Source organism: Apodemus sylvaticus, chromosome 20 (assembly GCF_947179515.1).
Source record: "Apodemus sylvaticus chromosome 20, mApoSyl1.1, whole genome shotgun sequence".
Lineage (NCBI taxonomy): Eukaryota > Metazoa > Chordata > Mammalia > Rodentia > Muridae > Apodemus > Apodemus sylvaticus.
The window spans coordinates 903272-1042542 of NC_067491.1; the positions used below are offsets into that span (position 1 = coordinate 903272).

Below are 139271 nucleotides of genomic sequence, written 5' to 3' on the forward strand. Positions count from 1 at the left end.
GGGGTATGTGTGTGAGACCCTGTCTCAAAAAACCAATAGCTTGTGTTAGTTTAAGACAGTACCACTCTGGGGCTGGAGAGATGGCTCAGCGGTTAAGAGCACTGTCTGTTCTTCCAGAGGTCCTGAGTTCAATTCCCAGCAACCACATGGTGGCTCACAACCATCCGTAATGAGATCCGATGCCCTCTTCTGGTGTCTGTGTTCTCCCTGCTGTCGTGTGGGTCTGGGGCTCAGACTCAAGCTCTCAAGCTTAAGTCACAGCACCTCTGGATATCGAGCTGTGGTGCTGACCCAGCTCCATCTGTTTGTTTGCTTGTTTGTTTGCTTTTTAAAGGTGCATAATGGCTTTTAAGACAACAAGAGTCATAGGAACAGGCTGGTTTGGTGGCAGCCACACTTTTAATCCCAGTACTTGGAGGTGAATAGATGTGTGCATCTCTGTGAGTTGGTGATCAGCCTTGTCTACACAGTGAGTCTCTGTTTCAAACAAAAAAACGGGGCTGGAGAGACGACACAGCAGTAGAGAGCACTGGCTGCTCTTCCAGAAAACTGGGGTTTCATTCCTAGCACCCAGTCCCAAAGGATCCGATGCCCTGTTCTGGTCTCCGCAGACCACACACACACACACACACACAACCACATGCACGCACGCACAACATCCATACACATAAAATAAATAAGAATAGTTTTGGAAAAATAAAGCAAAATAATGTAAATAAGGAAATGGAATAGTCTAGGGCAGCATGGCAAGTTGACAAGTTCGAGACCAAGGGGAAGGGGGTGTGTCCATGGCGGGCAGCTCCAGCGCTCCCCCTGGTGGCCGCTGGGCGCAGTGCGGCCTTCTGAATCTACTTAGACTCATTCGCATTCGTAATTTTTGTGGATCTTGTATTGAATTACTTTTGGGAAATGTGTGTGTGTGTCTGTGTGAGCGTGTGTGTGTCTGTGTGAGCGTGTGTGTGACAGACAGGCTCCTTCAGGAATGACACGAGCCCAGGGAGCCACGCCAGCAAACTGCCCCTCACAGAATGTCGGTCCACACCAGAATCCTTAGTCACCCACCAAAGGGCCGCGCTGGTTTTTCCCTGGGACGATGGCCACCTGCAGGGAAGCTCCACATGTCTCTGAGGTCACCAAGAGAACCTGTGTGGAATGCAGACCCATGGACCTCCCACCACGACTCCCTGGTGCCACTGCACCCATTGGAGGTTCGAAGTTATCTTCTACTTACACAGTGAGTTCAAGGCCAGCCTGGGCAGTTTACCGTGACCCCGTCTGAAAATAAAAAACAAAAATAGATGGCTGAAGGTATTGCACAAGCCCAGTACTGCAAAAGCCAAAACACCCAAGTAACAGAGAATAGAAAAAAACTGGAGATCAGAATACAGAAATGATAAAAAACAAGCAAGTAAGAAATTAATAGTTCCTCTCTATTCTGGGTCCCTGCTCTGGATTCAAACTCATTCCTTGAAAATCACAAGGGAGCTTCCTGTCCCTGGCTCCCATGGGGTTTCCTGACTGGCCCCTGCTGTTTTGTTAGATCTGGGCTGAGATGGTGAGTTTGGTCGTGGTTTCTTATTGCTAAGATGATGCACAGCTGAGGATGAGTATTATCACAATATGGGATATAAATGTATGCAAACGTCATAATGAAACCCATTATGCTGTACAATGAATACACATCAAAAACTCAAAATAAACTCAAAACCCAAACAAGACAAGGCCCGACATAATACAGGCCTAACATTAAGCAGCTTCTCCTCAGAGAGGCCCCTTTCTCTGCACCATTGCCAATCTTTAGAAGCATAACCCCGCCCTCCAGCTACTGAATGGCCCGTGGAGGTGCCATTCCTGGGTTTGTCCCGCCCACTCGTGCCCGAACCCCCGCCCTACTCCCTCAAGGCTAAGCCTACCAGACTGTCGGTCCAAGGCTCCTCCTCTGGACCAACCTCCGCCATCCTGGCTTATGATTGGTCCGAATGCTACAGAGGCTCCGCCCCCTCGCAGGAGACCCCGCCCCATGGAAGAGCCCTCTCTAGGCCCCGCGGAACGTTTGGCTGTGCGGCTGCTGAGACACTGGCTGGAGGCAGGTGAGCTCGGCATGCTGAAGAGAGTCGGGGTGCATGGGGAAGAGTGGGCTGCCTGAGAGAGGACAGGGCAGTCCAGAGAAGTGGGGTGCAGTCAGAGAGGGTTGGGGTGCAGTCAGAGAAGAATGCGTTGCAGTCAGTTATGGAGGAATGGGGTGCAGCCAATTAGCGAGGAGTGGGGTACAGTCAGACAAGAGTTAGGTGCAGTCATATAGTTATGGGGTGAGGAGAGGGTAGTGTGGTGCAGTCAGGAGAAGTGTGGTGCAGTCAGGAGAAGTGGGGTACAGTTAGGGAGGAGTTAGGTGAAGTTAGACAACAGTGGGGTGCAGTCCAGATGGAGTGGGGTGCAGTCATGGAGGAGTGGGGCACTACCCATTTGCTGTCTGGTTGCACATGGCACCCACACCTTACAGACAAGGACATGGAGCAATGGAAGGTTCCTGTGTGTCCCTCTCAGGGACTCGGGGTACATAAGGGCTTAGATCTTGGGGTGCACAAGGCTCCAGTGACTGGATGACTGTTTCAGAAACTTCCTGTGGGAGTGTTGGGGGCAATAATGTTAAGGTGTGTGGTGGCTCTCCACTGCAGGGGGGGTGGTGAGGGGGTAGGGGTGAGGTGAGAGAGAGGGTGACCATGGCTGGGGGACCTCCTGTTATAGCACTGTTGCCAGGTGTCAGGGAGTCAGGCACCAAGTTCACTGGTTTGCGGCTGCAGACAGGTCTAGTGCTCTCAGTGGCTCTGGGACTCTGCTTTGGTATGTCACCTGCTGTTCCTCAATACCTGTTCCCCAAGAGGACAGTGGCAGCCAACCCTGGGTAGGCTCCCTGCAGCCTCTGCTGGGGAAGGTACGCGTGAGGCCTGTGCTGGTGCAAGCTGTCATAGAAAGACTACGAGGAATCTCCCTTAACCCCCCCATACCATCTTGGGGTGCAATGGTGGTGACAGGCATGCTCTCCCAGCCCTTAGGAAACTGAGGTAGAAAAATGGAAAGTTTGAGGCTAGCCTAGGCTACATTGTGAGTTCCAGGATAGCCACAACTGCATAGTGAGACTGTCTCAGAATCACCACAGTCAGCTTGCGGTTTAGTGTAAGAGCGTCTCTGAGCTTGGGTGACTCTGCTGTTCATGGAGCACTGGGTGACATCTAGGGACATGTGTAACTGCCTCAAATCAGGGAGGTCCTGGAGGGCAGTGTGTCCCCTAAAACGGCGCAGTGCCTCACGGGGTCCAGAGTGTCCCATGGAGAATGAACAGGTCCAAAGCCCATAGCCCAGAGGTGAGGGAAACGGCCTGTGATCCGTGCAGCCAGGTTGGAAGTATGTGGACTGGGATAGCGCCCAGGGGTGGAGCACCGGCCTAGAATCCCCCATGAGGCACTAGGGCTGGAAGCCGTGTCCATCTTCCTGCCTCAGGCTCTACGGTGCTGGGATTACAGGGCATTAGTTACCTCGTTCTTCCAGGTGGCTTGTTCTGCTTCGTTTTTGAAACACGGTCTCCTGTAGCTCAGGCTACCCCCAACTCTCTCCTGATCCTCCCGTCTCTGTCATGAGTGGCAGGACAGGTATGGGTCACCACACTCGGCTCTGTGTAGGTCACTCACACCCCAATTTCTTTTGCTTTGCTTTCCTTCCTTCCTTCCTTCCTTTCTTCCTTTCCTCGCTCTTACATCCCTTCATTCATTATTCTTCTCTTCCTCCTCCTCGTCCTCCTCCTCCACCTCCAAAGACAGGGTCACACTATGTAGCCCAAGGTGGTCTGGCACTCCTGTGCCTCTGCTTTCTGAGTGTTGAGCTTAATAGAGTGATGGTCACACTCAGTTCTGTGTGACTTTGAAATTGTGAGTGAAATGGGAGTCTGGCCACACCCACCGTTTGTTTCATGAGGGATCTTAGGGCCCCCCAGTGAGTCCACCTCGCCCAGGCGCGGGACACCCAGTGGACAGGCTCATCTTTCTCCACACAGCACAGAGTTGTTTTTTTGCTCTGACACACCAAGTAGTAACGGGAAAGGCACCCCCGCCAAGGCGCCTCTGTCCGGTTGTTGTCGCAGGTTTTTCTTTGTGACTGAAACAATTCTCACTAGGTTGGGGACATGTCCCAGCATGCACCAGGCCCCTGGTCCTGTCCCCAGTACCTCAAGAATATATCATAATCCCAGAAGCAGGTGGATCTCAATGAGTTCGAGGCCAGCTTGGACTACAGAGTGGGTTCCAGGCCAGCCTGGGTGACACAGTGAGACCCTGTCTCTGTGGGGATTGTTGGAGACCTTGGAACTTTCTAGAAAGCATGGCTACCACAGCCACTGTTTGATCCATTGTGGTTGACACAGGCTGGAAGTGCAGACCCTCCGCTTCCTCTCTGGCTGGCGTGACTATGACAGTGGTCCCACGCCTGAGTCCCCTAATGGCTGACCCTGGCAATTCCAGGTTCTTGTGACACCAATGCCAGGATGGAGGACTTGTTTCTGTTGCCTCCTGTCCCATTCCCACACCGGGAGGCAAAAGCCACCGTCTGTGACTGAGTAGGAGACCGCTCAGCCTGCTTCCTCCGGCTCCGCCTCCCTATGCTCCTGGGATACCCTGGAGTTCTGGTCCTGTCATAGTCTCCTCTGGTGGTGGGGGCTGGGGAGCAGGTCTGGGATGGGACATCGGAGAGCCTTCTAAAACGGCTGCCAAATTCTTCCTGAGGACTCAGCAAAGTGGATAATCTGATCACTTTTCTTGTTTTAAATTCGGGTCTGATTTGCATATTTTAAAATTCAAGATTTTTAAGTATAATAATTCAGGGTTTTCCTGAGCTCATCTCCGTGCAGCCATGATCCATCCATGACAGGCTAATGCCACATTCTCACCCCAGGAAGATGTCTCCTCTGCACCACACCACCCCAGCCCAGCACCCACAGATACACTTCCAGGCTCTGGTTTCTCCTGATTTGGACATTTCCATCCTGGAGTCACAGGCTGTGCGATCTTCTGCCCTGGTCTCTCACTGAGCTCCGTGTCCTTGGGTCCCTCAGAGCCTGGCTCTTGTTCACGGCTGTGTGGTATTCCACTGTGTGGACCGGCCATGGCGTATTTCCACCATCCATTTATAGTCACTTGGGCTGCTTCTGACTTTTGTTGTGAATTGTTATGTTGATTGTCCTGGTCATAATGACGTACTATACTGAACTTAGGCTTTTTTCTTTGTTCTTTTTGAGGGTGAAGGTGTGAATTTATCCATTCCCCTGCCGCTCGTCCTTCTCATCCCAAATCTCCTCCCCACCCCCAGCTCAGAGCCGTGTCCTCTTGCTGGGTCTAGCTGGTCAGCAGCTGATACACAGATCACAGATCAGCTTCCTAGCCTCGCTAGAACCTCGGTGGCCCTCGGAGGACCCTGACTAACACCCCACTGCCTCCTCATTCCCCGCCCACTGCCTCCTCATGCCTCGCCCCCAGCCAGGCGGAGCTTCCTGCTCCTGGTGCTCTCTGCTCTGAGAACATTCCTCCCTTCCCAGTCCAACAAAGGCACCTTGTCAGCCTGCTCTCAACCTCAGAACCTGTGCCAAGTCCCAGATCATGTGATCAGACAACTGTGTGCTTCTGTGTGTGTGGGGGTGGTATGTGGTGTGCATGTGTGTGTGGTGTGTGTGTGGTGTATGTGTATGTGGTGTGTGTGGTGTGTGTGGTATGGGGATGGGGGTACATGCATGTGTGTGTGTGGTGTGAGGGTTGGGGTTTATGTGTGGTGTGTGTGTGTGTGTGTGGTGTGGTGTGTGTGGTATTGGGGGGTGGGGGTGTATTGTGTGTGTGGTTTGTGTATGGTATGTGTGTGTTGGTGCATACATGTGTATATGTGGTGTGTGTGTGGTGTGCATGTGTGTGATTGTGTGCATGTGGTGTGTGTGTGCTGGTGCATGCGTGGGGGGGTGGGGGTGGGAGTGGTGTATGTATGTGTGGTGTGTGTTTGATATGTGTGTGCAGGTACATGCATGTGCATGTGCTGTGTGTGTGGTGTGCATATGTGTGGTGTGTGTGTGTGTGCAGTGGGGGTGGTGTGCATATGTGGTGTGTGTGTGTGTGTCCTAAGGGACACACTAAGTATGGCATTGACTTGCCTGCCATCCCAGCACTCGGGTCTCTGAGGCAGGGGGATCATGAGTTCCGTTCCAGATTAAGCTACAATGCTAAGACCCTCAGAACCCAGAGTGGAGGGCGGAGAGAGGCTCTGTGGGTCTTGCGTACTGCACCAGCGTGAACATGCGAGCCCAGATCTCAAGACCCTCACGATAAGCCACACATGGCCACACCGCCACCTGTGACCCCAGCACTGTGGGAGCTTCACTTTGGGTTCAGTGAGAAAGCTTGTCTCAAGGAAATTAGGTAGAGAGCTAGAGGGAGATACCCAGCGTCCTCCTCCGGCTCCATATATGTGCACAGGCACTGTGGACAGACACACATGCAACCCAGTGAAAGAATTGCTTTGGGGCAGAGAGGTGGGTCCGAGGCCCGGGAACGGGACCAAGCAGGAGTTCGAGATGGAGTACTACTTGGGCAGGTAAAAGACATGGCCAGAGCCCCCTGAGTTTCCCAGTCTCCTTCATGTCAATCTGGCACTAGCATCCTGAGTTGGGGTGTTTTGGGGGGCTCTCCTGGGCCTACTTGGTGCTGAGTCCCTGGACTCTGCTCTCATGCCAGCTGGGATAGCCACAGAGAGAATCCATCTTGGGCCGTTGTGTTCCAGCCTAACACTGCTTCGTTGAGTGCAGAACCTGGGTTGTGTGGATTTGCGCATGCATTGGAGCTTGTTTAGGGCTGTTTCTCCCTGCAGGCTGTTTTGCCCTCACCCCACTCTGGGACCATGAATACAGCACTGGTTTTGTTTATTTTTTAAGGGTGAGCGTTTTTATCTCTCTTGGTTTGAGAACAGCAAAGGAAGTGCCCAGCGGGGCCATTAGCCACCATCAAACCCACAGATCGCGTCTTCTCTTCTGTAGCCCCTGGAGTTTTCTTTGTACATCAGTGGGTCTTTTGAGGTGGCTTGGGTTTTGGGGACTCTGTAAAGATGGGAGTGGATGTGCCCAGGCTCTCCACCCAAGTCTCAACCTCAGGCTCAAGTTCCCCTCTGTCCTCTGTGTCTACTCCTGTGGAACCAGCCAGCTCCGGATACCTGTCTCTGCTTACGTTTTTGTCCCCATGGTGGGAGTGGCTGTGTGCCATGTCAGTTTGTCCTGATGGAACAGCCTTTGTGGCTGTGCACGGGACTCCCCTCTCAGTGCCCCTCGAGTTAGATGCTTGTGGGCCTCTGTACCGACCGGCAAAGCAGGTCCTGGGGTCTGGGGAGATGCCCAGTGCAGACGGGCACCTGACTTGCAAGTGTGAAGAGCTAAGTTCAAAGCCCCAGCACCCGTGTAGAGGCTGGGTGTGAGCGCACATGTCTGTGACCCCAGCATTAGAAGGGGAGAGACTGGTTGGAGAGATGGCTCAGTGGTTAAGAGCACTGACTTCTCTTCCAGAGGTCCTGAGTTCAAATCCCACATGGTGGCTCACAACCATCTACAGTGGGATCTGATGCCCTCTTCTGGTGTGTCTGAAGAGAGTGACAGTGTACTCACATACATAAAACAGGTGATCTCTGTGCTCATTGGCTGGCCAGTCTGGTAGAGAGACCCAGGCTATTTGACTATGAGAGGAAATGTCTAAAGAGGAGACTCCAAATAATTTCTGGGTCATTGGAAGAAAGTTGACAGAGAAGTGAAGACGGGGTCTGAAGGGATGGCGAGTGTGGTCTCAGGAAATGGAGCCCACAAGGGCTAGCCTGGGCTTCTCTGACAGACTGAAACTGTGCCCCTGTAATATGTTAATATGACTATTGTATATCTAATATGTTAATATTTTATTAAGCCAGTGACAGGATTAAGGGGCCCACAGGCAGAAAGCTGTAACGACTCAGCTGACTCCTGTAGGAACTGGAGGGGCCGTCAGCGGATGCTGTTGGTTCTGAGGCAGGGAAGGTGGCCTGGTGGAGGCTGAGAGCTATGACAGAAGACCTGGACTCCGCATGCAAACCTCCTAAGGCTGTGGCAAGTTAACGCCTGGTGGGCATCACATGCCCTGCAAGGTACTGAGCACTGTTTCTGCTGGGAGCTCCCCAGAGCAACAACAGGATCCCTGGTCACACATTATAGGAACAGGCTCACCCTTGATCCAGAAGGCAGACCAGGATCCCGGGCAAGGCTGTTAGAGGAGTAATTAAGTGGCCCTGTTTCCTCTGGGGCAGTGACACAGTTCTGTCCCTCCCTTCAGAGCTGACAGTGATTCAAGAGAGAGACTTGGGTGCTTTGGGGACATCAATGTGAGATCTCTATGTCTGAGTGTGTCTCCCTAGTGTCCCTCGTGAAAACCACCCCTCCAGCTGCAGAGCCTGACCTCAGGGCTGCTGGATTGGCACCATCAGCGCACGGCGCCCCACCCCCTGGAGCTGTAGGGGCTGTGGGCATCTTCCCAGGAGGGGCACCAGGAAGGGCTGTGGATGGAGGGGCTGTACAGGATGCGTAGAGTGGATTAGTCACTGCGCCGAGCCTGAGACGGACAGCTAGGAGGTTTCCTCGTGGCTTTAGGACTCTCGGTCCGTTGGCTTCTATTGCTTCTATTGTGTAAGGCAAGGCAGATACCTCCCTCACAGCCCACTCCCTACTCCAGGCTCTGCCTCCTGACAGCCTATCCGGCTATGATTGATCGATGGGTTCACCCATGGACAAAACGTTTGCTGCCTTGACCCTGTTACCTGCCCTCAGCGCCGTCAGTCAAACAAGCCACCCACACATGAGCCTCAGTGGGCGAGGGGAGCTGCATCTCCAAACCATGGCGGGATGTGCCGCATGCAGGAGCACAGCCTGAGGCCTGGTGCTCAAAGCAGCAGAAAGACCAGGGCTGGGAGCTTGGTAAGGGATGGAGCCCCAGCTTAGAATTCCCCCAGGGAGGAGCTGGGGCGTGGTGGGGCGGAGCCCTGGCCCAGCGTGCCTCAGGGTCTTCAGGTTAATGGCTGCTGTACTTTCTATTTGTGGTTTCCGTTCCTACAAGTTAGTCCTATCTATCTTGGTATACAGATTGCTGCCAGTTAGTTTAGGACTCGTTCTAATCTGCCATGAGGTCCTCTTACCTCTTTAGTACGTGAAGACCCTTTTTCCAAACGTGCCAACTCCTGCGGTGTCTCTGAGAACATTCTCAGAATATTTAATAGTTAAATGAAACCGGTTTCTCCGCACTGGGCACTGTGGACCCTACACTGTTCCAAGTGGTTCTTTGTGGCTGAGTTTGGTGGTGCACAGCCATCATGCCAGCACACCGGTCAAGGATGCAGGAGGGCCAGAAGTTTGAGGTCATCCTCAGCTGCATAGCCAGCTTGAGGCCAGCCTGAGCTACTCGAGACCCACTTAGACTTGCTAGTGTTGTCTTCAGCTCGGCGATTGCACACAGCCAGGTTCCCACAGCACAGGCGCTAGCTGCTTGAATGGAGATTGGCGCAGCTAAATTGGGCATGTTGTGTTCCAGAAGGGTATGGCCGTGCTGGTTGTGTCTTGTAGGATGATGTGTTTCCTCTGCGCTTGCGACTGTGTCTGAGAATGGTTCATTGAAGACCGTGTAGAGGGTTTGCAGCTGCCGAAGTCTGATGTAGTCTGTATAGCACTTTCTACGCGTGATAGTGTGACTATCCCCGAGTGTGTAAAACTCCAGATTTTTAAAAAGCCTATTCTCAACCAGACAGGGAGGTGTTGGCATACTTCTGTTTTAAGAGGAGTGTCACAGTATATATAACAGCATGGTGTCGTTTTCTAACCAGCAGAGTTCTCAAAAACACTCCATTTTCAAGCCCGGCTGAGTAGAGAAACTCTCTGAGAAATGGGGATTCTAACTAAGGACATCTGAGCAGCTCTTTGTGTATTCTGGACTGCCTGCCATTAAGGACTGCAGACTCACAGGGTGATCTGTGTCAGGCTGCATCAGTCAGCCAGCGCTGTGTAACAAGCAGCTCCAGCATCCCACATCTAAAACATCTGTTGCTTATCCAGAGAGGACATGCTCTCCTGGGTTAGGACTCCGGGCACAGTTTAGCAGGTCTTCTGTTTGGGCTCTTTGGGGTTTGCTGGATAGGTGCTGGGCTGGGGTGATGTCATGGACATCGACGGGAGATCACTGGAGAGGCTGTGGCCATGTAACCCAGGGGCCGCCGGAAGAGTCCCACCCTGAGGAGCTGTGACGTGACAGACAGCAAGTCCTCTCAATCTACGACGTCATTGTGACAGGGGGTCAGCGACTCACACAAGCCTGGAGCCAAACCTGCCCTTGCAAAGCATGGATCTGAACACTTCTTGAAAGACCTGGATTTAGAGTCGCCGGCAGCTCTTCTTCAGGTGCCCCACTGATGCTGGGTCAGTTTTCCGTGTAGCCGGGCTGCACAATTGGGCTATTGTGTGTGACCAGTGTCCTCTGGTGCTTCCAGAATGTCACACGTGGTGCTTTTCACTTGGAAAGAGTTGCTCAAGATGACCATTTAGAGGGAAGTTCACCTGTTAATTTATTGAACTCTCCTGGCTTGGGGGGGCGGCGTACAGGAAGTCCAGACAGAGTCTCTTGTAGGCCGGCCTTGAACTTCTGATCTGCCGGCTTAAGGCTCTGGAGTGCCGGGTGATGCGTGCGCTCTCAGCGGCTCTCACTGCCACGTGTCTGTGCTCTGGAGCAGGGCGGGGGACGGGGCGGGATGTCCCCAGATGGGACAAGAAAGGACGGCCACCTGGATGGTGCCTTTTGGTGGTGAGTTTCATCGAGATGAGCCCATAGCGTCCCTGAAACTCAAATGTCCCACGAGAAAAAGAAAGAGGTGCTTTAGTCCTCATGTGGGGAATGGAACCCAGATGACACATGTGTTAAGGGAATGTTCTACCCACTGAGTCCTAGCCCCAACCCTTTGAATGTATGTATGTATGTATGTATGTATGTATGTATGCACACACACATATATATGCAAATGTACATATAGATGTAACAGACATTTCTTTTTATTCCCTTGCATGGGTGTTTGCCCGCGTGTCTGTCTTGCTGCGTACAGTACCTGTGGTGGCCAGGAGGCAGTTGTTAGCAAAGCATGGATGCTGAGAGGCAAACTGGACCCTCTTCAGGGTCTGTGCCCTGGACCGCTGACTCTCCAGCTTGGCTTGGGGCTGATCTCAAGTTCCCTGGGGCTGGGCCACTCTGCCCTGCAGGACAGACAGCCCTCTAGCAGCATTTTCTAGACCTCAGAGGAGTGCTGGATGGGGGGCCACAGTCAACTCGCAGGCTGCACCTGCGTACACGCATCCCTGCTGCTCACGGTTAGAGCCCGCAGTCTCCGGGGTGATGGGCTTGACAGCCCTTCTTCTCTCAGAATCAAGGTGGCCGTCAGGATTGCATCATATGCCAAGCCCTGGAAGGCTCGTAACATACTGCGGAGTGTTGAGACCTCAGACACAGACTCGGATTGCCTCAAATGAAGGGTGGGGTGGGTGTCATTGGCCTGGGCTAGGTGGGAGCCAGGAACTGTGCTCAGCACCCTGCAGAGCCCAGGAGGGGGAGGGACCCCCGGGGACAGTGACTCTGCCATGAGAGTGGAAAACTAGCCATGCAGGGGCCAGGGCCGATAGCTCAGCAGGTTCAGTGGGTGACCTTGCAGAGTCAGTCCTGTGGGTTCCCAGTGCAGGCACGGGGCATCAGCCCCCTTGGACTGGCAGAGAGTGTGAGGGAATGACAACTCAGCCCCGTCACCAGGACAGTGGAGGACAGGAGCTTGTGGTGGATCTACTTGTCTGAGACCAAGCAGAGTCCATTTTGGATTTTTGAGACAGGGTGTCATGTAGCCCAGGCTGGCCTCAAACTTACCATATAGCACAAGTTGTCCCCAAATTTCTGCATCCTTCTGAGTGCAGGGGTTACAGGCAGGCCAGCGCCATTGCATCAGGTCTTTGTGCTGCAAACGGATCCTGGCTTTGTGTTTCCTGAGCTGAGCCCTGCGCTCACTGAGTGAGCTCCAGCTTCAGCTCCTTTGATAAGATGTGAGTTTTCCGTCTGTCCGTCCGTCCGGAGCTCTGAACTTCCTAGGAGACCAGGCTGAGTCCTCTGCGATGTCTCACAGGAGAAAGGTCCTGTTTCTCAGCTCTCCTGATGCCATCCACACAGTGGACGATCTGAGACAGCAGGGAAGGACCAAGTGTCACTGTGCCTTGGGGACCGTGACAGGAGCAAAGTGAAGGTCACATGTGACCTGTGGGCTCCGAGTTCTGATCAGATCTGCAGTATTGAATACAGTGGCTACAACGTGTTTCTGTTTGCTTCCAATACTAGGGTTTGAACCCAGGGCCTCATGCATGCCAGGGCCTCATGCATGCCAGTCAAGCAGTCTCCCACCTCAGGAGACAAACACAGAGGCAGGGGGATCTCTGTAATTTGGAGTCCAACCTGGTCTACACAGTGAGTTCCAGGACAGCCAGGGCTACAGAGTGAGACCCTTTCTCAGAGACTGAACTGAACTTTAGTCATCAGACTTGGCAGCAAGCTCCTTTACATACTGAGCCCTCTCACTGGCCCCCTTCTGCCTTTTATTTCTGACACAAAGGCTGGATCTGAACTCGTTCTGTGCTAAGGCTAGCTGTGGACTAGTCACCCTCTTATTTAAGAAGCTTGGGTTTATTGTTACTGGCTTTTTGTTTTGTTTTGTTTTAAACAGAGTCTCGCTATGCTGACCTCATATTCACAGCAATCCTCCTGCCTCAGCCTCCCCACTCCAACGTGCTAAGATGATAGGCTTGCATGGCCACCATTCCAGAAGCTTCTTTCTTTCGATAATTCTGATCGGTTCTGGCTTTCTAGCACTTTCTACCCATAAAGCGTCCATCTTCTTCCAGTCCAGCCCCAGCTGCACCCTCATGTGTGAGGGCACCGTGCTCCCCGATCCACCCTCAGATTCCAGAAGCTTCCTCTAGCACAGCCCCCTTGCATGGGGGACCATCTCCCCTACCTGTCTCCTCCGGGACTCACCCCTCTCTAATTTGCATATTCTGTTTTTAGCATCTTCTCTGATTTTATATAATCGGGTCATTAGGAGGCTGTCATGGGAACCAAAGGCTCCCGTTTCAAAGTCTCCTCTGGAAGTTAATTGTATGTCTTCTCTCTCCATCTCTTTTTAAATGAATTTTACACTTTGGGGTAGGCGAATAAGCTAATTGAGGAGCCCAAGGCAACGGCGTCTCCAGGACTCAGGACTTAGGATGGCCAGTCCCTCTCCTGGACAGTGAAGGGGACTCAGGGTCCGGTGAGTCCCTCTCAGCGCCTCATGGACAGTCTTTGATGTTGCCTGATCCACGGCCTGAGACGTGTGCTAAGGAAGGCCTGAGCAGAGGCTTCAGAAATGTCTGCTCTCTGGGAGCTTCCCAATAGCTTCCGCTCCGAGAGGCCTCCCCCCAGCGAGGGGTGGGGTCCCAGCTCTGCTGAGTTCTGCGGTGCATGGGGTTAGTTCAACCCCAGCATTACAGTGGAACACCAAAGGAAACCGGTATTGATAGGAGCCCACAGCCACAGCCGCCCTGATGATAAGCTGGGGTGTGTGTGTGTGAGATGTGTGTGTGTGTGATATGTGTGCCACATGTGTGGTATGATGTGTGTGTACTATACTATGTGTGTGTGGTGTGTGTGTCATGTTTGTGGTGTGTATGTGTGTATCATATGTGTGTGTCATGTATGTGATGTGTGTATGTGTCATGCATGTGTCATGTGTGTGGTATATATGTTTGTGTGCCATGTGTGTGTCATGTGTGTGTCATGTGTATGTGTGGTGTGTGTGAGATGTGTATATATGATGTGTGTGTGCCACGTGTGTGATGTGATGTGTGTGTGGCGTGCATGTATGTTGTGTGTGTCATGTGTGTGGTGTATGTGTCATGCATGTCATGTGTGTGTGGTGTGTGTATGTCATGTGTATGTCTTGTATGTGTCACGTGTGGTGTGTGTGGTATATGTATGTGTCATTTGTGTGTGGTGTGATGTGTGTGTGATATGTGTGTGTGGTGAAGTGTGTGTGTGTGTGGTGTGTATGTGTGTGTGTATGTGTGTGTGTGTGTGTGTGTGTGTGTGTGTGAGTGTTCACCATCAGGCATCTTTACAAGGTGACTGTGGGTCCTCCACGCACCTCTTGCTTTGGACACAGCCTCTCTTTACATTTAGTCGTTTCCCTCTGTTTCTGCAGTGTGTCTGCTCACGCCTTGGTGAGTGCCTGGGTCAGAGGATGACTCATGGGGGGTCGATTCTCTCTCCACCACGTGGGTGGGTCCCAGAGATTAAACTGGGTTGCCCATCAGGCTTGGTGACCCCAAGCCACTGTGGAGGTGTCTGTCTCCACACAGCAGTCACTGTGGGGTGACTCTTCCCTCTGGATCCTGGGGTCTGTCACACCAGGGGAGCGCCTGGTGTGGAGTTAGTGGAAGCCAGGGACTTGCTGAGTAGTTGCAGGGCCGGAATGCCTGGTACCCCAGGGAGACCCCATCTTGACCGTGTGTTGAACTCCATTGCCTCCCTAAGTGGAGACAGCTGCAAGGGCCCTGCTGGCCACAGGCTGGACGGTGGGGACAGGGATGTTCCAAAACAACGGGAAGCTGGGCACCGTGGACGCGCCATTCCAGCACGCTGGGAGTTGATGGTTGGCATTCAGTCCATATGTTCAACCGTCCTTCTGCCCTGACCACTCAGGGCTGTGACACAGCCGTCTCCGGGCTTCCCCAGACCCGACACCCTGGTCCCTGGTACTTCAATGCTGCCTTGCCTGCACCCCGCACCCCATCCAGAGTGGAACCGTCACCCTCTGCTCTCTGCCTTGGCAATCAGTGTTCCTGGGTGACATATTTAGATGGTTGCTATGGTGACGATGTTGACAGCTTCATGTGGCACAAAAGAAGGGCCCCGCTTTGCTATATCGAGCCTGCGGGAGACCGGTGCCCGAGCCACGTGCCCATGTCAGCGTGGGAAGGGAAGGGGGCTCAGACAGCCCATCCCACCCACTCGCTCCCTGAGGAGGAGCTGCAACCTGCTGGAGAGGTATGCCTGTCACCTTGAGAGATGCTCAGGGAAGAACAGTCTCATCTGAGGGTGACTGTGTCTTCCAGGGGACACTGGGCCCAGCTCAGGAAGCAATTGGGGGCGGGGAAGGCATCTTCAGAGCCCAGAGCACACACTGAAGACGTCCCAGGACCGTGCGCACAGCGCCCTTGGGCTCATCATTTGGAAAACTGAGAGTCCTAGGTTCAGCTCCTGTTGTTGCTATAACACAAGCAACTTAAGGGACAGAGGGGGTTTCCTCTGGCTGCACTTCTGATGTCCAACCTGGCAGGAAGGGCGTGGCAGGGCGAAGTGGGCAGGGTTCGCAAAGCAGAGAGAGGTGAACACTGGGGCTCCTTCCTCCTCAGCCCAGGACCCCAGCCTGTGTGACCACAGTCAGGGTGGATCCCACGTCAGTTAACCAGGTACAGACTTCCTCTCAGATGGGTTTGTCTCCTTGTTGATCCACTGTCACTGACAAGATCACCCTGAGACAGGAAGATAACTGAGTTCCAGACTGGGCTTCAGAGTGGGACGCCAGTTCCAATAAACCAGCAGATGCGTGATCGATGGGCCTTCCTATGAATAAACAGTTGTGTGAGTTTCTCTAAAACAGCCTATTCCCAAGGTACACTGGGCAGGGCGTTTTGTTTGTTTTGAGACAGGGTTTCTCTGTGTAGCCCTGGCTGTCCTGGAACTCACTCTGTAGACCAGGCTGGCCTCTGTAGACCAGATTTCGTTCTGCCTCCTTCGTGCTGGGATTAAAGGCGTGCGTCGCTGCTGCTGCTGCTGCTGCTGCTGCTGCTGCTGCTGCTGCTGCTGCTGCTGCTGCTGCTGCTGCTGCTGCTGCTGCTGCCACGCCACGCCACCACCACCACCACCTGGCTTGCCTTTTCAAGCACCTTGTTTTGAAAAGGTCGGTTGATGGGAAGATGAAATTTGGGGCCATGGCTGTTGGGACTTAAGTCAGCTAAAAATGTACTTAATTTTTTTAATGGGTCTGACTGGGACTCGTGGCAATGCTCAGTGTTTAAAAGCTCATGGTCCTGCTTCTGAACTGGAGTTTGGTGCATGGTCCCCACAAGGATCCCTGACATTATTCCCCGGGGCTCTGATGCCCCCTGCTGGACTTTGAGGGCGCTGCATGCACTTGGCCAATCTCTGCGCGTGGCTGTGCGTGAACACGTGTTTATTTGTTTGTTTGTTTTGGTTTTTTCGAGACAGGGTTTCTCTGTGCAGCCCTGGCAGTCCTAGAACTCACTCTGTAGACCAGGCTGGCCTCGAACTCAGAAATCTGCCTGCCTCTGCCTCCCAAGTGCTGGGATTAAAGGCATACGCCACCACCGCCCGGCTGAACATGTGTTTGTAAGAAGTTTTCTCACGGTCATCTCCTGACTGTGCCCGCTCAGTCTCCACGACGGGACCCTGGGTGATGTCGGGGACACGCGGGCTGTTCTAGGCGTGGAGTGGGTGGAGGTCCCAGATGCTGCGGCCGGGGTCTGGAGGGTGGAGGGCTGAGGGGGGCTTCTCAGTGTCTCTGCGGGGTGTCTTCTCAGGCCCCTCCAGCAGCCCTCGCTCTCAAAGACGATACTCTCCTGCCCACTGCAGACAAGGGTGGGAAGGGGTGGAGTCAGCGCCCAGGGAACAAGGAGGGTTGTCCGTCCGGTGTCATCTGCAGGGAGGCCAAGGGGACCTGGAGTCGTCTGAGATTGATGAGATGGAGCGCGGGCAAGGGAGACACACAGCATGCACCCCAATTTATCCTAGAAGACGCTGACCAGTCTGTGTCTGAGCACGTGTGAAACTGAGTTTCCCGAAGTGTGATGCTGGACCCAGGGCCCCCACCCCCGAGTGTTATTTTATAGACGCCACCATCGAAAGACACTTTATCTCACGGAATCTGGACCTCTAGCCACTCAGGGGCATGTTGTTCCAGATCTGGCTCTTTATCACCCATCCAGTCGCTGCCTGGGCTAACCTCGGAGCCTGCAAGGTTCCGGCTGCTTCCTGCAGCGACGCTGCCACCTGCAGGCAGTGGCCGGGATCACAGCTGCCTGTGACATGCAAAAACTCAAGGAAGGTGGTGTTTGGGTAAAGCACTCTCCCAGAATGCACCAGGCCCAGGGTAGCCCCAGCACCACACAAGCAGCCTAGTAAGGACAAAAAATAAAAAATAAAAAGGGCAGCATGTGATTTCAGCAACGAAGAGGAAGCTGGGGCAGGAGGATTGTTAGTCTGAGGCCAGTCAGAGCTACATAGTGAAATCTCGTTTCAATAAAATAAAAATAAAAATAAGGGCTGGCTAGAGGGCTCAGCAGATGAAAGGGTCTTGCTGTCAAGCCCGAGGTCATGAGTTTGAGTTTCAGAACCACCACCCCTCTCTCGATGGACAGATAGATAGACAGACAGACAGACAGATAAATGTACAGAAAAAATAACACGAAAACAGTCTGGGGGAATACAGGGGTTTGGAGAAATAAACCCAGAAGTCTCTTTCCCTATGAATTATGTTGGGCAAGTTCATCATTTATTGAGCGCCCCCTGTATACAAACTGCTTTGTAGAAATGACCTGGTTTAGTCCTCAAAGAGGCTGTGAGTGCCCAGCGTGCCTGTGGCTGGAGATCTTCACGCGGGCTCCCGCAGCAGCGTAGGAGAGGCACACCGTGAACTTGAGCAACCAGGCAGAGGCCAAGTGCAGCCCCGAGATGGGTAGTCCCCTGCCTCTACCCCCCTGATCCTCTCTCCAGTTCTGCAGACAAATATCTCATACTCACCCACTCCCACCCGCAATTTCCCTTTCAAATGCGCGGGAGATTAATTATGAATTCCGCCTCATCCTTTTGGCAAATTGCTGTTCCCATCAAGCCGCCCACACAGGCACCGAAGCCCACAGTTTGTCGGGGCCTCCGGAGCAGCTGGCTGAGGGTTCTGTCGCTGCCTGGGCCAGGCGTGACCTCCCGTCCACACAAACCCAGACACCAGCCTGGCACTCTGCGGTGCCAAATTAATGGACGGTGTTTCTCTTCTAGGGTGTGAAGCCTTCCTATTGGAACCTCGGTGTTGGGACGGTGGGACTCGGTGCAGGTAGGTGCTGTGCTCGGTGGTTTGCTCGAGGCTTGGGTCGGAGAGGGGCGTCAAGGTGGCTGTGGGGGCGTCGGGCTGTCCAGGATCGTGCAGAAATGAGTCTTGGTGTCTGGCAACAGGGTGTGGGTGTTCTGAGGGAGACCATGGTGCTTTATGAGGTGATCTCGACCCCAGACAGGGTCAGGGTGCAAAGGTCACAGCCATGCAGTCAGCCTCTCCACTGTCTTGGCTCCACCCTAAGATGCTTTAGTCGGGCGTTCCGTTTCCCACAACCTGTTTTGCGCAACAGTTTCCCACATGTCATGTTTCCTGCGCCTCATTTCCTGAACTCATGGATTGAGGATCTGTTCTTAGACCTAAGAGCTGGAGGTGTTTGGTCGTGATGTGAGTTTGAGATTTGACTTTGTTTTCTGTGCCCCTGAGGAAATATCCAAGATTGATGCTTTGTACAGAAAGATTTCTGTTCTAACAGTCCTGTTGAAACTTTCAGGGTTAGTCTGTTTCAGTGCCTGTGTCAAAGCAGCCAAGGCTGCAGCTGCTTCAGAAGGAAAAGGGGTTGTTGAGGCTCGGATCATCTTAATCTGATTCCTGTGACTGTTACAAACTACCTGAGGCTGGAGCCATTATAAAGAAAACATTTGTTCCGAGTTCTAGAGGCATGGATCAGGAGGGAGGGCAATGTGTTGTGTTGGAAAGATCACATGGCAACAGACTGAAACCAGGTCCTTGCTTTTATTGTTTTGTTTTGAGACATTGTCTCATTATGTTGTCCTGGCTGGCCTGAAACTTGCAGGAATCCTCCTGCCTCTGCCTCTTGAATGCTAGGGCTTGTGCCACTACCTGGCACAGCTTTCCTCGATCTGTGGCCACACATTCTCTCTTGGAGACCCTTGAGTGTTGGAATTAAAGAAATACCCACCTCAGGACTGAAGATGGCTCAGTGGTTACATCACCAGGTGCTTGCATCCACCAGGTGGAACCAGAGGGCCCAGGTTCAAGTCCCAGCACCCACATAGGGGCTCCCAAGTGTCTATGACTCCAGTTCTGGAGGAAAACCGATGACTCCCCTTCTGGGTGCTTAGGGTACTGCACACACATGCACAGACACACATCCCACTGAAGATATAATAAATCATAAGTATATTTATGTCCGTATGTCTGTCCCAGTGTTAAGAGTATATTAGAAGTCACCAGAATGTAACCAGACAAAGGCTTGGGACTGGGCACAATCACACGCTCCTGTCTCCCAGCACCTGGAGGTGGGAGCAGGAGGCCAAGGTCATTCGCAGCTACAAAGAATTTGAATTTAAGACCAGCCTGGGTCACCTTTCACTCTGTAGACCAGGCTGGCCCCGAACTCAGAAATCCACCTGCCTCTGCCTCCCAAGTGCTGGGATTAAAGGTGTGCGCCACCACTGCCCGCCATCTTTCTCTCTAAAAGTTAAAGTAAAATTTAAAAGGTCAGTCCAGCTGGGCTGTGGTGACACACACCTTTAATCCCAGCACCCAGGAGGCAGAGGCAGGAGGATCTCTGAGTTTAAGGCTAGCCTGGGCTACACAGTGAGTGCCTTTCTAAACAACAAAACATTAAATTTGGCTTTAATGTTGTCAGGGGACCCTGTGTGACATCAGAGCATACCAGGGCAGGTGTGACTGGGGAACCCCTGATGTGGGGCAGACATGAGGCTGAGGGTGGCACTTAGGAGCATAGTGACACCTCCATTTCTGAGGCCCTGACCTTGGGGACCTATTAAGGGGACCTTGATATGAGAACTTTTCTGTTGCAGAAGAAGCAGTCTTTGTCTCAGGAGCTCCTCACAGAGTGAGCTGCAAGAAAACTCCTAATTTTTTTTTATTCTTTCTTTGTGTCTTTTTGATATTTTAAGACAGAATCTCTATGTAGTCCTGGCTGCCCTGGAACTTGCTCTGTAGACAATGCTGGTCTCTCAGTTCAGAGATCCTCCTGCCTCTGCCTTAATCCCGAGTACTGGGATTAAGGTGTGCACAACTACGTCTTTAAATGTTTTAATTTTAATTTTATGTGCATTGCTGTTTTGCCTACATTTGTGTCTGAGTGAGGGTGTCTTGTCTCCTGGAACTGGATTGATGGGTGTTTGTAAGCTGTCATGTGGGTACTGGGAACTAACCAAGATACACTGTGAGAGCAGCTGGTGTTCTAACCACTACTCAGTTCAGTCCAGTGCAGGCACTTAAAAAAATAACTACATGTACTTATTTGGGCAGTGCGCATGTCCTAGAGCATGTATGGAAATTCGCGGGACAATTTACAGGAGCCGGGCCTCTCCTTTCCCGGCTGGGGAGTCGAACTCAGGTCTTCAGGGCTTGGTGGCTAACGTTTTTTTTTATTGCTGAGCCATTTCCCTCATCATTTTGTGCACGTTTATCGGGGGATAGCAAACAATGTCTGCTGTTACCACGTGTGACCACTAGGGGGCAGAGGAGATCCGTGCGTTTCTGCATGGCAGCCAGCAGGGGAGGCGTCAATGTGTGTGTATCTCAGACAAAGCATGGAGAAGGAAAGGTAGAGGCCCACTCCGCCGCCCACGATCCTGGGGTGACAATCACTACTCCATGTGCCCCCCAACTCCATGAACAAAACGAAGCTGGAGAACATGTGGCGACCCAAAGCAACAGGGGGTGGGTGGGAAGTTCCTGTCACAAAGTCGGAGGACACAGTTAGCTCAGCGCTCCACAGGCCCGGGGATGACAGGGAAAAATGTGTGGCCTGGCTGAAGATCTTCACAGGAACCCTCTCCATTAAACCTTGATACTCAGGGGACCCCCGTGAGCACGGAACCTGGAGCGGCCCCAGCACAAGGTGCTTCTCTTCAAGTTCCCATTTTTCATGCAGTTTGGGGACATGACTGGTGCCTTTTGTCAGGAGTTGCCCTGGTGCAGGTGGCTCAATCTCTGGCTTCCAGCTAGAGTTGGCTTACACACACACATACACACACACCCTTGGTTGGTCACCCTCTGGGTCTGTCCCAGGTGTGTTAAAACTGTGCTGTTGTCACCAGATCTCTGCGGACAGGCTGTCCTGGGAACGCACTACCAAGAGAAAGGTCTTTGGTGCTTGACTCACAAGGTCGCAGCAGCTGCCAGAACACCAAACACGGCCAGTGCTGTGTCACATGTGTGTTCACTTTGGGACTCACCGGGAGTGTCCCCTGATGTGGCCCATGACGCCTAGAACCTTCTCCTTTCGTGGTCTGCAGCTCATAAGTCCACTTGGCCAACAAGATGTGTTAGTGTGATCCTACCCCACGCGTCAGGGGATTCTAGGTGACATCTGGGGACAGGTGATATTGTCACTCTGGGGGTGCTTCTGGCTTGAGGGTGGAGGCTGCGGAAGCTGCTGTGTGTCGTCGGTTGGGTCAGGGATGCCCCGCAGGAAACAGCTCTGAGCAGTGTCCCCCAGCACCCGGGGACACTGATGCTTAAACATCTGCTGGGGTAGAATTCGTCACTTTGTCTCTGGGGCGGGGGGACTGACCCTAGTTTCCCTCATGGCTGAGTGTGTGGGTCTCCTCAGTGGGAGCAGGTGGTTGAGTGGCAGAGTCTCCAGGGTCCCTGAGAACCCCTAAGCATCTGTGCTGAGGACAGGCTGCCCCCCTTGCCCATCAGACACAGAGTGTGGCTCATGAAGACCCTGACCCAGAGTGACCCAGCCCCGGACACCCACAGCGCCCTATTGTATGGAAATCTCACCTGGCCATGGAGGAAGCCTCTCCATTGTTTGAGACTCAGTCTCCCATAGCCTAGCCTAGCTTCAGATACTCTTTATTTAGCTAATACTGATGTCAGGCTCCTGATCCTCCTGTCTGCACCTCCTGAGTGCTCTGTGGCAGGCGTGTGGCACATGCTAGGGACAGAGCCCAGGGCTTCACGAATGCCAGGCGACTGAGCTACAAGGACCCCACCAACCAAGCTACAAGCACCTTACTGAGCTGCACCCCCATCTCAGGATCATTTTTATTTTCTGCAGTGCCCTCTGGTGCCCCTCCAAGCCCCAGCAAGCAGCTTAACTCCTTGAAACCCCATGTACCCAATTTACCATTTGAACATCTAGACCCAGAGAAGCCTGCCCAGAAAGAACTGGAAGTTTCTTCTGCAGCGGATGCTGTTGCTAAGCAACCACCTGAAGCATCAGCTTCTCCACCCCGCCCCCCCAGTGGTGCTGATGCAGGAATAGGTCATTCTTGGATTTGCTGGTCCCCCAGCCTCTGTTGACTCACTGCACATGGGGGTGACAGTCGTGTCTGATGATGTGTCGGGGGCGGTAGGGACACCGCAGAGGCTAGACACAGCTCACCTGCAGTGGGTGGAAGGCATCCCACAGCACCCCAGGTCCACGCCAGTGTCTGCAGAGCTGGCCCCTTGCCTTGACTGAAGGTTGTTCTTATTTGTGTGTGGGAGGGGGCATGCAGCACCGACAGCGGCCAGAAGGGGGCATCGGATCCTCCAGCGCTGGAGTGGCCACGTGGAGCCTCTGCAAGAGCCGGTAGGGCTCTTCCGCTCTCAGCCATCCGAGAATCCCTGCTTGGGCTTCTTACATTACCGCCACTGCTGCGTTCTTGGGTTTAGGTCACAGCGGCTGCTGGGTCCCCCACCTGGGAAACACACCTGGTTGATCCATCCTGCCGTGCCGCCAACCTCTTACCTCCCCTCATTGCTCATGGTTCAGGGACACCCTAAGGTCCAGGCAGCAGAGCACAGACAGCCCAGCCTGCAGCCTGCACAGGTGTCTGCTCCATCCCAGTGTGTGTGTGCATGTATACGTGTGTACATGTGAGTGTCCGTGTGTACATGTGTGTGCGTGTATGTACATGTGTGAATGTGTGTGTGCACGCATGCTTGTGTGTCTTCGTGCTGTTTGTGTGCTGGGCCTCTGTCGCCTGATTTTTATCCCAAGTTATCCATGAGAGAGGAATTCTCCTTACTAGCTTGGAATGGAGAGGTGGCTCAGTGTATGGAGTCTTTGCTGGCTGGGCTAGTATGAAGACATGAGTTCAAATCTCCAGCCTGAATGTAAAAAGCTGACTGCAGCTAGAGCCTGTGGTGGTTCCCAGCCAGTACTGGAGAGGTGGAGGCAGGAGGATGCCTGGGATCCTAGCCAGACAATCCAGCTTAACAGATGAGCCCCAGGTTTGCTGAGACCCCCAAGAAGCAACTTGGGGTTGACAGCTGAGGTGGAGGAGAGAGGCTGAGGAGCCTCCGGTGGCCCTGGGCAGGACCGAGCTTGAGGTGGTAAGGACAGTGAATGGAGCCTCTGTGCCTGTCCTGGCCCAAGGAGGAATAAGGACTCCATGAGGCTTCCCAGGCTGAGTCAGCTGTGAGCCTCCTGCTATGCCACACTGAGCTGCGTCAGAACCGTGCTGGCACACGGCCTCCCATGACTCAGGGAGCCCAGGAGTCCAGCAGCAGCAGAGGGACAGAGAACAGGGCAGGTAGGGGTGGATATGGGCCTTGAAGTCAGAGACTCTGGCTTTCCTCAGAGAAGGTGGAGAGAGACGCAGCTGTGGGGACTCCCGGCACACACACGCCACGCTGGAGACATAGTGACTCCTTGTTGTTACTGCTGCGTGGGACCCGCTTGGTCTCAAGGGTAAGATGTCTTGGACCCTGCAGGGCACTGAGCAGCTCCAGGCTAGGTCCAGCCTGGATAGCATGACAGCCACAGTGTCCCTAGAAGTCCTTCTGGAGTCCCCTGGAAGGAAGAGTCAACCTTGGTCAGACCCCAGAGACCAGAAAGGTGACTTTTCTAGAGGAAGTGACATTAATATTCTGGTCCTGATCATGGCAGTTGGGAGCCATTCTAGTCTTATGACGAGAGAAATCTAACATTCCTGACTGGAAAACCAGAAAGTGGAGGCTCAGAGTGGCTAAAGGGTGACCTTGGCCTAGGTCCACAGACTACTGGGGACAGAACGTGTCCTCCCTTGTTCTGACCTGTGGAGACATCGAGTCATCTTGAACCCACAGGTGTTGGCTGAGCTGGATACCGGGTCAGGTGAGGGATGTGGGGAGTTTAGAAAGCCAATAGGAGCCATGTTTCGCTTTTTATTTTTTATTTATTTTTTATTTAAAGACAAGAGTTTCTTTGTGTAGCCCTGGCTGTCCTGGAACTAGCTCTAGACCAGGCTGGCATTGAACTCACAGAGATCCACCTGCCTCTGCCTCCCAAGTGGTGGGATTAAAGGTGTGTGTCCGCACCACAGGGCTTCATATTTCTTTTTAAATGTTTTTTTTTAGATTGATTAATTGTTGTATACAACGGTCTGCCTGCATATGTCTGTAGGCCAGAAGAGGGCACCAGATCTCGTTATAGGTGGTTGCTGGGAAATTAACTCAGGACCTCTGGAAGAGTAGTGGGTGCTCTGAGCCGTCTCTGAGCCGTCTCGCCAGCCCAGTGTTTCTCTCTTTAAATCCATGGCAACACACTCGAGGCACAAACTGCCTCACATACACCGGGTGTTAGCTCAGGAGCACCGAGCTCATCTGTAAGGAAGCGCCGCCCCCACCATCACCTCTGGAATTTTCCATCCCCCCACCCCCACCCCCAGCACAGAAGCCCTGTCCTCTTGTCAGGTTCCATCCTCTCCTGATCGTGTCCCTGGGTCCGAGGACTCCCGGGACATCCTAGGAAGTGGATCCAGGTGTGTGGCTGTGCGTCCGGCTCTCTGAGCTTCGTGTCCTTGAGGTCCCTCCGAGAACAAATGTTCAGGGCTTTTCTCTCACGACCAGGGAGTCCAGTGGGCGTGGACTGTGTCTGTTGATGGACACTTTGGGTTCTGGTTTCTGGCTTCCAGGAACCACGTTGCTATGGAGACACGACGGGCTGTGCAAGCCCGCGTTCCCAGAGCCCTTGCCAATCACCACTCCTGGCTCATCTCGATACCTGTGTCCCCAGACACTGGACCCTGTGTGTGGGTGGCTGAGCCTGAGAATACATCGGTGGACCAAGCTGTCGCTTGCCACCTCCACCGGCCTTCACAGCTGTGTGAAGAGTCAGCTTCACACTTCAGTAGCTGCACCTGGCGTGTGAAGCCTCGGATGCACGTGTAACCGGGGACCCAGTCACCCTCGCGGCTGCGGGTCCTGCTCTCCGCTCCCCTTCCCAGAATCGACTGGTTCCGCATCCTCAATTTTTACTGTCTGTCTCTGTCTGTCTCTCTCTGTCTCTCTCTTTCCCTCTCTTCTCTCCCCCCCTTCCTCCCCCAACCCCCAGGCACAGATGAGGTTGAACTCTTGGGGAAATGGGTCCAGCTCCACTGAGTTCACATATGATGTGAGGAATTAAAGATCAAAAACAGTAATGCTAAGGAAATGGAGCCCAGTCTCTGGTCCACAGAACCTCACCCCATGCCACCTCTGCTCCCTGTGTACCCCCCACCTCCCCCTCTGTGGGCGCTCTGTGACCGCAGACCTGATTCAGCCTCAGCCCACATCAGGACAGCCTTGGCTGTGGGAACAACTCAAGCCACCAGATAACAGGATGTCAAAAAAAAAAAAAGACAATTGAGAAAATAATGTAAATTAGAGAGCCTCGGGGGCAGGGCCTGAAGACAGAGCACCCCCCAGGCAGGCAGGGGCCTGGCTTAACCCCATCACTGGGGAGGTCAGCTCAGAGTCATCCTCCACTGAATGGGTAGTTCAAATCCAGCCTGGGCCACATGAGACCCTGTCTCAAAAGAAAGTCATATGCACAGAGGTCCCCACAGCAGCTGGACTTTTTAGTCTGTGTGGACAGTTATGTGCGGCCCAGGGCTCCCCTGCTGCTGCAGCAGCTGGCTGTGTGCACAGCAGATTTCCTTGCTGAAACTTGGCAACCTTCCTGGCTGCACCTGTCACTTCAGGTAACTCCAAGCCTGATTCCTGGTTTCTCTCTCCCTCCTCCATCTCAGTGGGTGGAGTGCTCCCCTAGCATGCACAAGGCCCTGGGCTCTGTCCCCAGGTGTGATTGGACACACCTGTTGTCCCTGTACTTGGGAGGTTGGAGGCAGGAGGATTAGCATCAGCTACATGATACCGCATATCAGAAGTGCACAAACAGAATTGGGCAGTAGCGGTACACACCTTTAGTGCCAGCACTTGGGAAGCAGAGGGAGGCAGTTCTCTGAGTTCCAGTCCAGCCTGGTCTACAGATCGATTCCAGGACATCCAGAAACTTACCCACTCAAGAAACCAAAAATGGAGGAGGAGAAGGAGGAGGAGGAGGAGGAGGAGGGGGGAGGAGGAAGAGGAGGAGGAGGAGGAGGAGGAGGAGGGAGGAAGAGGAGGATGTGGAGGACAAGGAGAAGGAGAAGGAGGAGGAGGAGGAGGGCTGGAGAGATGGCTCAGTGGTTAAGAGCACAGACTGCTCTTCGAAAGTCCTGAGTTTGAATCCCAGCAACCACATGGTGGCTCACAACCATCTGTAATGAGATCTGACGCCCTCTTTTGGAGGGTCTGAAGACAGCTACAGTGTACTCACACATAATAAACAAACAAACAAATCATTAAAAAGAAGAGGAGGAGGAGGAGAAGAAACAGACAGGACAGACAGATGAGACTTGGTTTGCAGACATGGGTTCTGAGATCTCAGAGGGGTCAGGTGTGTTCCTGACTAATCCTGCACAGAGAGGCATGGCTTGTTCTTTAGGTGACTGTGGGTCACAGATTCTCTTAGGGTAAAGGGAATCCTCCAGCCACTTCTGGTTTATGTGACACTGGGAGTGGAACCCAAGGCTTCTTGCGCTCTGGACAGGCATGCGCTCCACCCACAGAGCATCAGCCTTAAAATATCGTTCTTCCATTGCATCATTAAATTTTGATTTTTTTCTTTTTTGATACTCTCCGTGGGCTCCACACAGCCTGGGACCCATGATTGTGATCAGTGTTAAATCCAAAGGTGGTGTGTGTGAACGTGGCCACCAGGGGGCAGCACGCCCCACCGCTGGCCTTGCTCTGGCCGGGTCTCTGCAGCCTGAGTCCCACAGTCTAGACGCTGGCTGGGCGGAATTCCTCTCCCCTGAAGTCAGCTCTGTCATCCTCCCCAGTCTTCTGTCTGGCCATGCATGGGCTCAGGAGGGCTGGGGAGCCCTTGGGGAGACTTCAGGACAGGGGTGCCCCGCCTTCTGCAAGTTCCGGTGCGACAGGAGGACCAAGAGGTCCCTGGGACTAGGCCAGGTGGACTCTCAGGCTCCCCCACCGGCCCACGGCTGGGGACAGGCTGAGTTTCTGTCCCGACTTTAGTTTTACTGTTTAGAAGCAGGTGTTTGCAGACGTCCTAGCCAGACAGAAACCAAGCCTGGGAGACAAATCTCACAGCTACCTTGGGGCCTGGGCTATGCAAATAGGAAAAGATTTCATGGGGCTGTAATGTGGATTCATGGTGACTGCTGCCTAGTGCATGAGGCTCTGGGTTCCAACCACAGTGCCTTGAAATCCAAAATGATGAAAGAAAGGGAAAGGGACACATTTCTTACCCGCCCTGGAGATGAGCAGGGACCTTGCATTAGGATAGCACAATACTGCTGACCACGCCCCCAGCCCCTCACGGGGGTGGGGGGTGGGGAGGGAGGGAATAGAGTCTAGGGGGGGGTCTCCACACTGACCACACACCTAGACCTCTTTTTACTTTATATTTTGTTTGTTTGTTTTTTCGAGATAGGGTTTCTCTGTGTAGCTCTGGCTGTCCTGGAACTCACTCAGTAGACCAGGCTGGCCTCGAACTCAGAAATCCGCCTGCCTCTGCCTCCCAAGTGCTGGGATTAAAGGCGTGCACCACCACCGACCAGCTTATATTTTTTTAAAGATTCATTTATTTATGTTATATGAGACACTGCACACGTGCCTTCATGGCACAAGAGGGGGCCAGATTCCCCTTCTAGATGGTTATGAGCCACCATGTGCTTGCAGGGAATTGAACTCGGTTCTTAACCACTGAGCCGGCATCTCTCCAGGCCTCTTTACATCTTGAGACAGTCTTTTATTTTGTTTTATTTTATTTTTGAGACACAGTTTCTCTGTGTAACCCTGACTATCCTGGAACTCTCTTTTATAGATCAGGCTAGCCTCGAACTCACAGAGATCCACCTGCCTCTGCCTCCTGAGTGCTGATCTTAAAGGTGTGCCACAACCACAGGGGACACAAAGTCTCACTTTGTAGTCCTCTGGGAACTTGGATGTTCTGCTTCCTCAGCCTCCAGAGAGCTTGGGTGGTCACACCTCTCTTCCCACTGCACCACATCCTCAGGACCAAGAATCAAAGCATTCATAGGTGAGATGCTTCAGCCTCGAGCCCCTGAGCCTGAGCCCTGTACGCTCCTTCTGTTCTGACCCCTGACAGGGAGGTACAGGGCAGACACAGCCCAGGTCACAGAGGCAGCCGGACTCACAGTGGCCCTTGGCCAGGTGGGACAGATGCTCACTTACGCTGTCTCCAAAGCTGACAGTGTCCTAAGGAGGCCTTGGCAGGCTCCCAGAGCTTCATGGGAACACTGCACACTCAGAAATTCTTCAAGGGATCACCCTACCTTCCTCGTCATGTTCAGGTGCATACGTGTGGTCTTAGCAATGAAAATACACAGGCAGGAGGATCAGGAGCTCAGGGACAGCCTTAGCTCTGTGGGGACTTTTAGGCCAGCCTGGGCTACATGGGTCCATGAAACAACATCAACAACAAAAACGACAACAATAATAAATGTAATAAAATAAAAGCAGACTTCAATAAGATGCATCTCCCTCAGTGGCACAGGGGTCCTCTTGGTCTATCCAGAGACTCTCTGTCTGGCCTTGGGAGGAGGGGTCAGGATCCTGGGAGGTCAGCCTGTGTGGTCACACAGAGATTCACAACGGGCAAAAGTGGAGAAGGCCAGCGCACGGACACAGCAGCAGCATGGACAGCGCGCATAGCACGCACAGCACGCAGTATCACGCAGCCATGAACAGGAGCGATGCTCTGATAACAGGACAATGTGGCGAGACCTTGGGTCACAGTGCTCAAGAGACGAAAACCATACTGTGTGAGGCTTTGTAACAGGAACTATCCAGAGCAGGGGAATTTAGAGACAGAAAGTGGATTGGTGGGTGCTGGGGGCTGGATAGGGGCGGAGTGAATGCCGGGATGAAGGGTTTTTTGGGGGGAGAGGAAATATTCTAGGACTGGAGCTTGCACAAGGTTGGGAATGTACTTAAATACCACTGGCTCATGCACCTGTAAATAGTTCAGTTTGTACTCTGCAAACTTAAACCAAAACCGAAACAAAAAACTCACACAGAAGAAAACCCGATCAGGGTTGGCCGCGAGGTTGGCACCTGAGATTCTGAGCCTGGGCTGAGTCCCTACAGGGACCCCGAGTCTCTGAACCTCCCTGCGGCGGCAGTGTCCAGCCCTGCGGGTGTCCCCTGTCCTGTGAGGACGGACGGCTTTAAAGCTGTCACAGATGCACCTGCTCGGGGTCACGTAAGCCAGCTGCTGCTGGATTAAGCACCTGCGTCACGCAGGGGGAGAGTAGCAGGTCGCTCCGGGGCTGTCCGGGTCCCGGGTGTGTGCGCGAGCACTGGGAAGCCTCGCCGTCGCTCCAGATGCCGGATCCCACGGGGAAGAGCGGAGTGGGGGAAGGGGGGTCACTTGACCCGTCTCGGGTGCGGATCGGAATGTGCTGCTGAGTCACTGGGGACTCCGGGTTTTTCCCGGTTCGGGCTCCACCTTCCGGGCACCCGAGAACCTATTTGCCCTTAACCAGATTTCAAAACCAAAGCCTCCTGCCAGGTGCTTGTCACCGGCGGCAGCGGGAAGGCTGCGCAAGCCTGTTCCGTTCCCCACCGCCCCTATCCCCCAGAGCCTGTACCCACGACCAAATGACAGTAGCCCCCTGCCGCAGCTCCTAGAGCCTGGGGCTGCACCAGGGCGCTTCCTGCTAGCCCGGCGAGGGGTCGACCAGCGCAGCCCAAGCTCTCTGTCACCCCCTGGTAATTCTGTCCCCGCTTCAGCGGTCGCGCGAGCACCAGCCTTGCTTGCAGAGCATCTCAGCTCAGTTCCCGGCACCCAGGTCCGAGGTTGGGGACTGAGAACTGCCTGTGACTCCAGCCCCATGACATCTGACCCCTGTGTGGGCTGGGCTGTCACACTCCTGTGCACAGAAGACACAAACATATATATACAAAAATTAAAAAAAACAACAACCCCTAAACTACACTATGATTTTTTTGTTTTTTGTGTTTTGGATTTGGGTTTTTTTTTTTTTTTTTTTTCCGAGACAGAGTTTCTCAGTGTAGCCCTGGCTGTCCTGGAACTCACTCTGTAAACCAGGCTGGCCTCGAACTCAGAAATCTGCCTGCCTCTGCCTCCCAGAGTGCTGGGATCACAGGCGTGTGCCACCTCCGCCCGGCTACACTATGGTTTTTTAATGTGTTATGGAGGCTGGCAAACAACCTATTGGAGCCCCACCACGTGGGTCCCCATGCCCAGAGCTGTGAGCCTTTTTGCCCTGCAAGCACCCTTACCCTCTGAGCCACCTCAACGACCCCAAACCCAGCTTTTAACATTAAGGTCGGCCGATCTAACAGCCCCTCGTGCTCGCAGCTCAGGGTTTCCATGGAGCCATGGCTCCAGTCCCTAGATGTGTTTCTGGGGCAGGGTCTGCCATGAACCCCAATCCGGCGCGAGCGTGAATCCCGCTGCCTCAGCGTCTAAGCGGTGCGATGACATCCTGCCGGCTTCTAGAACCTTCTCACGCTTTAACGACCCTTTCTCATGATCGTACCTCGACTGCACACCAATGAACGCCGGCTCCCTCCAGCCAGGTCATACCCCATAAGACCCCACAGCCCAGGGCAGGAGGTCCCCTTCCCATGACTCTGCAGCCACACTTGCAGCGCGCGTGTGTGTGTGTGTGTGTGTGTGTGTGTGTGTGTGTGTGTGTGTGTGATGTCTGGATGGAAGGCATTATGGGATAACCTAAGTCTGGGGTAGGTGTGTGGATGAGCTAGCCTAAGCCTTCTGAGAGCAGCCTCCATTTTGCCCTCAGAAACAATCATCACAGAAGCAAGTCACTGGTTTCTTCCTTTAGATTTATCTAAGTGACTTTGTTTTAATTTTGAGGGTTTTTTTGTTTGTTATTGTTGTTGTTTTTGTGAAAGTGACTCATGTAGCCCAGGCTAGCTACCAGGTATCTGATGAATGCATGAACCTGAGTTTATTTATTTATTTATTTATTTATTTAATATATGTGAGTACACTGTTGTTGTCTTCAGACACACCAGAAGAGGGCATCGGATCCCCGTTACAGATGGTTGTGAGCCACCATGTGGTTGCTGGGATTTGAACTCAGGACCCCTGGAAGAGTAGTTAGTGCTCTTAACCGATGAGCCATCTCTCCAGCGAACCTGAGTTTCTAATCCTCCAGCTTCTACCTCCAAAGTGTTGGTGTCTTAGTCAGGATTTCTGTTCCTGCATAAACATCACGACCAAGAAGCGAGTTGGGGAGGAAAGGGTTTATTCAGCTTACACTTCCACATCATCACCAAAGGAAGTCAGGACTGGAACTCAAGCAGGTCAGGAAGCAGGAGCTGATGCAGAGGCCATGGAGGGATGTTTCTTACTGGCTTGCTTCCCCTGGCTTGCTCAGCTTGCTTTCTTATAGAACCCAAGACTACCAGGCCAGGGATGGCACCACCCACAAGGGGCCCTCCCCCCTTGATCACTAAATGAGAAAATGCCCCACAGTTAGATCTCATGCAAACACTTCCCCCAACTGAAGTTCCCTTCTCTGTGATAACACCAGCCTGTGTCAAATTGACACACAAAACCAGCCAGTACAGTGGGATGACAGGTGTGTGTCTACTATACCTGATTGCCTGGTCATATTTCCTAAGAACTTTGGTAAATATATTTCCTTGGGATTTCTGTTATTGTTTTGTTGTGATTTTTACTTATGATAGGCATGTGACACTGTGGTTGATGGTTTTCTTCTAGTTTTTTACTGGTCTTGGTCCTTCTATAACTCACCAGTGCCCCTCCTGTTTGAAGCCTGGGGTTATAAGGCCCCCCTTCATTGCTTCTTTAGGTGAAAATCTTTAGCAAGGAGTTGAGGGAGAGAGACAAACTCAAGGTCATAATTTGGGTTCTGCATAATTTCTCCCTGAGAAAATAATAAGTTTTGTGAGAAGTGGAAACAGGGACAGCTCCCCAAGTTAGGCAGCCTCCCCAAGCCCTGCAGGCCCTTGAGGTCAGGGCCTGGGGGAAGGAAGGGCAGCTGCGGTTCTGTGAGTTCTAACCTCCACATGTGCACACATACACAACCTTACACATATAACACACATGCATACACACACACACAAGCATGCATACACTCTTGAGTGTGCACACACACAGGTATGGACACACACATGCACACATATGCACACATGCATTCACGTGTGCACACAGACACACACATATTTTTGTGATGGCCTCACATATAGTCCTGACTGGCTTATATATGTGGTGATCCTCCTGCTTCTGCTTCCCTGAGTGCTGACCATCACACCTGGCTGATTTAAAAAAGTTCAAAACTTCTCCCCAAACCCTAAAGCAAGGACACAGTAGGAAATCCTCAAAGCAGCTCAGGGTCAGACAGGAGTCATGTCACCACATCCCGACTTTTTTAAGTGACACAGAGTTCAAGTTGGTCCTGACACAGTGCTACCTCAGTGGTCCTCAGATATGCTGAAACCATAGTTTCCTGTTCCCAGGCAGGTCCCCGATCCTGCATCCTGCCTGTAGCCTTCAGGATGAGATGCTGAACCTGCCAGTCACTCTTCAGTCTGCCCTGGCGGCAGCTGGGGAAGATAGGGCGGTGGAGATTCAGTCAGACAGAGGGAAGGTTGGTTTTTATCTTCTCTTTGCCTAGGCATTGATTGCAGGAGTGTGAGTTATACTTTGTTTGAGAAGCTTCCTGTCTGTTCTCAGGACTTGTGCGGTTGCTAGGTGACTGAAGGCATCCGAGTTCTTTGTGATCTCACTCAGCTCAGAAAGAGAAACTAGGGATCAAAGTCCAGAAACAATAAGAATCAGTGTTACACAAATGGGGTGCCTCTGTTAATGTGTGCAAGTGTGAATGGATAGATGGATGAAGGGATGGATGGATGGATGAAGGGATAGATGGGTGAAGGGATGGATGGATGGATGAAGGGATAGATGGATGGATGATGGATGGATGAAGGGATGGATGGATGGGTGGGTGGATGGGTGGGTGGATGGGTGGATGGGTGGATGGATGGGTGGGTGGGTGGATGGGTGGGTGGATGGGTGGGTGGATGGGTGGATGGGTGGATGGATGGGTGGGTGGGTGGATGGGTGGGTGGATGGATGGGTGGGTGGATGGATGGGTGGGTGGATGGATGGGTGGGTGGATGGATGGGTGGATGGATGGGTGGGTGGATGGGTGGGTGGATGGGTGGGTGGGTGGATGGATGGGTGGGTGGGTGGATGGGTGCACTGGTGGATGCACAGACACACGGATAGATGGACAGATGGTGGATGGTTGGATGGCCAGACGGGGAGATGGATGGTTATATACTTGGATTCATGGGTGGATGTCCAGGTCACAGGACGCTTGGCATACGGTTCAGGAATCAAATTAGGTCTTCAGATTCCTTTGTAGCCAAGAGTTCCCAAGGCACAGCCAGGGAACCTGAATCAGCAGTCTCGAAGCTGAGACAAGACAGTCCGAACTCTTGAGGAAGAGTGAGTGGGAAGACTTGGATGGATGTGTCTTTTTTTGTTTGTTTGTTTGTTTTGTTTTGTTTCCGAGACAGGGTTTCTCTGTGTAGCCCTGGCTGTCCTGAAACTCACTCTGTAGACCAGGCTGGCCTCAAACTCAGAAATCCATCTGCCTCTGCCTCCCAGAGTGCTGGGATTACAGGCGTGCACCACCACTGCCCGGCATGTGTCTTGTTTATATAGACAGGTTCTCCTTGTGCTGCTGTAGGCACTGGTGCTCCCTTTGTAGAACTCAGAGACCCTGCCCTGCCTCCATGTGCTGGGGTTGAAGGCTGTGCCACCAAGTCCACTGCTGGCCGCTCTGCTAAGATAAAGACTTTATACATCCTTACATTCATGCAGTCATCCTTGCTGTCTATTTCCAGAATATCAAAGTTCTCGCATTGTCCCCTGGCCACTTCCATTCCTGTCCTGAAGTCCACACGGTATGGTCCTTGTGTTTGGGTGTCACTGATGTCCTTAAGACCCCTCTGCACTGTGGCGGGAACTGGATGACGCCCTGAGTGACTGAGGTAGCTGTGGCGTCGGGGCCTTCCCATCCTTGTCACAGCCCCACATAAAGATGGAGGAGCCAATCCAGACATGAGGCTGGAGGAATCTGAGAAGATGCGGTAATTGGAGATCTTGGGCGTGGCGTCCTCATCACACCTGAACAAACAGACCACTATATCAATCAATCAATCAGTCAATATCAATCAATCAGAAGGTTGGGCTGGGAACCTGGCTTCCCAGGGAAGGTGGCCTGTGCTACAGTGTACAGCACCAACAACCAACCTAGGCTGAACATGGAGAGCCCCAGAGGGGTGTGTCACCTAGGCCACCGTGCTGGCTAGGCACCCGTGAACTCCAGTTCCCACAGAGAGGTCAAGGAGAGCTACATCGTCAGAGGAGCGAAGGTCAGGGGAGGGTGGAGAAGAAATATGGTTTCTGCCGTGAGAAAGTGCCATAGGGCAGCATCTAGCCTCGGCCTCCGTGGGCTCTGGTGCGTTTTCTCAGCACAGGGCCAGGCCCCTGACCGCCCCAGCCTGGCTCCACGCAGGCCTCCAGCTGCCGGGTGTGACGGGAAACAACCCATGGACACCTGCACCCTCTGCAAGCCTGGTTTATTTTGATCTCTGTGACTTTTCTTCTTCCTTTCTTCCTTCCTCCCTTTCTTTAGTTTAGTTTTGGTTTTGCGAGAGAGGGTTTCTCTGTGTAGCTCTAGCTGTCCTGGAACTCCCTCTGTAGACCAGGCTAGCCTTGAGCCAGAGATCCTCCTGCCTCAGGATGTGTGTGACATTCTAATCTGAGGTCCTCTCTTCCTTCTCAAGGGATCCAATTAATATGCAAAATCTGCTGCACCAAGGCCACAGCCTGCCTCCCAGCTGGCCTTCCGCGGCCCTGATGCAGCCCAACTGCTGTGCATGGCAGCCGTAACTCTGCTGTACCACAGACCTTAGCTCCGAGGAGGCCTTTAATAAGCGGCCTTTACCTCTTCTGTCCCCATTTGCCTAGCTTTTATCCCCGTCTTGTCCTGTTACATCAGCTGGCACTTCCAGGTGAGTACCTACTGGAAGTGAAGGAAGAGGTTGGGGTCCTTAGATGAACAGGTTTAGCCACAATCACCTTTACCCAGTGAGCCCTCTCACTGGCCTTTATTGCCTTTTCTTGGTGAGAATCTGTCCCGGCTGCCCTGGGCCAGCGAGTGTGAGGGCTAGGGCTGGTGGTGACACCCACCTCATCTTGCTTGTCCCACCTATTTATTGGAGATGGTGTGAACACCTCCAGGGTCTCACCCAGGCCGGGTCTACACAGTACCAGTTGACATGCCCCTGCACCCACCACAGGGGTGACTGCTTTCTCTTCCTCTTTTAATTTTTTGTTAGGTTTCCTATCACTCTGTACTCCAAGCTGATCTCAAACAAGATTCTCCTGCCTTCGCCTCTGATTGTTCAGAAAACAGGCCCACACCACTCTCTGTGTGTGTGTGTGTGTGTGTGTGTGTGTACAGAGATCAGATGCCAGATGAGGACATCGGTTCCTGTTCCCTGCTCCGTCGCGGTTCATCTTATTCCCATTAGGCAGAGTCTCACTCGTGGAGCTGGGCAGGGTTCAGCAGCCCAGTCATCCCCCTGTCTCCTCCACGCAGTGAGTGGCGTTCAGGCATGCACAGCCTCACGCCTATCGTTCTGTGGGTGCTGGGGATTCGAACTCAGGTCCTCATGTCTGAAAGAGCACTGTCCCACTGAGCAATCACCTTGGCCTCTTGGCCAAGTCTCGCATGGCATTTCTTGATTCCAACCTTCTCTTGGGGACAAACTACTCACTATAGACAAGAACAACCCCCATTCCCAATTAGGAGTTTTCTAATGCCTCCCAGGAAGGTCTGGGGGTTCGGTATTTGGGTGTTGTGCCCCTGCGGCAAGTGCAGCCCGCTGGGCGCATGCGCAGTGTCTGGAGTTCCTGCTGACCCGTGTTCCAGGATACAGAGACACACCTCAGCTTTAATTATTCCTGCATTTCCCTTGTTGTCAATCAGTAACTTGTGTGAAGAGTCTCTGAGTGCATGAGTGTACTCCGGGGATTGACCTTTCTACTGCTACAATCCGTTAGCGATTTCCTAATTTCGACTTCCTTCTAGAAGCTCCCGCTGGCCATCTGCCGCAAGGAAGGCTATGCCCTTTCCTTCCTTCATGCTCAGATGTGTAGATGTTTGCACGACGTTATACTTTGTCTCCAGTGTGTATGGAGTTACCTCCTACCTTGTTTTAGCTAGTATTTTGCAGTGGTGGGATTGGAACCTGTCATCTCTCTCGCTAAAACAGAGTGCAACACCTGACCACGCCCCCAGCCCCCCACTGCAGGATTCTGGGTGGGACTTTTCCTAACCACGCCCCCAGGCCCCTCACTGTGGGGGTTTAGGTCTGGGCTCCACCCTGACCATGCCTTCGCGTCGCCATAATTCTGAGTTCTGCAACTGTCTGGCAACTGTCCCCCTGTCAGCTCTGAAACAGTCCTAGGGAAACTTAGCTACCTCTCGCTTTCCCGGCCATATGCACTGTAAGATGTCTGCGTGGACACTCGCATGCCTGTAACTTTTCACAGGAAAGCCGAATCTTTGGCCATAAAATCTACTTCAGTGTCAGGCGCGTGCTGTGGACAGACGAGGCTGCGGTATAATGTCAGTGGGTGTGCTGTCTTTTCTTTTCGTAGCATAAGTTTTTATTTGATTTCTTTCTTTCTTTCTTTTTTTAAAGATAGGTTTCTCTGTGTAGTCCTGGCTGTTCTGTAACTCCCTCTGTAGACCAGGCTGGCCTCAAACTCAGAGAGATATGCCTGCCTCTGCCTCTGCTGGGATTAAAGGCCTGTTCCACCACCGCCTGCCTGTGCGATTTCCTTTTGATACAGCTTCTCTAAGTAGCCTAGCTGTGCTATCCTCCTGCCTCACCCTCTCAGTGCTGGGACCACAGACTGGGTCCTAAGGGCTGCTTTATGAATGGGCCCGAGGTAGCCAGTGGACACAGGACAGCAGTGGGACTCCTGCCCCTCCTCCCAGACATTCTCGCTGTCTGTCTCAAGTGTGCAGAAAACAGAGTGGCAAGATTTCATTTTATTGTACAAGATGGTTGTGACTAAGAAGTGTGGTATGTTGTGTGGTGTGTGTGTGTGCGCTGTGTGCTGTGTTGTATATGGTATGTGATGTGTGCTGTGTATGTGTTGTGTGTGTGGTGTGTGCTGTGTTGTATATGGTATGTGGTGTGTGCTGTGTATGTGTTGTGTGTGTGCTGTGTGCTGTGTGGTATGTGATGTGTGCTGTGTATGTGTTGTGTGTGCTGTATGCTGTGTTGTGTGTGGTATGTGGTATGTGCTGTGTATGTGTTGTGTGTGTGCTGTGTGCTGTGTTGTATATGGTATGTGGTGTGTGCTGTATTGTGTGTGGTAGGTGGTGTGTGCTGTGTATGTGCTGAGTTGTGTGTGTTGTGTGATGTATGCTGTGTTGTGTGCTGTGTGTGTTGTGTGTTGTGTTGTGTGTATAGGCAGGTGGGTATACATGTGGAGGCAAGAAGACAACTTTTGTGGGAGATGGATGTCTCTTTCTACTATGCGTGTCCAGGGATGAAACTCAGGTAGCCAGGCTTGGCAGCAAGCCCCTTTATCTGCTGAGGCATCTTGGCTGGCAGCCCTAGAAGGTACATAGTTAAGCAGGCCCAGGTGGCACCTTCTTCTGTGTCAGGGTGGTCAGCCATGATTCAGATAGGAGGAGAGGGGCCCTGCAGGGTGACCCCGTGACCCTGCAGAGAACTCCAAGCTGCCAGTTTGGCTTTGAGCTCAAACCTCCTGACTGATTGGCCTCCTGGGGCAGCTGAGTGTCTCCACAGTCCACCTGGCCCACAATCCTGCTGTGTGAGAGAGAACTCTGGTGTCCCCCACCCCAGGAAGCCTCCTCAGTCTTTCACAAGTGAGCTATGGTCACATGGGCCCTGGGAGTCTTTGGTTTAGAAAATACTGTGAAGAGGATGGGCAAGTGGGGGACACCTCAGCCACAAACCTGTGACCCCCCATGAACGGAAGAAGCCTTTGGCTTAGGATAACAGGGCACCTGCAGCCCAGGGACACTTAAGAGGCCTCAGAGGTGGGATGGAGACATGTTCCAAGCAGTGTGTGTGTGTGTGTGTGTGTGTGCAGTGTGCTTGTATGATGTGTGTGTACATGGTGTGTGCATGATTCGTGTGCATGTATGTGTGTCCATGGTGTATGCATGTGTTTATGTGCATGGTTTGTTCATGTGTGTGTAACGCGTTCATGCATGTATGTTGTGGGAGAGCACACATGCTGGACACTTTGTTTCCATGCACGCCCTCCCTCCCTCCTGCCACTGACCTGTCAATGCTGTTGCAGAGTCCAGCCTGAGGGTTGGATGAGGAGGTCACGCCCACCCACGTGCCTCAGCTGAAGCCAGCGGTGCGGCAGCCAGCCTCAGTCATGCCTAAGAATCCCGCGGGTGCCTGGCTGTAGCCGGGAACACAGGGAGCCAGGCGGCAGAGGAGACATTGGCATTCTTGGGATGTTTTCCCTTAATAGTTGCTGCCTTTCCAGTCATTTCCTGACTTCAGGCAGGCTGAGCCACAGCCGGGCCAGGGACTCTGGCTCCGTGCCAGCTGGAGGTTTTCATGCATGGGAGTCTGTCCAAGGTGTGAATCCTCCCTACCACAGCCGGTAAACAAAGGCGGGAGACTTGGGTGGCCCCTCCCTGCTGTGTGACCCAAGGCAGAGTTCCTGGCTTGGGTTTGCAGGGCCCAGGGCATTCCATAGAGAACGGCCCCAACCTATGTCCCCAGGGTGCTAGGCCTGTGTGTGTGTGTGTGTGTGTGTGTGTGTATTTCTGTGGTGGTTTTACAGGCCTGAGTAGGGAACCTGGTATTGGGGGGTGGGGGGGGGTTGCGGGGGAGGGCTGGGGTCTGTGTGTCGGACTGGATCTATTGAACTCAGGCTGCAGCCCAGACAGAAAACTGCCAGTTGCCTCAGACAGCCAAGACAAGGGTGACACACACGTGTGCCACACCAACATTTTGAAGGATGACATAAAAGTATTGTAAGTTTTCGAGGGCTGCCCAGATCCTCAGTGAGTTCCTGTTTCAAAATAAAGATTAAAGAGGCTAGTAGCTGTTTGTAGAGAAGCACTCGGAGGCAAAGGCAGGTGGATCTCTTAGTTTCGAGCCAGCCTGGTTTACACAGCAATTTCTAGGACAGCCTGGTCTACAAAAATGAGACTCTTAAAAAGAGGGGCCAAGCCAGGCAGTGGTGAGTTCGAGTTCGAGGCCAGCCTGGTCTACAGAGTGAGTTCCAGGATAGCCAGGGCTACACAGAGAAACCCTGTCTCAAAAAAACCGAGAGAGAGAGAGAGAGAGAGAGAGAGAGAGAGAGAGAGAGAGAGAGAGAGAGAGAGAGAGAGAGATCCAGCCAGAGGGGGTGTGGCCAGGGGTAGATTTATTAACTGGATGAGACTCTGGCTTTCATCCATGACACTTGAGTAAAAACCACCCTGCTGACTGTCCAGAGGCTTCCCACCTGTGAGGTGACACCCGGGCTTTTGGGGCAATTAGGGCCCTGTGGACTTCGGAATGTGTGAATTTTACCCATGCGGTGCAGTTGCGGTGGAGACAGTGGCGGCCCTGGGGCTTTGCCTAAGGTGTCCCGCCGAGTGCGTCAGGAGGTGACCTGGCTGACTGTGGCCGGCTCGCCCTGCAGCACGTCACTGGGGCCTAGGGCGGCCAGAGCACGTCTGCGTAGCCCAGGGCAGCGTCGAGCGGCTGCGCGTGCACACGTCTCGGGCGGGCTCTGCTTCTCCCCGACAGTCTGTTTCCCAGAAGCCTCCAGATGCATCCCGGAGCGAGGCCAAATAAAAATAAATCAAAGTTACCGCCTGCTTTCCTTTCCCGCCTGAAGGCTCGCGGTGGCTTTGCCCTGCTTCAGCGAGCTCGAGCCGTCTGCACAGAGGCAGCAGGGCTCCCCCACCCCAGCCCACGCCCGGGCTCACGGACCCTGGGCCCCTTTCGCAGAGGAGGGTGCAGGGCTCAGCAGAGCGGAGGGTTTTCTGGGAGTTGGGAAAACAGCCTGGCTTTCCACAGGGAAACTGGCAGTTAAAGTGAGTGAGTGCGGGATGCCTGAAGACGCCACTCCCACGCCACCCTACTGTATCCTCAGAAGAACCGGGAGCCGGGGTGGGAACAGGTGTTTGCGCATGCGTCCTCACAGCTGAAAAGTGGAAAACACCATCCACCCATACGGTGGTATGTCCATACTGTGGAATATTACTCAGACATAAAAAGAGAAGGGAAGCCGGGCGATGGTGGCGCACGCCTGTAATCCCAGCACTTGGGAGGCAGAGGCAGGCGGATTTCTGAGTTCGAGGCCAGCCTGGTCTACAGAGTGAGTTCCAGGACAGCCAGGGCTACACAGAGAAACCCTGTCTCGAAAAAACCAAATCCAAAAAACCAAAACAAAACAAAAAAAGAGAAGGGAATTCCGCTGCTTGCTCCAACATCAATAACCCTTGAGGACACATGCTCTGTGACAGAATTCAGAGGTAGGAGGGTCAGGAGTTCAAGGTCATCCTCAGCTACATAGTGAGTTCTAGACCAGCCTGGGCTACATGAGACCCTGTCTCAAAACACAAAGCTAATTTTTCTAAACTGTGCGTTGCGATTCATAACCGTCATCCCAGTACTCAGGAGGCTGATGCAGGAGGATCGCTATGAGTTTGAGGCGAGCCTGGACAACAGTGAGAGCCCACACTGAACTCCCATCCTCATCACTGGGGAAGAATTAAAAGCTTCCCACCTGTGAGGTAATCGCTCTCCCAACCAATCAGCAACCCCGGCAAAGGGCCGCAGGCATGCGCCCTCGGAGAGCTCAGGACCCTAAGGGAGGTTCAGCTGTCTCCACCCGGCATCTGTGTGTCCTGTGTGCAGCAGGCTCCTGGGAAACAGGCACACACTGGGCCTTGACGCTGTAGGAGCCCAAGCTGTGGTCTGCATCTGCTAGATCTCTGGAACTTCCTAGTCCTCTCCAGACTGTGCCACATTGCAGCCCACCCCTCCGGGCAGAGGTCACGTTCAGACCATTCTCCTCAGGACACAGCTTCTACCCAGAGTGGTAGCCAATCTAGGACCCGGTTGGAGGGTCCCTAACTCCCTATCTCCTAAAAAGGAGCCTTCCCCTCCCCACATGTCACCCCTTCCTTCTGTTCCAGCGTGAACCCTCCCAGAACTTCATCTGACCTTGACCTTTTTCACCGCTGCATAATATTCTGCTAAGCAGCCTAAGCAAGAACTAAAGATTTTGCTTTAAACTTTTCATCTCATTTATCCCTTTTGTGTGTGGGCACAAAGGACAGATGGCAGTTCCCTCTCTTCACCACATAAACCTGGGCATAGGATTTGGGTCATCACATAAGGACAGCTCCAGAAGAAGTAAAACTCGAAGGTTTTTCCCGAGTGCGTTCAGTCATACAGGAACCTAATGGCTTCTGCCAGCCCGGCCCGATGACCCGAGAGTCTAGCCTGTTTGTTTATGTTTATTTCATTATTCGTTTCTGGGTTGAAGCTGCCTGAGCTAGCTTTGAACTTACTCTATAGTCCAAGCTAGTCTCCCACTCACAGTAATCCTCCTGCCTCAGCCTTCTCAGTGCTGGGATGACGGGTATAATGGTATCCCACCTGGCTTAGTTGGAACAGCTTATGGAAATAGGCCCTGTTCTGCGGTGATGGAATGTTCTGGAATCAGTATGGCCACACTCTGTTCAGCTCTGGCAGGATGCTAATGCACTGAGCTGCAGCTGGGAAGGCTGGCAAATTCTGCATAAGTGAGCCTGCCTTCTCTTATGTGAAAATGGTTTCATTTCTGGTGCTCAGAGGGCAGGGCTTTGAACCAGCATGCACGAGATCCCGGGTACCCAGAACAAAGTACCCAGTACCCAGAAACCAAACCTGGGAGTCACACCTACCATCCCAGCATTCCTGAGGTGGCAGCGGCTCCTCAGCTACACCGAGTTCCAGGCCAGCCTGGGCTACATGAGACTCTGTCCACGAAGGGCGGAAGCCCTGCTGCTCTGGGCCCCAGGAGCCTCCGATGCCCAGATCTAAAACCCCTCGGGTTCTCTGGGGTTTCTTTCATGTCTGGCTTCCTCCTGAGAAAACACAGGAGAAGACTTGGGGGTTTCCCGTGCCCTTGCTGAGCTGCCGAGACCCAGGCTGGCTCCTAAGGGGCAGAAAAAAAGAGAAGTGGGAACTCTTTGTTTTCAGATCCTTCCAGGAGGCTGCTGGTGACATTCAAAGTCTGGGCTCTTGGAGACTTTGAGGTGGGGACTGGGAGGGGAGCAGGCATAGGCAACCTGGAAATGTCACCCAGGAAGCCTTCCTGCCAGAGGAGCCTGGGCCTGTGGGTCTCAGCTGAGTCCCTGCTTCCTCCCACTGCAAGCCAGGCTCTCCCCCACCTGCTGTGACGGCCACCAGCCTGCACACACAGTTTACCCAGTCTGCTTAGGGTCAGAGCAGGGAAAGAGTCAGCACTGTCTGCACCTCCGTCCACCCTGCATCCACAGCAGAGTCTTGCTTGTGGAAAGGCTGGAGGAGAATCTCTGAAGACTCTGGATCGCCGCGCCCACTGTCTAAGGTGGAGCGAGAGGACCCTGGAACCACGATGTACATCTGCCATGGTTGCACTCGGGTCATGAGAGGAGAGCCCCACAGCAAGACCATGTCTCAGACCACAGGCAGGCGCGGTGTCCCTGAAGGTGCTGCTGGAAGCTATGACCAACTCACTTCCGGGTCCTGAGGAAGGGTCTTTCTGCTCAGCGTTCTGCTCGCTCGGTATCTGCTTCCCTCACAGCAGGTGGTTCTCCCCTTCTTTCTTGCTTGGGTGCTCTTTTTCAGTAGGAGAGCTTTATTCTGCTGTCCAGGCTGGTTTCAAGCTCATGGCCATCCTCCTGCCTCAGCCTTCCTGAGTGAGGGAATAGTAGGCAGGACCCTGCTGCTGAATGCTAATTGGGAGTGATATAGTAATTTTGTTACAATTGTAGTAAACTTTGTATCTCTTAGTGATGGTTATAATGTCTGGCTCTGTTTTATTTTTCATTATTACTAAGGCTCTTGATGTGTCCTCAGGTAGTGAACAGGCGCTACTGTAACAGGGATCACAACAACATTAGTGTCCTGGTGCATGTTGGGAGAAGTTACTAGCGGCAATGTGTGAGGGCACGTGTGTGAGTTGCTGCACCTGGATCTGGGCTCATTGCCTGTGAGGCTCTCATCCCTACCTCAAACAGCTCTGCTTTTACAGATCCAAACAGCCAGCCCTGGGGACTCAAACTTGGGTCTTCGTTCTTGCAAAGCTCACAATCTTACCCACTGAACCACATCTTACTGAGGGTGAATAGCACACGGGGATGTGTGTGTGTGTGTGTGTGTGTGTGTGTGTGTGCTTTTAAAATGTGCAACATTATCCATCATGTGAATAGCTTCTGTGAATTGCACTTCAAAATAAAAAGTTGTGCGAATGGACAGTGGGGACGTGGGGGCGTACGCCGTTAGTCCCAGCACTCTGGAGGCAGAGGCAGGAAAATCTCCGTGAGTTCAAAGCCAGCCTGGTCTACAGAGTGAGTTCCAGGACAGGTCAGGAATACACAGAGAAACTGTCTCAACAATTAAATGAGAAACCGAGTGTGGTGGCGCAAGACCCTGATGCGCCGGAGGGAGGAGCAGAGACACAGCAGTTCAGGGTCACCATAGGTACTGCGCAGAGCATTTGGGGTGTGGGATGAGAAATCACCTTCAAGTGTCTCGGCATCATGTCTAAGATGAGGTGACTGCTTTAGTTCTGTGTGATGTGCGGTGCCTGGGTGATGTCTGTATGAGCATGCGGTGCGGCGAGGGTGGAGGCCAGGAGGCCCACAGTGAAGGCCCAGGCCTCAGGCTCCTTTCAGCCTCCTTCTCCAACAGAGAAGGCTGGTCTCAGGCTAAGCAGCCACTCATTGAGTGGGTGGAAAAACCCCTGTTGGTTTGTAAGAACATCCACTGTTTGTGAAGAAAGAAGGGCCGAGGTGGGTGACAGGAATCCCAGGGACTGCCCCAGCCAGAGGGCAGCAGCCTCCTGCCTCGTGAGCCACCAGCCCAACCTGGGCAGGAAGTCCAGCCTGGGTTGGCCTCAGCAGGGACAGCCCACTGCGGAAGCAGCCTCAAAGATGGGGATCCCCCAGGAGCGATGGCTGGCTACCAACTGCCTAATCTCACCAGGGACCTCAGCTTGTGTCAGGTCCCAGGAATCTGCCAATTAAGGCCTGAGCTGAGGGACAGGGACCCCTAGTCCCCTAGTCCAGCTCCACCCAGCAGCCTGCAGAGCCCAAGTTCAAGGCCAGCCCGGGGCTGGGGAGACATCTAAGTTGATAAAGTTTTGCTGTGCAGAAATGGGACCCGAGCTCAGATCCCCAACACCTACGTAACCTCAGAGCCTGGGAGACAGGCAAGAGGACTCTAAAGTTTGCTGGCTGCTCAGCCCAGCCCACTGTCTCAATAAACAAGATGGACATATAATTGCCAGATGCTGGAAAGAACCCAGGTATCCCTCAACAGAAGAGTGGATGCAAAAAATGTGGTATATCTACACAATGGAGTACTACTATTTAGCCGTTAGAAACAATGAATTCATGAAATTCTTAGGCAAATGGATGGAGCTAGAGAATACCATACTAAGTGAGGTAACCCAGACTCAAAAGGTGAATCATGGTATGCACTCACTAATAAGTGGTTATTAACCTAGAAAACTGGGATACCCAAAACATAATCCATACATCAAATGAGATACAAGAAGAAAGAAGGAGTGGCCCCTGGTTCTGGAAAGACTCAGTGAAACAGTATTCGGCAAAACCAGAACGGGGAAGTGGGAAGGGGTGGGTGGGAGGACAGGGGGAGAGAAGGGGGCTTACGGGACTTGCGGGGAGTGGGGGGCTAGAAAAGGGGAAATCATTTGAAATGTAAATAAAAAATATATCGAATAAAAAATACAAACAAAACAAAACAAAAAAACCAAAAAAAACCAAGATGGACAGCTGCTGAGGAATGACACCAGGTTTTCATTTGGCCTCCACGCGCATGTGCATACAAAACACAGCAAGCCAGGACAGTAAGACCCTGTGTGTATGTGTGTGTTCATGTGTTTGTGCATATGCGTGCATGTTCGTATGTGTGTTTGTGTGTGTGTGTGTGTGTGGTGTGTACATATACCACGGCTGGCCAGACGAATGGCCCGCTGTCAGCGCCCCCTAAAGGGCCCCACTTCCCTGGTTCCCAACCCAGCCCATTCTGGCCACTGACCCTGGCCCTTTGACCCCAGTCACCTGTCGGCTGTGGGCCTGGGTCACAGGCTTTAGCCTAACTTCTAGTTCCCCACCCTCCTGCACGTGCTCACATCAAAGCAGCCGGCAGCAGCTGGCAACACTCCCAAACGTTCCGCGCAGTAGCGGGCCCTGGAATTTTGTTTTCCTTCAGCGGGGAGCACGTGCTTCAGTGCACTCTGACCCCAGCTGGGGGGACTGATGTGGAATAATACAAACTGGAAGACAAAAGCGAGAATTTAAGTGTGCCCACCTTGCAGAGGAAGGCAGCCTCTCGATCTCTTCATTCATTTATCCCTTTGTTTTGCTTTCTTTGTTTAGGACAGCATTTCACACAGCCTAGGCTGGACTGCACTCATGACTCTCCTGCCTCAGCCCCGAGGCCTGGGTGGCCTTAGAGTGGACCATTAGTCCCAGCTCTCGGGGGGCTGGAGTTCCAGGCCAGCCAAGTCTACACTGATCCCTAAAAACTACACAGACAGGAAAAGAAAAAGAAAAATGGAGGCAGTGAGTTGTTAGTCTGGTTTACTGTACGGGAGGCAGAAGCCTCTCCTTCTGTCATGGCCCACGAGGGGCCTCCTGCCATCTCAGGATAGCTAGGAGTTCAAATCCCTATTCCTGAGGGTCAGCTCTGCCCTGTGCAGGGCCCTATCCTCTCTACTGTGTAAGAACAGGGCCGAAGCAGCAGCAAAGGGTAGAGGGCTGGATCCGCAGTTACAGCCCTGGCTGTTCCTGCAGAGGACCCCGCTCTGGTCTCAGCACCCACACTCCAGTAGCCCACAACAGCCTGTCACTCCCACTCCAGGGTGCATGCAGACATGTAAGAAACACTCAAATACACAAAAAGTAAAACAAATCTCTCTTTTTAAAAAAATTTATCTGAGTCATGGCTGAATCAGTAGTTTGTCTTTTTTTTTTTAATAACTGATATTTTGTCTTTTAGGCCAACTGTCTAACTTACTATATACAGATGTGCCACTTATTTTTTTTCTATAAAATTATTTTATGGGCTGGGCAGTGGTGGCACACACCTTTAATCCCAGCACTTGGGAGGCAGAGGCAGATAGATTTCTTAATTCCAGGCCAGCCTGGTCTACAGAATGAGTTCTAGGACAGTCAGGGCTACCCTGTGTCCAAAAATATTTTTTTTGATTTTTTTTTTTTTTGATTTTTTTTTTTCGAGACAGGGTTTCTCTGTGTAGCCCTGGCTGTCCTGGAACTCATTCTGTAGACCAGTCTGGCCTCGAACTCAGAAATCCACTTGCCTCTGCCTCCCAGAGTGCTGGGATTATAGGTGTGCACCACCACCGCCCAGCCCAAAAAAATTATTTTATGAAGGAGCCCCTTTAGCGAAGTAGGTAGAGTGTCAGTCTACCTAAAATTATCTTATGTGTATTTTGCCTTCATGTTTTTCTGTAAACCTGAGTGCAGTACCTGCAAAGACCAGAAGGGGCATCAGGTTCTCCAGAGCTGGAGTCACAGAAGGCTGTGAACCCCGTGTGGGTGCTGAGCGCAGAACCCAGGTCCTGTGTGGGAGCAGTCGGCAGTCACAGACACGGGGCTGTCCACTCTTAAAATACTTTTGCTATTATGTGTATGTGTGTGCATGGATGGGTGGGCTCTCAAACTGGAGGCCCATGTTTTGAGGTAGGGTAACTCAGGAGATTACTCCAGGCATCCTCCTGTCCCTGTCCCCCCCCCCCAGCACAGATCCCAGGTTTGCACTGCATAACCTGGATGCTTATGTGGTTTTGAACATGTGACTGCCCCCTCACACAATGAGCATTTTACCCCCTAGCATTTCTCCAGTCCTTTACTCCTTTCATATTTATTATTAGAGATTGAATAATGCGCCTCATTGAGCCACACCGCCCAGAGTGTCCGTGAGACTCTTACAGTACCTCCCCTGAGGGAACAGATCCCAGCCCTGGAGGGCAGTGTGAGGACTTCCATGTTCCCACCGAATAGGACCAGCCACCAGAAGCCAGTTGTCTTAGGGTTTCTATTCCTGCACAAACATCATGACCAAGAAACAAGTTGGAGAGGAAAGGGTTTATTGAGCTTACACTTCCACACTGCTGTTCATCACCAAAGGAAGTCAGGACTGGAACTCAAACAGGTCAGGAAGCAGGAGCTGATGCAGAGGCCATGGAGGGATGTTTCTTACTGGCTTGCTTCCCCTGGCTTGCTCAGCCTGCTCTCTTATAGAACCCAAGAGCACCAGCCCAGGGATGGAACCACCCACAAGGGGCCCTCCCCCCTTGATCACTAATTGAGAAAATGCCCCACAGCTGGATCTCATGGAGGCACTTCCCCAACTGAAGCTCCCTTCTCTGTGATAACTCCAGCCTGTGTCAAGTTGACACACAGAACCGGCCACTGCATCGGTACTTTGACAAGCTAGTCCATTCTCTGGCTGGGCTGTCACCTCCCACACAGCCAAATCAAGGTCATGCGTGTGCCTTCAGTGGCACCCACTGAGCTCTGCCCTAGGCACACGGCCGTGGGAGCCCCGCCCTGGGATGGACAATGGATCTGGGGACAGAATCAGCTTCACGAGGCAGGATTGTCAGTAAGTTCCCTGGAGTCAGGAATGTTTGTCCCTGCCACTGTCTGCGGCCAGCTCTGGATACCAGCTTCTAGAATTTGTTGGAAAGGGTAGCTCTGTAAACATCTACATAAGAAATCTGAGGCTGGGGACTGCCAGTCCCTTCCCATAACTGGTGGGTCAGAGGCAGAGAGACCAGAAGGTTCCATGCTGATGCCTCTGCCGAGACAGGAAGGGACCACAGGCGAAGAGACGTGAGGCCTGTAGATAGCGGGATAGGCGGGAGCCCCTGTGGGGTTCCGCCTTTCTTTTCTACCTGGGGCTGGTATCCAGGGAAGCCCTGACACCTAGTACTACAGAGCCAAGTACTTTATGAACATTTCTTGGAAAGATTTCTTGTGACTGTGGAAAAGTAATATCCCAGAGGCTGCAGAGAGACAGAAAGTTTTTAGTGGCACTTATAGGAGTTCATTCCCCACACAGCTCTCTCCTCTCTCTAACCAACCCTTCCTCCCTCCCGCCCAGGAACTACAGGCTCGCTCACGAGACCGAGACCAAGACCCAGACTGCCCTGTGCCCTGGCATGGACCCAGGGTGACAGCATTTCCTCAGGACCGGGAAGCTGAGAGTGGGTGACAGGAGCCACAGGGCCCAGCCCCCATTCCCAAGGTTACAAACTCTCACATGACTGCGGCCATGCTCTACACACACACACACACACACACACACAGAGCAGGAGGGTACCAAAGGCCACCACCCACTGCCCCCACAGTGCCAGATGGGTAAACAGTGGTCCTTTCTCTCCAGTTCCTGTCACTAAGGTGACAACCCCATCACTGTCAGCACAAGTCAGCTCATTTCTGGGCTCTGTGCTGGGAGCAGGCCCTGCCTGGACTCTGTTTTCGCCTCTTGTGGACATTTTCCTCATGGCTACCCTTTGGTCCTCTTCTAAATATAGCCACACAGGGACCCATTTACTCTGTGAACAAAGGGGCCCCGGCTGACAGAGAGTCACAAGATGATGTTTTTCATCTGGGTCACTGGTTTCCCTCGGAAATACGCCCCCCTCCCCCGAGTCCTGTCGTGAGGTCACACACTTTCCTCATGTGGCCAACCCCATGCCATGACCCTGAGAAGCTACCGGTTTGGCCCCTTGGTCCTAGGGAGGGCGAGCCAGGGAATCACAGAATGCATGCATTCCTATCCCTGGACTGAGGTGTCAACCTCTGTCCATGACTCTCAGCCCTCGCTAGTATCCACTGTGACAAGAGAGCTGCTGGGGCTCAGGGGACGCAGTGAGGGTCCCCATCGCAGCTACCAAGGGAAGACAAAGGCGCGGTCCTGCAGGGGCTTGCTCAAGGTCCTAGGGTGCTAGGGACATTGTTCTATAGTATTCTCTACGGGGGGGGGCTGCACCCACTCCATACCAGGGGTTCCCCAAATGTCACAGTCACCCCATCTGAGAGCCTCTAGGCCATGACTCACTGAACGAACACAGGCCAGGAGAAGCCAAAACAGCAGTGCAAACTGTTGCACAACTAAATTGGAAAAATCAACTAGGGCTGCACGGGAGGGGAGAGGACGGCACAGCTGCCATAGAACGCCGTTTGGCAATTTCCGGGGGAGGGGGAGCCAGACCAAGTATAATCAATCACGTGACCCAGCAACTTGAAATTCTCCCTTCCCCCTCCCCAGTCTTCGGCCCCTTCCTGTGTACATGCCCCAGGGACATGCAGTCATCACCGAGGACACTTGTGTATGTAGTGGTGTGAAGTCGTTGCAGAGACCTTGTGTTCAGAATTGGTGTGCAGTCTTCACTGGGACCCCTGTGTATACAGTAGTGTGCAATCATGGCTGAGACTCTTTTGTATGCAGTGGTGAGTGTTAGGCTGCGCAGGTGCAGGGGGCTACAGCCAGGCTCTGCGCAGCCGCAGCAGCGGGTCAGCCTGGTTTGTTTGGCTTCTGAGCTGGGCTCTGTAAACACAGCTTCTTTCTGAACACCGTGTGCTGCGAGCGAGCAGACGTCCTGCGTCTGCCTCCAGCCCATCCGGCCTCGCGGTTTTGTTGCGTTTTATGTTTGTTTTCCACTTATTTCTTAACTTTTTTTTTTTTTTTTTTTTTTTTTTTTTTTTTTTTTTTTTTTGGCAGACAGGACAAGAAACCAGGGAGGGAAAAGAGAGCCAGATTCCTGGATGTTGACAGGAAGACAGGAGTGAGACATGTTGCTCTAGGAGGCTGACAAGAAAAATGGAGTTCAAGGCCAGACTGGGCAGCTTAGGGACGCCCCGTCTCAAAATAAACAGTAAAAGGGGGAGTGGTCAGAGAGGAGTCCTGCCTAAATCCCCAGTGAGGGTCTGGGGGCGTGGTCAGGGAAGAGTCCCGCCTAGAACCCCCCCAGGAAGGGGCTGTGGGGGTGGCCAACGATACGGTCCACTACTTCCACCCTAGATCCAGCCTAGATTCCCCAGGCCCAGCCCCTGACCCCCTAGTCTTATCCAGCCTTCAGCCTTCACCCGTCCCAGTCTGGACGGTAATTTTTCCTCCTGAATTAAACAGAGTTCTTTTCCATTCTAATCTTTAAACACACACACACCACACACACACACACACACACACACGAGAGAGAGAGAGAGAGAGAGAGAGAGAGAGAGAGAGAGAGAGAGAGAGAGAGAGAGAGAGAGAGACGCGTATATGCGCGCAGTCTCGTGTAGCCCAGGCTGCTTCACACTCACTCTGAGTGACCCTCGATTCCATCCTCCTGCCTCTGCCTGCAGAAGCTGGCCACCAAGCTCGGTTTCTGTGGTGCAAAGGATGGAACCCCCACCCCCACCCCACCCCCCGCCACCCTGCCACCGGTCCCAGCCACTTCCTTCTTATGAACATGCGGGGTTCCACCAGGGAGTCCCTGGGACCACATCTGCCCGAGGCTGTGATTCTTAAAGAATCCTTTCGTTTGCGATTTCCGGCTCCTACACTGGAAAGCGCCAGGCAGACAGAACCTAGTTCCCTCCTATTCCCAGATCCAGGCCCTGCGGGGTGGGAGGGCGGGTGTCTTCCCAGCGGAGACCTCTCGAGGCTTGGCTTCCTTCCCCCACCTGGGGACCCTTGTCTCCTCCCTCCCCCCCACCCTTCCCCAGCATTCCCCACATTCCCGTCCCCTGACACAGGATTCCAAGCGGCCCGGGACTTTCTCAGCAGCGGCAGAGAAGACTGCGGGAGGGGCGGGGCGGGGCCGCTGTGCTCTCCCAGCCTGTGGGAGTGGAGAGTCCCGGCTATGAGAGCTATGCCCGGCATCCACAGGTTCCCCAGCATTTTTGGGTCTGAATGTCATTGTTTCCTAACGTGGATGGGGGCGTGCCCTCAGCTCTACTTTAGAATCATTGTAGCCGGGGGAGATAATGGTTACTTCACAGGCTGCTCCCGCAGAGGACTCAGGTTCGGTTCCTAGCACCCACGCGGGGTTCACAACCCTCTGTGATTCCAAGCTCCAGGGACCCGACGCCCCCTTTTGGCCGCTCTTGGGAGTACACAAGGTCTTGGAGACTGAGTCAGTAGGATTGTTTCTTTCTTTCTTTTTTTTTTTTTTTAAGATTTATTTATTTATTATGTCTAAGTACACCGTGGCTGTCTTCAGACACACCAGAAGAGGGTGTCAGATCTCATTACGGATGGTTGTGAGCGACCATGAGGTTGCTGGGATTTGAACTCAGGACCTTCAGAAGAGCAGTCAGTGCTCTTAACCACTGAGCCATCTCACCAGCCCAGTAGGATTGTTTTCAAGTCACCTGTACCGCAGGAACAAAATTTAGCTATGTGTGAACCATGCCTTTAATCTCCTTAGAGGCAAGAGGATCTTTATGAGTTCAAGGCCAGCTTGTAAAACCTTGTCTCAATCAATCATTAATTAGTGCTGTGAAGCACACGGCTTGGAAGACAGCGTGGGTAAAGAAGAGCTGGGTCAACACTCCAGCCCGAGTTCACTCAGCACATTGATTTAATTCCAGTTTTGTATCTCTTCTGATCCTTGGTCTCACTGATGATCCCAGGCTGGCCAAAGTTGTGACAATCCCCCTGCCTCAACCTCCAGATTTGGGTAGACAGGCATTGCGGAGGGTGGATGGAGTTCCTTATGGCTGGTGCTGGGCTCAGAACAGAGCACTTGTTTGGCATGCTGAAGCCCTGGGTCTATCCCAGCAGGTAGGAGTTCAAGGCTATCCTCAGCTACATAGGGAATTTCAAGCCAGCCTGGGCTACATGAGACCCGCCAGGCAAGGAAAGGAAGGTTGGCTGATGAGCTGGCTCAGTGGGGAAGGCGCTGGCTGCCAAGCCTGGTGCCCAGATCCAATCCTCCTCAGGACCTGCTTATCGGACGGACAGGCTCCCTAAATCTGTCCTTCGACTTCCACACGTGTACACACGTAGTGTTCCAGGCCTGCTGGGATCGAGATCGAGGCTGTTCCCACAAACATACACAGATGAGCTGCTGGCAGCGTCACGCAAAGAACTCCAAGCTACGTGGGAGGTTGAGGCAGGAGGATTAACTTCAGTGCAAAAGTTTGAGACCAACCAGGTCACAGAAATTTTCACCACCCTAGACTGTCCCTTCATTACCGTTATTGTTGTTGTTATTGCTTAAGCCAGAGTCTCATGTAGCCGAGGCTGGCCTCAAACTTCCTATGTGGACAAGGATGATCTTGAACTTCTACCTTTGCCTCCCAAGTACTTAGATGACAACTCTGCAACCCATGCCCCTTGCTGGACATGGAACCCAGGGCTTCAGTATGCTGGCCAAGCACCCTGCCCACTGAGCTACAAGCACCCTGCCCACTAAGCTACAAGCACCCTGCCTACTGAGCTACAAGCACTCTGCCAGCTGAGTTGTCCTCCCCATGTCCCCATGGCTGTGAACTTCTCACTATATTGTCCCCCATCAACCCCAGCACATTCCAGAACATGTTTTCATTCTCTGTCCACAAACAGGTGACCTGAGCTCACCATCTGACCAGGTTGTGCAAGGTAATGATCTGCAGGTATTTTCCTCAAAGTCATGGATGTGGGGTTCCTGTCTTGGGTGCAGAAGGACAAGTGTAGACCTGTTGCCCCCACTCAAAGTCACTGTTTTCCAGTTAGAGAAGGCACAATTCGAATCTGGGGCATAAGAAAGAGGGGATTCCAGAGTATTATCCAAACCCGTGTCTGCATGGACCCGTGACAAAGCCAGGTCCCTGGTGGTGACCTCATTGTGCCTAGGGACCTGGTCGTCCTGTGGACTCTGCCACGGAGTTATGCAATGCAGGTTCAGGGGGAGACATTTCTATTGATTTATAAGCAGTCTGCAGTGACTCAATACCACTGGCTCACAGAAAGAACGTGTAGCCCAGGGTGCCCTTGAACGCCTGATCCTCCTGCCTCCACTTCCCCAGTTCTGAGACGGCAGATGTGCTGCCACACGAGGTTTATGCAGTGCTGGGTATGGTGCCTAAGATTTCATTCATCCATGCAAGCTCAGAGCTACAAGCACTATAGCAACCAGGCTTTAAGCACTCATCCAACAGAGCTGCAAGCACCCTGACCACTAGGCTCAGTTTGGGCCCTGACTTTTCCCAAGTCCCCCTGGGCCCAGCCGGGAGGTAGTGACTTCTCCGCATAGCCTCTGGACAGGTCAGAGGAGAGGCCTCACCTGCACATGGTTTTTCAGTAGAAAGCATCAAACTGGCCCGGCCGCATTTGCAGGAAGCACTGGTCATCCAGCCGTCAGCAGCCCCTCTGCTCCAGGCTGTGCTGCATCTGACTCCTCACCTGGCTCTGGGGACAGCGTAGCGTTCTCCGCAGTGGCGGTGGCTGTGGCTGCTCAGGTCCCCTTTCCCCACAAGATGTTCAGAGGTGAGCACTCTTCCCTGCCAGCCTTCTGTCCTCCCTCTTCCTTCCACCGCATCCTCCCTTGTCCCCACACAGGGACTTTGTATATATTTTATTATTTATTTTTGTGATGACTAGATCTCATGTAGCACATGCTAGCCTCAAACTGGCTATGTAGCTGAGGGAGGTCTTGAACTCCCAATCTTCTGCTGGGTATGCTCTACTCTGTTTACGGGATGATCTAATGGAGCCCGGGGCCTCCGGTGTGCTCGACAAGCACTCTACCAACTGAGCTGTAAGCACCTTACTCACTGGGCTACAAGCACCTTGCTGACTAAGCTATAAGCACCTTACCAACTGGACTATGAACAAGCCGTGTCAGTTGAGCTGCAGGCACTGTTAGCAGAGGGCCTTTGGTGATGACAGTGACTTGGTTGGAGGTGGCTCTGTCTGACCCATCAAGCTCTTGGTGCTGTGAAGTCGCCAGAGTTCACCTTGTCTCCTCTTCACCTACAGAGCTGTTGGGGTCACAGGCTTCTCTGATCTGGGAGTCCTCTAACCCCAGTCTTTGCCCCAGGCAACCTTTGTCACCTTTGTCACCACAGTGGGTGGTGCTCGGGAGTCAGGCCGGCATGCTCTGCACCTGAGGGACACTGCACCTCCTTGCCCTCTTGGTCCTGCCCATGAGCCTGTTACCATGGGCACCGGCCCAGGGCGGGGAGAAGGCGAGGGGACAGGGGTCACAGTGCTGTAGGTCACAGTTGGCTGCTGTACGGGGCATGTGCTCCACACGCCCAGGCCTGTGAATTTGTACCAAAGTAAAACCTTTCAACAGCCAACCTGGCACTACATAGCAGAGGCAAGGGGAACTGGTCTTCCTCAGCTATGCGCACACAATGGGGACAGCCCAGGTGACATGAGACTGTCACAAAAAAAAAAAAGCAGGAGTCAAAGAGATGGTGTATGTGTGTATGTATATGTGTGTTTATGTATGTATGTGTGTATGTGTGCATGTATATATGTGTGAATGTGTGTATGTGTGCATGTATATATGTGTGAATATATGTGTGAATGTGTGTGTCTGTATTGTGTGTTTATACATGTGTGTATATATGTGAGTGTGTAGGTGTATATGTGTATATACATATATGTGAATATGTATGTGTGTATACATGTGTGTATATATATGTGTATATATATATAATGTATATATGTATGTGTGTGCGGTATATGTACAGAGCTCAGATAACTTCAGGAAATCCAATCTCACTGTCTACTCTGTGGGTCCCAGGGCTTGAATTTGGGTTCACGGGTTTGGCAGTGGCAACAGTACCTGGCCTGTGCCTTCTGTCTTCAATGGACTGTTACTTACTCATGAGAAAGTCTGTGAGTGTGTGAATCGCAGCAGTGATGTCATGCTGGGAGAACGAGGCCAAGACCTTGGTAGTGTGAGATTCCAGGACTTTCAACCTATAAGGAAATGAAGACTAGATCCAAGGTCACTGAGGTCAGCTGCCGTGACACAGAGCTATGCAGTAGTGGGGGCAACAGAAATGGCCTGTGTCTGTGGCTTGTTACATGGCCACGTGTCCTTCTAAAACTCTGTCCACTGTTGTCTTAGTCAGGGTTTCTATTCCTGCACAAACATCATGACCAAGAAGCAAGTTGGGGAGGAAAGGGTTTATTCAGCTTACACTTCTGCATTGCTGTTCAACACTAAAGGAAGTCAGGACTGGAACTCAAGCAGGTCAGGAAGCAGGAGCTGATGCAGAGGCCATGGAGGGATGTTTCTTACTGGCTTGCTTCCCCTGGCTTGCTCAGCCTGCTCTCTTATAGAACCCAAGACTACCAGCCCAGGGATGGCTCCACCCACAAGGGGCCCTCCCCTCTTGATCCCTAATTGAGAAAATATCCCACAGTTGGATCTCATGGAGGCACTTCCCCAACTGAAGCTCCTTTCTCTGCGATAACTCCAGCCGGTGTCAAGTTGACACACAGAACCTGCCAATACTACTGTGAATCTAGAAGGTTTTCACCATTAATAGAAACCTTGTCATCCAACAGAGTCTAAGAAGGGTAGCACTCACTGGGCCATGGTGGGGGCACACCTTTTACCCCAGCACTCAGGAGGCAGAGGCAGGTGGATCTCTGTGAATCTGAGACCAGTTGGGTCTTTGGGGTGATTTTCAGGACGGCCAGGGCTGCACAGAGAAACCCTGTCTCAAAAACAAAACACATCCAAGGACAAACCAACACACAGGCCGCAGTTGTGTACCTCCCCTCTCTCAGGGGTTTTATTGCCTTTGCTGGTGGTTGTGGTGGTAGCGTCTTGTTTTTTGATGGGGTCTCATGTAGCTAAGGCTGGCCTTGAACTTACAATGCAGTCAAGGCTAAACTTGAACTCCTGATCCTCTACCTTCACCTCCTGAGCACTGGGGTAAAGCTGTGCATCTCCATGTCTGCCTTAAGAGCATCCTGTGTGAGAGGCTCCAGCCAGTCTCTCCTGGCTTCCTTGGTGCAGTCTTCCTGTGGCCAGGGAGCAACTTGTCATTTACTTATTTATAGGGGTTTTGAGACAGGGTCTCATTGTGTAGTCATGGTTATCCCAGAACTTGCCAGGTAGACCAGGCTGGCCTCTGCTTCCCCAGTGTTGTTGGAATAGGTTGTATAAAGCTGTGAACACCGCTCAGCTGCATAGAGGACGGTCCAGAACCATCCACAGAACCTGGGTATGCCTGCCTGCCTGATGTCTCTGCTGCACTAGACCCGCCCCCCACAAAGACATCCGCCCAGGGGACCCCAGTTTCTGGGGCATCTTGTATCCCTCCCCTCTTGGCTTCGGGGTTCCATGGCCTCAGCTGGGCTGATGACCAGGTTGAAGGGTCTCTTGGGATCTGTGGAACCAAAAAGAGAATGCCAGGGCCCCTCAGGCTCCCAGAGTGTGTGGCTGTCACAGGGAGCACCTGGCTAGAGTGGTGAAGTAGGCACCAGGCAGCGCATCCTGGGTAACCAGGTGCATTTCTTCACATTCCCTGCGTTTCTGAGTTCTGTTATTCCTACTCCCCGTCTCCTCCATGTTTGGTCCCAGGGTGGCCATCTTCATTGCCCCCAGTACACAGGAGGTGTAGTTATAGCTCTCCCCACATGGGGGGCTGAGGCCCCGCCCTGGCCCCCAAATCCAGCAGGATGCTCAAGGCCTCTCCCAGAGCAAGGACTGCCCTGAGAGGCCACTTTCCCAAGTCACCATGGGAAGTGCCCCAAACTTGCCTGTGCTGCCTGGAGACTGGGGCGTGGTCACAGTGGACACTGCCAGGAGCTCTGCAGGCCACGCCCCACCCACAAGCCTTTCCCCCAGGGATGCCACGTGCTGAGCCTGTGAGGAATGAGCCTAGTTGACTCACATCTCAAGGTTTTGGCTGCTGTCGACTCCTTTATACCTGTGGGGCGGGGGCTGGGGCGCATGGCTGGGGTGCATGGCTGGGGCGTGAGTCAGGGTCTGGCTGGTGACACAACTCTGCAGAATCACAGCTCAGGGTCAGCAGACACAATGAAAAGTCACAACTGTGCACCAGGAATGTCATGGAAGACAGAAACATGTCCAGACACATATGTGGACAAATGCAGCCATGTCCATATTGGAAGTATGCAGGTGTGTGTGCATGCATGTGTGTGTGTACATGTGTGTGTGTGCATGTGTGCGTGTGTGTGTGTGTGTGCGTGCGCGCGCGTGCGTGTGGGTGTGCATGTGTGCATGTGTGTGCATGCATGTGTGTACATGTGTGTGCATGCATGTGTGCATGTGTGTGTGCATGCATGTGTGTGTACATGTGTGCGTGTGCATGTGTGCAGGTGTGTGTGTGCATGTGTGTGTGTGTGTGTGTGCATGTGTGTGTAGCCCTAGCTTAGCATGCACATAGCCACACACACATGCATACAGAAATGCCCATGCCCTGTGCCTGCAGAGATCCTCATGCACACAGCACACACCTGAAGACAGTCTCTGCCCCACTCCCACTTGTGTCTGTGTATGCTGATCTCTGCACACACGCCAGCAGTTGGATGCATCCTTAGTGAACACACACACACACACACACACACACACGGCCTGATTCTTGTTCTCTCCATCCAACTATATTTAGCTCAAGAGACTCTCGGGCTGGAGTCCATGCGGTTTCCTTGTCCTGTCTGGAAGCCCTGAAGAGCAACTTTGCTGCAGCCCACACCGAGGCTCGTGCGTCTCTGTCCCCAGGAGGGTGCTGGATGTCTGCCCACGCACCAGGGAGCCAGGCAGGCAAAGAAGTTTTTGTTAGGATCATTAATTGAAAACCGATTAGGGGGCAGGGGTGTGTCCACCGCGGCTGGATTTCTGCAGACACCAGGATTTCAAGATGGCATCGCTCTTGCCACTGAAGAGAAGAGGCTCATGGAGGTTAAACTAGGAGAGCTGCTGAGCTGGACATCGATGTGGGATTTCGCCCCAGTGGCAGCGCAGGAGCCGTTTGGAGAGGGCAGCATCTCAGGGATTAGCGTGTGCGTATGCGATTCTCGGCTATGGCATTTCTCACAAGAAACTCAAACGTGAGCAGCAACACAAACATCACTGAAGAGGGGTCACTGTGGAGGGCACTGCGTGGTGGGTGGAACAAACCGCCTGCCCTGCTCCAGTCTAGGAAGAATTCTACTGGCTGAACCTTTATACCCCGATGGAGAACTAGTGTCCAATAAAAGGTGACTGACTGGTTCACATAAAAAGAAAAGAAAGAAAGAAAGAAAGAAAGAAAGAAAGAAAGAAAGAAAGAAAGAAAGAAAGAAAGAAAGAAAGAAAGAAAGAAAGGAAGGAAGCTAGCTTATTAGGAACATTGTTAAACATGTGGTGGCTGACGCCTGTCATCCCAGATCTTAAGAAGCTGAGGCAGGAGAAGAGCCAAGAGTCCCAGGACAGCCTGGGCTACACAGGGAGACTCTGTCTCAAAAACCAAAACAAAATTTGCTGACAGTTCATGGCAAGCTGCGACAAAAAAATATAAGGTGATACCACTGAGCATTACTTAATGTGACATTTGATAAACTATAGACAAGGGCTGGCAAGAGGGCTCCGCTGGAAAAGATGATTGCAGCAAAGACGGATGACCAGTGTGCTGCAAGGACCCACATGGAAGAAGATAGCAGACTCCTACAACTTGTCCCCTGACCGCTGCATGGGTGTTGTAATACATGCAAATGTGTGCTCACACACACACACTCACACACATGCAAACAGGCATGCATGCACAGATATTTTTAAACGATAGATAAAGTGTTAGGACCACTGAGAGGGCTCAGCCTGTGAAACCCGATGACTGCATGCCGTCCTCTGACTTCCACAGGCGCTCCAACACCCCCCCCCAATAAATGAATGAATGAATGAATGAATGAATGTAAAAGAGGAGCTGGGCGTGGCTCCACAGGAGGGAGTCACTTCGGAGCTCCCTCCACTACCTGGACTGTCTGAAGAGTCCCTCCAGTGATGGCTCCCCCAGGGGAGCTCCCCCAGTTCAAATCCCTCTTGCCCAGCCCACGCAGGTGGCCCAGCCCATACCTGGTTCTGCTGCCATCTGCGGACATCTGGGCTACTGCTTGAATCCTGTAGCTCAGAACAGACAATCATTAGTTGAATTATCATCAGCCCTGGGCCTGGGTCTTGGTGGTTACAGTTCTCTGGGCCCGTTTGATGAATGAATGCGTGATTGTATGACTGGCTAAGGGAGGAACCTAGGAAGAAGCTGGGTTGACCAGTGGCTGCTGCCCCTTGCCACCCTACCTGCAGGGATGGAGAGCATCAAGAGCTGGGTTCCCTTACTCTGAGAGACCCGCGGGGTCAGGGGTCTAAGCAGCAGGTTCACGCCATGCCATCTGTGCCCCCAGCTCTCTAGACGCCAGGCCCACGCTCATGGCTGATGATGTCAGGTACTAACAACGTCGCCCAGGCCCGGAAGCTGGTGGAGCAGCTGCGCATCGAAGCTGGGATCGAACGCATCAAGGTGAGCTGCGTCGGGGGTAGAAGAGGGGACCCTGAGTGGGTGTCGGAACTCGGCCATGGGTTCCGGCTGTGTAACCAGGGACGCGCACTCGGCCCCTGAGCGGGAGCCACAGCCGCTTGTGTTCTGTCGGGACAGAGCGTGGGGTGAACGTGGCTTTCCGCATCAGGCCGGTTCCTCGTCTTCCTCTGGTTACCACAGATGCGAGCGGGAGATGCGCACAGAGGGATGGCGCAGATGGGTGTCCAGCTGCTTCCACAGTTTGGCACGGTTTTCGTTTCTTGCAATGACAAAGAAAATGAAACAAAACATTTTCATTTCAAAAAAGATGAAATCAAAAGAAAACTGATCTGTGTAGTAAAGAAAAAGGACTGGGGGCGTGGTCAGGGCGGAGCCACCGTCTAGAATCCTGGGGAGCCCAGAGGATGACAGGAACATGGAAATTCCCCCCCCAGTCCCCTCACTCGGGGATTCCAGGCTGGGCTCCACCCAGAACAAGTGCCCAGCCCCTGTGGGCACAATGCTTGCTAGACATCCTCATGGTCTTTCAGGACCACAAGCCCCCGCAAAGATGGCTCTACAAACCGAGCCATCGCCTCATCCCGTTCCCTAGCAGCTGTTTATCTACCGCCCATCTCTGGATTCGTTCATCCTAGAAATAAATATCTTTTTTTTTCTTTTTTGAGACGGGGTTTCTCTGTGTAGCCCTGGCTGTCCTGGAACTCACTCTGTAGACCAGGCTGGCCTGGAACTCAGAAATCCGCCTGCCTCTGCCTCCCAAATGCTGGGATTAAAGGCGTGTGCCACCATGCCCTGCAGAAATAAATATCTTATCATGGAGTGAGTATATACTATGTGGTTTTATGTGTCTGACTCTCTCACTAAACACAAGTTCCTCAAATTCCCTTTATGTTGTTGTAGCCTGTGTCAGAGCCTCATTCTTTATCACGGCAGCGTAGTATTCCACAGCATGTGTCCCACAGAATGTCTGTGGCCTCTTCTGAGTTCCCCCTGCCTTGTGGCTGTGGCGGATTCTTGTCCCATCTGACCTTTCCTTTCTCTTCCTTGTGCTACACAGGTCTCCAAGGCCTCATCAGAACTGATGAGCTACTGTGAACAGCATGCCCGGAATGATCCCTTGCTGGTTGGCGTGCCAGCCTCCGAGAATCCATTCAAAGACAAAAAGCCTTGCATAATTCTCTAGTTCCCTCTCTCTTTCTCTCTCTGTCCCCACTCCCCTCCCTTTCCCTCTCTCTCTCTTTCTCCCCACTCTGAAGGTATTGTCCAGTTTTTTTCCTATAAGAAAAATATTTGAATGCCTCCTACTTTGAATTCTGAAGGAATAGAAACCATTGTGAGTGCCTGGATCCTCCTGCCCCAGGTGGAGTTTATGACTCCCGGTGGGGCTCTGCCGGCCTGGCCTAACTAAGATGTCAGCCTCGTCGCTCCCACCCCCTCCCATCAAGAATCACTACTGTGGCCGGTTTTTAAAGCCTCCCCTTAGTTGGGCTGGGAAAGGGCTTGGTCGGTGAACAGCATGCCCTGCAAGTGTGAAGCGTGAGGACGCGATTGCTATCCTCCGGTTCCACATACACATGCAGGTGTGGTGTCCCAGGCTCTACTCCAGCACTCGGAGGGCTGCCGCCGAAGGACCCGGGGTGGTGAGGGACTGCCATCCTAGCGGTCAGTAAACACCAGACAGAGGAGGACGCCCAGCCTTGACCCCTGGCTCTACACGCGGCGCACACACAATGCACCCGGTGCTGCCCGGTGTCTTTCCCAAGTGCCCCTATCATGTGCACGGTGACGCCCATTCCCCAGAGACGTGGCCCATCCCAGAATCGGGCATGGGTTCTCCTCCATTCAAAGGAAGCACTTGCTGGTGTGGCCAAGTGTGTGATTTTGTCTCCTCAGCCTGAGACCCACGTGGTCATTGGTGGCTCCCCGTTTTCTCCCAGTTACCCAGGTGGTTGTGAAGGCAGAAATGCAGATTTAATTATCTTGAGGTGACTGAGGGGTGATGAGGCTCTCCATCGCACGTGAGACTGTGGCTCCAGAACCCCCTTCCTCCTTCCTGGATTAAACTATTTTTTAACTAGCTAGAACCCAAACCCTTCAGTGTGGAGACAGTAGCCCTGTTCTGCACTCCCCCACTGGGGGATTCTAGGCGGGGCTTTACCCATGACCGCGCCCCAGTCCATTACTGGGGATTCTAGGCGGGGCTCCATCCTGACCACGCCCCTAGCCCCCTCACTGAGGGATTCTAGGCGGGACTCCACACTGATCACTCTTCCAGCCCTCACTGGGGGATTATACTCAGGGGTTCCACCCTGACCACCACCCCGGACCCTTGCTGGTAGATTTTCAACAGCACTCTACCCCTGAGCCAGGCCTCTTTTTCTATTTTGTGAGCAGAGCTCTCGAGTCCAGGCTGGCCTGGAACTGGAGATCTTCCTGCCTCTGTCTCCAGACACGACGGGCCTCTACTTGCATGCCTGGCATAGGACTGGACTGAAGATAACGTGTCCTCAGTCTACGACAGTGACAGTGGCAGGTATACGCAGGGCAGGGCTTGGGTGTGCCAGTCAGGATGCCATAAACAGAGGCATCCTGAGAGACCCCAGCTGCCTCGTTCTCCTGCCAGATCAGTAATGGGTACGAACAGCAGAAATGAAGCCAGCCCGGTTATTCCCTGTAGTTCTGGCGGAAATCTGCTTCCAAAAGCCTGTGCCAGGCTGATCCCTGGACAGCTGCCCAAGTTGCCATGGGGAAAATGAATGGGGCTGGCACATCCAGCTTATCTTCTAGCCCCGTAGACACAACCTACCGCCTAGGGAAGGCGGCAGGCTCCCCCAAATCCATTTGATGGAAACGGGACAAGAAATCTGGGGTGTGACTAAGAGGAGACATTGCAGGTGCTAAAGAGGGGACCCCCGCCATTTCTCCCTCCATGGGCTGGATCCCAGAGAGCACAGACCAAGGGTCAGGCTCCTCCTGTGCATCTGCTCCCCATTACTGGTCAGAGAGGGCCAGGGACACTGGTGAGCCTGACTCTCAGAAAAGCCAGCTTCTCCCCAAAACTACAGCCACATTGCATTAGGCTAGGATCCAGGTCCCGGGATTCATGTGCCCAGCTTCCCTGGCAGGGAGAGAGAAAGCACATCCGGGCACCAGGCTTCAGAGTGCCCTGCCGGGCTCTGCCCCAGCTCACAGAAACCAGGCATGGGCACTGGGGATGTGGAGGCAGTACAATCAGGACTTTAGGGTCTTCCTCAGCTACAGAATGGGCTCAAGGCTAGCCTGGGCTACATGCGACCATGTCTCAAAGAAAATCCAGTGCGCTCTCGCACATTCCCAACATGCCTGCTTCCCTCTGGGAAGTGGCGGCAGCAGATGCCAGCCTGGCCAGCCTGTGTTGGGTCATAGCTTTTTGTTTTCTCACCTCTGGGACAAAAACTCAAATCTGCATCTCTGCCCACACCTCCAGTACCCTCTCCCCAGGTGACTCATGTCCTAAGGACAAAGTGACCTCTTGTTCCCAGAGAGGGTAGGAAGTGCTTGGCTGGTGTATCCAGGATGGACCTTGGACCCCATGGTCTCTGTGTACACTCCTAACCCCTGGAGCCGCAGCTTAGAGACACCTAGGGAAGCCAGAACACAACAAAGCAATCCGGAGCCAAGATTGGTGGCCCACGCCTTCAGTCCCAACACTTGGGAGACAGAGGCAAGGGAATCTCTGTGAATTCGAGGCCAGCCTCAGCTGCGAGTTCCAGAACAGCCAGGGTTATAGAGACACCTTATAAAAACAAACAGAACAAAAAGAAAACCCAAAACTGTTAGACCTGCTGCTGCTTAGCCACCCAAGAGGGACCCCCAACCTGAGAAGAAGGATGGTGGGCATGGAGCACATGCTACACAGAAGCCATACCCACCAGCGCTTTCCACCTCTGCCCCACTCCAGCGCTGGCTCCTCCCCCCACGCCCAGGGATGGCCCCTCCCCTTCACGCCCAGGGCTGGCTCCTCCCCTTCACACTCCAGGACTGGCTCCTCCCCCCTTGTGCCACGCCCACTCTCCCAGTGTTACTATTGTGTGGAATGAGGTCACAGGAGGGAGAATCCTCCATAATAAAGGCCCGGCTTTTCCTTTTGCCTCGACTCTGAAGTCTTTTTCTCTTCCTGGACCCGATGGCTCAGATACTGTGAGGGACGGTGGCCGACCTTTCACGCCCACCTTCAGGGGCTCCATCGGACACCACGGGTAGACTGTGCATTGAACTGTTTTGTTTTGAGACAAGCATCTCACATAGTCCAGGCTGGCCTCGAACTCAGTGCACAGCGCGGGCTAGCCTGACCTTCCTGCTTCTAACTCCTGAATACTGGATGACAGGTGTGGCCAGCATGGCAGTGTCCCGGAAGTGCTGGGGGTGGGAGCCAGGGCTTTGCTCATACTAGGTGAGTGCTCCACCCTGGCCTTTTGTTTTGAGACCAGCACACTTTATACCCGCCTAGAGTCACCCAGTAAGGGGCTCAGAACATGGCTCGGTGAGAGGAAACACCCATGGCATGTGCAAAGGCCCTGGGTTCAATCACCGTAAAAGATCGAAGACTTTTTATTCCTAAACAATTGTGCAATCAGAGAGAGGTTCAACACAGGCGTCCCTTGGCTGCAGGCCAGGCTTGCAGGAAGCACGGAGGGCGTTCCCTCACAGTAGCCGAGGCCCTGCACTCCTTGGCTTGCAACCCTGTCCTCCTCCTCCTCCTCTGGAGCCAGCAGTGCAGTGTCACCCAGTCTGTCTGCCTTCCACCTCCCTGCGTCCTTCTGAGGACCAGACTGATGACAGCAAGTAGCAAGTCCCTGATTATCTCCAGCTCGGGACCCTCGGCTTGACCCTGTGCAGTTTCTCTGCTCTGGGAGATGATGTCACAGATCTGAGGGCGCGGGTAAGGTGGTCTACGGAGCTGGTAACAGCCGCCCACGCCTGGCCCCGCTGGAGCCTGAGCTTGAGGCCCGAGGTCCTCGGACAGTGAGGAGGGAGGGACAGCCGGCTAGAAAGAATGTGCGGTTGACTCAGCCACGTACTGTGGCCTGTGGTTGCGTCTGAGGGACGATGGCTCTACAAACCCACCTGGGCAGCGATCCGGGATTCCAGGAGGAGGAGGGGAGGAAAGGTCCCCAGGCTGCGCTTTGCACAGAGGTTCCTGTCTTCTCTGCAAGTGGAAGGCTCTCCTGTACAAGAGGTCACACCGTGCGACACCAATGACAACCCCATCCCCAAACAGAGCCAGCCTTCCCAGGACAATGAAGGCCGGGGTGGGGGTGGGGGGAGAACAGGGCAGGGGGACAACTGCAGCTGCATCCCTGAACCGAGCCGATGCTGTGAGTCACGGGCCACACACCCATAGGCACTGTAGTCCCACAATCCAGCTTCGCAGCGGCACTAAAGGTCCTAAAGGGCTCTGTGCAAGCTTTCCCGTGGCAGAGACAGGTCACAGCCACCGGACAGAGACACAGGGCAGCACAAGAGGGGCCGAGGCAGGAGGATCTGGAGGGCAAGGCTAGCCTGAGCCACGGAATGGGACCCTGGTGCTAATGAGGTGGCTCGGCAGTTAAGAGCACTGGCTGCTCTTTTTTTGTTTGTTTGTTTTGTTTTCTCGAGACAGGGTTTCTCTGTGTAGCCCTGGCTGTCCTGGAACTCACGCTGTAGACCAGGCTGGCCTCCAACTCAGAAATCCACCTGCCTCTGCCTCTGCTTCCCAAGTGCTGGGATTAAAGGCCCGCGCCACCACTGCCGGGCCCCACTGCCCGGCCTGGCTGCTCTTGCAGAGGTCCCAGTTTCAATTCCCAGCAACCACATGGCAGCTCACAACCTCCTATGACTTCAGTTCCGGGGGAGATCTGACGCCCCCTCTGGCCTCTGTGGGTACTGCACTCAAATGTAGTACAAATAACTAAAAGCAAGAAGTTTCTCCTAGCAGGGCGGTGGTGGCACATGCCTGTAATCCCAGCACTCTGGGAGGCAGAGGCAGGCGGATTTCTGAGTTCGAGGCCAGCCTGGTCTACAGAGTGAGTTCCAGGACAGCCAAGGCTATAAAGAGAAACCCTGTCTCGAAAAAAACAAATCCAAAAAAAACAAAAAAAACAAAAAAAAAAAAAAAAAAAAAAAAAAAAAGCCAAAAGAAGAAGTTTCTTCTAAAGAAATATTCTGAGTTGCTCTGGTTCTCGAGACAAAAGCTGGAAGCATTTTAGGCATTCCACCACAGGTGAACAGGGAAAGGAAACAACGTGTTCATACCCAAGGACACAACTCAGCCGCGGGAAGGGACCAGCACTACACTAAGAGACACAAGCTTTGCACAGAGGAGAACGATGGGAGTCCATGGACAACAGGTGACCCTCGGGTGAGGGATGTGACCAGCATGACAGTGACAGCCCCAAACACACCACATCTAAATAGAAGAGCCTGGGGCTTGGTCCACTTACACAGGAGCAGAGAACTCGGAAGGGGGCTGAGCTTTCTGGATCATCCAGGGCAGGCCTCAAGGTCACCACGGCTTTTGCTGGGGAAATGTAAGCAAATGTTTTAAAGGGGGGGGGCCTAGAGAGATGGCTCAGCTGTTAAGAGCACTGACTGCTCTTCCAAAGGTCCTGAGTTCAAATCCCAGCAACCACATTGGCTCACAACCATCCCTAATGACTAATGAAATGCCTTCTTCTGGGGTGTCTGAAGTCAGCTATGGTGTACTTACATAATAAATAAAAAAAAAATTTTTTTTGGTTTTTTTGAGACAGGGTTTCTCTGTGTAGCCCTGGCTGTCCTGGAACTCACTCTGTAAACCAGGCTGGCCTTGAACTCAGAAATCCACCTGCCTCTGCCTCCCAGAGTGCTGGGATTATAGGCGTGCACTACCACCGCCCAGCAAATAAATCTTTTTTAAAAATGTAAGCAAATGTCGACTGGACAGGTGTGGGGGCTCAAGGCGTCATCTCAGTGCTCAGAGTGTGGAGGTAAGGGGATTGTTGTGAGTTTAAGGCCTCAAAATAACAGGAAGGAAACGGGGCAGAGGCAGCTTGAGAGGCGGATCAGAGGGCGAGAGCATCGGCTGTGCTTGCAGGGGACCTAAATCAGGTTCCCAGAGCCCCACACAAACAACTCCAGCGGCAGGGATGTGATGTGCCCTCCAAATGGGCTTCCAAAGGCACCACAGGCGTGTTCACAGACATGTACAAATGTAACACACAAGCAAACAGGGCCAAAGGGGGGTGCAGGCACTGCCAAGCCTAATGACCTGAGTCTGATCCCCGGGACCCACATGGTAGAGCTGTCTCCTGCAAGTTGTGCTCTGACCTCCACACCTAATACCATAGCATGGGTACCTGGTTCCCACAAGGAATAATGTTTTTAATAAAAAAAAAAAAAAAAACAACTATAAACAAGGGCTAGGACGATGTCTGGGAGTAAAGGGGCTTGCCTCACTAACGGGGACCCAGCCAGACCCTGAGCCCCCACGAGACCGGAAGCTGTGGCGTGCTCACCTGTAACCCAACATTGTGCCAGGAGCACGGGTGGTTCTCCAGGGCTCGCTGGCTGCCATCCTAGCTCTGGGCTCTGAGAGACACTGTCTCAAAGGTGACACAGGATGACAGGCCATGTTGGTTCTTCTCGGACTATAGAGCACACAGGTTGTACACAAGGCAGGAGTGTGGCTCAAAGGGGCAATCCCGCTGTTCCTCCAGAGGACTTGGGCACTGGCCTAGCACCCACTCTGTGGCTTAGGTCCAAGGGACTTTCTGGCCTCCTCAGTCTCTGCACAGACACAGACACACATGCGGGCAAACACTCACACACGCTAAAGAGAGGGAGACAAAGAAAGAGAAAAAGGGGGCCATTGTTTATTACCCCAGACAAGGCACAGACCAGAGGCAGGATCCATTCAGCACAGCTTCGTAAGGCTCTATTACTACTACTATTATTAATTATTCCTAAAAATTTTCTGAAGGTACTTCATGTCTTTCTGACTCTGGCTGTCCTCGGACTCACTGTGCTGCCTCTGTGGGGCAGAGTGTGCATCACCAGACCTGACACAGTTACTCCAGGGGGTTTCTAGAGATTCCTTACAGGCAGCTGCCCCACTGCGGATTCCCGCCTCTAGTGGCACGATGGCCATCTCTTGGACCATTGTGCTACCCAAGTTCCCAATGTCAAGGCAATAGTGTACTCTGACACCCCATACACCAAAGTGTCTGAAAGAGATGGGCAGCCCACCCACAGGTAGTGATCCTCACAAGACATCAACAGGTTACATGCTTGAATGCAAGCATAAAGGCCTGAGTTCTAATCCTCAGCACCTAAGTTGAAAACCACACATAGTCAGGTGGTGGCGCACGCCTTTAATCCCAGCACTTGGGAGGCAGAGGCAGGCAGATTTCTGAGTTTGAGGCCAGCCTGTTCTACAGAGTGAGTTCCAGGACAGCCAGGGCTACACAGAGAAACCCTGTCTCGAAAAAAACAAAAAGAAAAAAGAAAAGAAAAGAAAAGAAAAAAAAAGCACACATGGTGACACACTGTGCCCAGTACTGGGGAGTGGACAGGACAATCCTGGGGCTCACAGGACAGCCAGCCCCAATCGGCAAATTCTGGGTTCTGTTAAAGGTCCTGTGTCAATAAATAGCGAGGAAAGAGATTGTGTCTGGTCCCCCACACAAACACACGAGGGCAAGGCTGAACTATGAGTCATACTGGGTCCCACTCAGAATGCTAGCCCCACCTCTGTAGATCCAGCATGGTCCCTACCACACGTGTGGATCCACACAGGGAGAGCACGGCAGCCCCCACAACAGGAATGAAGTAAGGCACCCCAGAATAATCATAAGCTGTTCCCCAAATCTAACAAGACCTGTTGTAGTCCTCCAATTTCCTCTTGGAAGGTTGGGAAGGGACAGAGGTGACACTCCTGGGCCAGCTTTCCCTGTCATCCTGTTCCTAGCCATGTATGCGTCCTCTCTGCAAGGGGACATTGAGGAAATGACACATTTCAGGTTCATGAGGCTTGCAAGACATTTACAAAGTTCAGGCTCAGTGCTTCTGTGAGCAAGAAAGGATAGAGAGAACGGAGAGGGGCACCCCCACCCCAGCAGCACAGCTCTGGTGTGTCCTCAGCCATGTCCCGGCAGGCAGGCCGTCAGGTGACCAGCTCCCAAGTCACCCAAGCGCCTTTAAGCAGTCCAGTAAGCTTGCTCGGTTCACACACAAATAAATAAATGAAAAAGGAATAATTTAAAAAATGCTTTTTGAGGCAAGATCTCCCTCTGTTTTGCTGGCTGACGCTGAGCTCACTCCACAGACTAGCATGGGCGTGGTCTCGCAGAGATCTGCCTGCTCATGTGTCCCAAGAGCTGGGTTTGAAGTCTCCTGCCACTGATAAACTGTTACAAATGAACAAATGCAGTAAACATACTTTTAAGGAAATAGGCTTCCAAGGAGCAGTCAGTACAGGTCCAGATGACTCTGACAAGGTCAGTTTTCTTCATCAACTTGACGCACTGTTCAGTCATCTGGGACTGTGTGCATGGTGCTGGTCTGTGAGGAGTATTTCCAGGGCTGGTTCCTCTTGATTACACTAACTGATGTGGGGAGACCCCAGCCCACCGAGGGCAGCACCGTTCTCATGCGGCTAGGCCTCGAACTGTATGAAAAAGGAGAGACAGTGGAGGACTGACAGGCAGGCGCCCGTCTCCAACTTGAAGGTTGCTTCAATTTCCTGTTGTCTCGACTACTTCAGTGACAGACCGGAACCCACAACCAAATAAACTCTCTCTCTCTCAGTTGCTTTTCCTCAGGGTCATTTATTCCTGCAGTAGGGGTGGAATTAACACACTGCCTGAGGATACAGGCTGAAGATGAAGATCCAAAGAAATAAGGGAAAAAACCCTCCCTAGAGAAGGGAAGGATCATGTAGGAAGGAAAATGGAGTGTGTGTGTGTGTGTGTGTGTGTGTGTGTGTATGTGTGTGTGTGTGTGCGCACGCATACATGCTCTCACTCTGTCTCTGTCTCCCTGTCTCTCTGTCTCTGTCTTTCTTTCCCTGTCTCTGTCTCTGTCTTTCTGTCTCTGTCTCAGTCTCTCTCTCCAGGACCGTGGGACCCTAACCTTGGAGCCAGCGGGGTTTACTGTGGAGAGAGTGATGGAATGAGACCCTGGCTGAAGACCTAAGAATGCACCCACTCAGTTTCACCGAAAATTATCATTCCGGGATGAACTCCAAGCTGAAGGTGGGAAAGAAACTTGCTCTTGCTCATGTGAAACTACACCAGGCCAGCCAGAGGGATGTGGGGGCTGAGCCAAGCAACAGGTGTCCAGGATCGAAAGCCATCTGTCTGCTCCTCAGAGGCTGCAGTCACCACGACCTTTCTTCACATCCGAGGTGTTTTTCTGTACTTCACGGGATGAAGCGCAAGGCCTCATGCATGCAAAGCAGTGGCCCTACCCATGCTCCCAGCTCCTCATTGGGGGCTTCTACACGGGGCCCCACCCCTGACCACGCCCCAGCCTCTCACCTGACACCCCTGGACAGATGCCCTCTGAGGCCAGAGATGGTGGATTTCCGGGTGCTAGTCTAGATGCTTGAAATCAAAACCGCGTCCTGTCCTGGTAGCGACAAGCAAGGTTCACTGTGGAACCATCTCTTAGCCCCGCCCCCATTCCTTTTGTTGCTCGGTCTGTTACTGGCACAAGCTTGGGAGCTTTGCAGTACCCCATTGCCTTCCTTGCTTGTCCTGTTCTAATCTCTAGGTTCCGACTCCTTCTCTCTTCTGAGCACCCCACTCCCTACACACCATTTTCACATTTAGATTTCATATACAAGATCAAACATGACGTAATTGTTTCCTGGCTCTGGCAGTGAGCCCCACCATCTTCCAGCATCCCCCAGCCCGCGCCCCTCTAAAGCTCAGACCTAGCCAGACCTTCCTATGAAGAATCATGGTGAGTTTGAGGGACCCTGGTGAGGGAAGACTCTGACTTCTCCATCTGGCCAGCAGCTTCCTCTGCACTTCCGGCCGTTTTCTCTGAAGATGCTCCTGTCTCTTGCCCTGCCAGGCTGTGCAAGGTGCCGCTTCCTTTCCTCGAAGCCAGGGCCCCGGGGGGTGTGGGACCCACCTCTTTTCTCTGAAGGAGCCTGACTGGGCCTCAGCACCTCAATTACCTAACCCCCCCCTCCCCGCGAGACAGGGTTTCTCTGTGTAGCCCTGGCTGTCCTGGAACTCACTCTGTAGACCAGGCTGTCCTTGAACTCCGAAATTCGCATGCCTCTGCCTCCCAAGTGTTGGGATTAAAAGCGTGCGCCACCACCGCCGGCTAGCACCTCAATTTCCTGATCCTGCCTGATCCTGCTTCCAGGAGGACACCCGGCTCAGAGCAGCTGTAGGCAAGTTCAGGAGTCAGGGGGACACCCACAACCTGGCCTACGACAGTCTCTGAAGACTGGGCAGATTAAACTTCAGAATCTGGGGGTGGGGGATCCTCCTGTGCTGCTGCTGCACCTTGCATTTATGTAGGTGCTGTGAGTTTCTTGTAGCCTGTCGTGACCACCCTCACCGGCAAGGAATGACGCAACACAGGAAGATCTTCTCCAAGCAGTTTACTCAGGATCCATGTTCAAGCTTCTTCTGACCCCGGAGAGAATAAGCCAAGTCCTTAAATACTAATAGCCAGCCAAGCAGCCAAAAGGCGTGCTCCACCATGCCTGGCTGAAATTCTCATTTTTTTTTTTGGATTTGTTTTTTTCAAGACAGGGTTTCTCTGTGTAGCCCTGGCTGTCTTGGAACCCACTCTGTAGACCAGGCTGGCCTCGAACTCAGAAATCCACCTGCCTCTGCCTCCCAGAGTGTTGGGATTACAGGCGTGTGCCACCACCACCTGGCTACTGATTATTTTTGAAAAAGAATTACTTATTATTTTATGTATATGAGCACACTGTAGCTGTTTTCAGATACACCAAGAAGAGGGCATCAGATCCCATTACAGATGGTTGTGAGCCACCATATGGTTGCTGGGAATTGAACTCCGGACCTCTGGAAGAGCAGTCAGTGCTGTTAACTGCTGAGCCATCTCTCCAGCCCCCAAATTCTGATATCTTCATGAGGTCATGGCGGCACACCTGTCATCCAAGTACTCTGGAGGTAGAGGCAGGAGGATGGCCACAAGTTGCAGATCAGCGGAGCATACACAGTGTTTTCTACATCAGCCAGGGCTATATAGCAAGAATGTCATCTTAAAACAGAACAAGGTTCTGTTATTCTGCGTGAGGGCACTGAGGTGGGGTCTAAGCCACCCACAACACAGTGAGCCAGAGGTCACAGGCCTTTGTAAGTCCGACTGCTGGGCCACACAATGACCAAGGCAGCCCTGGCATAAGGTATAGGTCACCAGCAACGGCAAGCCAGGAGCATGTGCTGGCCTGTGTGTCACCAGTCATGAGACCCTCAACCCAGTCGGTGGCCTCAGTTTCTTGTGCTGTAATCTGGGTTCTCCCGCATCAAGCTCCCAGAATGAAAGGTCTGGGCCTCACTGCACGTAAGGCAGTGACAGCAGACGGAGACCCTCAGCTGGGCTTGGGTACTTGGGCAATGACACTTTATAGAGCACTAAGCACTAGGTTGCTAAGTATTAGTACTCCAGCACTGGGTACTTAGGTGCCTGAACTTGCCTCCTTCCTGAGACCCTGGCTCAGCCCTCTAGGTGAATCCCATTCTAAGTTCTCTAACACAACGTTCGTTGACAAATCCTGTACGCTATTGTATTTCCCAGGTCATATCCTGAAAGGAGGCCTAGAGAGGTAAAGAAACTGTCCCTAGGTGGCCCAGCGCTTAGATGTAGTATGGGCAGAAATAAGATCAGGTTCCCTCTACCCCAAACATCTTCTATGCCTCAGTTTACCCTCACCCTGAAGCCCACCTGTGGGGACAAGGTATCCTCCCATCCAAAGGAGGTGTCGGGCATTCTTGACAACCCCAAAATGAGGTGAAAGGTTACAGCCCGGGGAGCCCGCCCTGTCCTGGAGGCAGATTTTAGGTGTGGGGTGTCACAGATTCCTGAAGGTCGGAAGGTCTTGCTCACTGAGATCCTGGGCAAGCCATTCTCCCATGAGAGACCAGGGGGAAGTCCCTATGTAAGGCCGGTGGCAGGTCAGCGGGGCAATGCCCACTCTGTGATGGGCGAGACAAGCCCTGGTCAGCCAGCTAGGGGAAGGACAGCTAGGGGAAGGACAGCTAGGGGAAGGACAGCGAGGGGAGGAGGAGGGGGGAGGGGAAAAGGGGGAGGAGGGGAGGGGAGGAGGGGGAGGAGAGGAGGGGGAGGAGAGGAGGAGAGGAGGGGGAAATCGGAGGGGGAGGGGAAGAGGGGAAGAGGGGAGGAGCAAGCTAGTCAGGCTGGGTGGAGGGATCCCCAAAGCAGCTAAATATAACCACGGAAAGTACAATGATGTGTCTCCAAATAGAAAGCAGCCAATTTGGCCCAAGAGAAGGCCAGGCAGGCTGGAGCGAGCAGAGGGTCTGAGAGAGGTGCCCCCTGGACCCTTTCACCAAGGTCTCCCTCTCCCTCTCCTTCCTCCTGTACCTCCTCCCCAGGGCTTCCTGCCACCTAGGCTGCGCAGAGTGTAGGGACCCCAGAAAACGCAGCAGACCGCCTCCCTTTCCCCCAGCTCCTGCCTGGCTTCAAGATTGCTGACCTGGGAACTGGGAGGGCCCAAGCTGCCCAGGCTAAAAATAGTTCTCACCGCCTCCCAGGCTATATTTAGAGTGTTGTCTGCTTGGGAGTCAGCAGGAGCCAGTGGACACACCCCAACGGACCAGGCCAGCCGGGTGTGCTGGCTCCCATGTGGGTACGGCCTCAGGCCACAGCAGGGTCCAGGGATGCCAAGCAGTGAACACGTGGCTACCGGTTTGATGTCTATTGTGCTGTGTGAGCTGTTACCCGAAGACCCTCTCTGAGCCAACTTGTGCCCTAGAGACTGAGGGTGACCAGGGGGAAGGGGCCTGCCCTGCACAGAGCTTTGCTGTGGTCTTTTGTAAACAGACTTAACTCTAACTCACTATGCAGCTGAGGCTGACCTTGAACTCCTGACCCCTGCCTCTCCCAAGTGCTGAGGGCAGGTCTGTGCTACAAAGCCCGGGGGAATGTGGTGCTAGGAAGGGAGCCAGGGCCCTGTGCACTGAACTACAGTCTCAGTCCTTGGTGGGGGTTTGTTTGTTTTTTGTATTTTTGAGCCGAGGCTTTGTAAGTAGCAAGCAAGGCTTCAAACTCACAGCAATCCTGCCTCAGCCTCCTGAGCAGCTGTAGTGAGACGCGTTTCACTGCGCCTTTAGGTGTACACTGTGCTGGGGAGAGAACTCAGGGCTCTTTCCAGGAAGGCGCTGGCCCCAGTCTACCGGCTAGGGATGAATATACTTCCAACCATGAGCTGGTAAGGCAGGCAGGACTCAACTTCAGTTTCTCCATGCGTGAAATGACGGTCAAATAGTTAAAAGCACTCTCTACAAATGCACACGCAAAAAACATTAAAAACAAAAACCCACGGACACATTTTATTTTTTTTCTTTCTCCATGTGCTCGCTCTGTGCAGAATCAAACGTAGGGCTGACGTCATCCGAGCCCGGCTCCAGCTTGGCCCACGCAGGACGGCGCCACCGTCACGGGTGATCTCGGCCAGGGAATCCCGGCGCGGGTGGAAACCCGAGACGCCTACACAGGTCTTCCGGCTCCAGGAGCGGTGGGCGTGGCCGCCGTCCTGGGCGTGACTTCGTCCTCTACAAATGGCAAATCCAGTGTGCGGCTGCCTGCTTGCCCCGGTGCGGTGCGTACTAGCACCTGTGACTTCGTGGCATCCCGGAATGATCCAGCTTGATATGCATGTATGAGATTAGGGTCTGTGCCCCCGCAGGCTGTGCTAGGACTGAGGGACCTGAGACTCGGGCTACAGTTCAGTGAATACTAATCCCTGAGTGCCATCGGTGGTGTCACTACATATACTGAGCCTGGTGCGTGTCACTACATATACTGAGCCCCAAAGTATCCTCTTTGCTGACTGGACACACACACACACACACACACCCTGCAGGTGCCTCAGTTCTGTGAGCATGGGGTCTGATGACTGGTGGGCTGTGGGCCGACTGTGGTGGACTGTGGGCGGGGCCGCCGTGGTGACTGGCGGGCTGGGCTGTCCTCTGTCTCCCCACCAGTCTGGGATCTAATTACCGTCAGGGTGAGACAGGCTGACTGGAAAGATGAACACATCCTAGTGTGTCTGCAGCCTGTCTGGGTCTCCCTATCCCTTCAGGGTCAGTTCCCGGGGCTGTGGGGGAGAAGAGAGCCTGGGTGGGGTCTGGGATGACCTTGGTGTGTGTGTGTGTGTGTGTTTGTGTGTGTGTGGTCACTTGGGTTTCTATGTGGGTCCTGGACGGTGAGGGATAGCTGAGTGATCTGTGCTCTTGTGTGTGTGTGTGTGTGTGTGTGTGTGTGTGTGTGTGTATTTGTGTGTGTGTGTGGTCACTTGGGTTTCTATGTGGGTCCTGGACGTGGGGGATAGCTGAGTGATCTGTGCTCTTGTGTGTGTGTGTGTGTGTGTGTGTGTGTGTGCATGTATGTATCCCTGGCAGACAGATGGATGAAGCGTGCTGTTGACTGCTGGAAGCAGAGCAGCCTCCTGCATGGCACGGTGATCCTCTGCCGCCCACATGCGTGCTGTGGCACTAGGCATATCTCCCAAAAGAAGCGAAATGTAAAACAATTCTAAGGTAAAGGGAGAAAGAAAGAAAAGGTATTCTTTTATCTGTAAGGATGTATCGCACAGAGCCAACCCTCCTTCCTACCCCACTCTCTGCCCCTTGCCCTCCAACTCTGCCCTCAAGTCATCATTGCCTGCACCCCAGCAGGGTCCCCAGAAGTTGGGACAGAGGGGTGCTCCGTTCTCTAGGCCTCAGTTTCTCCACTGTGAAAGGAGAGGAGACTTCTGAGGTTCCTGGATGTCAGGTCCCCACGACACTGCCCCTCTCCAGCTCTGACCCCCACTCACGTCCGTTGTTTTGTTTTCTGGAATGCTTTGCAAGCAAAGGAAATCTAAATCATGAAAATACTTGCAGAGAGTGTGGGGTTCACCACACCCTAAATATCCAGGCCTGGGTGCCTAGTGGCCTTGGAGAGGAGATCAGGGAAGGGACACCCAGAAGAGAAGCAGGATTGAGCAAGGAAGATCCTGGGGCATCGTCAGGGAGAGAGTTAGTGCAGGTAGGTGCTTACGTGCTCAGACTGTTCTTTCCAAGGGCTTTCCCCCCCTTGTTTGTGATGTACAAGTGCCCAGTCCATAATTACTGCACATTTACAAACTGAAATGTCTGTGTATTCTTGCAGCGGTTCATTAAATAAATATTTACTGAGTGTTAATAAGCCATCCAGAACTGGGGATCTGCAAGTTTCTCCGAAGCACACAAACGTCTCTGCCGGGGTAGCATACCCAAGGGACCCATAGCTGTGTTACTGCACAGCTGTTAGGGACACGTGTGGGAGGGCATCTGTAGTGTGGTGCAGGGCGCAGCAGCCCCTCCTTAGCAGACCCCTCACCTGTATATACTCAGCCTCAGTCTCTGTATCTCTTGTGCAGACCTGCTCAGGCTGAGCCTGGTGCCTCTTGGATGCCCGCCTGCCAGCTCCGCCCATCCCCGAGAGTGCCCCAGGCCAGGTGGGGCTGGGCAGGCCCCGGAAACCTCTCCCAGCTGCTGTGCCCAGTTTCAGGGAAGCCAAGAACTGGCACACTGCCCATGGAGACTGCCTGCCCTTGCACCTGCCTTTGGCACTTCCTGGAAGAACCCTGGAGGCCCAACCCCCACCCATGGCTTAGCCTACAGTCACCTCCCAGGCCTCCCTGGCCATGTCTCCAACACTAAGGTGCACCCCTCAAAGTTAGAACCAGTCTCATGCAAAACAGAGCCCCTAACGACAGGGCCCCGGAAATGTAAAGACGATACTGGTTGTTTCTATTTCCTTCTCCTAAGCTCAAGGACAACAGGCAAAGCACATGCCTGCTTCCTGAGCTATGCAGCAGCCAGAGTGGACAGTTACACTTAGAGACCTCTCCATTTCTGTCCTGGGGCACACACTGAGGCTTTTATGGATGAGTACTGGTCCAGACAGGCCGATTTGTGAGCCTCTGCTGATGGCTGTTTAGTTCTGCTGTACCCAGCAACCAACAGAGCTCCTAAATGTGTGTGTCTGCTCTCTATTGGTGCGTGTTTATATACATGGATGCCTTCACACAATGGGTGCTGTGAGTAGCACATCAGTGTGTGCACACAATAGGAGTTGGGCGTGGCATATGCGTGCCTGCACATAGACTGCATGCAACGAAGAAGCTATGCACTGTGGGCTCTGCATGCTGTCTGGAGGAACACACGACACACAAGCATGTATACACTAGGAAAGGACTGCACATAATAGACTCGGAATGTGCTCAAGGGCTGCACACAGTAGGTCCTGCAATGTTCATCAGGCTATATACACGGGCTTTTTTTTTTCAGGAATCCAGGAAACACAGTAGGCTCTCTAAGAACTCCATGTATGATGATTTGTCACTTCACACATTTTCAGGAGCTGAACACTGGAGCGTCTGCAAGCTCTGGGGCTGCACTCAGTAGGCCCAGCATTTGCACAGGATTTGCGCAAAGTAAATTGTTGCACTCAGAATGCATACTGTAGGTTGTTCATGAACACTAGGATTGCACAAGTAGGTTTTGCACCTTGGACGCCTTAGGAACCGCACACAGTAGGTTATGCGCGAGCTCAGGGGCTGCACACGGGTCCTGAACAAGCTGAGAGGCTGCATATAGTAGGTTCTGTCCGTGGCCTGCGCTCAGGAGCTGCATACAGCAGGCTCCCCGGACGGCCCCAGGGCAGGCTAAGCTGTTGGGGCTGGAGCGCTTGGCCAGAGGCTGTTCCTTAGCTGGCTCTCTGCCCAGCGGTGAGCGCCAAGCAGCCCAGGGAAGGCGCCGCTCACAAAGGGAGGGTCTGTGCGAACGCCCCGCCTCTCGCCGCCGGGGCGGACCCCCAACCCCCGCGGGCCGCAGACACCCGGCCTGGCGGGCACCAGAGAGACTGGCACCAGCGTGCACCGGAGGAGGTCGGCGGCAGTGCATTCAGGGCACACCCGAGACGGGCCCTAGAGGGGGTCGGTACGACCCCAGGTTGGAGAGCCAGAAGGGCCCAAGCGCCTGCAGAGTCGCCCACTAGCACTGTCTGTGACTCCAGCAGCCGCCTCTGTCTCCAATTATCCAATTTAAGGACCAGGGAACCTGGGACTCCTGCCTACTGGGGAGGATGGGAGGGGCGCCTGGGGTCTGGGTCAGCGCCCCACTCCACCCCCAGAGTGTCTGGAGAGAGGGTGGGGTGGCTAGAAGCCATAATGAGGGTTCTGGAAGCAACTGGCTTTTTGCAGAGCGCTCCGCAAGCCCTGGAGTTCACCTTACCAGGTGGGAGGGCCCTTGCACTTTCCCTTTTATGAGTGGGGAAACTGAGTCACAGCTGGCAGGGCTCCCTGGGCTCTAGTAACCCGTCAGCCTGAGACAGGAGTTAACTACAATCCTTGGCCTTCGTCTTTTCCTGTAGGGGGCTGAGTTCTGCCCTTCCACGCAGCCTTGGAACCAGGAGAGAAACACTAAAGGCATGCTTGCTGTGTATACGAAGGCGGCGTACGTCACTCCGATGTCCTCGTGTGCCCTTGTGATCTCAAGTTTGTTCCCCCCATCATGTGCGCGCGTGCGCGAGTGCGTGCGTAGTCCAGCCTGGAGCGCACATTCTACTGGATTACACGAGGGTCTTCGGTTTCTGCTGGGGAAGATTCTCACTCCACCCACTCCAAGGGTCCTGGGAACAGCAGAGTCCGGGGAGGGGGTGGGGTGGGAATCGCACAGGGAAAGAATAGGGCCAGCAGAGAGAGGAAACCCTCCTGTGGATTCTGCAATGTGGATCTGGTTGAGGGGGTTGAGTCCAAGTCTCCCTGGCCCTGGTGGAGCGCTGGCTTTCAGGCTGTGTGCCATGGGCTATACTGGGAGAGGTTGTGTTAGGTTTTTGGAGGTGATCCTGGGTTGCTAGAGATCCTGGGTTGCTAGGTTTTGGGGAGTCTGTATGATATGACTTTGGGCTTGGGAAGAGGGTTCACCCAGATTGGGGGGACCCCATTCATCTAATATCTGAGCTCATCTGCTTCCTTCCTCAGGGCTAGACCAGCTCCTGGGAATGGGGTGAGCAATGAGGCGCCCCAGTAGTGGGTTGCTAGGGGAGAAATGATCCCCTTTGTGGAGTGAGTGGAACCAGGGTCATTTCCAGAGCTGAAAGGCAGGGAGAAAAGGCAGAACTATCTGGGGCTCTGTGACATAAAGGCCTGGGATCCCAGGATCTGCAGGGAGTTCCAGGCCTATGTGAAGTCATTAAAATTTAAAGACAGGATGGGAGAGAGGTCTCAGAGGGCAAAGGGGCTTGCAGTCAAACCCGCCCGGGGTTCAAACCCCAAGACCCACATGCTAGAGATAACCAATTTCCCCAAGTTGTCCTCTGACCTCCACATGCAATAAAAAATAAAATAAAATAATAAAATAAAATTTTGTTTGTTTGTTTGTTTTTTTATTTGTTTTTTTGAGACAGAGTTTCTCTGTGTAGCCCTGGCTGTCCTGAAACTCACTCTGTAGACCAGGCTGGCCTTGAACTCAGAAATCCACTTGCCTCTGCCTCCCAGAGTGCTGGGATTACAGTGTGTGCCACCACTGCCTGACTAAAATAAAATTCTTTGGATTTGTTTTTTGTTTTGTTTTGGTTTTTTTGTTTTTGTTTTTTTTCTGAGACAGGGTTTCTCTGTATAGCCCTGGCTGTCCTGGAACTCACTCTGTAGACCAGGCTGGCCTCGAACTCAGAAATCCGCCTGCCTCTGCCTCCCAGAGTGCTGGGATTACAGGCGTGCGCCACCACCGCCCGGCTAAAATAAAATTCTTAAGGAAAAATAAGCTAATGATGACAGCACAAGTGTTCGAAGCCAGCACTGGGATCTCTTTGAGTGTGAGGCCAGCCTGGTCTCCACAGAGGCCTGGCCTCCACAGAGGGGCCCAGTCCAGCCAGAGCTACACAATGAAACCCTGCCTCAAATACAAAATACAGGACTGGAGACACAGGGCACAGGAGCACTCAGGGTGTGCATGTGCACACCAGATTCCAGACAGGTTTTATTGTCACTGATACTTGCACCCAGAAGCCCTTGGCCAAGGCCCACCCCCTTTCTAGCTTGGTCCCTTCTCAGCTCCTAGACACTAAAAAGGACTGAGCCAACCCTGTTGCGTCTGTGACCTCTGTGTTAGCTGTGTGTTCCCAGAGGAGCAGGAAAGCCTGGCACACAGTCAGAACTACGTAAGTGCAGGTGACACAAGGAGTCAAGTCACATCAAAGGAGAGTTTGATGCATAGGTGACTTTCTGTGTCCCAGCCTCAGGACAGACTGTCTTGTCCTTCAGGGATTCACGTTAGCCTGCGGCCTCTCATGTTCTAGCCAAGTCTTGTGACACCACTCAGTGTAGGAACCCTGTCCTGTAAAGGTGACCAGTCACCAGTCACAGGACCTTGGGCAGGTGGCTCCACCTCCTCGGATTGTTTCTCTATGAAGTAGGGACTCTAATCATGGTGTCTACCTCCTGGGGATGTCCTGAACAGTCAGTGAATTAAAGTAGAATGATTGAAATAGGCTGGGGGCGTGGTCAGTGGTGAAGCCCCGCCTAGAATCCCCCAGGGAGGGGGCTGGGGCGTGGTCAGGTTGAAGACCACTCCCAGAAGATCATTTTCAGGGCTTGAATTCTTCTCTCGCCCAGCGGTGGTGGTGCACGCCTTTAAGCCCAGCACTTGGGAGGTAGAGGCAGGCGGATTTCTGAGTTCGAGGCCAGCCTGGTCTAAAGAGTGAGTTCCAGGACAGCCAGGGCTACACAGAGAAACCCTGTCTCGAAAAAACAAAAAACAAAAACAACAAAACAAAACAAAACAAAAGAATTCTTCTCTCTCCAAGCCCTAGCACGACCCCTGCCTCATATCTTCACCTTGCAAACAAAGTGAGATCACATATGATTTTCCAGCTATCTCATATGATTTTCCCCAACATCTCTGCATATTTGATCTGCCCTGAGCTTGCCGCAGCCTGGTCCCTTAGTGTAGCTGAACAGGCTCACAGGGCCTTCACCATCTGGGCCTGGGAAGCGAGGCTCAGGGAGCGAGCTCCTGTGCTCCTGAGGCAGTGTCCATAACCGCCATGGATCTGTAAGAAGGTTGTATTCCAGGGGGAACCGGACTGCGTGAACATACACCTGCTTGTACAAGCCCGTGCTCATAAGGCTGCGTGTGTCACAGAGAGCCAGCTCAGAGAGGTTGAGCAACTCGGCCAAGAGGAACAGAAGTAAAACCCGGAAGTAGCTCGATGCAGGGGCTGGTGTTCCTACAACTAAGTGCTGGGGACTGCGTGTGCATGCGTGCGCGTGCGTGCGCGCCACGCCCATCTGCCTGAAGTCCGCATTGCCAAGTTTTTCCTGCTTAACGTCCAATAACACACCCACATTTCCTGGCACACGTTGATGTCCCTAAGGGGAGCAACAGCCCAGAACAGGACCAAAGCTCGATGACCTGGGACAGCTTCTCCTTGCTGACTGGACGAAGTCTCCCCTCAGCGATCTAGAGGTTTTCCCTCCCCCCACCCATAATTCCTGACTGCAAACCAGGCTCTGAGATCCAGATTTTTTTTTGGGGGGGGGGAAATGAGCAAAACGGGGGGAGCAGTTTTGAGTGTGGAAGGAAGACGCTGGCCTGGTATGGCTGAGTCAGCGAACCAGGTATTCAAAGCGATTTCTGCCAGGAAGACTTCAGAACTTTGGAATGGAGGACATCTATCAGAGGGAGAAACTGAGACAAGGCAAAAAAAAGTGTCAGGTCTCATGTTTGTTTAAGGAGGCCGCCAGGTCAGAAAAGGTACCGCAAGCCCTAAGAGACCCGCCTAGGGCCACTGCCTGCAGGCAGAGACTGAGAGCTCCAGGCTGAGTCTCCTCTAATAGTCCACACCTTGACCACCCACTGCCCCCCATCTCGCTCCAATCCCTTCAAGGCCACCCCTGCCAATCCTCTCACTCGTTCGGGCTCCAGCCCGTTCATTTCCCCATCCTAATGCCTGTGGGCGGTCCCCAAGGTGACCCTCGCCCCTGGGTCTCACTCAGACAGACTCTCCAGTGCGAGGCCTAACTCTTAACCCCGCCCCCACTCGCTCCTCCACGCCCCCATAGCTAGCCCAACACCCGAGCCCCCTACACACACCCTGCACCCCACATAACCTTCCCCTCCTCCAAACCCAACACCCCGGCCACTGGGGACTCCCCTTCTTGGGACTCCCCCCTCGCGCGTGACTCCCGGGGCGCCCCGGGGATTTTCTCCACCCACGAAGAGTTTTGTGGAAAAGAAGCTGGTAAACTGAGGCTGGCGAGGCAGGCGAGCCCTGGGACGCGCCGCGCAGTTTCGTTTTGGAGAGAGGCAGCGGGTGCCAAGGCTTCCAGGGTGTTTCCTACTGTTGATTTTAAGCTTGGGGAAAGAATGAAAAAGCATTCTTTTCCCTTTGTGCATCCACAGGGCCCATCCCAGGAACAAAAGACTTAGGGTGCGTCCCCAGGGGAGGTCAGTGATCTCCCACCCCCCAAAGGCCCCCTGCTGAGCGGCCTCAGGAATTTTTCGCCACCTCTCTGGTCTTTCGATTGAGAGGTCATTAGGGTGGAGACGGAGATTGCAGTCCTCTTCCCGGTGTTCCCAGACCCCGGCTTCAGCGCGGTGGGTAACAGTGGGGGATGGGCCGCCAGGTTTCGTAATAAACCCGCGTCTTAATTGCTGTAAAGCAGGAGTTGGGTGGTGGCGCCCGCAGCAGACAGCAGCAGCGTCTAGAGCTGCGGAGCTCAGAGCTCCTACCAAGGGTTGGTGTCCCGTGGCGTGACACAGGGTAGACAGAAGGGACCGGTGGGGGAGGGGGTAAAATACAACGAGAACACGAAGGCTTAACGAGTTTATTGGAATGTCTCTGTAGTAGAAATTTTTTAAAATATGCAAGCGATCTCTCTTGCTCAGCACAATATTAAAATAGATGTACTGTAGCTGCGAAGTCCCGGGCTCGAGTCCCGGCTCCCGCGGCGAGGGTCGCCGCCCTCCGCTGACTTTTGCACAGTTCACTGTCCCGCAGGATGGGGGACGCCTCACCCCACCCCTGCGGCGGCGTCCAGACCGTCTGCGGCTGCGTGCAGAGGCTGCCTGCAGGATTGCCCGGCCTTGGCTCTAAAGCCTCTGTCTCCTCTCGCCAGAGGTGCCCTCCTTCCTCGTCTCAGCGACCACCTGTGGTGCTGCTCCGGTCTCCACAGCCCAGGGGGCGGGCAGGCGCACACTCCCCTCTCCTCATCTCAGTCTCGGTGACTCCGCCCCTCCCGGAAGGTATCACGGGTAGGGTAGCCTTTGAGGGATTGTTCTGGGGGGGATGAGGGGGGCTGTCAAATAGGTATTTTATTTCCTTTTTTTTTAGGGGACAGCAACTCAACAGTTGCTTTAGATGTTTGGAGCTGGCCTCAGCGTTCCTCCAGAGAGATATAGGGGACCCACTGGTTATTGCCTCTGCTCTCTTCACAGTAACTGGCCACCTCCACCAAGCCTTGGCTTTTCCAGGAATCTGTATGACAGTTCTGTTGGAGGGAGAAAAAGAAGGGTTTAGTGGTAGCTCTACGAGTTCGGTAGGGAGCCTCTGGTCAGTGTCAGGGGCCCTATGGTGAAAGACAGGCTAGCTCAAAAATAGCTGCCAGGGTGACGAGGCAGCCCACGGGACATGCCGAGCATGGCTGGGCAGTGAGCTGGTGTTGGACCAGCCAGTCCAGCTATGTTGACAAACACGGGACCCAGGTGACCAGGGCGGGTGGGTGGGGCAGGGAGGGGTACAGGCTCACCGTGACCAGGAGGCAGTGCAGGTCTCGGGCCTCGGTTGTGCCCAGTGTCTCGGCTGGCTCCCCCAGGAGCTGCGCCAGCCTCTGCATGCCCGATACTCGAACGATGTCAATGTCATTGTCGCAGCAGAACGATTGGATCAGGGTGAAGTGAATCTGCAGAGCGATATCGTCCTCCTCTTCTTCATCTATGGCCAGGAGGCACAAGACCACGCTGTCGGGGTCCCTGCAGGAGAGAGGAGTGTGAGGGGGACGCCAGACTAGGAGCGGGTGTCACCGTGCACGGGGGAGGGCATGAACTCCGGGAACCGTAGGCGGGAGGGGTGGACAAGACCCAGAGTGCACCAGAAGTGTGTGCAAGAACATCCCCCCCAACTCTGGTTCAGCACGGGTACTGAGGTGGCCGACTATGCAAATACTGATGGCGGTGGCGGGGAGGAAGCACACAGTCCAAAGTTACTGGGATTGCCTTGTCAAAAAACAAAACAAAACAAAAGCCCCACAAAACCTCAAACTGGCAAAGTCAGGGTTCTGCAGAGAGTCTCTTTCCTCCTCCCAAAAAATTCTCTGATAAATGTCGGCCTCCACTCCCCAACACCGAGAGTGCTGCTGGGAAAGTCCCCCAAAGCCCCGAGCCCTACAGGGAGGGATGTTGGAGCGCGTGTGCATCAGAGGGGCGCCCCCACCCACGCCCGAGAAAGGGGGTGCTGACTCACACATTCATCAGTTTGGCCGCCTCGTACACCCCCACGGTGAGGCGATCCTGACGCTGCGCAGCCACCAGCAGCTGCTCCACCGCGGCAGTCACCGCCTGCATCCTAAAAGGCCAAATGGGGAGATTAGCCGATGACAGCCCGGCAGACCTCAGGCGGCGGGCGAGAAGACCTCAGTCTCCGTTGTACTCACTTCTGAACCGCGTTATCACTCGCCACCAGCTCTTCCAAGGTCATGATGCAGTCACACTCCACAGCGGACCCCCACGGAAGATCCCCAAGAGCAAAGTACACGTCCAGATCAGAACCAAAGAGGCAAAAACCTTCCCGGGCGACGAGAAGTATCCGAGTCCTTCCGGCGGCGGTGGGACTTCCCTTCCCAAGAAAAAAGCAGGGGAAAAAAAGAAGATTGCAAAATCCCCCTCGAAATTAATCCAGGAAAACAGAACCAAACGCAGATACACGGTTGCGGCGTTGCGGCGGAGTGAGAACGCGGGCGCTGCGAGCCCTTTATATGACTTCCCGGGGTGGAGGCGTGGCCGCAGGAAGCATGCGCCGCCCTCCCATTGGTGGATGCACAAAGGGCCGAGTAGCCCTCGCTAAGATTGGCTGGAGGTTGGAAGGGGCGGAGCTCGGAGTTCCGGCGGCCCCACGTGGGTGTAAGGGCTGGGAGGAGCGTGAACCCCGGCCGCGCACCGGGTTTCCAGAGAGAGAAAGGCTGTCCTGAACTTTCGGGGAGGGTTGTCTGGAATCCCCTCCCCGTTCCCGGAGAGTCCCTAGCCTTTCCCAAGCTCTAAAAGAAGGGATGTGCATGGGCCAGGAGGCTGTCTGCAGCCTGGCCTTGTAGAGTTGGAGAGTGTTTAAATAATGTCTGGGGTATAAAGAAAACACTTAGTAAGTTTGAGGACGGTGGGATCCTCTCCCCAAAGTGAGAACTACCCCACCATCGCCAGCACGAAGGTGCTGTGAGAACGCTCAGCCCTCTCAAGCCTGGGTCTGGGGAGAAGAGGCTCACCGGAAGCTTCCTAGTGGGCGTGGCGGTGCCCCAGGGGTCTTGGCTGCGGAGTACTAAGGGATCACAGGAGGAGAGATCCGGGACCCCTTCTCCCTCATCCCGGCTCCCCGAGAGTTTGATGTGTGCGCGGGAGGAGCAGGTGAAGAGCCCTCCAGAAGCTCTGCGGAGTGGCCCCGCCTGCTGGCTGCCTCAGGTCTATCCTCGGACCCGGTCGCCGCCACACCTAACCCTTGAGTGGGAATCCAAAGCAAAACCCGAAGACTGCTGTCCCCTAGGAGAGGTGGCTGAAAGGCAGCCGCTCTTATGTCCCTGACATTTTTGTAGTGCGCAGCATGAAGCACGGGCCTCTTCTTCCACGAGTGTCATTTATCTTTCCGAGATTTGTCAGGGAAGGGAACTGATATCTACATTATGCAAAATGGAAACTGAGGCTTCCGAGGGCGTTCAGAGCCACACCGTTAGGGCTGGTAGCCGACGACACGGACACGAGCGAGGCAGACAGACCCTGCGTGGGGTTCTCCCACGGTGCACGGGGGCTCCCGGTGAATCACCCTGAGTTCCCTCCTCCGCCAGCCTGGGTCCTGGCCTGGGCCGCGTGGCTCGGTTACCCGGATCCCCCATCCCAGGTCTGGTGACGCATCCTGCTTCCTCCGCGCCGCCCACCCAGCAAGCGAAATGTCCCTGGCGTGAGAGGCGCCGCGGCGACACCTGGCGGCCTCATGAGGTCTCTGCTCACGCAGTTTCCGGAAAGGGAGGGGGAGAGAACACTTGCTATGAATATATATACATATATAATTAATTTTTTGTGTGATGCTGGTCATGAATCCAGGACTTCGTGATGCCAGGCAAGCTCATCACCAATATCTACGTACCTCTACAGCCCAACCTGACATATGCTATACCTACAGTATTTTAAATATCAAACATGAAGGACAAGACAGCTCCGCAGGTAAAGGAGCGGATGGCTGAGCAATCCCCCGGAACCCACAGGGTGGAGGACGCGAGCTGACTCCCTCCTGCAAGTTGTCTTCTATCTCCATACATACTCCAAAGTGTTCCCGTCCTCACACACAAATAAATAAACCCTACTGGGTGTATATTTTAATCATCTAAATTGGCTGCTGGGCTGTGGCAATTCCGGTGGGCGGAGCGCTCCCCGAGCATGTATTATATGAGGCACTGCTAGAAAGCAGAAGTCCCCAGCACCGTGTGAACCATATGGTGGCACATGCTTGTCATCCCAGCACCGGGAAGGAGGGGACAGGAAGTTCAGTAGTAGATCAGGTTCATCCAGGCCTAGGTAGTGAGTTTGAGGCTAGCCTGGGCTAAATGAGACCCTGTTTCAAACCTGGGGGTGGGGCTGGAGAGATGTCTCTGCTGTTAAGAGCACTGGTTGCTCTTCCAGAGGACAAGGGTTCAGTTCCTAAGCCTCACATCAAGGGGCTGGAGAGATGGCTTTGCGGTTAAGAGCACTGACTGCTCTTCTGAAGGTCCTGAGTTCAAATCCCACAACAACCACATGGTGGCTCACAACCATTCACAATGAGATCTGATACTCCCTCTTCTGGTGAGTCTGAAGACAGCAACAGTGTGCTCACATATAACAATAAATAAAATTAAATCTTTTTTTTTTTAAAAAAAGACTCACATCAAGCTGCTCATAATGGTGCAATCCAGTTCTGGGATCCAGTGCCCTCTCCCAGCCTGTGAGTGCACACGGACAGCTGCAGGCAAAACCGAACACACACACACACACACGCACACACGCACACATATTTTACATTTAATTTCATTTATGCATGTGAATACACGATCACTCTCTTCAGAAACACCAGAAGAGGGCGTTGGATCCCATTACAGATGGTTGTAGTTGTTGAAATTGAACTTGGGACCTCTGGAAGAGCAGTCAGTGCTCTTAACCACTGGACCATCTCTCCATTCCCCCACATACATTTTTTTTTATTAAAAAGAAAAGGCAGGTGTGTTGGTGGCTCAAGCTGTTAATCCTACCCACTTGATCAAGAGGCAGGGGATCTCTGTGAGTTTCCAGGCTAGCCTGGTCTACAGAGTGAGACCCTGCCCCCAAAACCAAAACAGAAGGGGCAGAGAAATGGCTCAGAGATTAAGAACACTAGCTGCTCTTCCAGAGGACCAGGGTTCAGTTCCCAGCACCCTCATGGCATCGCACAATCCTCTGTAACTCCAAGTTCAGGGGACCAAACACCCTCACACAGACATGCATGCAGCAAAACAGCAATGCACATAAAAAGTCAAAAAAGGTGATTAAGATGCACAACTGGAAACCCAGCTGCTGTGCTTCTAGAGACACTCTGAGTCCGAGCAGGGCTACAGAGAAAGGTCAAGATGAGGTGAGGGTCGGTTGGGGCTGGGCTCTACAGGACTCTTGCGGGAATAGGATTGGGGGCGTGGAAATCACCAGGACAAAGGCCGGAGCTCCTGGGAGAAGCTGCTTTGGCTGTGGTCCACACCTCCAGGAAGGGCTGGGCTCCTGGACGTAGCCCTGGGCTGTCCCCTTGGCCTTTTCCTGTTTCTTTTTCCCTTTTTTTTTTTTTTTGAGACTGAATCTCATGTAGCCCAGGCTAGCTCACCTCACTATGGAGCCAAGGATGGCCATGAGCTCCTGACAATCCTGTTGTCATGAGTCACTTGGGCTACCACATCTGATTTATGTCATGCTCTGGGCCCCTGGATACACTAGACCAGAGCCCTCCCTACCGAGCCGGAGCCAAAGGGTTCCCTTTTTTTTCCCCTTGTGAGTGACAGCTAGTGTTATTGGTCACCTTGGCAGAATCATCCGGGATACAGCCTTGTTGTCTTGCTCGTGGGAGATTCTTTTATGTATATTGATGGGCGGGGGGACATCTCAACTGTGGGACCCACTATCCCCTAGACCATAAACATGAAGAGAGGAAACAGAACAACGTCCTCTGTGCCAGGGCGGAAGTGTTTGCTGCCTCAACTTCCTTGCCATAATGGGCAGTTGTCAGGAACTGTGAGCCAAATAAACCCTAAAACTGTCATAGCCAGGCAGTACTGGTGCAGGCAGAGGCAGGAGGTGGAGGCAGAGGCAGGCAGATTTCTGAGTTCGAGGCCAGCCTGGTCTACAGAGTGAGTTCCAGGACAGCCAGGGCTACACAGAGAAACCCTGTCTCGAAAAAACAAATAAAACAAAAACCAAACCAAACCAAACCAAACCAAAACTAAAAGGGTCTCAGCAGACCCACAGGAGAGGACACTAAGATAGTAATTGGTTGGTTGCCCGTGAGCTTCCATAGTTTGCTTGAGACAGAGCGTCTCTTACTGCCCTGGAATTGCACAATTTAGTAACAGCCAGTCGGTCAGTGAGTTGTAAGGGCAATCCCTGCAGGCTCCCTAGAGGAGGCAGCATCCAAGCTGAGGCTAGAACATGAAAGGCCAACAGGGTGTAGGCCGTGCAAAAGACTGAGGCTTAGGACTCTGGAGAGCTGCACCAACACTTCCTGCTACTCTTTGGTAGAGCACCCAGCAGTCACACCACACTGCTCGAAACTAGTTTTAAATCCAGTTCTGGGGACAGTGATACCTTCTTTGGCCGCCATGGATACAAATATACTTAGAATTTAAAAAAAAAATTTTTTTTGAAATTTCAAGACAACTGTGAAGCCCTGATTGTCCTGGAACTCACTGTATAAAAACTATTCTGGCCTCAAAGTCGCAGAGATCTGCCTGCCTTCTCCTCCCAAGTGCTGGGATTAAAAGGGTAAACTAATTACTTTAAAAAAAGGGGGGGGCTAAAATAGTGGCTAAAAATATGAGAATCTGTGAAAATGTTTCTGCTGAGCCACTCGACCTGAGCTCAACTCCAGGAGTCCACGTAGTCAAAGGAAAGAAAAGCTTTTATTTTATTTATTTATTTATTTATTTATTTATTTATTTATTTAGAGACATGGTTTCTCTGTGTAGGCCTGCTTCTGCCTCCCAGAGTGCTGGGATTACTGGTGTGTGCCACCATGCCCAGATAGAAAATCTTAAAAATCAGAAATCAATAATAATACATGGTCTTCGTTCTGGGCATGAAGTGGGTGAATCCCTTGTATCCCTTGTCACATGCAAAATTCCTGCCACAGGGTGGGTATCTGTTAACATTTCTGGCAGTAACATTTGGCTCCCTTAAGGAGGTGGCGTCCAAGCTGAGACTGGAACATTGAAAAGGCTAAGCCTGTGCACAGGACTTGGGCAGGACAGCGTTTGGCATGTTGGAATAACACCCAGGATATGTGTGGCTGGAGCAGAGGGAAGAAATGCAGACGGGGGGAGGGAGGCAGAGGGGCACAGGCCAAGGCTAGGATCTTCAGGGAAAACTTGGGCTTTGACCCAGAGGAAGCTGGGAGAGAGAGAGAGAGAGAGAGAGAGAGAGAGAGAGAGAGAGAGAGGCAGGAGGGGGCTGGGGGGTATCACCTGTCACTGAGGGTATGGATGGGCTTGTGGTGAGAAATGTCACAAGGGCTGGGCTCTGACATCATGTTTTCTCACCCAATGAAAATGTTCCCTAGGAGAAGTTTCCAGAGCAGTGACCCATGTTCTCCTCCTATGAGCTCTCAGACATTTGTAAGGCAGGAACAAGGTGGGGTTGGGGGGAAGCACAGGTGTGGGAGTTGGGGGCGAGGAGGCCACTGTATCTCCTTGCGATGGCTGTGTCTATCTCGTGTCTCCGGGCTGGCTGACCGCTTGAGACCAGCAGCCCCTGGTGTCCTGTTTGCTTTGCTTAGAGAGAATCATTGTGCATCCTTGAGTCGATGGCTTAATCTCTCTGAAAGTCTTGTCTGCGTGGAAAAATCATTTCCCAAAATGACCACATACTGGACTTGCAACAAAAAAGTATTCATCACACTTTCCCCACAGTGGGCACTTCACCCAAGGCCAACCAAATTTGTTCAAAGGTATAGTTCTCCAGAGCCTCAGCAGCTCAGGTTCTAGGTTAGCCCGGACTGCAGAGTGAGTTCAGGGACATTTCTGGGTAATAAAGTGACACACTGTCTCGAAAAGGGGATTGGGATGTGGATCAGCAGACACAGTCCTTCTAGAAGCCCTTGGTCCCACAGGGACAGAGCCCTAACCTAGAACCTCCCAGTGAGGAGCTGGGGCGTGGTCAGGGCAGAGCCCAAACCTAGAACCTCCCAGTGAGGAGCTGGGGCATGGTCAGGGCAGAGCCCCAACCTAGAACCTCCCAGTGAGGAGCTGGGGTGTGGTCAGGGCAGAGCCCAAACCTAGAACCTCCCAGTGAGGAGCTGGGGTGTGGTCAGGACAGAGCCCAAACCTAGAACCTCCCAGTGAGGAGCCGGAGGCGTGGTCAGGGCCGATCCCTACATCAACTCTCCCAGCGAGTTTGTAAATTGCCTTTGATCCTTCCTTGGGAAGGAACCCGTAATGGTGGAAGCAGACAAAGTTGTCCTCTGACACCTACTCTAAGGTCATCAGTACATACACGTCATCTAGGCATGCACAGGTGCACACAGGGAGAAATACAATTAAAATAAAACGAGACAACAAAAAGGCAACTAAGCCTTGACATTGCTCTTCGCACTGGAGGACGCGCCCTACCAACCGTGTGGGTTAATCCGGGACAGCAGGGAGAACTGACTCTTCTATAAAGCATGTCCTACATACACAGCTTGGATCAAGTTTATTTTCTAGGGTTGGAGACATGTGTCAAAGGGCAAAGGAGCCTTGCTGCCAAGCCTGCTGATCTGAGTCCAGTCCTTAGTATCCGAACAGCGAAGGCAAAAAGAGCCGCGTCTGCCCTCCGACACTCACCGTGGCCCGGGTGCACCGCCACACATGAACATTAACAATAATTTAAAATCTAACAAAAACATCAGTTTAACTGATAAATTAGCATAGAAATAGATGATTAAAAACCCAAAATACAGTTTAATAAGTTTATAAATATGGTCTGTCTCAAAATAGTTTGCTTTTCTTGTTTTGTTTTCGTTTTTGGTTTTTCAAGACAGGGTTTCTCTGTGTAGCCCTGGCTGTAACTGGAACTCATTCTGTAGACCAGGCTGGCTTTGAATTCAGAAAACCGCCTGCCTCTGCCTCCCAAGTACTGGGATTACAGGTGTGCATCACCACTGCCTGGCACCTTTCTTGTTGACATTGGGACCAATAAGGATGCTATTAAATTAAAATTAGGCCGGGCGGTGGTGGCGCATGCCTGTAATCCCAGCACTTGGGAGGCAGAGGCAGGCAAATTTCTGAGTTCGAGGCCAGCCTGGTCTACAGAGTGAGTTCTAGGAGAGCCAGGGCTATACAGAGAAACCCTGTCTCGAGAAACCAAATAAATAAATAAATAAATAAATAAATAACTTAAAATTAGATAGCCAGGCAGTGGTGGCACAGGCCTGTAATCCCAGCACTCTGTGAGGCAGAGGCAGGCAGATTTCTGAGTTTAAGGGCAGCCTGGTCTACAGAGTGAGTTCTAGGACAGCCAGGGCTATACAGAGAAACCCTGTCTCGAAAAAACCAAATCAAAAAACAAAAACAAAAACAAAAACAAAAACAAAAACCCTGACTAAGACACTTTCTCTCCTTTCCCCTCTCTCTACTCTCCTCTCACCTCCTGTCCCCATTCCCTGAATAAACTCTATTCTATACTATACCGTGGTGTTGCTGGTCCCTCAGGGGGGAAGGGATGCCTCGGCATGGGTCCCTTCCCCCACACCATACATCCACCAAACATATTCCCTATCTCTTTATCATTTTATAAAACACAGAAGTGGCAGTGGTGTTTTATTTTTGTGTTTTCTTTGGAGACACGGTCTCCTAGATCTAGGTTGTTTGCAGCTGGCTGTGGAGACCAGGCTGGCCGTGGAGACCAGGCTGGCCCGAGACTCAGAGAGCCCTTCCAGCCTCTGTCCCTAGCCACAGTCCCAGGCTGTGAAATTATGATCAAACTAGATTGTAGCTTGAATTCCCAACCCCCGAGAGCTTGACGCAATTCCAGAATCGATGCTTCAAAATAGGTCTTCCCACATCCAGAATCCTGAAATACAGAATCCAAAATTTGGAACACAAACTCAGTGTCCAGAATCTGGTTTCTCTCAAATCCCGGTTCTAGATAGAATTCCGAATTCAACTCCGGGCCAGAAGCCAGCGACATCTTTTGGCATGAGATTTGCTTATTTATTATTATTTTTAAAATTGGCGCCAAAATCCAGCTTGGGCGGAGACAGTGGCTTCGGGGAATGAAGGAGAAAGGATGTGCAGTGAGCAGGGGACTTTCAGGACTGAGAGTTGAGGGCACCGGATTTCCTGTCCAACGGCTCTGCACCTCCAAAGTAGATAGCAAGCAGCCACTTTGCAGCGCCCTAGGCACAGGGGTCAGCCTTGTACCCCGGCATGGACGCTTGCTGTTGGAGGGCTGCTCTTCCAGGCCAGTCCTTCACTGTCACAAGCTTCGGTTTCCTTTCCTCGAGCCGTGGGTCCTCCACTTCCCACCCGCTGTCTTAGAAGCGTGGGGGATGGGGAAGCCTGCGAGTCCCGGGCAGCAAGGGGACACCTCAGCAGCAGCTGTCACCGCCACACCCTCTCAGCGCCAAAATTTGAAAATCGCAGGACGTCTCTCGAAGTGCATGGGGTGGGGGTGGGGGTGGGAGGGAGAAGAGGGTCCCGCCCCATCCAGAGTACCGCGCGGTTTTCTGGGACTTAGAGTCCAGAAGTGCGAGGGTGGGGTGCACCAGGAACCCCGCCCCGCGGAGAGGGAAGAGGGCGGGAAGTCGACAGTAAACCTGGGCACCGTGGATTGTAGCTAGAAGAAATGGTGTGCATAGGGTGCGACCCCAGCCATCATCCCTGGGGAACAGAGGACGTCCAAAGCCAAGGGGGGGTGTATGCGAGGACGCCATAAAGAACCTAAATGGCCGTTCTGTTGGTGGAAAAGGAAAAGTTTATTCCCAAATGCCAAGGCTCTCTCCCGGGGAAAGCAGAGAGGTGGAATGGAGAAATGGGTATAAAGGGACTGTGTATGGAGTGGGGGAGCACGGAGGGGGAAATGTGGAAACTCTGAAATATCTAACAGGTACTTGAGAGTAGAGTCTGGGGAAGTCTGGGGCCAGCATGGACGTTGATAAGGTGATAGGCGCTGCAGGTATTGGAGAGCTATATGTCCCTTCTCCCATAGGTTAGAGAACCGACTCCTACTGGTAGATGGAAACAGGCTTCAGGAGTTCCTGAGGGATTCTCTGTGTAGCCCTGGCTGTCCTGGAACTCACTCTGTAGACCAGGCTGGCCTCGAACTCAGAAATCCGCCTGCCTCTGCCTCCCAGAGTGCTGGGATTACAGGCGTGCGCCACCACCGCCCGGCCAGGGATAACGACTTTTAACTGCCAGCAATCCTCCTCGAGTCCAGGTTGAGCTGGGCCTAGCCTCAATTTCAAGTCAGTAGGCCCGCCCTTTTAGGAGGTGATGGGCTACCGTTTGGACCCTTTGCAAAGATGTGCTGGCCAGTGGGAATCAGATAGGGAAAAGAAAAATGTTTGCATTTCCAGAGGAGGAACCGAAGACCTACTTCTCTTTAGGTATGCGAGTGCTCATCTTTTGAAGCATGCTCCAGACCCTCACTGGGGGGATTCTAAGGGGGCTGCGCCCTGACCGCACCTGCAGACCGGGGAATTCTAGGTAGGGGATCCTGAGCCATGCCCTTTACCCATGTTTACATTTTTTTACACTAACAGCTCTAATTATAAGAAAATGGAAGGCCTGGTGAGATGGCTCAGTGGTTAAGAGCACCAGCTGCTCTTCAAGAGGTCCTGAGTTCAGTTCCCAGCAACCACAGGGTGGCTCACAACCAGCAGTAGGGGGATCTGATGCCCTCTTCAGGCAGGCAGATATATATGCAGCAGGGCACTCATACATGAAATAAATAAAGTTGAAAAGAAAATGAAAAACAGTAGCAGATCCTTTGACACAAAGTAGCTTTAGGGAGACACAAATGTTAACACCAGTGGGTCATTCTTACCTTTCTGGCTTCAGTGGTTATCCAGCTGAACACTCAGAGCGACAGGTTAGGTTGCTGGTGGTATTTTCTAGGGGACAGTTAGTCTGTCTGGAGAAGTTTGGTGGGAGCCGAGCTCCCCATCCCCATCCTACCCCTCATATGTGCACATGTGTGTCACCGTATGCATGTGAGAGGTGAGGATCTTTGGCTTCCTGTCCCCCCCTCTCCACCGTGTACGGGGAGCTAGCTGTCCCCTGGGACTCTCCTGTCTCTGCTCCCCATCTCCCCTCAGGAGTTCTACATACAGACAGGTGCTCTGCCTCTTCCAGATTTATGACTATCTATGGGATTTGGATTGGGAGGGTCTTCTTGCTTGCCCAGCTGTCTCCTCTCCTCATCTCTCCAATTGTTTTGTTTTCTGAGACAGTCTCACGCAGCCCAGATTCTGTCACACACCCTCTGTCTTAGTTAGGGTTTTACTGCTGTGAACAGACACCATAATTAAGGCAACTGTTTGTTTTTTTAATATATATATATATATATATATATATATATATATATACACTGTTGCCATCTTCAGACACCAGAAGAGGACATCAGATCCCATCATGTGGTTTCTGGGAATTGAACTCAGGACCTCTGGAAGAGTAGTCAGTGCTCCTAACTGCTGAGCCATCTCTCTAGCCCCCAAGGCAACTCTTATAAAAACAACATTTAATTTGGGGCTGGCTTACACATTCAGAGGTTTAGCCCGTTATCATCAAGGCAGGAGCACAGCAGCATCCAGGCAGGCATGGTGCAGGAGGAGCTGAGAGTTCTGCATCTTCATCTGAAGGCTGCTAGTGGAAGACTGACTTCCAGGCAGTTAGGTTGAGGGTCTTAGCCCACACTCACAATGACACACCTACTCCAACAGAGCCACATCTTCTAATAGCCGAGCATACATGCCCTCTCTGTCACAGAAGTTGTCCTTGAGCTCCTGATTCTCTTACCTCCAAGTCCCTGGTGCTGGGGTGACAGCAAGGGGCCATCACATCCAGTGTGTGTTCTGCAGTGCTGGGATAGAATCCAGGACCTCAGCTAGGCAAGCACTCTATGCACTGAGTCACATTTGTAGCCCTGTGTTTTTGCAATGTTATCCTCAAACTCACCATCCTGCCTCAGCTTTCCCAGTGCTGGGAAGACAGTAGTGGATGCTTTGCAATTGTTCCTGGGTTCTACTGGTGGGCAGGGCTCAGGCCTATGCACCCAACTTTGGGGTGTCCAGATGGGCAAAACTTAGCTATCGGCATCTGTCCCAGGGGGTCCCTGGAGGACTGGGCTCAGTGCTCTGCACCTGTCCTGAGGGTCTCCAGCAGGCCGGATTTAGCCCTGATACACCAGCCCCAGAGTGGCTCAAGCAGGGCTCTGCTCACTTCATCTATATTTTAAAAATTACATTTGGCCGGGCAGTGGTGGCGCACACCTGTAATCCCAGCACTTGGGAGGCAGAGGCAGGCAGATTTCTGAGTTCAAGGCCAGCCTGGTCTACAGAGTGAGTTCCAGGACATCCAGGGCTACACAGAGAAACCCTGACTCAAAAAAACCTAAAAAAAAAAAAAAAATTACATTTGTTTTCTATGTTCCTGTGTGTGGACACTGTAGCAGAACTTGGCTACTTTGTGGGTTCTTCTTTCTTCCACCCTTTTCTACCCTCCTTCCATCTTTTCAACCCTTAACACTAGATAGGAGGGAAAAAAGGACGGAGAGGAGAGAGGGTGACATTATTTAGACTACTTCCAGCCGATTAGGGGCATTGAGTTTGATTTTGCCATCAGGCTAATTTCTTCTTGTTGTCATTTCTTCTTTGCACACGACTACTTAACAAACGATGACCAACAGAGACCAGCCAAAACTTCTCTTGGGACCATAGCATTTGTATATCCTCTGAAAAGTGCCCAGAATTCCAAAGGTCACAATCGCAAAGACTATCTGTAGCTGCAAAACCATGGCTCTGCTAGAGCACGAGTCAAATCATAGCTGCAGAGGACGGTCCGACACAGCCCCACATGTGACAGCTCGAATTAAAACAAAAACAGAAATTCACATATTTCTGTGTTTTTCGAAGAAGCCAAAATTCCCACTACTGATACACCTGTGGAGGCCAGGGGACAATTGTGTGCACTGGTGGTCTTCTTGCGTGTAGGGCTCAGCGATCCAACTTCGGTCATCAGTTTTGGCAGCAGGGGCCTTTCACCCTCTGAGGCATCTCACCCACCCTTGCTGTCTTTTTGTTTGATTTGTTTTGCATTTTATTAATTGATTTCTGTGTGTGCGTTTATGTGCGCTCATGTGCATCTGTACACGTGTATAAATCAGAACTCTTTCCCCTACCCGCAATCAGGGTAACAGCCAAATCCTGGGTTTTACTGGAAAGCTGGAAACTACATCTCCTGGCATGCCTCGCAAGCTGCCTTGTGGACTACCACTCCCTGCGTGCTCCGCGCCAGAGAGACTACAAATTCCGGCGCGCTGCGGGCGGCGGCGCCATCTTCCGCGGCGCGGATTGAATGAGCGCGCCGCACCCGGGCAGTCGAGGCGATTCTCCCGCCGCCGCTGCAGCTGCCGCCGCCGCCGCCGCCGCCGCCACCTCCGCCATGGCGTCTGTGCCGCCCCACGCGGGGCCCGCCACGCCGCTGTCGCCTACGCGCCTGTCTCGGCTGCAGGAGAAGGAGGAGCTGCGCGAGCTCAACGACCGCCTGGCACACTACATCGACCGCGTCCGCGCTCTGGAGCTGGAGAATGATAGGCTGCTGCTCCGGATCTCCGAGAAGGAGGAGGTGACCACTCGCGAGGTACGTGGGTCGGCACTGGGGACGCGGGGAGCTTGACCCCGGTGATAGGTGAAGTGAGCGGAGCCCTGCCCACCCGGGATCCTGGAGGCTGGTGCATAGAGCTAGCTAAGCCCTGCCCACAGGGAACCCGCGGGGATGGTGCATAGAGCTACCTGAGCCGTGTACACCGGGGACTTCGGGGCTGGTGTATCAGGGATAAATCCTGCCTGCCAGGGACCCTCAGGACAGGTGCAGAGCGCAGAGCCCAGCCCACCGGGGACCCCTGGGACAGATGCTGATAGCTAAGCTTTGCCCACCTGGACACCCCAGGGTTGGGTGCATAGGCCTGAGCCGTGCCCACCAGTAAGACCCCAGGATCAGTTGCGTAGTACTGAGCTCCGCCCAAGAGGCGGGGAGACACCTCCCTTACAGGTGCATACCGCTAATCCCCACCCACTGTGGGGGGGAACCAGGAACTGGAGCCGGCAGGTAAGCTCCGCCTACCAGGAACCCAGCCACTTGTTAAAGTCTAGGCGGGGAGGGGGACTAGTGCAGAATGGTCCAAGTCCCTCCCATCTGAGGGACTTTAGGGACAATATCAGGTGTAAACAGTGTTAGTCCCCGCCCCCTGAAGCCCCACCCACCCGGGCACTCTTGGGACAGGTGCTGAAGAAGCTAACCTGTGTTCACCTGGGGACCCTGAAGGAGAAGTATAGACAGAGCTAAAACTTCAATAAGACTGAAGAGATTTAGGGGGCATGCACCCCAGATGGTGTCAAGGACCTTGGAGGATACTTCACATTCCATGCATAGGTAGGAAAGTCCTACCCATCCAGGGTCATAGGTTTAAAGGATCCTGCTTGATCCCTAAGACACCCCAGAGATACTGTACTGAGGCTGAACAAGGCTCCCCGATTAGGGGCTCATGAGACCCTAGGGGACCCTCAGGAAGTGCTGTCTGGAGGCTGTTCTGGGGACCCCTGAGGGAGAACGCTACCCTAGGCCAGGCCATCCTTATTCAAGGTTTGGGGAGATTCGGGGGCCCCTGAGGAGAGGTGCAGAACCACAGCTCACTCTTCCTGGCGATGGCAGAGGGATTTTGTTTAGCAACCCTGAGAAAAGGGTAAAGGATCATCCTTCAGAGACTTCTGGGCTTTGGGGACCCAATGAGTAAGGGTGCATTGAGCACAGTTCTGGGAGACCCAGGGGTGCATTTTGGGGCTCTCCTGAGGACACTTAGGTTCTAGGGTGTGAGATTGTGAGATTTCTTTTTGTTTTGTTTTTTTGTTTTCTGGATTTGGTTTTTTTTTTTTTTTTTTTTTTGAGACAGGGTTTCTCTGTGTAGCCCTGGCTGTCCTGGAACTTACTCTGTAGACCAGGCTGGCCTCGAACTCAGAAATCCGCCTGCCTCTGCCTCCCAAGTGCTGGCATTACAGGCGTGCGCCACCACCGCCTGGCTGAGGGTGTTCTTAGGGGTCACCAATAGACAAGCTAGGCAGTCTCTATCTACTGTAGGGTCCATGGACATCTTGGGGTGCTTCTGCTGAAGGATACCAAGGGAGAGTCCAACAATGAGTGTGTGACTCCTCAGGGACCGGCACAGAGTGGGCTACTACCCATTCAGCTTGTCCCGGGCACAGTGTGGCTTCAGGAGCCTGGTACCTGGGGGAGGAGCCATTGGGGTTGCCGGCTGCCCACCCCCCACAGCAGGCATCTGGAGAGTGTTTGTACTCCACCCTCTTGGGGGTACAAGGATGGTCTCTAGTCTTGGTTAGGGTAATACAACTCAAGTCCTCTGAAAGGGGGTGAAGGGTCTTGTTGGGGAGGGACTCTCAGACATAGAGAACTTCTCATAGAACTTAGGATGGGCCCCAGGTGCTCAAGGGCTGTGGTGAGGGTCCTAGAAGCCATTCTTAGGTCTTGGAGTTGGCAGGCTGCCTGGGGGGAGGGGCACTGGATCCTGGCAACATGTAACCCCAGGGACCGTGAGGTATGGGCTATCTGGGGACTCAGAGGGGTGCTGGCATCTCCAATACACTGGGGTCTTCTGCTGCACCCAGGCTTCCCCAGTAGCCTCCCATAGGCTCTCTTCATGGTGACAAGCCTCAGCTCCTATGCATGACCCCTTCAGTCCTGGGCCATCAATTGCAACTGAAGCTGCACCTTCACCAATGGCCTTCCATGGCCTCTATCAGTGCCAACCCTCATCTTCATGACTCCTTCATGCCTTCAAAACCAGGACCACTGGGTGACTCTTACACATTACCAAGCCTGGCTGCAGCATGAGGTACAACCTTGGCTATCTCTGGAACACTGCTTATTTGTGCTCTCAGAAACCACTTCTCAGAAGATTTCACCTAGGTGATGCTGGTCTCTTAATCACCACTAATTAACTTTTTAGCTCCAGTTAACCAGCATCAATTGTCCCAGTAGTCCCTTCTGTTCTGGACTCTAAAGCCAGAGACACATGGCCAGAGCTGCCGAGTTCTGCTGCTTGCTGGACCTAGAACATGGCTCCCTTGTTCTATTGCATTTTCACCAGCTTTCTGTTTTCCAACTCCTTCACTGCCTAAGTTGGGTGTCCTGGAACTTGCTCCATAAACTGACTTTGAACTCAGAGATCTGCATGCCTGTCTCCTAAGCACTGGGATTGAAGGTGTGATCCACCAAGCCTCAATTTAAGTTTTCCTTTACCTAGAACTTGCTCTGTTCTAGGCTGGTCTTGAACTCAGAGATCTGCTTGTCTTTGCCTCCTGGGATTAAAGACTTGTACCACCAGGCTTGGACTTAAGCTTAGCTGGGTGGAATCAGGATGGCTGGTGTGTGTGTGTGTGTGTGTGTGTGTGTGTGTGTGTGTGTGCACACGCGCGCGCGCACGCATGCGTCCAAATGTGGAAGCCAGAGGTCACCTTTTGGTGTCTCCCTCTGTCATTTTTAAGGTTATTTTTGTTTTTAAAGATTCATTTATTTTGTTTTTTCAAGACAGGGTTTCTCTGTGTAACCCTGTCTGACCTAGAACTGACTCAGCTATAGAGTTCAGGCTGGCCTTGAACTCATAGAGATCTACCTGCCTCTGGCTCCCCGGTGCTGGGGTTAAAGGCCTGTGCCACCGCCACCCAGTTCTTTGTAGCCCTTTTGTCCCACAGACAGTTGGAGCTCTGCAAACACGTGCAGTGCCAGCCCTAGTGGACGCCACCTGTCCATGCAGGTGACAAAGTCCACCTTTGTTTCTCAGATTTGCAAGGCTGGTCAGAACACAGGGCTGATTGGGGGCTGAAGTGTGAGACAGAGCAGCTGGCAGCAGGTGACAGGCGCGTTGCCCTGCTGGGAGCCAGCCTGCTTAGTTTCTTCATCTAGTGTTGTAAGATGTCTGGGGACAGCTGGCGGCGTTGCCAGGCAGTACAGGAAGTGTGTGGGAGTGACCACAAAGGACAGCATACAGACAGACATGCCCCACCTGTCAGCAGTGCCTCTGGCAGCTTGGCAAGGAGCAGGCACAGGTGTGGCTGGTGCCGCCTGGCAGGGCGTGGCCTGCCAGAGCGATCACCAGATCTTCTGCTATCCTGTTGCAGCTGAGACCTGGGGCATCGGCAGGGGCCTGTGAGGGAGGCTTTGAAGGTACCACTGAAGGCTAGGCTGCCGGCTAGCCTTCACGCGAGGTGACCGGCTTGCGTGCCGGCTCTCGTTTCATTCACTCTCCTTCAGAGCTGGGCCGAGCATAGCTTCTGCTTGCAGACTGACATCACTTGGTGTCTGTGAGGCTTTGCTGTTGTGCATGGGTTGAGGGTGCTGGAGGGCAGCAGGAAGGCTGCCGGTGTATGCCGAGGCCGGGATAAGGTTCCCCGGTGTCCCATTGCTGGGCTGGTGTGTCTGAGGGACAGGGAGTCCTGCAGGAGCAAATCTCTCCAGCCAAGCTTACATGTGATACTGACAAAGGCCACCTCAGACCTTCTGAGCCCCAAGGCTCTGGGGATGTGTGTTGACCTGTGTCTGGAGTCTCCGGCTGGGCCCTGCAGTACTGCTACAGAAACCACTGCCAGAAGCTACCTGTCCTCGCTGAGTGGGGCTCATGTAGCCTGCCGGCATCCCCACAGGGATCTCTGTGACTGAGCAACATGGTGGTGTTGTGGGGCCAGATCTACCTGAGATGACATCACTTTGAGATTGCTTGTTAATAAAGCTTTATTGGTGAGTACTGTCAGGCCACAGACTACCCAGCTCTATTCCAGCCACTAAAAAAAATAAAATATAGAAACTGCCTTTAATCCTGCTCTCAGGAGGCAGAGGATTTCTGTGTGTTCAAGGCTAGCCTGGGCTACCTAGTAAGACCCTTTGTCAGAAAAATAAAAAATAAAAATATAGAAGCAATTCTAGACAGGTAGGCTCAGGCAACGGTTGCAGCTGGCCTGCAGGCCTGAGTATAGACCAGGCTGACCCAGACATAGGGTCTACATGGAGCAAGTTGTGGAGCAGGCCCATGGGTCACCATATTGCCTATGTTCCCCATGCCCTTTGTGCCCCAGGACCCACCCAGGAGCCCACAGAGCATGCACCGGTCAGTGCCTCTGAAGGACAGGGTGACAGGGGTACACCCTGTCAACGCACCCCACCCACCCATTCTTCCTAGTCCTGCTGGTAGTCCTGTGGTCACCTCCTGTGGACCTTCCTCCAGAGCTTCTGTGTTCTGTCCACCCCAGGCCTGACGAATCAGCATCCCGTGGGAAGTGACTGGCAGGCAGGGACTGAGGGGGACACCTGTGTGTGTGTGTGTGTATGTATCTGTATCTGTATCTGTCAGTGTCTGTGAGGTGTGTGTGAGTGCATGTGTGTCTTATTTTATACCTCAGTGCTAGCTCCTGTCGCTGTGACAGAATGCTGGGGTTCACCAGCTTCTGAAAACAAGATGTTTATATGGGCTGGCGGTTTTGGTCGTTTTGGCACCAACATGAGGGTGTGGGGCCCAGTGTGGTTACATCTCAAGTGTTCTTCTAGGGTCAAGGGCACTCCCCACACACACCAGGGCTTGTAGAGTCCTGAGGTGAGGGTGACCGTGGCAGACAGGAGTAAGCACCTGTTCTATTTATTTATTTATTTGTTTGTTTGTTTGTTTGTTTGAGACAGGGTTTCTCTGTGTAGCCCTGGCTGTCCTGGAACTCACTCTGTAGACCAGGCTGGCCTCCAACTCAGAAATCCGCCTGCCTCTGCCTCCCAGAGTGCTGGGATTACAGGCGTGCGCTACCACTGCCCGGCAAGCACCTGTTTTATTACCTCTTCCTGTTTTCTTGTAGCAGACCCATTGTGCCGCTGATGCAGGGCTGGATTGAAGGAGGCTTTGTCCTGCTCCAGGCCTCAGTGTCTTTGTCTGTAAAATGGGAATAAGAGCCTCACCCATTTCAGCCACCCTCCTCACACACAGTGTGTCTCATTTTTCTCTCTCACACAGTGTGTTCATTTCTGTTTCACAAGTGTTGTCACATCTCTCTCTCTCACACACAGTCACTTCTCTCTCACACACACACACATACACACACACACTCTCTCTCTCTCTCTGTCATACAGTTGTCTGAGCCTGAGTCCCACCTGCAGAAGACCCTCAATAGCCCTTCTACTCTGGCCTTGGCTGACCTGCCAGGCCCGTGCTGGGCAGCCGCCATCTCTGTGCTGGTGTGCAGACACCAGGCACCTGAGCCCTGATGTGTGTTGAGCTTATGCACCCCCAAAGTCTCGCTGCAGTTCAAGGTACTACATTAGGTCTGTGTCATCTCACCCTTGTCCAATTCTAGAACATTCTATCCCCTGAACTCGATTACATTCGTGGGAGCCATTATCCTGTCTTCCCTCCCCTCAGCACCCGTGAGTCTCCCTCCTGTCTGGATTCCCCCACTGTGGACACTTCTGTCCTAGAGACCACACCGTGTGGCCTTTGCATCTGGGACTCACTGAGCCCCATGCCTTTCAGGCCCCTCCACACGTCCCATCAGAGTCCTGGTCAGCGTAGGGCAGATGGTGGCACATGCCCATCTTACACTGAGAATGCCCAGCTGTTGGGGCCTTGGTGTCAGGGCTGGTGACATTGTGCACATTGTATACATTTGCAGGTGGTGTTCCCTGCTCTCCACAGCCAAGGGCCACACCTATGCCCGCTTCTCTCTGCCGTCCGGGCTGTGAAGGACTGTGCCTCCCTGCCGTCTGTTGCCGCGTATCTTTAAACACGTTAAGCTCATAGCTGCACACTGGAGGGAGGGGGGCCTGGGAGAAACCCGAGTCTCCAGCCCAGCTGGTGTGCGTGTGGCCTCGCCAGAGGCAAGTGGCAAGTGGCCTGTGGCATGCAGGTGGCAACTGTCTTCCCAGCAGGGAGAGGTCCAAAGCAAGTGTGTATTGAGTGTCCCTGAAAACCCCCTGCCAGGCACCGTGTGGAGTGACCCTGTAGCAGCCTGACTTTGAATATGGATCCAGGGGGGACTCTGAGTGTCTGGATTAGGCAGGGTTCTGGAGTCACAGAACCTACGGGATGTCTATAGATTAAGGGAAATTATGGAATGACTTTCAGTCTGCAGTCCAATTGACCCAATCACTACCATGCCCTCCATTTCTGGATTGTAGTTCATTCCAGATGTCATTCCATTGACAACCAGGAATAGCCATCACAGTGTCTCATCCAGGTGGCCTTAGGTCTCCCAGCTCTTTCCCCAAGGGGTAGGATGCAGGAACGGAACCTGAGGGATAGAAGGCCGATTCAGAAAGGAGGTCTCCAAATTGCCATAATAGGGACAGGAATGTGACCCTGCAAAGCACCCAGGAAAGCTCTGTGTGGACTCAGTGTCACCTGCCTACACTGTGACATGATCAGCACCGTCATTGTGGGGGTGAGCTCAGTGGAGAGAGTGCTTGCCTGCCACTGGATAACTGTCATCTCGGTACTGGGGCTTTGGAGGAAAGAAAACACATTAGACCAGGAATTCTAGACTGGCCAGTGGGATGCCGGGTATCTGCTGCACAGGTGCAGTGGGTTGGCAGGGATGTCCAATAGCTGAGAATCGTAAGGCCCTGAGCCAAAGGTGCAAAGTGGGCTACCCTTGGCTACACATTCCCACCCAAGCCTCAGGGTCCTGTGGCCTGATCGTGTCATCCTGGCAGTCTAAATTGTGGGAAAGGAAGCTGGTTTCTTCCAGAAAGACCACCCAGACCCCTCCTCTGTTATATCTAAGACAGTGTCATGGGATAGTCTTGGGTTCCCGTTGTCACCCCCCTGCCCCGTCTCCCCAGGTGAGTGGCATCAAGACCCTGTACGAGTCGGAGCTGGCTGACGCCCGGCGGGTACTGGATGAGACGGCCCGTGAACGTGCCCGGCTACAGATTGAAATTGGAAAGGTGCAGGCGGAGCTGGAGGAGACCAGGAAAAGGTGGGTGCTCAAGCCAGGGCCCCCTGTGGTGGGTGGAGTGCTTGTTGTGCCCTGGGAAGATGGGGCAGGCTCCTCAGAGTAGCTAGTTAGAAGACTAGCCACGCCCACAGGCTGAAGGTCCCCCCACCCCCCACCCCCAGGACGGTGGCAGGAGAATGCTGTAGCTGTAGAATGGTTGGCTAAATACCAGCCTGGTTTGGGCTGGGTGGAGGATGCAGGTCCTGCCTCTGCTCTGCAGAACCCACCGCGGGTGAGACCATCCTGGGACCCCCTGCCTCAGAAGGGACCTGTTATAGATTTACCCAAGTTCTTCTGCTCAGTCATCTGCCCTTCATAGTGGCCACAAGCCGGAGCCTGTCCTGTGAGGGTCTGAGCACACCAGGTCTTTGGTGACAGTGTTTGAGGTTGCCGTGTCTCCCCTCACTCAGCACCTGCGGCTGGCTTAATAAGCTGATGTGTTGGAGCTGAGGGTGTTCATAGGCGACAGCCGCATCCCGGTGCTGAGGCAGCCAGTGCTTCTGTCCTGGCCAGCTCCGCACATCTGGTGTGGGGTTGGCACCAGCTAGGCAGCAGATCCCTCCCCCTGTCCACAGCACCTTCCCCTCCCCCCAGGATAGTTTTACATAGTAGGGAGCAGTCTGGAGTCTGACGGAGCTGTGGCTACTTAGCTATGGGTACTGCCCATCTCTATACACTCGTCACTAGCCAACTGGGGAAAGCTGAGGCAGGAGGACTGCTGCAAGTGTGAGGCCAATCTGGGTTCTAGATATCCTGTGCCACAAAAGGGAAGAATTACAAATATCGTAAAAGTCACCAAAATCTGCTGACACCTGCGTGCTTAAAGGCCCACCTCTAATCTTGCCCTGTGAGTTTCCTCTGTGACTTTAATGAGTTACAGCTAGTTGTGTACCGCTGGGCGGCCCCACCCAGGACTGGGCTTCTGTATATGGCTGGGCAGGCCGGGGTGCCTGCAGCTCTGACCACTGCAGCTCATGTCCTGTGCCCACAGTGTCAGGCACTTCGGCTGGGTTTGGCTTGGTTTGAGAATGCTCTTGTTTGTGAAATAGGGTCTCTGTAGACGAGGCTGGTCTCAACCTTGGAGCAGTCCTGCCTCAGCCTCCCAGGAACTGGGGCAGCAGACAGGCAGCCTACAGCCACTAACAGGGACCCTGGCGACCTCGCGCTAGGCCTCCCTGGACCTTCTGACTGACCATCCTCCCTGCTTTCAGTGCCAAGAAGCGGGAAGGTGAGCTCTCGGTGGCCCAGGGCCGAGTGAAGGACCTGGAGGCCTTGTTCCACCGGAGTGAGGCAGAGCTGGCCGCAGCCCTCGGCGACAAGCGTGGCCTGGAGACGGAGGTGGCAGAGCTTCGAGCGCAGCTGGCCAAGGTGCTGTCCCAGCTCCCTAATGACATGGAGACACTGAGGTGGCAGCTGGGCCAGTAGGCTGTCCCCTCCGCTCACTGCCCCATGTCTCCCAGGCAGAGGACGGTCACGCTGTGGCCAAGAAGCAGTTGGAGAAGGAGACGCTGATGCGTGTGGACCTGGAGAACCATTGCCAGAGCCTGCAGGAGGAGCTGGCTTTCAGCAAGAGTGTGTTTGAGGAGGTGAGGGGCGGGTCTGAGGAGGTGAGGGGCGGATCTGAGGAGGTGAGGGGCGGGTCTGAGGAGGTGAGGGGCGGGTCTGAGGAGGTGAGGGGCGGATCTGAGGAGGTGAGGGGCGGGTCTGAGGAGGTGAGGGCGGATCTTAAATCAGAATACCAGCATGGGTGAAGCAGAGGCGCTGGGATCTCTAAGGTAGAGGCAGTCAGGTGTATGTCTACCACTTACTGGTCTACAGAGTGAATTCCAGGATAGCCATGGCTACAGAGGAACCCTGTCTAAAAATTAACAGCAACCAAAGGGTGGGGGGGGGACTTAAATTGTCAGCAAGCAGCCTTAGTGTGTAAAGGCAACTGACTCCCACAAATGGTCCTCTGACATCCACAGCTGTGACTTAGCCTGTCTGCTGAGGGTTACCGTTCTAGGTCTGAGGCTCAGAATGTGGCTTAGGGGACTATATTCAGACCTCAGGGTCTCCCCTCAGTCCTCAGGGCCTCTGGGACCTGAGCATGGCTGGAGGGACTGTCCCTAGATGCAGGTTTGTCACACGGGGCCCCAGGGACCTTGACCCCCACAGAGCTGATTGTGTCATCATAATGCCGGCCGCATCCCTGGGTTACGCTGGGCCAGGCCCCGCCTGTGGTCAGTACAGAGGAGGGCTGTGGAGGCACAAGCAGCTGTGGGATAGCCCAGAGAGCTTTGGTGTAGAACCCTGGGTGGAAAGCCACCAGGGACCCTGACCTCAGCCAGGAACCCACAGAGGGACCTATAAGGGACCTTGAACCTATGGGAGAACTGGATTCTGGGAAGACTCCAGTTTGAGAACACAAACCCATGGGGGAGTCAGAACCCACGAGAGGCACTGGAGAGGGATGCAGCGGGGACTGGCTGGAGGCAGCCAGCCCTCTGAAATATACCACGGCTGGAGCTCTGCCGGAGCTCAGAGGGAGACCTCTGAGGGAATGCACGAAGAGACGCCTGAGGGGTCTTGGAAAGACCCCCGTGAAGGAAGCAGTGGGGGACCCTGTGAAGGCAAAGGGAGCTGTGAGATATCCCAGGACTTGGAACATCCACCTCAGGGTCCCCACAAGAGAGCAGGTGAGGGGGTACAGCCCTGAGCCTCCTTGGGCAGCCATGTGGAGCACCAGAAGGATGTGTCTTGAGGAGCCTGTGGCAGCCACTGCATCCTGGCTCTCTGGGCTAGAGCCTAGGGGAGCCCCGCCCCTCACTCTCCATCTTCCTGTGGAGGCTGCTGCCCTGGAACTCCATGCACAGGGGAGGAAGGTGGGGGCGGAGACAGCCTCTCAAAACACTATGCAGTCCTTGTGACTCTGAAATTCCCCATGTAGACCTAGTTGGCCTGGAGCACTCCTGCCTTGGCCTCCTGAGTGCTGGCATTTAGGGTGAGCATTGCCACCCCTGGGGAAGAAAACCTTTATCTGTTTGTTTGTTTATTTGAGACAGGATTTCTCTGTGTAGCTGTCTGTCCTATAACTTACTCTGTAGATCAGGCTAGCCTTGAACTCAGAGATCCACCTGCCTCTGCCTCTGCCTCCCCAGTGCTGCTGCCTTCGGTGTCTGGTTCCCCTCTCAGCATATAGTACCTGTCTGTTGTATTCCATAGCTGCCTGCAGCTATTGCTGGAACAGAAGCTGAGGGATGAATGGGGAAGGGGCGAAAAGAAAGAAGGGCCAGGACAATATTTCACTGATCGAGGCCAAAACTTTAATGTCTGTCAGACCTTTTAACAGTTTGGGCAAACCCTTCCCCCCAGACTCCAGGCTGAGTTCTGGTGGAAGTTGTCTAGCTTCTCCTGGAGGTCCTTGTCTCAACTGTTCTGGCAGCTGGGTGGGTCACCTGCTTAATTCCGGAATTCCTAGACCTGGAGGAACAATGAGCTCAACCTTCACTGAGCTTCTCCACCCTAGGATAAAAATTCCTGCCTTAACCTACTTCCCTATTATGTCCTAATGTCAGATTCCTGCCTGAAGCCCGGAATTGTCCTTGGCCAATGTCAAGTTCCTACCTTGGTAGGGCTCCCCAATATGGCTCTGTACACCTGTCCCACCACATAGAGCTGTGGATCGAGTTAGAGCCTTGTTCATTTCCTGGCTAAATAATACTCCAGTTGTGCACACGGCCAGGCACCTAGAGATGCAGCCTGGCACAGCTGGGTAACTAGTCCCCTCATAGGAGGTGCGGGAGACACGACGGAGGCATGAGCGGCACTTGGTGGAGGTGGACAGCAGCCGGCAACAGGAATATGACGTCAAGATGGCTCAGGCTCTAGAGGACCTGCGCAGTCGGCACGATGAGCAAGTGCGCCAGTACCGGCTAGAGCTGGAGCAGACTTACCAGGCCAAGGTACGGCTGTGAGGAGGGGATGGGAGCTGTTCGCTTGTCACCTCCTGTGCTTACATTCCTGACTCCCCTAGCTGGACAACGCCAAGCTGACCTCGGACCAGAATGACAAGGCAGCCCGCGCAGCCCGCGAGGAGCTCAAGGAGGCCCGCATGCGTGTGGAGTCCCTCAGCTACCAGCTCTTAGGCCTCCAAAAGCAGGTGACAGGAACCCAGCCCTGCCCCTAAGGGCCTCTGGCACTCCAGTCCTCTCTTGGTCCCTCCTATCTGAGGGTACAGAGACCACTCTGTGACCTGGCCACACCCTTCCCAGGCCAGTGCCGCAGAGAACCATATCCGAGAGCTGGAGGAGGCCTTAGCTGGGGAGCGGGACAAGTTCCGCAAGATGCTGGACACCAAAGAGCAGGAGATGACAGAGGTGCGGGATGCCATGCAGCAGCAGCTGGCGGAGTACCAGGAGCTGCTGGACGTCAAGCTGGCCCTGGACATCGAGATAAGCGCCTACCGCAAGCTGCTGGAGGGCGAGGAGGAAAGGTGAGAGAGGCACTGGGATGAGGGGAGGAGGGGAGGGCGGGAGCAGGGCCCAGAGACGAGGGAAGGGGCGGATGGCGGAGGTGGGGCCCAGAGACGAGGGGGAGGGGCGGATGAGAGGGAGGGGCAGAGAGGACAGGCCTGACTACACCTGGCCACTCACATCTCCCACCCCTCAGGCTTAAGCTGACCCCCAGCTCTTCATCACGGGTCACCATCTCTCGGGCCACCTCGAGCAGCAGCAGCAGCAGCAGTGGGGTTGGCATGTCGGTGGGGCAGAGCCGGGGCAAGCGCCGGCGGCTGGAGACTGAGGACACCCCAGGCTCACCCAGCAGTGCCTCCAGTGCGAGCAGTGGCTCCCGCCTGGCCCAGCAGGCTGTGGCCACGGGTGTCGTGTGCATCGACGAGGTGGACCTGGAGGGCAGGTTCGTGCGCCTTAAGAACTCTTCAGACAAGGTGAGCGCGGCTGGGTGAGTGGAACAGGCTCTCTGTTCCTGGTGGCCAGAGGTCAAAAATGGGTCTGGGTTGCAGGACCAGTCTTTGGGGAACTGGAGGATCAAGAGACAGGTTGTGGAGGGTGAGGACATCGCCTACAAGTTCACACCCAAGTATGTCCTGCGGGCCGGCCAGACAGTCACGGTAGGTGCCAGCGGTGTTAGGGTGGGAGGTTCCCAACACCAGCTTCCAGGGTGGGAGGTTCTCTATGGGTTTAGTGTGTTCTGAGACCAGCCCTGTGGCCACCGAGCTGCACTGACAGCTACTACACACCCTTCAGGGGTACTGCACCCTTGTCTGAGGCCTGGCAGTTCACAGTTCTGAGTCCCTGAAGTACTGGGATCCCAGTACAGTTCTCCGGCCGGGTGCTCGGGGCCATTGTGAACCTGTCTCTTCCACATCCTGAGTCTGTCCTGCTGGGAAAGGCCCACTTAGTGGGGGCCTCATGGTGGGCAGCCATTGCCTGCCCCAGCCCCTGAGGTGACTGGCAGGGCCATCTTGGTTCCTCAGGTGTGGGCAGCTGGCGCAGGGGCTACCCACAGTCCCCCATCAACCCTTGTGTGGAAGAGCCAGAGCAGCTGGGGATCTGGGGAGAGCTTCCGCACTGTCCTGGTCAACGCGGATGGTGAGGTAGGTGCCCAGCATGGGTGACTGGGACCCGACACCTGCCTCCCCTCATGGCACTTGTGACTGAGCTGGAACCTGTGGGTGGCCTCTAGTGAGATGCAGCCACTCGCACTGGAGGTGGTCAGATACACTGGTGACTCTTGTTGTGTAGGAGGTGGCCATGCAGGCTGCAAAGCAGTCATCTGTCCAGGGGTGTGAAAACGGGGAAGAGGAGGAAGAGGAAGAGGCAGAATTTGGCGAAGAGGACCTCTTCCACCAGCAGGTAGAGAAAGCATGAGGCTAGTGCCACACCTAGTGGGGCTTTGCACCTAGTGGGGCTTTGCACCTAGTGGGGCCTTGCACCTAGTGGGGCCTTGCACCTAGTGGGGCTTTGCACCTAGTGGGGCTTCAGGTATAGGGTCTATAGTCTTGCCTCAGATGACAATTATACTCACTCACTGCATGGCTCTGGGACACTACAGGCCTCAGAGGCCACACTCCTGACTTCTCAGCCAGGATACTCTTTGCTTAGAGCTTGGGGTGGGGAGATGGGGACTCTGGCCCCCAAGTCTGGACTGGGGACAAATGGAAGGCTCTGGAATAGGGCCTTGCGCTTGTTTGGGAGCAGGCTGCCTAACTCCATCCTCCCTCATTCCTTGCAGGGGGACCCAAGGACTACCTCAAGGGGCTGCCGGCTGATGTAAAACCTGCCCCACAGTCACCATGGTCCCCAGAGCCCCTGAAATTATTTTTTTATGGTCTGCTCTCGCTAGTCCGTGGTACATTTCTAGATGACTGTTAAGCAACCATGAGAATGTGGGTGGGCTCTGCCCACAGGCCTCAACTGGCCACACGCCGTCGTGTGATATAGAGGCCTGGGCTGGGAGCCTGCAAACTTGAGGGACTTGGGCCTGGATCTGGGGCAGGAGAATGGCTGCTAGCTCAGGGGGGACCTAATATGAAACTGTGGTGATTTGGTCATTTTCTTTGAAGCCTTTTGAATCAAATTCAGAATCCAGACGGACTGTGGGGCTCACTAGCCTGTCAGGATGTGGTGGCTCTGAGGACACAGGGCAGACCCTCCTCTCCTGGAATTGATGGCACCTGAACCCAGGGATGGTCCGGCTTTGTGCTCTGAGTCTGAAGGGTTTTTAACAGTCCCCAGCATCAGGGCATTCATAGACTTCTCTGGGCCCAGATTCTAAAATGTTCTAGTCCCTTCGAAAGCTGAGGATCAAGAAGGGAGCTCACACAGGGGACAGCTCCTCCCATCCTAAGACTGAGGGGACAGGCAGATCGTGGGTGTTGTGCCTTCAGGAGCAAAGGCTGTGGGTTCCCAGCCAGCGACTGCTCACAGGAGTGAGGCCAAGCTGGCTGTGCTCCTGGCCCCATATATATGTACACTGCGTGTCCTCTGTGCCCCACCCTAATGGCAAGGCCTGGAAACTTGCTTCCCTGAAACTTAGCGCCAGGAACCAGCCAGTTTCACCTTTCACCTTCCCACCACTGACACATGGTATTTTTTAAAAGAATATTTATTTTTTTACATTGGTCAGTAATGAAGCTCACGGGGACGCCGCTCTGGGGGTTACTGAGCTATGGGGAGTGCTATCTCCCTCCTGGCACAGCTGATGGTAAGAAGAGTTCAGGCCTAGTCTCCCCCAAGGCACGAGCTCTTGACCACAGGACCTCCAGACCTACCAGCCACCTCCTGCTTCTAGATACCTCCGTTCTTTGTGACCAGCGTTGGCTCCTGGATAGTCATGGCTGGCTGCAGTTACTGCGCAGCCCTGTTGCCTTGCCCACAGGGCAGGTGTACTCCCGCACTTCCTGCTAGCTTCCTTGTGTTTGAGGAGCAGATCTAGAGTAATCTTCAGATCTGTTTCTGGCCCCGGCTAGGCTAGGTGATTACCAGAGTGGGACTGCTGCTGGGGAGCTGCCTGCACTGCGCACACCTACAGATTGTTTTCTTTTTGTAAGATGCATGCCAAACGTGTGTTCCACCCATTCTTTTCCGCCTATGATTTGTAATATACATTTTACAACTGGAAACTTTTGTATACTCAAATAATCATTGATTTTAATCAACTGATCCTCTGTCCCGTATGGCGGCGAGAATTTTATATTGTATGCATGCACAGCGGGAAGGTAGACTACAAAATGACCCTGCAGAGCGCTTGTCAGGACTTCAGAAGTTAGTGCGCTCATGCAGGAAGTTGCACAGCCTTCTGGGAATTGTGGTTCGGGTTGGGTTGGGTTGGGTTTGTTTTTTTCGAGACAGGGTTTCTCTGTAAAGCCCTGGCTGTCCTGGAACTCACTCTGTAGACCAGGCTGGCCTCTAACTCAGAAGCCCGCCTGCCTCTGCCTCCCGAGTGCTGGGATTAAAGGCATGCACTACTACTGCCCCGCTCCTGTCCTTCTATAAGCCGGAAGTGCTTAGGGACGGCGCGCACATCCTTATGGGAGCAGGAGTCTGAAGTTTCCCATAGGGCACGGCGCGCACGGATTTGTGGGAGGTGTAGTTTCACTTGTTTCCTTGGCGACTCGAGCCACAGTTTTGTTAGACTGGGGACGAGGCGCGCCGCCTTGTGGGAATCGACACAGCCTCCGTTTCCCGTGGTGCCCTGGCTTCCGGCGCGTACCGACAGCGCGCGCGACCGCGGCCCAGTTGTCTAAGCAGCCATGGACAGCAGCTTCGGCTCGGACTTCGGCGGCACGGGCGGCGGGAAGCTGGACCCGGGGGCCATTATGGAGCAGGTGAAAGTGCAGATCGCCGTGGCCAACGCGCAGGAGCTGCTACAGGTGCGGGGCGCGCTGGGGCTGGTGGCGGGGTTCCCCAGGTGAGTCCCCGCTGAGGCCTCGTGTGTGTCCACAGAGAATGACGGACAAGTGTTTCCGGAAGTGCATCGGGAAGCCCGGGGGCTCCTTGGATAACTCGGAGCAGGTGAGACACCCCGGAACCCGTGGGTGGTGAGGGGCGCAGGGGTCAGGAGCTTCTAGGAGGTTAAATCTGCGCGTGCACGGCCTTAGGCACGCCTACTGAGGAGTCCTGCGCGTGCGCGGGGTGAGGAACGGGCTTCTGCGCCTGTGTCGGTGCAGCTTTACTGGGTGGTCTTCGGGTCATGAGACTGTAAGTCAGGGATCCCCTCCGCGCTTTGCAGAAATGCATCGCCATGTGCATGGACCGCTACATGGACGCCTGGAACACCGTGTCCCGCGCCTACAACTCTCGACTGCAGCGGGAACGAGCCAACATGTGACCGAGACCTGTGCCTCGGGACACCGTGCTCATGGTCGGAACTGTTTTTCCTACCAGTAAAGGGCGGCTCCTTTCAGCCGTCCCGAATTCTGGCAGCATGGAGGGCTCGGGGATCGAGGCCTCTCCCCTGGGCTGCTGCGTCCAGCTCAGTCTCAGAAGAGAGCGAGGACCCCTTCGAGCGCGGGGATCTGGCTGGCTCCACTGACCTGTGACCTCGTGCGAGCAGGCCAATAAACCGTTACTGGGGCAGAAAAAATGGCGTGTCATCTCACTGCTTCAGGTCCCTTCCCCAGAGTAGGCCCCGACCTCCCAGGGTATCTATCTTTCCCATTGGTGTCAGCTGGCTCGGGGACTTCGGAGCATGGTCTCAGGTGTTCCGTCGTCACGGGTAGAGACCAGCCTAGGATAAGAAGCATGACTCCATGTACCTCTCGCCTGTCACGCATGAGTGACATCCTCAGAAGTGTGGTGCACACCTGTCGGCCCAGCACTTGGCGGGGCGGGTTAAGCGTGGAGACAGGAGACCCTGTCCCACAAAAGCAAAAGCACCGAAGGAGCCGAGTTGGACACGTGCCCTGCTCCCGGAGGCTCGTGGCTTCGACAGAGGGACTGAGCCGGTAGGAGAAGGGATTCTGTTTATTGGAACAATATACACAGTCACAGCTAGTTCCCGTTGGACTCCCACGTTCACCTGGGATCCAACTCCCCAGCGTGGGTTGGGGGATCAGCAGCTGTGTTTCTAGTCCAAGCTGGGTCGCTGGCCACAGGGCAGTCATGCCTGGATGTTCTGGCCTATCCATCCCAGCACTGCAGCCACTCGAGTGTAGACACCCGGGAAGTGGGGCCTGCCACAGCCGTAGCCCCAGCTGGTGACCCCAGTTAGCACCCATTGGCCAGACGGCTCCCTGCAGGCCAGGGGTCCCCCTGCATCACCCTGAAGGAGAGAGTGTTCTCAGACCAGCAGCCCTTGGGAGCAGGTGTGACTCCTGCAATCGCACCTCTCTGACGGGCACTAACAAGGACCCTGAGTAGGGGAGAGGCTGCCGAAGAGCCTCACTGTTGCCGTGTGGGAAATGGGTTCAGTGCCAACGGCACCGGCAGTGCCCCTACCGGGCCCTTGCCCGGAAGACCAGCATGTGCGCATGCGCACGTGCAGGCCGGAACTGGCTACTGAATGGCTATCTTCATTGTTTTCTGCTCCATTCCATTGACAAGGGGCCTTTCTGTGAACCTGGAAGTCGGTGGTGGCCAGGTCCCAGCTGTTCCCCCTGTTGCTACCCACACAGAATGGAGTTACTAGCGCACAGTCTATAAGCACAGCATTTTTTTTTTTAATGACTCCTGGGGATCTGGGCTCAGTGCTCCCATTTGCACAGCAAGCATCGCATACAACACGGTGATCTCTCTTTACTGAGACGCGTCTATGTGTTGTCTCTGAACATGCAGTTGTAAAATGTGATGTCCCCAGAGTCAGGTGGACTCGGGGAGACTTGGGCGGGCTCAGTTGAAGATGGCTTGTTGCATAAGCGTGAGGACCCAAGTTAAATCCCAAACCCCACGTAAGAAGCCAGGTGTGGCGAATGCTTGTGCTGAAGCCTCAGGAGATGAGACAGGACGATTCCTGGGATTCCCTGCCTGAAAGGACGGTGGTGCAGGACTTCGGGCCAGCCCGGGCTACATATATGTACTGAGAGAACCCCTGTCTCCACTCACCGAGCAGCTGTCCACGCCACCCTGCGGGAAGCCTGCACACAGCATACGGCTACTGATCTGCACTGGGTAGAAGCGGCGACATGTCTGTTCACTGAGAACCCTCACCGCGGCCTTCTGCAGCTGCCTTGCCATGGAGCCTGTGGGATCCGGGGAGTAGGTGTGGGTGGGGAAGGTCTCCAGCGCCCCCTCCGCTGCCGCGGCCAACACACGTGAGCCTACCTCCCTCGCGCAACGAGCCCCAGCCTGTGATGATGCAGCGCGCGCCGTCGGGGGGCCGCGCGGGACCCGGGAGGCAGATGGGTCGCACCAAGCGGCTGCGGCGCACGGGCCCCGCCAGCTCCAGCAGCGCCACGTCATAGTCCAGCGTGTAGATGTTGTAGAAAGGGTGACGATAGATGCGCGACACGCGTTCCAACTGGCCCTCCGCACTGCTCAGGAATGGAGAGCCCAGGAAGGCCGCCCACTGCATGGGGTCCCCGTAGCTGCAGGGCGCGTGCATGGGCAATGTCACGGCCCCACGCCTGCCCAGGGCACCGTCCCAGGGGAAATGGGTTGCCATGTCCCCTGCCCAACTCAGGCTCACCCAGCTGGGAGGGGTGTCCCTCTGAGGGACAACTGCCTCACACACCCTCTGGAGTATTGAATGTCAAGGCTCTGGACCCCCCACTAGATCAACTAATTAAAATGGGGACACCACACACACACACACACACACACACACACACACACACGAGTCCAACAACCACAAGTGTGAGGGAAAACTAGTAACCCCACTCATTTCTACTAGGGCTCTGGGTGCTCAGCCCTCCAGAGTGCAGTCTCCCTCCTGTCTTGGGATCTTCACAGCATGGGACAATCTGTCCCTTTCACCTTGTGACCGATAGGCACATGAGCACATCTTGGGGGTCGCTTAAGGGACCCTTCATGTCCAGGACCCTGCCAAGGAGGGACAGTGCCTTCTGTTCAGACTGGGGAAGGGCAGGTGGTCTCCTGCACCCGGGGCAGGACTCACAGGTCAAAACAGTGCGCTGCAGACAGAAGCCACCTCTCGGCCACCAGCACCGCCCCACACCGGTGCTCCCTGCGCCACAGCCACAGGCTCACTTGCCAGGGCCACTCCCCAAGCGACGCTGCGCTGCCGCCCACTATCCGGGTCAGGGCCCCGGGGGGCGCCAGGCCACAGTCTGTGGAAGAGTAAGTGAGGTGAGCCCGGTGCAGAGGGTCTTCCTCCCACCCGCCCGGAGGCCGGAACCCCAACCCGGTCCCCTGTGCCCCGTGGGAGGGGCAGCGGGTGGCTTCATATAACACCCAGCCGGCTCCGCTTTCCCAGTCACTGGCCACCACCTGGACATTAGGTCGGGTGTCCCTTTCTGATCCAGCCTCAACCAATACAAAAGGAGCCCGGGGAAAGCAAGACAACCAAGGCCTCATGGGAGGAATAGGAAATACAGGAGAGATTTCAGACGACCTCAGCCTGTGCTGCCTCCTTCCTAAAGTGAGCTCCGGAGCTGGAGTCGCGCCTTGGGGCCTCCCTGGGTTCCAGGCTTAGAGCTCCCAGGTTACCCCAAGTACCAGGGTCAAGGTCAGACTGCACTGCCGCCTCAGCTTGTAGTCCTGCCTCCGCTGCTTCAAGGCCACTCAGCACCTCCTCCACACTGCCTCAGTGGCTGGCCCAGCATGAAGATGTCACAGTGACATCAGGAGCAGCACCGACAGTAATGAAAGCGGTAAGAACGGTCTAGCCTAGGACCCTTTGGGAACTCACCCTGGGCAAGTGCCCCACAGAAGGGAGTCTCAGCTGGGGTACCTGGATGTGGGGGGGTACTTGTATGACAGTGGGAGGTAGAGGCAAACACACCCCCCTCAGCAGCTCTCCTGCCTGTCTTCCTGAGGGACCCCAGCAAGGGGACCCTATCCTTCTCTGGTCACACACTCACAGTGGCTAGGGGAAGGGCAGGGCGGTGAGGCCCGACCACGCCTCCTCGTGTCCTCACCTCTGCACACAGTCTACTTTTCCAAGCGTCTGTAAAGAGCTGAGGTTTTGAGACACTATCTCACTACACATGCAGCCAGAAAGGCCTTAAAGTCCAAGCAATTCTCCTGTCTCAGACTCCAAGACTTAAAGTGTGGGGTACCACACTCAAAACTGCAAAGGCTTAGCCAAGGTATTACTCCTCTCTCCAGGTGTGAAGGGCAGAGCCTCCAGAACAGGGCCAGACCACGCCCCCAGTCTCTCACTGAGGGATTCTGAGCAGAGTCCACCCTGGCCCGCCCAGCCCCTCTTGGAGGGCAGGATTCTAGGCAGACCTTTATCTCCAGCCTTACTGTTTGCTGATTACAAGTATTCTCATTGAGTTGACCATACTAGCCTTGAAAGGCCCTCACAGCACAGGCTGGCCTTGAACTTGTGATTCTCCCGTCAAACATCTAGAAGAACAGGAGTTCAAGGTCAGCCTCAGCTACTGAGTAGCTCCTAGTCCCATAGGGGACATGACAATACTAAAAGAAACAGAAGCTGGAGAGATGAGTCAGCCGGCATGGTTGAGTGCACACCTTTGACCCCAGCACAGACAGTGGCAAAGGCAGGCGGTTGGCTGGGACTTGCCAGCCGCACTGAAGCCCAGAGGCTGCAGGGGCACTGAGGTGCCCGGTGTCGGAGGAGCACTGAGTGTGACAGAGGGCAGCATTCATATCCTTGGTGGAGCGGGACACAGATGCCCTTTTCCGGCCTCTGCGCGCACAGGTGTGCATGCACAAGTGTGGAGATGTCAGCACACAGCTGCAAACATGGGGAAAGTGCGCCCTGCAGGCTGGGCAGGCTGCCACAGGACCCCAGCTCGTAAACGATGGGATGGTGTGTGTTACAGCACCACTGTGCTGTAACAGGGACCCACCGGAGTCAGCCTCTGTCACCATACCTGGCAGGTGAGAGTATATGGTGGTGCCCGGAGCGTTTGGGGCTGGTGTCTGTCCCCTGGTGGTGGTACTCCTGGCAGACAACGTCGTGTTGAGTGGTCTAGTGGTCACTCTGATGGTGGCCCTGGGAGTAGCAGGTCTGCCGGTGGTGGCCTCAGGGATAATGAGGCCATCTGCTGTGGTTCTGGGGGGCTTGCTGGGGGTGAGCCGTGTGCTGGAGGTGTGGGGATGAGCCATGGAGCTGGGGTCTGAGGACATGGCCTTCAGGATCCAGTCCTTGAGGCGCGTGATTCGTGCATATACACCGGGCTTCTTAGCTTGGGCACAGCCAATGCCCCAGCTCACGATGCCGGCCAGGTAAAAGACACCAGGAGTCTCCTCACATGCCAGGGGGCCACCAGAATCACCCTGCAGGAGGATACCAACAGGCCTTTTTGGGACACCATCCAAGAAAGAGAAAGGCTCCACTCCCGTTAGACATCAGGTTTCACGTTCAGGCGTGGCTGTGTGACCTTAGGCAGATCCCTTTGCGTCTCTGATCCTTTATCATTATTTTTTCCTGAGACAAAGTTTCTCTGTGTATCCCTGGCTATCCTAGAACTTACTCTGTAGACCAGGCTGGCCTCGAACTCACATAGGTTCACCTGCCTCCACCCCCAAATGCTAGGATTAAAGGCATGCACCACTACTGCCCGGCCATCAATTATTCTTGTTTTAACTTTTTTCAGTCCTGAGGATGGAACCTAGGGCCTCAAACACGCTAGACGCTTGCCACTGAGTTACCCCTGGAGCCCAGGTAGGAATGGAGGCATCCCTAGGGCACACACCTGGCAGGAGTCAATTCTGCCCTCCAGGAAGCCGGCGCAGAGCATGCGGTCAGTGAGGGAGAAGTTGTACAGGGCTCCACATATCTTCTGCTCTATGATGCCCACGGATGCCTTCTGTAAGATGTCGGGCTTGGCGGCTGCCAGGAAAGAGCACATCAAGCCGGGCCGGGCACTGTCTCTACCCCGAGGCCAGCCCGGCCCGGGCACTGTCTCTACCCCGAGGCCAGCCCGTAGAGCCCACAGGAATGTTTGCTTTGTTTTGTCTCAGACAGGATCTCACTGTGTGGCTCTGACTGTCCTGGAACTCACTGAGATCCTCCTGCCTCTGCCTCTCTGATGCTGATTAAAGGTGTGTACCCCACACCTGGCTTTCATAGGAATTTTCATTTCTCCTTGTGGGGCTGGGGTGGAACCCAGGACCTTTGCACATACTAAGCAACCCAACTCTTTTTTTGTTTGTTTGTTTTGTTTTTGTTTTTCAAGACAGGGTTTCTCTGTGTAGCTCTGGCTGTCCTAGAACTCATTCTGTAAACCAGGCTGACCTCGAACTCAGAAATCCGCCTGCCTCTGCCTTCCAAGTGCTGGGATTAAAGGCGTGCGCCACCACTGCCTGGCATGAGCCAACTCTTGAGTTCTTTAGGATCTCACTATGTAGCCCAGGCTGTCCTTAAATCTATGGTGTTCCTGCTTCTGTCCTGGAGTGCTGGGAAGACAGGTGTAGGCACCACTCCCCATTTTGACAAATCTGTCCGTAAAGGACTAGCAGAGTAGTGCTTGACCCCTTTGGGGTCACATGTCAGAGATCCTGGATATCAGATATTTGCATTACCATTCACATCAGTAGCAAAGTTATAGTTATGAAGTAGCAGCAAAATGACTCTGTGGCGGGGGTCCCCACAGCATGGCCTTTATTAAAGGGCTGTCCCAGCGTTGGGAGGGTTGAGAGCCACTGTGCTAGGGCATCTCTCAGCCACATGGAAGAAAAGTCTGTGATGCGCTATCCTGCTAGTGAATGGATGCGTAAGGGACTGCACAGCAATAAAGCACGGTTTTTCCCAGGCAGCCGGCTTCGTGTGAGGCCTGTGGGGCTAAAGGCCACTGGGTCAGCACCAACCTTCTTTTGCAGCCATGGTCAATGAATGTATGGCTCTTGTGCCAATAAAACTTTATTTATACACACAAATGAGGCCCATATGGAGACACCAGGAGACTGGGAGAGGCACTTAGGATGTGGGATCAGTGTGATGAGTGTTTAGGACCCAGGTGAGGGAAGCCAAGCTGCATCCCTCCCAGGCCAGGCCCCGGAGATCCCGGAGATACGGTCATCATCCCCTCTCTGGGACCTGCTCACCATTTCCCTCCTGCACGTTGCCCCAGCCTGAGATCATACACTTCCGGCCCACGGGGAACTTGTGGATGGCCAGGGGAAGACAGACCGGCTGGATGTATTTGTTGAAGACCAACGGCTGGACCAACTCCAGCAAGGCCACGTCAAAGTCCAGGATTCCAGGGTTGTAGCGGGGGTGCAGTGCCACCCTTCGCAGCCCCAGCTTCACGGGGCTCCCGCCAACACCCAGCAGGGACGCGGTGCCCAGGTGCGCGTGCACCTGCTCCACTTTGGTGCTGCAGAGACAGGACCGCAGGCGCTCCCACCCCGCACCCCGCACCCCAGGAAAAGGAAAGTGCCTTGCTTTTGCCACTCCAACAGAGACCCTAGCAACTTTATCAACGCTGTAGGTTACAGCAGATCAGAATCCCCCTGCTGTAGAGCCCGATGGTTGTGGTTCTGGGCAACCCCCATGTAAGAGCATTCAGGGAACAATATCAGCTTCCTGTTCATTGTCTGGTTTGGTTTGTCAGTTTTGAGCCTGGCTGACAGGAAAGCGTGGCACTAGCTAGTTGGCACTTGCTGCATGCAGCGAGGGTCTGCCATCGGGGTGCTTGGGAGGCCTTACTGGTTGAAACAGTGGGCGGCGGACAGCAGCCAGCGGTCACCCACCACGGTGGCGCCGCAGAAGTGTCTGGATCCTTCCTTCAGGCTGGCCTGCCAGGGCACCTCCCCAGATATGGCGCTGACCCCGCCCACAATCCGAGTGGACTTGTCCATTGCAGGTCTGGCCCCACACTCTGCCAGGAGAGAGGAGGAGGAAGGGTAGTCATCCGCTCCGGGTCACCCATTCTGGATCTAATCTACATACAGAGTAATTGGGGTGATGTCGCCCAGGGTGACAGGTTTGAGGGAAACCTCTATTTGCAGTGACTGAGATCCTCTGATGAGATTCACGGACCCACAATGTCACATCTACATGGTGGCAAGTGCCTGTCATCCCGGCTCTCAGAACCTGAGGCAGGGGGATTGTTCTGAGTTTGAAGTCAGTCTGGGGTACAAAAGATGCTGTTCCAGAAGGGTGGGAAGGAGAGAAGGAAGAGGGACAAAAGCAGGAAACAGGGCTGGCTGGGATAACTGGGGCTTTGACTTCAGCATCACAACATAGACAAAAAACAAGAGATTCAAGGCTGATAAAGCAGATATGTGCAGGAATGGGGATGGTGCCCTGCAGGACCACGCTGGTCACCGCGGAGACTCGGCCCCCCCAGCTCTCACAGGCACCTCACGTAACTTCCTGATGGCCTTGCAGGTCACTCTCACTATGCTGACCTCATTTCCCACGCACCTACATTATACTTTCAGTGAAGCCAGCAGTGGTGGCCTTTAATCCCAGCACCTGGGAGGCAGAGGCAGGAGAATCTCTGTGAGTTCAAAGTTTACTTGGTCTACATAATGAGCTTTGTTCTAGCCAGGCCTCATAGTGAAAAAATTTTTTTTCAAAAAAAATTTGGGCAGGAGTGATGGCTGAACAATTAAGAGCACTGGCTGCTCTTCCAGAGGACCCGGGTTCAATTCCCAGCACCCACACAGTGGCTCACAACTGTCTGTAAGTCCAAGATCCAACACCCTCATGCAGATACACATGAAGGCAAACACTAGTGCACACAAAATAAAAAATAAATATTTAAAAGCGTAAGATTAAAAGAAATGTCCTCCCAGTGGCCAACCTGTAACATGCGTGTTCATGGCTGACATGAATAATAAACTGCTAATCCCCTATTGATGGCTTTATGGCAAACATCAATAAACAGTTACTAGTTTCCCACCAAATGTCAAGACAGATGCCAACAATAAACTGCTGTCCTCCCATCAAGCTCTTTCACGGCAGACACCAATAATCAATCACCAATTTCTCACTGAGGAGTCAAGGCAGGTGACATTGGCAATCAATCACCAATCCTCCACTTACAGACATCCAGTCGAGGCACTAGCCACCAAGCAGTCTAAGCTGAGTTTACTCCCCCAAAAACCAGTGGTGGAAAGAGAAAACCAGTTCCTGCAAGTTGTCCTCAGGCACTTGCCCTCCCCCTCCATCTCCCTCCCCCCAACAAAATCAGTAATCAATTGTTAATCTCCCACAGTGTTAAGGCAGACGCCAAAGCCAATAGTTAATCACAGCCAGGCCTGGTGGCACACGCCTTTAATCCCAGGCAAAAAACAGGGAGATGTGTGTGAGTTCGAGACCAGCCTGGTCTACACAAAGAGTTAAAGGACCACTGCTCCGGCTACAAAGAGAGACCCTGTCTCAACATCCCCCTCCCCCAAACATAGTCAATCATCAGTTCCTCGTAGTCGATCACCAACCCCACACTGAGCATGTCAAGATTTCCATTAGATGCCCATCTTCAGCCAGGGTTGCATGGCAGACATCAATAATCAACTGAGCACTTGCTGAACGCCCCGCAGGCAGGAGCCAACGAGACAGGTGTGGATGGAGGCTCTATTAGCAATCTCTTTCCCACCAAGTACTTCGTGATTGCTGAGGTGAGGGGGGAACTGCTCTGACCCCGCCTGGGAGGGGGCACCTGCCTGGAATCCGGAATACCTTGTGGCTTGGCCGCAGTGCTGGGGTGCGGTGGCACAGGGCTGGGAGCAGCGGTGGTGTTGGGCACCCGGCTCTCAGGGCTGGTAGGCCAGGGAATGCTGGGGGTGGCAGGCACTGGAGCTGCGGTGGGGACCGCAGGCGCGTCACCTGTGCTGGTCACCTCCAAGATCCAATCCCGCAGCCTGGTGACCCGGGTGTAGACCCCTGGGCGCCGCGCTTCTGCACAGCCAATTCCCCAGCTCACAATACCAGCCAGGAAGAACCTTCCGGAAGGCTCCTCACAGACCAGGGGTCCTCCGGAGTCACCCTGGAAAACAAAGGCACATTCTCAGTTTGGGGACGGGGGGGGGCTGTAGGGGGCGTAGGGGGGATGGGGGGGGGACAGGGGGGTGGGGGATGGGGGTGGGACTCTCCGACTAAGTCGCCGGAGGCAGAGACAGCCCAGGGCGGGGCCTGAACCCTCTAACCACATGGGCTCATGGATAGGGCTGTACATAGAGACAGACGGGGGTTACTAGGAGGTCTGTGGCCCCATAGAGGGAACACCGGGGTAGGAGCACAGCAAAGAGCGCAAGGATAGCAAATGTGACGTCATTATCATGCGGGCCGGGAGCTGCAAGCCTTTGTGTAATTACTTATTTAGATCTCTATGTGGTGACCGGGCGGTGGTGGCGCACGCCTGTAATCCCAGCACTCTGGGAGGCAGAGGCAGGCGGATTTCTGAGTTCGAGGCCAGCCTGGTCTACAGAGGGAGTTCCAGGACAGCCAGGGCTATACAGAGAAACCCTGTCTCAGAAAAACCAAATCCAAAAAACCAAAAAAAAAAAAGATCTCTATGTGGTGAATATTTAGTCTGTGTTTGTCCTCAGTGCACCACTTTTATGCCCGGTGCTCTCAGAGGCCAGAAGGCATCGATCTCCCAAAACTCTTAACCACTGAGCCATCCCTCCTGCCCCAGCACTCAGGAGGCAGAGGCAGGCAGATGGATGTCTGTGAGTTCGAGGCCAGCCCAGTTTACAGAGGGATAGAGTCTACGGCAGCCAGGGTGACACAGAGAAAAATCTGTCTGGAAAAACCAACAAAACAAAATAAAAATATGCAGCGACTTGCGTGTTTAGAGAATACTGGTCATCTACTATGGCCCAGTTTCGATACTTCCGGCTCGGTTTCCTTTTGAGACAGGGCCTCAGGCCTTGAACTCCTGAGGGCTGGTTTGTTCCGCTTGCTTGTCCTCCAGAGGGAGGGGACAGAGGGTAACAGTTTTACCCTGGCAGCCTACCTGGCAAGAGTCCACCTTCCCATCCAGGTAGCCGGCACACACCATCCTGTCTGTGAGCGAGTGGCCGTACAGGCTGGAACACAGGCTCTGGTCCAGCAATTCCACCGTGGCCTTCTGAAGGACCTCTGGCTTCACCACTGCCCACAGAGCAACAGAGAAAAGCAGGTAAGAGTGCCGGAACCCCAGCAGCCACTTTGAGCCAGGAGACTGAATACCATTTCCTCTTTGGTTCTCAAGCTGCGGGGCCCACCTGACCCTCAGGCTGACAGCATGCCGGCATCCACATCTACTGAGGCGCTAACAGGCGCCAGGCCTCTGTTCCCCACACGCGCTGGCTGCACCGTATCTGCTTCTCTCCCCCACGGCCTAGGTTCCAACCCCGACTTGCCCGAGGGTGAACTCGCTCCACAGCACAACAGCTCAGCTCTGGATGAGACACCTTCACTACCTGCTGCCTTAGGATTATAGGCTTTTATTGTTTTCTGAGACACAGTCTCTTATAACCCAGGCTGGCCAAACTCACTTTATAGCGAAAGATGACCGTGGACTTCTGATCCTCCTGATCCTCAGATCTTAAATTTGGGGATGGCAGTTGTATACTACCAACTTTACTTTTTTTACTTTTTTTATTTTTTTGGTTTTTCGAGACAGGGTTTCTCTGTGTAGCCCTGGCTGTCCTGGAACTCCCTCTGTAGACCAGGATGACCTCGAACTCAGAAATTCACCTGCCTCTGCCTCCCAAGTGCTGGGATTACAGGCGTGCGCCACCACGCCCGGCTCATACCAACTTTAACTTTACAGAATTTCTTCTTACTTTTTCTTTACCAGAGGTATGGAACCCATAGGCTCCTCACTGGTTAGTTAAAAACTCCACCTCAGCCCCTCACCGCAGAATTCTAGGCCAAGGCTCCACCCTGACCACGCCCTAGCCCTGTTTTTAGTTTTTGAGAACAGGTATTTCCAAGGTCTCTGGACTGATCCCCTGCCTCAGACCCCCAGATTATGAGCTCGGAGGCAGGAGGCACCATTGCCCTGGTCATCTACTTTGGGGCTAGAAGGTCTCAGTTAGGAGTGCGGGGATGCGCGCAGCAGGCTTACAGAAGTCCTCCTTCAGGTAACCCCAGCCCGAGATCAGGCACTTCTTGCGCGGCGGGAAGACGTGCGTGGCCGCGGGGAGGCAGGCAGGCTGCACGTAGCGGCCGAAGGGCAGCGGGCGCGCCAGCTCCAGGACAGCCACGTCGAAGTCCGCCGTGTCCGCGTCATAGGCGGGATGCTTGGCGATGCGGAGCACGCGTGCGCGCACAGCGCTGGCCTCTGAACCGCTCAGGTGCACACTGCCCGCCTGGGCGGCCCACTGCGCAGGGTCCTGGAATCTGGGGAGGCCCGAAGGGGAGCTTAGAGGAGTAAAGTACAGACTCTTGTGGCCAAGCCTGCCTATCTGAGTTCAATTCCAGGGACACATATGGTGGAAGGAGAGATCTGCAAGTTGTCATGCACACACACGTACTCACACACCACGCACATGCATGCGCGCGCACGCACGTGTGCACACACACACACCAAGCACACTCAGGCATGCATGCGTATGCACACACATATACACACACAACACACCACGCACACGCAGGCACATACACACCACGTGCACACACATATGCACACGCACACACATACGCACATGCACATGCAAGCACACACACACCACACATGCGCACACACACACATTGCGGCACATACAGATGCTAAATAAAAGCTGAACAGGATTGTGCATGCACTTGACGCCGGCACATGGGAGACAAAGGCAGGCAGATCTGTGTGAGCTCAGGGCCAGCCTGGGCTACGCGCCTAGCAAGTTTCAGGATAACTACATAGTGAGAACTTGTCTCAAAATTAAACAAACAATAAATAAAATGAATACAGACTAGAATGTGGGGATGGATACCTGTAACCCCAGCACTCAGGAAGCTGAGGCAGGAGGATTATGAGTTCCTGGAAAGCCTGGGAAACCTAATGAGGCTTTGTCTTAAATATAAGCAATTAATTAATTTTAAAAGAGAAAAGAGGAGGGTGGAGAGATGGCTCAGAGGTTAGGAGCACTGACTGCTCTTTCAGAGGTCCTGAGTTCAAATTCCAGCAACCACATGGTGGCTCACAACCATCTGTAAAGGGCTATGACGACCTCTTCTGGAGTGTCTGAAGTCAAGTACAGTGTACTTACATATAATAAAATAAATAAGTAAATCTTTTTACTTGAGAGAGAGAGAGAGAGAGAGGAGGGTATGGAGAGATGGCACAGAGGTTGAGAGGGATGGACACTCTTGCAGAGGACCGGGGTTTGAGTCCGAGTGCCCACATACAGTGTGGGTCCAAACATCTCCAGTTCCAGAGGACTCAATGCCCACTTCCGTTCTCTATTGCTGTCAGGCATGCATATGGTGCACCAACAGACAGGCAAGCAAAACATTCATAGATGTAATTAAATAAACCAAAAGGGGGAAGAGAGGGAAAGAATCAAGAGTGGACTTTGGGAAAAGGAGGGAGTACGGAGAGACGCAGGTGGGTTGGGCCGAACCCTGGACTGGTGGCCCAGGCCAGGTGGCACTCACTCGTTGAAGCAGTGGGCAGCAGACACCAGCCACCTGGCACCGATGATGGTGGCACCGCAGAAGTGTTCGTGATTCTCCCGAAGGCTGACCTGCCAGGGGAACTCCCCGGGAGCAGCCTCCACGCCACCCACAATCCTGCCGGCCGACCTCCAGGCAGGCTGCCAGCCGCAGTCTGCAAGACACAGGATCACCAGCCCGGGCCATGGCAATCAGTCAGCGTCAGAGAAAAGGCTCAGGCCGGTGCCCGAGGGTGAAGGTCATGTGACCTATTGTTTATTTTTATTTTATTAATTTCTTTCTTTCTTTAAAAAATGTATTTATTGGGGCTGGAGAGATGGCTCAGCAGGTAAGAGCACTGACTGTTCTTCCAAAGGTTATGAGTTCAAATCCCAGCATCCACATGGTGGCTCACAACCATCCATAAAGAGATCTGATGCCCTCTTCTGGTGTCTGAAGACAGCTACAGTGTACTTACATATAATAAATAAATCTTTTTAAAAATGTATTTATTATGTATACAGCATTCTGCCTGCATGTACACCTGTATGCCAGAAGAGGATGTCAGATCCCATTACAGATGGTTGTGAGCTACCATGTGGTTGCTGGGACTTGAACTCAGGACCTCTGGAAGAGCAGGCAATGCTCTTAACCTCCGAACTAACTCTCCAGCCCCCTAATCTCTTTCTTTTAAAACAGACTCTTATTCCAGCCAAGCTGGCCTGGAGCTCATGATCCTCCTGCCTCACTTCCTGAGTGCGTTGATGCCTCTCCTGCATCACTGAGCCCTGCGGGGCACCTTCTTTTTTGTTTGTTTGTTTGTTTTTTGGTTTTTCTAGACTGGGTTTCTCTGTGAAACCCTGGCTGTCCTGGAACTCACTCTGTAGACCAGGCTGGTCTCGAACTCAGAAATCCACCTGCCTCTGCCTCCCAAGTGCTGGGATTAAAGGCGTGTGTCACCACTGCCTGGCTTGTGGGGCACCTTCTTTCTTTTTTTTTTTTTAAGATTTATTTATTTATTTATTTATTTATTATTTGTAAGTATACTGTAGCCACCATGTGGTTGCTGGGATTTGAACTCAGGACCTTGGGAAGAGCATGTGGGGCACTTTCTTGATTAGTAATGGTTGCTGCTGCAGGGCCAAGCCCACCGTGGGTGGTGCCAACCCCTAGGCTGCAGATCCTGGGCTGTAATGGGAGAGAGCAAGCCCAGGCTACCTCCATCCTCTGCTTAAGTTCCTGCCCTGCCTTCTCAGGAGGGACTGGGAGCTAAAATATGCAGTTTCCTATCAAGTAGCAGAAAGCAGAGGAGGCCCCTGTGCCGCCTCCCTGTGCAGCCTAAGAACACTGGAAACATTGTGATAAAATACTACATATTGTCTTCACTTCTTGCTTAGATCTGAGCAATCCTTGATCCTGGCAGCACAGAGCTCTAGGCTCCCCAGCCCCTGCTTTCTCTGAGGACTGTCCCCTCCAGGCACCGTCACACGTCTCCCTTCCCCCTCCCAGCCCGTGGGCCATGCTCACCACGCACCCAGGCCACACAGACACTGACCGCACTGTGCCTCATCAGAGCCGTCGGAGCAGTCCGCCCTGTCGTCACACTCCGGGTTCTCTTTGCTCACGCACTGACCGTCCTGACAGGAGAAGGCATTCCCTGGGCAGTGACCTGGGGACAGAGAACCAAGCTGGGGACCCGGAGAACCTCCTCTTTGCAGAGGCAGCAACCTGCAGGTATGTGTGTGTGTGTGTGTGTGTGTGTGTGTATGACCTGCAGGAGACCTCTAGGTAACTTCACAGTGTGAGAATCTCTGTTAGCTTTTTGCTTATCTCTGAAGACAAAGACAGGGCACGTGTGAGACATGAGTGAGTGTGTTTGTGTGTGTGTGTGTGTGTGCATGTGTGAGTGTGTGCATGTGTGTGTGTGTGCACGCATGCCCGTGAGACAGGATCTCTCTGTGTAATCTTGGATGGTCTGAAACTCACTTTACAGACAAGGCTGGCCTTGACCTCACAGAGGTCCAATGCCCACCTCCCAATTGGCCCGATTACAGGCTTTGTTCTTACAATAGAATTCCATCACCTTCTGTGATGGCTGCTCTTAATGGTCTACCTCGTGCAATCTAGAAACAGTCTGGAGACTCTGCTCATCTGACAGGAAGTGGGAGCCCCAGTGGTCACCTCTCTTTGCTTCCTGACTGGGGACTCCTCCTCTAGCTCCTGCCGCCACTCCCTCCCCGACATTACCTTGGCCTTCTGAACTGTGGCCAAGGTAAGCCCTCCCTCCCTTAAGTTCCCTGCATCAGGTGTCTTGTCACAGTAAGAGGGTGACAGAGAAAAACATAAAAATAAATAAATAGTGGCTGGGGACAGGAGCGTACACTTTAATCCCCGGCACTCCGGAGGCAGAGGCAGGTAGAGCTCCGAGTCTGAGGCCAGCCTGGGCTACAGAGTGAGCCCCTGCCTTGGATAAACTACCCAACAGCACACCCTGCTGCAGAGCCTAGCTCCTCGGGATCACAGCTCTTCCCAGGGAAGCCAGAGGCCTGCAGGAACTGCACACAGGCTTGCCGAGAGAAGCTGAGGGGGGCTGTCCCGGAAGCTGAGGGGCCCAGGCCAGTCCTACCTGACTTTAGGTCCCTCTCCGTCACCGGACCTTCACACCTTCCTGAAGCAGAACAGACAAAGCCAAGTGAGAGGCAAGCGATGGTTCTTGCCTGTTACTGAGGCTGAGGGAGGAGGATTGTGAAGCTGAGGTCAGCCTGGGCAGTAATGAGGAGGTCCTCTCTTGCTCCCTCTCCCTAAAAGGTCAACTGTGTTGAGTGCTGGCTCTTCAGGGCATCTGCTGCAGGCCGGGGCACAGCCACCACCACCGTAGCTTGGCTGGTGAGGGGACAGCGCTGAAGAGGCCCACGAGGCCGGCAGCCGCTGTCAGAGCAGGAGCACGCCTGCCACTGAGGAGTTTCCTAGAAGATGGACTGAAACGGTGTCTGTGAGACCTCAGACATCATGTCAGCGGCAAGGGACAGTGAGGTCAAGTCACAAGCATTTAACAGCTGAAAGGTCTGACCTGGTTTCTAACCGCCCCTCCCAATCTTTGCCTCAATCGATCTGTAAACCAGGCTGGCCTAGAACTCAGAGATCTGCCTGCCTCTGCCTCCCAGGTGCAGGGATTAAAGGTGTGCGCCACCCCTGAATGGCCAGTTTTTGTTTTTTGAGACAGGGTCTTATTATGTTGCCCAGGTGGGACCCCAGTTCCTGAAGAGGCTGTGGAGATAGGACTGTAGCCCAGGATAGCCTACATGAAAGCTGTACTTGAAGCTAATATACTCACTCACTGGGGTGCCTGTTAGCAATAGGTAGCTCTTGTAGGGAGGATGTAGCCACCTGTGTTCTCAGACTAATTGTGTTACCCAAGAACCTGTTTGCAGTGTCCCAGGAGGAGGCTAAAGGAAGCCCCTCCCCACACTCCCCATGGCTCTGATTGAGAAATAGATTTGCCAGCAGCCAATGGCTGGGCAGGGAGACAGAGGTGGGGCTTTTAGGATTCCCGGAGAAAGGAAGGAGAGGGAAAGCGGAGAGTGTGCAGTAAGAGGGGCATAGGACTGACCACACCCTGAAGGAGCAGGAGGGCGAGACCGAAATGCAGGTGCAAAGGGAAAGTGGCCCCATGGGAGAGCAACCCAGAAGGAACCAGGGCAGCAAAGATACAATGTAGCAGGGCAGTGGTGGTGCACGCCTGTAATCCCAGCACTTGGGAGGCAGAGGCAGGTGGATTTCTGAGTTCCAGGCCAGCCTGGTCTACAGAGTGAGTTCCAGGACAGCCAGGGCTACACAGAGAAACCCTGTCTCGAACCCCCCCCCCCCAAAAGAAAATGCTTTAAGAATTAACAATTAACGAATATTGGAGGGGAGTGTTAGCCACAGGCAGGTTCCAAGTGCCCAGCCACTGAGCATATTAAAAACAAGCCAGCGCACGCGCGCGCGTGTGTGTGTGTGTGTGTGTGTGTATGTATGTGTGTATGTGTGTGTGTGTATGTGTGTATGTATGTATGTGTGTATGTGTGTGTGTGTATGTATGTGTGTATGTGTGTGTGTATTTGTGTATGTGTGTGTATGTATGTGTATGTATGTGTGTGTGTGTGTCTATCTGTCTGTCTGTCTTTCACTGGTGAATCCAGAGCTCTAGGGCAGGTGCAGACATATTAAATAAATACTTATATCAATACAGGAGGAGATGTTATTGTGCACAGGAGTGGCTCACATCCCCCGTGGGACAGACTGAGATGGCTTAGATATAATTAATTAACTAGTATTTTTGAGACCATTTCTCTGCGTAGCCTGCTATATTGGAGCCCACTCTGTAGATCTGGTCTCACACTCATAGAGATCCCCCTGCCTCTGTTTCCCGAATGCTGAGATTAAAGTATGTGCCACCACGACCTGGCTAGATATTTTAAATTAATTTATGTGTGGGGTGTTTTGCATGTTTGTACCCGAGAGGGCACAGGATCCCCTGGAGGTGGAGCAACAGGGGCTTCAGGCAGCGATGTGGGTGTTGGGAACGGAGCCCAGGATGTCTCCAAGAGCAGCTGGTGATCTAACCACCGGGACCCCTCTCTAGCCCTAGGTCCCTTGAATTATATCACACACTTCAGAACAGGTCCATCGGAACGTGTGACTCGTTTAGTTCTGGTATTTTCTGATTTGTTTTTGGGACCACAGTGAACCCAGGATGTCTAGAACCATGTAAAAAAAATAGTCCATGACGGTGCGGGTAAGACATGTACCCTGCAGCAGAGGGTGTGTGAGCCTGTGTGTCTCCCTCCTTCCATGGGGTGGAGTTTTTAAATTTTGAAGTTCTTTGCACTTTGAGCAATGCACCACTCCCAACCACCCCTGGTCTCCCAGACCCACCAGCCACCCACCTCCTGTGAGCTCGACTGACGTGATGGTGCCGTAGGCAGCCAGGGCAAGGCCTTGCTCCTGCAGCCTCGCCTGGACTCCTTTCTGCAAGATGTCTGCTTCCTGCTCCAGGCTCAGTGGCTGGAGGGTTCGGAGCATAAAGTGTAGCCGAAAATGCACAATCACACTGGAATTGCCATCCCTGCGACAAAGGGCAGAGGGCAAGCTTACCACTGTGAATTTCCAGAATCTTCTGGAAGGTTCTGGAATTATTTATAATCTTCTGGCATCTCCAAAATGTCTACCAAGGTTGCTACACCCTCACAGAGACCACAACTCACCTGTAACTAAGCACTGTGCAGCCTGTGCAGCTCGATTCTAACTCTGTTTTTTGGAAACTACTCACAAACTGCAACAGAAATGAGAGCATTGAAGCTATAACCACAGAGAGACAACAGGACCACAGCCAGAGATCAGGTCATGTGGAAAACACTCTTCTGTCAATAAATTAACAAATGCAGTGCAGTTAAGGCACATAGTGGAATATTATGCAGCTGTGGAAAAGCAGACAAGAATATATGCTACTTCCAGGTTATAACCACAGAGACTTAAAGCAATGTCTGTTTCAGGCACATTCACAGCTGCACAGATCAGAGCAACTGAGAGGTAGGAACAGCTGCGTGTCCATAGAGATGGATGGGTGGGGGAGGGGAGATGGATGGGTGGGGGGTAGAGGATGGGTGGGTGGGGGGAGGGGGGATGGATGGATGGATGGGGGTGGGGGAAGGATGGGATGGAGGTGGGTGGGGGATGGGGATGGGTGGGGGGAGAGGGATTGATGTATGGATGGAGGATGGCGGTAGATGGGGGAGGGGGGTGGATGGATGGGGGTGAGGGGTGGATGGGGGTGGGGAATGGATGGATGAATCGGGGTGTGGGGGATGGATGGGGGTGGGGGATGGATGGGTGGGGGATGGGGGATGGATTGGTGGGGTGGAGGATGGGTGGGTGGAGGATGAGGGATGGGTGGGTGGGGGATGGGGGAGGGATGGATGGGGTGGGGGAGGGATGGATGGGGGAGAGGGGATAAAGGGATAGGGGATGGGCGGCAACCTCCCCTTCTCCGGAGTCTACCCAGCCGACCCCCCCTCCAGGCCCCAGCTGTACTTGCCAGCGTCTGCAGAGCAGGCGTGAGCAGGCGGTACAATTCAGAGTTCTCCTGCTGCAAAGAGCTGGTGAACCGGATCCCGAGTAGCTCTGCCGCGTGCTCCACATGGGCGCCCTGCACGGAGAGGAAGGCTGCGGACAAGACCGGTGCCTGGTGAGACGCTGCACTGTGGGCCTGGGGCTCAGCGCCTCCTGCACCTGCCGAGCCTCCGTCCACAGGCAGGACCTGACTCCCCTAGGTTGGCCAGCGTTGTGCCCTTGCTGAAGGCCGTCCCGAGGACTCCCAGAGACAGTAGGCGACTTATAGAAGCCAAGTGACCTGGGCTGTCCCCAAAGTCAGCTTCCTTGACTTGAGTCAATGACATCACAGGTGAGAGTCCCCAGGGGGCCTTGCAGTGTCACAACCTCCTTCCTAGGATGGGACAGAGATTCCTGCAGAGGACAGAGTAGGCCAGCACACACAAGAATCATTGTTCAGTTTACCCAGAGGCACACTCCGCGCCTGCAGGAGTTTGTGGCACAGGTGAACATCACGTCATCAGATCCCCTCTTCTCCCCCTTCCCTCCATCATGTGCTTGAGGCGATGTCTCCCAGTAAACACAGAGGCTTGCAGTTCTGCTAGGACGACCAGCCAGGGAACCTGAGGGAGGAGCCCGTGTCCTTGGCTCTGAAATTACGAGCGCCCGGTGACCACACCTGTTTTTTTCCTGGGCGGGGCTGGAGACCCTGATGCCTAGCACAGTAGCGTCTGTGGGCGGGGCAGTCTCCCAGCCCCTCTTCTCTTTACTCTTTTGAACCAGGGGTTTGCTCTATAGGCTGTGGTGACTTGGATATTACAACTGTCCTGGCCCTGCCTGTGCCACCATATCTCCTAAAAAAAGTTTCTGAATCTTTCCTCAGTTTCCCCCCTCAGGAGACTGCCATGTAAACGCTGTGCCATCAGGGTATTTAAGACGAACATGAGGGGCTGGAGAGATGGCTCAGTGGGTAAGAGCACTGACTTGTCTTCCAGAGGTCCTGAGTTCAAATCCCATATGGTGGCTCACAACCATCTGTAGTGGGATCTGACGCCCTTTTCTGCTGTGTCTGAAGACAGCTAGGGTGTACTTACATATAATAATAAATAATAAATCTTTAAAGCAAACAAACAAAACAAAAGAGACCAACATGAGCCCCTTAGCAAGTCTTAACTACAGACAAAAATTAAATTAGGGGCTGGAGAGAGAGCTCAGTAGTTTGGACTGGACTTCCCAAAACCAACAGCTCACAGCCTCCTATGATAGCAGCCCCAGTGTGCAGTGTGCCGCGCCCTCTGCCGACTGCCATGGGAACTGCATGCATACACCACACAGGCACACATGCGAGCAAAGGGCTCATACACAGAAACTGAAAAAAAAAAATTAAAAGATTTATTTATTTATTATAACTACAGCATTCTGCCTGAATGTCTGCCCGCAGGCCAGCAGAGGGCGTCAGGTCCCATTACAGGTGGCTGTGAGACACCATGTAGGCCAGCAGAGGGCGTCAGGTCCCATCACAGGTGGCTGTGAGCCACCATGTGGGTGCTGGGAATTGAACTCAGGACCTCTGAAAGAGCAGCCAGTGTTCTTTACCTCTGAGCCATCTCTCCAGCCCCAGAATTAAAATTTAAAAACAAAATAATCTGCCAGGAAGTGTTGGTGCATGCCTTTAATCCTAGCCCCCAGTGGACAGAAGCACACAGATCTCTAAGTTCGGGGCTAGCCTGGTCTGCAGAGCTTCTGTACAAACAGAGCTACACAGAGAAACTCTGTCTCAAACAACAACAACAACCTAATTAACAATAGAAGCAAAGGGTGCGAATGCTGGGGTCTCAGGCATCCCTTGGGATGGGTTTGTGGATACATGGGTAGAGGAATCGTCCCAACAGGCTGCGTCACTGCTCAGTGGGTAGAGAACTCCCCAGCAGGCACGCGCCCTGGGTGGTGCACACCTCTAGTCCCAGCACTTTGGAGGATGAGACGGGGACCAGGAGTTCAAAGTCATCATCAGCTGAAAGCGTCTGAGGCCAGCGCGGCTGTGTGAGACCTTCTCTTTCTTGAAAGAAAGAAAGAAAGAAAGAAAGACAGAAAGAAAGAAAGAAAGAAAGAAAGAAAGACAGACAGACAGACAGAAAGAAAGAAAGAAAGAAAGAAAGAAAGAAAGAAAGAAAGAAAGAAAGAAAGAAAGAAAGAAGAAAATCCCTCAAAAATGATCACAAAATGCCACTTGGACTGACAGGAAGACCTCCAAGAGGTGGCGCAAGGGAGATAAGAATGTCACCGCGAATGACAGGCGCAGCCACTAGGGGCAGCAGTCAGTCAGCCACGTCAGGCTGCCCTAACCCAGAAGACCCAGAGAAGTGTAATAAATACAGTTGGGGACTGTAAAGCAATTATCAGTCTATTCTTTTTATCTTTTATTGAGACCGTGTTTCTCTGTGCAGCCCTGGTTATCCTAGACTCTCTATGTAGACCAGGCCAACCTCAAACTCACAGAGATCCTCCTGCCTCTGGGTCCTGAGGGCTGGGATTAGAAGGTGTGTGTCACCACTGCCAGGACAATTTTGCTTTTTTCCACACAAGAAAGTTTCCCAGTTGGTGCCCATTATCATGGTCTCACAGAATAACCATGCTAACAGGCTGGCTGTGGCTGCGCCTACCCCTCACAGGGGCTGCTGTAGTCCTGCCTGACCGGGAAGGCCGGACCCTCTTGCTGCAGGCTCCCTAGTGCTGCCTCAAGGGGCTGTCAAAACTGTCACATGAGCCAGGCAGTGGTGGCACACGCCTGTGATCCCAGCCCTTGGGAGGCAGAGGCAGGTGGATTTATGAGTTCGAGGCCAGCCTGGTTTACAGAGCGAGTTCCAGGACAGCCAGGGCTACACAGAGAAACCCTGTCTCAAAAAACAAACAAGGAAAAAAAAAAAGACCCTGACACATGTCTGCTCCCTCCCTATTGGACCACAGGGCTGGCCGACCACCCCTTCTGGTCACCCACAGTGACCTCCTGCCCACCTGCCTGGCACATTCCTGGCCTCATAACTTGTCCTTGCGAGCTCTGGCTCTGGCTAGAAGGTCAGTCCTTTGACACTCGGATGTCACTTTGCATGGTCCCTACCCCAAGGACCCAGGCCTTCCTCCTGCCACTTACCCGAAAGGACTCCTAGGGTCAGGATGGCCAAGCTGATGGCCACCACTACCATGACAGCCGTTCGACAATGGCCAGAGTCTGGAGCAGGGACAGGGGCATCCTTTGTCACCTCTGGCACAAGCTGTAAGTCCGGTACAGTGGGCTCCATAGCTTAGCAAAGGTTAGCTCCAGCTATAAATAAATAAATAAATAAATAAATAAATAAAGACGAAGGGCTTGTCTGACATTCATCCACCTTTGGCTTGCAGCAGACAGGACTGAGAGGACAGGACAGGCCCAACCTAGCCACTGTAGCCCTGTCTGCCTAGGGCACGAAGATGAAGGCTCCATCCAGAAGCCAGAAATAAAAACGTCATCAGTGTTGGAGTGTGAGAGATGGGTCAGTGGCTGGAGCACCTGCTGCTGTCACAAAGGACCCAGGTTTGATTCCCAGCACCCATATGGTGGCTCACAACCACCTCTAAGGCCAGTTCCAGAAACTGGTGCCCCCTTCTGGCCCCTGAGGGTAGTGTGCTCACATGCACACAGACACATACTTGATACTAAGTATTCCTAAAAAAACCGAGAGCGCCCAGGTGCATATATGCGATGTCACACACAGCAGACACAGTTCCATCGCTGAAGTTTGTCCCTGAAATCCTTATGTCCCTCATGTTTATATCAGACTCCAGGGACGCTGCGGAAACCTCATCAGTGCACACCTGTGGTGTCAGACTTGACAGCAGTCAAAGGATGGCTGTGTGTTGAAGGCCTGGGCTACAGAATAAAGTCTGTTTTTAGTCATCAAAAGAACAAACTTAATAAAACAAGTAAACACATAAATGTCGTACTAAAGTTATGAAAGGACCAGCAATATGGCTCAGGGGGTCAGGGCACTTGCTGATAAGCGTAATGAGCTGACTGTGATACCTACCCCAGACCCACATCAGGAAGGAGAGAACACACTTGGCCCCCATGGCTGAGCCTGTCCTTTCCATGTAGCCAGGGAGGGCCTTGAACTCACAACCCCATCAACACAAAGATATCTATTTTCATTTCATTTGCCAGAGTGTGGTAGCATATAACTTCAATCCCAGCACTCAGAGACAGAGGCAGAAGGGTCTATGTGAGCAGCAGTCTAGCAAGGGTTCCATCAGGGGACCCTGCAGAGAGAGGGGTGGGGAGGGAGAGAGGGAGAGAGGGGGAGAGACAGAGAGAGAGAGAGAGAGAGAGAGAGAGAGAGAGAGAGAGAGAGAGAGAGAATCATTTCATTGATCTCATGTAGCCCAGGCTAGCCTTGGACTCCTGATCTACTGACTCCACCTCCAGAGTGCAGGGTGACAAGCACGCACCCCACATTCCCTGACACCCATGTGGACCTGAGAGCACCCCTTTGCTAACCCTGGTATTCCCAGGCTGAAGCCAAGCCAAAATGTCCTGTCCTTAAGGGGACTTGCCTCTGCCTGAAATGGTTATTCAGACCGTGCATGGCCACCATGCACAGCAGAGCGGACAGGACAATGGCTCACTGTACTGGCGGGTTTTGTGTGTCCACTTGACACAGGCCGGAGTGATCACAGAGAAAGGAGCTTCAGTTGGGGAAGTGCCTCCATGAGATCCAGCTGTGGGGCATTTTCTCAATTAGTGATCAAGGGGGGAGGGCCCCTTGTGGGTGGAGCCATCCCTGGGCTGGTGGTCTTGGGTTCTATAAGAGAGCAGGCTGAGCAAGCCAGGGGAAGCAAGTCAGTAAGAAACATCCCTCCATGGCCTCTGCATCAGCTCCTGCTTCCTGACCTGCTTGAGTTCCAGTCCTGACTTCCTTTGGTGATGAACAGCAGTGTGGAAGTGTAAGCTGAATAAACCCTTTCCTCTCCAACTTGCTTCTTGGTCATGATGTTTGTGTAGGAATAGAAACCCAGACTGGGCAGTGTGGTGCACACCTTTAATCCCAGCACTTGGGAGGCAGAGGCAGGCGGATTTCTGGGTTCAAGGCCAGCCTGGTCTACAGAGTGAGTTCCAGGACAGCCAGGGCTACACAGAGAAACCCTGTCTCGGAAAAACAAAAAACAAAAAACAAACCAGGACTAGACACCCAGACTAAGCCGCCCCCCCGAGGAGTGACAACTCTTGGGCCTTTATTCTTCTACGTGAGCTCCAGAGCTTCCGGAGGAGAACAACCGTTTCCCTGAACCGCTCACCGAAGGGAAAGACAGAAGCCAAAGGTCAGCTCTGAACAATGAGGTCTCAGCTTGGACTGCAGGGGAGACCACCTCGACAGACATGCACACAAACACAGATGTACACACACATGTGCATACGTGCATACACACATGCACAACACAGATATACACACATGCATGCATAAGTACACATACTCACATAGAAACACACATGCACATACACACATGCATGCACACGTGTGCACTTACGCACTCTGCCCGTCCTGTCTCCGGAGGACTTGCTCTTACTGCCTGCTAAGCGCAGATGAGACATTCAGCACTTTCTCTCCATAGACACCGAGCATAAATAGGGGCTGACTCACCTCTGAACCTTGGGAGACCTGAGCTGGGGACACCAGGCTGCCAAAACTGCTTCACCACAACCAGGCATGGTAGCTAGCACCTGTCATCCCAGCA

At 53.5% G+C, this 139271-nt stretch overlaps 5 protein-coding genes, 1 long non-coding RNA gene and 1 pseudogene across 8 annotated transcripts; 4 read left to right on the forward strand and 3 right to left on the reverse strand.

Moving 5' to 3' along the window:
* Positions 1-2027: 2027 nt before the first annotated feature.
* Gng7 (G protein subunit gamma 7) lies at positions 2028-61785 on the forward strand. Its single transcript, XM_052165388.1, has 4 exons — positions 2028-2090; positions 18213-18267; positions 60217-60332; positions 61408-61785. Exons 3-4 carry the CDS (start codon positions 60249-60251, stop codon positions 61531-61533), a joined length of 210 nt encoding a protein of 69 aa, XP_052021348.1. The 5' UTR covers positions 2028-2090; positions 18213-18267; positions 60217-60248; the 3' UTR covers positions 61534-61785.
* LOC127670837 (ATP synthase subunit f, mitochondrial-like) lies at positions 58701-58916 on the forward strand (annotated as a pseudogene).
* A 3196-nt stretch (positions 61786-64981) lies between the features above and the next one.
* LOC127670839 (uncharacterized) lies at positions 64982-68173 on the reverse strand. The gene is made up of 3 exons (XR_007974620.1): positions 67865-68173; positions 66812-66888; positions 64982-65557 (listed from the first exon to the last, which is right to left on the reverse strand). It is a non-coding gene; the product is annotated as an uncharacterized LOC127670839 (long non-coding RNA).
* A 15249-nt stretch (positions 68174-83422) lies between these two features.
* Gadd45b (growth arrest and DNA damage inducible beta) lies at positions 83423-85541 on the reverse strand. The gene is made up of 4 exons (XM_052165383.1): positions 85261-85541; positions 85071-85172; positions 84358-84580; positions 83423-84099 (listed from the first exon to the last, which is right to left on the reverse strand). The coding sequence occupies exons 1-4, from the start codon at positions 85302-85304 to the stop codon at positions 83986-83988; spliced, it is 483 nt and encodes a 160-aa protein (XP_052021343.1). The 5' UTR covers positions 85305-85541; the 3' UTR covers positions 83423-83985.
* Positions 85542-97592: 12051 nt separating this feature from the next.
* Positions 97593-112975, forward strand: Lmnb2 (lamin B2). 2 transcript variants are annotated; one of them, XM_052165373.1, is made up of 12 exons: positions 97593-97911; positions 105157-105293; positions 106523-106679; positions 106772-106897; positions 109085-109255; positions 109327-109452; positions 109565-109785; positions 109962-110238; positions 110314-110421; positions 110788-110907; positions 111056-111166; positions 111546-112975. In XM_052165373.1, the coding sequence occupies exons 1-12, from the start codon at positions 97627-97629 to the stop codon at positions 111585-111587; spliced, it is 1881 nt and encodes a 626-aa protein (XP_052021333.1). In that variant the 5' UTR covers positions 97593-97626; the 3' UTR covers positions 111588-112975. The 2 variants fall into 2 exon arrangements, with proteins under 2 accessions (XP_052021333.1, XP_052021334.1); XM_052165374.1 differs by lacking the exons at positions 97593-97911; positions 105157-105293; positions 106523-106679; positions 106772-106897 and adding an exon at positions 107236-107989.
* Positions 112976-113417: 442 nt separating this feature from the next.
* On the forward strand, positions 113418-114398 carry Timm13 (translocase of inner mitochondrial membrane 13). Its single transcript, XM_052165387.1, has 3 exons — positions 113418-113685; positions 113759-113827; positions 114045-114398. Exons 1-3 carry the CDS (start codon positions 113566-113568, stop codon positions 114141-114143), a joined length of 288 nt encoding a protein of 95 aa, XP_052021347.1. The 5' UTR covers positions 113418-113565; the 3' UTR covers positions 114144-114398.
* A 502-nt stretch (positions 114399-114900) lies between these two features.
* Tmprss9 (transmembrane serine protease 9) lies at positions 114901-136804 on the reverse strand. 2 transcript variants are annotated; one of them, XM_052165371.1, is made up of 18 exons: positions 136657-136804; positions 133492-133619; positions 132662-132729; positions 132344-132522; positions 130042-130083; positions 128971-129084; positions 127419-127590; positions 125911-126185; positions 124813-124949; positions 123534-123840; positions 121554-121725; positions 120950-121221; positions 119599-119735; positions 118774-119179; positions 116868-117039; positions 116075-116337; positions 115856-115992; positions 114901-115076 (listed from the first exon to the last, which is right to left on the reverse strand). In XM_052165371.1, exons 1-18 carry the CDS (start codon positions 136802-136804, stop codon positions 114915-114917), a joined length of 3291 nt encoding a protein of 1096 aa, XP_052021331.1. In that variant the 3' UTR covers positions 114901-114914. The 2 variants fall into 2 exon arrangements, with proteins under 2 accessions (XP_052021331.1, XP_052021332.1); XM_052165372.1 differs by lacking the exon at positions 132662-132729 and having other exon boundaries at positions 132344-132489; positions 133493-133619.
* Positions 136805-139271: the final 2467 nt, after the last annotated feature.

Bases quoted from the DNA above. Each gene is read 5' to 3' on its own strand.
- Gng7 (XM_052165388.1), top strand. From the start codon at position 60,249: ATGATGTCAGGTACTAACAACGTCGCCCAGGCCCGGAAGCTGGTGGAG. The intron at 60,333-61,407 runs GTGAGCTGCGTC...TGTGCTACACAG, and splicing joins CTGGGATCGAACGCATCAAG to GTCTCCAAGGCCTCATCAGA.
- Gadd45b (XM_052165383.1), bottom strand. From the start codon at position 85,304: ATGACCTTGGAAGAGCTGGTGGCGAGTGATAACGCGGTTCAGAA. The intron at 85,173-85,260 runs GTGAGTACAACG...TTGGCCTTTTAG, and splicing joins AGTGATAACGCGGTTCAGAA to GATGCAGGCGGTGACTGCCG. The intron at 84,100-84,357 runs GTGAGCCTGTAC...TCCCTCCAACAG, and splicing joins TGCACTGCCTCCTGGTCACG to AACTGTCATACAGATTCCTG.
- Lmnb2 (XM_052165373.1), top strand. From the start codon at position 97,627: ATGAGCGCGCCGCACCCGGGCAGTCGAGGCGATTCTCCCGCCGCCGCT. The intron at 105,294-106,522 runs GTGGGTGCTCAA...CCCTGCTTTCAG, and splicing joins CTGGAGGAGACCAGGAAAAG to TGCCAAGAAGCGGGAAGGTG. The intron at 106,680-106,771 runs GTGCTGTCCCAG...CATGTCTCCCAG, and splicing joins TTCGAGCGCAGCTGGCCAAG to GCAGAGGACGGTCACGCTGT.
- Timm13 (XM_052165387.1), top strand. From the start codon at position 113,566: ATGGACAGCAGCTTCGGCTCGGACTTCGGCGGCACGGGCGGCGGGAAG. The intron at 113,686-113,758 runs GTGCGGGGCGCG...GTGTGTCCACAG, and splicing joins ACGCGCAGGAGCTGCTACAG to AGAATGACGGACAAGTGTTT. The intron at 113,828-114,044 runs GTGAGACACCCC...CGCGCTTTGCAG, and splicing joins CCTTGGATAACTCGGAGCAG to AAATGCATCGCCATGTGCAT.
- Tmprss9 (XM_052165371.1), bottom strand. From the start codon at position 136,804: ATGGAGCCCACTGTACCGGACTTACAGCTTGTGCCAGAGGTGACAAAG. The intron at 117,040-118,773 runs GTATGGTGACAG...ACTCTTCCACAG, and splicing joins CATATACTCTCACCTGCCAG to ACTGTGGCCTGGCGCCCCCC. The intron at 115,993-116,074 runs GTAGGCTCACGT...CGGATCCCACAG, and splicing joins GGGCTCGTTGCGCGAGGGAG to GCTCCATGGCAAGGCAGCTG.